The sequence below is a fragment of the Pecten maximus genome, chromosome 16, assembly GCF_902652985.1.
Source record: "Pecten maximus chromosome 16, xPecMax1.1, whole genome shotgun sequence".
NCBI lineage: Eukaryota > Metazoa > Mollusca > Bivalvia > Pectinida > Pectinidae > Pecten > Pecten maximus.
In genome coordinates, this window is record NC_047030.1 from 3,400,840 (window position 1) to 3,531,823 (window position 130,984).

Consider the following 130,984-nt stretch of genomic DNA (forward strand, 5'->3'; position numbering starts at 1 on the left):
TGCCTAGTTATGCATATTGCGTTTTGAGACCAATCGGAAAACAACATGGCCGACAGGCAGCCATCTTGGATTTTGACAATTGAAGTTTGTTATCGCTATTTCTGAGAAAGTACTGAAGGGATCTTTCTCAAATTTCATATGTAGGTTCCCCTTGGTGCCTAGTTATGCATATTGCGTTTTGAGACCAATCGGAAAACAACATGGCCGACAGGCAGCCATCTTGGATTTTGACAATTGAAGTTTGTTATCGCTATTTCTGAGAAAGTACTGAAGAGATCTTTCTCAAATTTCATATGGAGGTTCCCCTTGGTGCCTAGTTATGCATATTGCGTTTTGAGACCAATCGGATAACAACATGGCCGACAGGCAGCCATCTTGGATTTTAACAATTGAAGTTAGTTATCGCTATTTCTGAGAAAGTACTGAAGGGATCTTTCTCAAATTTCATATGTAGGTTCCCCTTGGTGCCTAGTTATGCATATTGCGATTTGAGACCAATCGGAAAACAACATGGCCGACAGGCAGCCATCTTGGATTTTAACAATTGAAGTTAGTTATCGCTATTTCTGAGAAAGTACTGAAGGGATCTTTCTCAAATTTCAGATGTAGGTTCCCCTTTGTGCCTAGTTATGCATATTGCGATTTGAGACCAATCGGAAAACAACATGGCCGACAGGCAGCCATCTTGGATTTTGACAATTGAAGTTTGTTATCACTATTTCTGAGAAAGAACTGAATGGATCTTTCTGAAATTTCATATGTAGGTTTCCCTCTGTGCCTAGTTATGCATATTGCGTTTTAAGACCAATTCAAAAACAACATGGCCGACAGGCAGCCATCTTGGATTTTGGCAATTTAAGTTTGTTATCACTATTTCTGACAAAGTACTGAATGGATCTTTCTGAAATTTCATATGTAGGTTTCCCTTGGTGCCTAGTTATGCATATTGCGTTTTGAGACCAATCAGAAAACAACATGGCCGACAGGCAGCCATCTTGGATTTTGACAATTGAAGTTTGTTATCACTATTTCTGAGAAAGTACTGAATGGATCTTTCTCAAATTTCATATGGAGGTTCCCCTTGGTGCATCTTTATGCTTATTGCATTTTGAAACCAATTGGATAACAACATGGCCGACAGGCAGCCATCTTGGATTTTGACAATTGAAGTTAGTTATCGCTATTTCTGAGAAAGTACTGAAGGGATCTTTCTCAAATTTCATATGTAGGTTCCCCTTGGTGCCTAGTTATGCATATTGCGATTTGAGACCAATCGGAAAACAACATGGCCGACAGGCAGCCATCTTGGATTTTGACAATTGAAGTTTGTTATCGCTATTTCTGAGAATGTACTGAAGGAATCTTTCTCAAATTTCATATGTAGGTTCCCCTTGGTGCCTAGTTATGCATATTGCGATTTGAGACCAATCTGAAAACAACATGCCCGACAGGCAGCCATCTTGGATTTTGACAATTGAAGTTTGTTATCACTATTTCTGAGAAAGTACTGAATGGATCTTTCTGAAATTTCATATGTAAGTTTCCCTTGGTGCCTAGTTATGCATTTTGTGTTTTGAGACCAATCTGAAAACAACATGACCGACAGGCAACCATCTTGGATTTTTAGCCCACCATCATCAGATGGTGGGCTATTCAAATCGCCCTGCGTCCGTGGTCCGTGGTCCGTCCGTCCGTCCCTCCGTCCGTCCGTCCGTCCCTCCGTCCGTCCGTAAACAATTCTTGTTATCGCTATTTCTCAGAAAGTGCTGAAGGGATCTTTCTCAAATTTCATATGTAGGTTAACCTTGGTACCTAGTTATGCATATCGCATTTTGAGACCTATCGGAAAACAACATGGCCGACAGGCAGCCATCTTGGATTTTGACAATTGAAGTTTGTTATCGCTATTTCTCAGAAAGTACTGAAGGGATCTTTCTCAAATTTCAGATGTAGGTTCCCCTTGGTGTCTAGTTATGCATATTGCATTTTGAGACCAATCTGAAAACAACATGGCCGACAGGCAGCCATCTTGGATTTTGACAATTGAAGTTTGTTATCGCTATTTCTGAGAAAGTACTGAAGGGATCTTTCTCAAATTTCATATGTAGGTTCCCCTTGGTGCCTAGTTATGCATATTGCGATTTGAGACCAATCGGAAAACAACATGGCCAACAGGCAGCCATCTTGGATTTTGACAATTTAAGGTTTGTTATCACTTTTTCTGAGAAAGTACTGAATGGATCTTTCTGAAATTTCATATGTAGGTTTCCCTTGGCGCCTAGTTATGCATATTGCGTTTTGAGACCAATCAGAAAACAACATGGCCGACATGCAGCCATCTTGGATTTTGACAATTGAAGTTTGTTATCGCTATTTCTCAGAATGTACTGAAGAGATCTTTCTCAAATTTCATATGTATGTTTCCCTTGGTGTCTAGTTATGCATATTGCATTTTGAGACCAATCAGAAAACAACATGGCCGACACGCAGCCATCTTGGATTTTGACAATTGAAGTTTGTTATCGCTATTTCTGAGAAAGTACTGAAGGGATCTTTCTCAAATTTCATATGTAGGTTCCCCTTGGTGCCTAGTTATGCATATTGCGATTTGAGACCAATCGGAAAACAACATGGCCGACAGGCAGCCATCTTGGATTTTGACAATTTAAGGTTTGTTATCACTTTTTCTGAGAAAGTACTGAATGGATCTTTCTGAAATTTCATATGTAGGTTTCCCTTGGCGCCTAGTTATGCATATTGCGTTTTGAGACCAATCAGAAAACAACATGGCCGACACGCAGCCATCTTGGATTTTGACAATTGAAGTTTGTTATCGCTATTTCTCAGAATGTACTGAAGAGATCTTTCTCAAATTTCATATGTATGTTTCCCTTGGTGCCTAGTTATGCATAAAGCATTTTGAGACCTATTGGAAAACAACATGGCCGACAGGCAGCCATCTTGGATTTTGACAGTTGAAGTTTGTTATCGCTATTTCTCAGAATGTACTGAAGAGATCTTTCTCAAATTTCATATATAGGTTCCTCTTGGTGCCTAGTTATGCATATTGCATTTTTGAGACCAAAGGGAAAATAACATGGCCGACAGGCAGCCATCTTGGATTTTGACAATTGAAGTTTGTTATCGCTATTTCTCAGAAAGTAATGAAGGGATCGTTCTCAAACTTCATATGTAGGTTTCCCTCGGTGCCTAGTTATGCATATTGCATTTTGAGACCAGTCAGAAAACAACCTGGCCGACAGGCAGCCATCTTGTATTTTGACAATTGAAGTTTGTTATCGCTATTTTACAGAAGGTACTGAAAGGATCTTTCTCAAATTCTCAAATGTAGGTTCCCCTTGGTCCCTGGTGTTGCATTTTGGGACCAATCCGAAAACAACATGGCCGACAGACAGCCATTATCGCTAAATCTTAAATTTTATATATAGGTTTCCCTTGTTTGAAAAGTACTAGAGGGCTGTTTCTGAATTTACACAGATTAGTAAGACTTAGAGGAAGGGAAAAGTAGAGAAAAGATCAATCTGACATGGAACCTATAAAGATCATTCAATGGTGGGCGCCAAGATCCCTCTGGGATCTCTTGTTACAATTGAAGTTTGTTATCACTATTTCTGAGAAAGTACTGAATGGATCTTTCTGAAATTTCATATGTAGGTTTCCCTTAGTGCCTAGTTATGCATATTGCGTTTTGAGACCAATCCGAAAACAACGTGGCCGACAGGCAGCCATCTTGGATTTTGACAATTGAAGTTTGTTATCGCTATTTCTGAGAATGTACTGAAAGAATCTTTCTCAAATTTCATATGTAGGTTCCCCTTGGTGCCTAGTTATGCATATTGCGATTTGAGACCAATCGGAAAACAATATGCCCGACAGGCAGCCATCTTGGATTTTGACAATTGAAGTTTGTTATCACTATTTCTGAGAAAGTACTGAATGGATCTTTCTGAAATTTCATATGTAAGTTTCCCTTGGTGCCTAGTTATGCATATTGCGTTTTGAGACCAATCTGAAAACAACATGGCCGACAGGCAACCATCTTGGATTTTGATAATTGAAGTTTGTTATCACTATTTCTGAGAAAGTATTTAAGGGATCTTTCTCAAATTTCATATGTAAGTTTCCCTTGGTGCCTAGTTATGCATATTGCATTTTGAGACCAATCTGAAAATAACATGGCCGACAGGCAGCCATCTTGGATTTTGACAATTGAAGTTTGTTATCGCTATTTCTGAGAAAGTACTGAAGGGATCTTTCTCAAATTTCATATGGAGGTTCCCCTTGGTGCCTCTTTATGCTTATTGCATTTTGAGACCAATCTGAAAATAACATGGCCGACAGGCAGCCATCTTGGATTTTGACAATTGAAGTTTGTTATCTCTATTTCTGAGAAAGTACTGAAGAGATCTTTCTCAAATTTCATATGGAGGTTCCCCTTGGTGCCTCTTTATGCTTATTGCATTTTGAGATCAATTGGAAAACAATATGGCCGACAGGCCGCCATCTTGGATTTTGACAATTGAAGTTTGTTATCTTTATTTCTCATAGTACTGAATGGATCTTTCTCCAATTTCATAAGTATGTTTCCCTTGGTCCCTTGTATTGCATTTTTGGACCAGTCTGTCCTGAAAACAACCTGGCAAACAAACAGGCATTATCGTTAAATCTCAAATTTCTTATATAGCTAGGATTCCCTTGTTTGAAAAGTACTGGAGGGATGTCTCAATTTGCACAGATTAGTAAAATGAAGGGAAAAATAGAGAAAAGATCAATCTGACATGGAATCTATGAAGATCATTCAATGGTGGGCGCCAAGATCCCTCTAGGATCTCTTGTTAAATTTATCTTGTATTAGAAATGTCACAGGTAATGATCAAGGTTTGTGAGATGTCACAGGTAATGATCAAGGTTTGTGTAAATGTCACAGGTAATGATCAAGGTTTGTGTAAATGTCACAGGTAATGATCAAGGTTTGTGTAAATGTCACAGGTAATGATCAAGGTATGTGTAAATGTTACAGGTGATGATCAAGGTTTGTGTAAATGTCACAGGTGATGATCAAGGTTTGTGTAAATGTCACAGGTGATGATCAAGGTTTGTGTAAATGTTACAGGTGATGGTCAAGGTTTGTGTAAATGTCACAGGTGATGATCAAGGTATGTGTTAATGTTACAGGTGATGGTCAAGGTTTGTGTAAATGTCACAGGTAATGATCAAGGTTTGTGTAAATGTCACAGGTGATGATCAAGGTTTTTGAGATGTCACAGGTGATGATCAAGGTTTGTGTAAATGTCACAGGTAATGATCAAGGTTTGTGTAAATGTCACAGGTAATGATCAAGGTTAGTGTAAATGTCACAGGTGATGATCAAGGTTTGTGTAAATGTTACAGGTGATGGTCAAGGTTTGTGTAAATGTCACAGGTAATGATCAAGGTTTGTGTAAATGTCACAAGTAATGGTCAAGGTTTGTGTAAATGTCACAGGTGATGATCAAGGTTTGTGTAAATGTCACAAGTAATGATCAAGGTTTGTGTAAATGTCACAGGTGATGATCAAGGTTTGTGTAAATGTCACAGGTGATGGTCAAGGTTTGTGTAAATGTCACAGGTAATGATCAAGGTTTGTGTAAATGTCACAGGTAATGATCAAGGTTTGTGTAAATGTCACAGGTAATGATCAAGGTTTGTGTAAATGTCCCAGGTAATGATCAAGGTTTGTGTAAATGTCACAGGTGATGATCAAGGTTTGTGTAAATGTCACAGGTAATGATCAAAGTTTGTGAGATGTCACAGGTGATGGTCAATGTTTGTGTAAATGTCACAGGTAATGATCAAAGTTTGTGAGATGTCACAGGTGATGGTCAATGTTTGTGTAAATGTCACAGGTAATGATCAAGGTTTGTGTAAATGTCCCAGGTAATGATCAAGGTTTGTGTAAATGTCACAGGTAATGATCAAGGTTTGTGTAAATGTCACAGGTGATGGTCAAGGTTTGTGAGATGTCACAGGTGATGATCAAGGTTTGTGTTAATGTCACAGGTGATGATCAAGGTATGTGTAAATGTCACAGGTAATGATCAAGGTTTGTGTAAATGTCACAGGTAATGATCAAGGTTTGTGTAAATGTCCCAGGTAATGATCAAGGTTTGTGTAAATGTCACAGGTAATGATCAAGGTTTGTGTAAATGTCACAGGTGATGGTCAAGGTTTGTGAGATGTCACAGGTGATGATCAAGGTTTGTGTAAATGTCACAGGTAATGATCAAGGTTTGTGTAAATGTCACAGGTGATGATCAAGGTTTGTGTAAATGTTACAGGTGATGGTCAAGGTTTTTGAGATGTCACAGGTAATGATCAAGGTTTGTGTAAATGTCACAGGTGATGATCAAGGTTTGTGAAATGTCACAGGTAATGATCAAGGTTTGTGTAAATGTCACAGGTGATGATCAAGGTTTGTGTAAATGTCACAGGTGATGGTCAAGGTTTGTGTAAATGTCACAGGTGATGATCAAGGTTTGTGTAAATGTCACAGGTGATGATCAAGGTTTGTGTAAATGTCACAGGTGATGATCAAGGTTTGTGTAAATGTCACAGGTGATGATCAAGGTTTGTGTAAATCAGTCACAGGTAATGATCAAGGTTTGTGTAAATGTTACAGATAATGGTCAAGGTTTGTGTAAATGTTACAGATAATGGTCAAGGTTTGTGTAAATGTTACAGATAATGGTCAAGGTTTGTGTAAATGTTACAGGTGATGATCAAGGTTTGTGTAAATGTCACAGGTAATGATCAAGGTTTGTGTAAATGTTACAGGTGATGGTCAAGGTTTGTGTAAATGTTACAGGTAATGATCAAGGTTTGTGTAAATGTTACAGGTAATGATCAAGGTTTGTGTAAATGTCACAGGTGATGATCAAGGTTTGTGTAAATGTCACAGGTGATGATCAAGGTTTGTGTAAATCAGTCACAGGTAATGATCAAGGTTTGTGTAAATGTTACAGATAATGGTCAAGGTTTGTGTAAATGTTACAGGTGATGATCAAGGTTTGTGTAAATGTCACAGGTAATGATCAAGGTTTGTGTAAATGTCACAGGTAATGATCAAGGTTTGTGTAAATGTTACAGATAATGGTCAAGGTTTGTGTAAATGTCACAGGTGATGATCAAGGTTTGTGTAAATGTCACAGGTAATGATCAAGGTTTGTGTAAATGTCACAGGTGATGATCAAGGTTTGTGTAAATGTCACAGGTGATGATCAAGGTTTGTGTAAATGTCACAGGTGATGATCAAGGTTTGTGTAAATGTCACAGGTAATGATCAAGGGTTGTGTAAATGTCACAGGTGATGATCAAGGTTTGTGTAAATGTCACAGGTGATGATCAAGGTTTGTGTAAATCAGTCACAGGTAATGATCAAGGTTTGTGTAAATCAGTCACAGGTAATGATCAAGGTATGTGTAAATGTTACAGCTAATGATCAAGGTTTGTGTAAATGTCACAGGTAATGATCAAGGTTTGTGTAAATGTTACAGGTGATGGTCAAGGTTTGTGTAAATGTCACAGGTGATGATCAAGGTTTGTGTAAATGTCACAGGTGATGATCAAGGTTTGTGTAAATGTCACAGGTAATGATCAAGGTTTGTGTAAATGTTACAGGTGATGGTCAAGGTTTGTGTAAATGTCACAGGTGATGGTCAAGGTTTGTGTAAATGTCACAGGTAATGATCAAGGGTTGTGTAAATGTCACAGGTGATGATCAAGGTTTGTGTAAATGTCACAGGTAATGATCAAGGTTTGTGAGATGTCACAGGTAATGATCAAGGTTTGTGAGATGTCACAGGTAATGATCAAGGTTTGTGTAAATGTCACAGGTAATGATCAAGGTTTTTGAGATGTCACAGGTATTGATCAAGGTTAGTGTAAATGTCACAGGTAACGATCAAGGTTTGTGTAAATGTCACAGGTAATGATCAAGGTATGCTAGAGGAAGTTGATTGAGAGTTAATTAAAATTCTACATTGCTTTGACTATGATCATTGAAAATTTAGATAAAGCTTAAATACCATGTGAGTTTGTAATTAATAATACTGTTGTATCTGGATTGAGAAGGACAAATTGATGATTTTAAAATTGGGGTCCTTCACCTGAGGAATCTCAAATGGTTACGATGCAGTAAGTTCCATGTATATGTCTGGCTTGATTGAAGAGAATGTTGATGTGAGGTAATTGTAACACAACAAAGTTACTTTTCTATGCTTATATAATCTGATTGTTTTGTCTTGTCTGGTATTTCGAATCACACATGTGGTGCCATTTGGCGTAGTTTCCTGTTTGCCATATTCCTGCATGACTGCCTCTAATTGCTACCTTGAACCTTGACTATGATATTTGCAGGCGTTGCTGTAAATCTAGAGATCAATGACTTTTCACAGCAGTTGTCTTTTGTCATTAGCTATCCTATGACCTTGCTGGCTGTTCTTTTCAGTCTGGTTTCCTTGGTTACAGTAGTGCTTCTTCGTTTTATTGTTTGCATGAATAAAACTCTGCTGGAATTTATTTTTGAAAAATCTTGTCTTGCTTGCACACAAACACACAGATAATTCCATAACTTTATTTATTAGTGTGAAGCTGTTCTGGTTACCATAACCTTTGTCCGTTGAGTGTGTCCTAAAACCTGTTGTATCTGAGTAGATTTTGGTTGTCATTGCAGAGGTTGAAAGTCGAAGGTCACCTTGACCACATTAAATGTCTTGATTGATTGTCTGAGTTTTAAAATACCTGTTGTATCTGAGTAGATTTTGGTTGTCATTGCAGAGGTTGAAAGTCAAAGGTGACCTTGCATAGGGGCCGCGGTGGCTGAGTGGTTAAGGTGTCCCGAAACTTTAACACTAGCCCTCCACCACTGGGTTGCGAGTTCGAAACCTACGTGGGGCAGTTGCCAGGTACTGACCGTAGGCCGGTGGTTTTTCTCCGGGTACTCAGGCTTTCCTCCACCTCCAAAACCTGGCATGTCCTTAAATGACCCTGGCTGTTAATAGGACGTTAAACAAAAACAAACCAAACAAACCAAAGGTCACCTTGCATGACCATGTTAAAATGTTAAATGTCTTGATTGATTGTCTGAGTTTTAAAACACCTGTTGTATCTGAGTAGATTTGGGTGATCATTCTAAATGTTAAAGGTCAAAGGGCAAATTGACTACGTTTTAAAATGTATTTCACACAACATCTCATGAATCATTAATTAAATTCTGGACAGATTTGGTTGAGCTATTGGTCATATTCAATTCAAATATGACATACACAATATAATACAGCTTCAAACAATCAAGTTCCACATCTGATTAGATTTTGTTTATAATTGGTCAAGCTAGGTTAATTAAGTCTTTTAGTTTACTCCTTACCACTTCTAAAATGAAAAAAAGCTTGTGTCCAAGCTAAGATATATGCACACTTGGATAGATATGATTCATATTATATAATGAATATAGCATCATGATCTACATCTGGTTAGATTTTGTTTGTCATTAGTCAAGGTTAGAGGTCAAGTATAGATACAAATCTTATACGGAATTAGATTATGTCATGAAATAGACCCTTGGGGAGGGGGTTGTGATAGCTCAGCCAGTTAAAAGAGTACTGGCCATGTAACCTCAGGTGAAGATCCGCGGTGCATGGTTGGACGCTTCCAACCGTGTCAGTTTTTGTTTCTTGGGAAGCGGTAAAATAGGCTGGTCTGTGCTGTACTCATCATGGTAGTGGTCTTAGACAGGACACTTTACCCTCATTGATCTGGATAGTATGTGATGGGTCTCCCATATGTTGCTATAGTGAGGTAGTCACCAACTACTGCAAGGAGACCAGGCCGCCTCCAAATTACTCCGGCTGTTCATGGAGGGATGAACCAAACAAACGATCATCAATGAAGAACTGAATGAACACTGCAACAGCAGATCTATAAATATACTACAGAATATGTATGATATATAGGTCACGAATGCCATAATATGTATGATATATAGGTCACGAATGCCATAATATGTATGATATATAGGTCACGAATGCCATAATATGTATGATATATAGGTCACGAATGCCATAATATGTATGATATATAGGTCACGAATGCCATAATATGTATGATATATAGGTCACGAATGCCATAATATGTATGATATATAGGTCACGAATGCCATAATATGTATGATATATAGGTCACGAATGCCATAATATGTATGATATATAGGTCACGAATGCCATAATATGTATGATATATAGGTCACGAATGCCATAATATGTATGATATATAGGTCACGAATGCCATAATATGTATGATATATAGGTCACGAATGCCATAATATGTATGATATATAGGTCACGAATGCCATAATATGTATGATATATAGGTCACGAATGCCATAATATGTATGATATATAGGTCACGAATGCCATAATATGTATGATATATAGGTCACGAATGCCATAATATGTATGATATATAGGTCACGAATGCCATAATATGTATGATATATAGGTCACGAATGCCATAATATGTATGATATATAGGTCACGAATGCCATAATATGTATGATATATAGGTCACGAATGCCATAATATGTATGATATATAGGTCACGAATGCCATAATATGTATGATATATAGGTCACGAATGCCATAATATGTATGATATATAGGTCACGAATGCCATAATATGTATGATATATAGGTCACGAATGCCATAATATGTATGATATATAGGTCACGAATGCCATAATATGTATGATATATAGGTCACGAATGCCATAATATGTATGATATATAGGTCACGAATGCCATAATATGTATGATATATAGGTCACGAATGCCATAATATGTATGATATATAGGTCACGAATGCCATAATATGTATGATATATCGGTCACTAATGCCATAATATGTATGATATATAGGTCACGAATGCCATAATATGTATGATATATAGGTCACGAATGCCATAATATGTATGATATATAGGTCACGAATGCCATAATATGTATGATATATCGGTCACGAATGCCATAATATGTATGATATATAGGTCACGAATGCCATAATATGTATGATATATAGGTCACGAATGCCATAATATGTATGATATATAGGTCACGAATGCCATATTCATTATGATTGTACATATTCTATTAATTTGACTCCATATTTTCAACAAAATTGAATACAATGTAGCTTTAATTGAAAAAAGTATACATTTACAAGGCAAATTATTGTTGTTGAAAGTTTGAGGTTCTGTATTTATTTTATAGTTTCTAAAATCCTAGGGAGGGGTAGCTTAATGGTGGGATTCAAATTAAAATCCTAGGGAGGGGTAGCTTAATGGTGGGATTCAACTTAAAATCCTAGGGAGGGGTAGCTTAATGGTGGGATTAAAATTAAAATCCTAGGGAGGGGTAGCCTAATGGTGGGATTCAAATTAAAATCCTAGGGAGGGGTAGCCTAATGGTGGGATTCAAATTACAATCCTAGGGAGGGGTAGCTTAATGGTGGGATTCAACTTAAAATCCTAGGGAGGGGTAGCTTAATGGTGGGATTAAAATTAAAATCCTAGGGAGGGGTAGCTTAATGGTGGGATTAAAATTAAAATCCTAGGGAGGGGTAGCCTAATGGTGGGATTCAAATTAAAATCCTAGGGAGGGGTAGCCTAATGGTGGGATTCAAATTACAATCCTAGGGAGGGGTAGCTTAATGGTGGGATTCAACTTAAAATCCTAGGGAGGGGTAGCTTAATGGTGGGATTAAAATTAAAATCCTAGGGAGGGGTAGCTTAATGGTGGGATTAAAATTAAAATCCTAGGGAGGGGTAGCCTAATGGTGGGATTCAAATTAAAATCCTAGGAGGGGTAGCTTAATGGTGGGATTCAAATTAAAATCCTAGAGAGGGGTACGTAGCTTAATGGTGGGATTAAAATTAAAATCCTAGAGAGGGGTAACTTAATGGTGGGATTCAAATTAAAATCCTATAGGGAGGGGTAGCTTAATGGTGGGATTAAAATTAAAACCCTAGGGAGGGGTAGCTTAATGGTGGGATTCAAATTAAAATCCTAGGGAGGGGTAGCTTAATGGTGGGATTCAAATTAAAATCCTATAGGGAAGGGTAGCTTAATGGTGGGATTAAAATTAAAACCCTAGGGAGGGGTAGCTTAATGGTGGGATTCAACTTAAAATCCTAGGGAGGGGTAGCTTAATGGTGGGATTAAAATTAAAATCCTAGGGAGGGGTAGCCTAATGGTGGGATTCAAATTAAAATCCTAGAGAGGGGTAGCTTAATGGTGGGATTCAAATTAAAATCCTAGGGAGGGGTAGCCTAATGGTGGGATTCAAATTAAAATCCTAGAGAGGGGTAGCTTAATGGTGGGATTCAAATTAAAATCCTAGAGAGGGGTAGCTTAATGGTGGGATTCAAATTAAAATCCTAGGGAGGGGTAGCTTAATGGTGGGATTCAAATTAAAATCCTAGGGAGGGGTAGCTTAATGGTGGGATTCAAATTAAAATCCTAGGGAGGGGTAGCTTAATGGTGGGATTAAAATGAAAATCCTAGGGAGGGGTAGCTTGATGGTGGGATTCAAATTAAAATCCTAGAGAGTGGTAGCTTAATGGTGGGATTCAAATTTTATCTTACGGGTAGCTAATATTAGGACTGGACGCTGTAAGCAAACATTCTCTAAATTACATTGTAGACACAAGTGGGCTTAAACTACATAATTCTTATTTCTGGATAAATAGGGGAATCATTCTAATGTCATGTGATGGGCTTATTATCAGACATAGATCTTATTTCTGGATAAATACGGTACGATAACTACCGTTGTTTTACATTAGGTGAAATATGGTACGATTAGTAGATTTTTAAATTCATGCATAGACCTGTATACATTTGTAGTTAAACCTTTGATGTGCACACACACTAAAACTTATTACATAATATAGTGATATAGAAGTCGGAGAGATTTGTCATCATATCATCCTAGGATATAATACAGATTTCCTATTTAACTGGTGTACCTGCAGTTTTCTGCACCAAGTACAGCCGTACAAGTGTAGGTGTGTATATGTATTATGAATGTGCTTTACCATATACAGCTACTGCCACTGATAGTCTGATGAAAATTTAAACATGCTATATATGATTATATAAAAGGTGATGATATAACAAACATGCTTTCTGCTGCACAGTGCAGTGTGCATGTGTGTGTGCATTTGAAGCTGTTAAACTTGCTGTAGAGATACATGCAGTCCGCCTACCTCAGCAGCAGTGCTTAGCAGCCCGAGATGTGCACACACAGAAATTTTGCAGCTGCATATCGAGAGAAGGAATTGATTTGCTGCATATTATTGGAGAATTTATTATCCTGGTGCATACAACTGCATGTTAAAGAAAACCCAACAAGCATGTGCAGCAGACGAGCCCGGGGATTTACATGGTGAATCTAGACTGTTACCGACTTGAGATGTTATGACTGTGCTGGACATGTGATAATGTTGACCATTGAACGACTGACCACTCTGTGATAGTTATTAAGTGTTTGGAAACTAAGGGAATCTGTGAAATGGTTTACTCCTCCAAGAATCTTGGTTTAATACATAGTGTAGATGATGGTATGTCGGTCTGTATTGGATTTTAAACCTATATCCTGGTGTTTGTAATATATTGGACAGCTTGTGTGTTGTGTATGCGTGTACAGGGTGGTGCATAGAGTCACTGAGGTGCATCACTTGTTATGTAATACATGGAAGTGCTCTGTGTGCATTGTGCGCTGGTGTAGTGTAGATATAATACTGCCGTGTATTGATACCTGTCTACTGCCTGTGTGCCTAAGAGGCCTCACCTGGAAAGTGTATCGGTTGATAGTACTAGACTTGGAGTGCGTCTGGTTCATCATATCTACAGACACCTATTATACTATTATATAAAGCTGAATGGATAACTAGTAACTAATGTGGAGTCAAGGATTGAGTACACTAGATTTACTCCACTGACTCAATACACATTCGAGACAATTACTTGAAATTTATTCAGGTGACCACTGCAGGTTTGAGAAGTTTTGAGCACCAACTGCACATGTGCACATTCATAAACAAGGTGCAGTTTTCAAACATGGGCGTTCTAGTCTCTTACACATATTATCATCTTGTACAAATATTTGGACTCTGCTGTTAGTGGATTTTAAACTGACATGTTTTGATGTTTTGTTTACATTGATGAAGATCTATATGGATTTAAATATTGGTGCCATCACCCTGCAACATTCAAACACAAACAATTTTTTGAAGACTAAATGTTTGATCTCCGCAATTTCTCCGCTGTCTGCTGATAAACTTTAATAACATGTGGACCTGGAGGATTTTTGAATTTCAAAATCATTTGAGAGTTGTCATTGTTCATCAAACTTTTGTTCAAATATAAAAACATGACCCCTTTGGATATCTGGATGTTTTGTGTAAGAAATATGAATTCTGATTATATGGGTTCTGTGCTCAATTTTAAGCTCAATTTTACTATATATTCAAGTCCATTATATTTTTAGAAAGAGTTGACAACATTTCAGAAGAATGTAGAATTTTTTTGTATTGTTTTTGTATCAGACAGGACTTAAAACAGTATCATGGTGCCGGTCATTCTCGAGGAAAATTCTTAGAACCAGATTAAGTTGAATTACACATTATGAAATTCTCACTGGTTAATTCTGTAATCGTACATATAATGCAACGTGCATGCACAAATGTGTTTTGCCTGCTAGGCAGATGACAAGTTAGATAAAACTGTGCAGTGACTTGATTGTGAAAGGTTGGGATGGCTCGGTGTGGTTCGGGGCATTGACCTGTCTCCACCCCTCTGTCGATCTGCGATATTTTAACCGGTACTGACAATGTAAAAGTCCCTTTTAGCCTACTGCCATGCGATGGACCCATGGTTTGAGAATTTCAAGATATTACTAACCTACTGGTTGATGTCTACAAACAGGGACAACGTGAATATCAACATGGCTGACACAACGGTGAGCACACCTCCCTCGCAGCACTACACGGACCACCTCCAGCCACACCTCCCGATGCCGCCGCCCCCACACCAGGGGCATGGCCACATGGGACCCATGGGACCCTCTCAGACCAGCCTGTCCCGAGGGGTCGGGCCGTATAGCATGCCCCCAGCACCACTCAACACGCCAATGCCTCAACCAACTCAGAGCACCAATTGCCCAGTAAACAGAGGTAAGACGGACATGATTTACTTGAGATTTTTATATCGCCACCATTAATATTGAAACTGGGTATACTCTTCTCTGCATACCGTGCAGAAATCACCAAAAACATCTACCATTAATGTTAATTATTTTAAAAACTGTATGGTGTACGTGTCCAGGTTGTTCTTGTTTAAATAATAAGGAGTAATGAATTATTTTGAAAACTGAACTCAGGTTGATCCTGTTTCAATAACTTGAAATAATGATTTATTTTAAAATCTGAATTGTGCTTCTATATTGTTCTTATGTAAATTTTCCTAAATCAGAGACTACTTGGGGCCAATTAAGATTAAAAGTGTTTCAAAAAGATACATATGAAAATAAATTTATCGCATTTCTGCATTGATCCATTATGGCGTGTACTACGCCCCTGGCGTAGATATAGTAAGACAAATATAGATGACGACACCACGTGATTATTGTGGTAGTAAAAAGACTAATGCACCCTTTGTTGCAGGAAGTAAATCGGGTATGTTTTTGCTTATTCTCTGATGAATATGAATTAATGAATTACGCGATAAAAACTATCTTCTCTCCTGTCAATGTAATATATTTGATTTGTCATGTTTTGTGACCAATGAAATTATTGAACTTGTTCATGATTTCCATTCACATTGATATGTATTTATGGACCCAACTATTTTTGTCACATCTTGGCAGACGATTCTTAAATCTGTGTTTTTTTTATACCGAGTGATCTAATTAGAGCAGCCTATTTATAGGGCTTGTTGTCGGTGATATATAATTCTGACAATATATTTTTGATTTATTTCATTGCTATTATTAAATATTAAACTGATTATCAATTTTATACTGTATATAGAAATAAAGTTAAATATAGGAAATATTCATTTTGTGGTGATTTAAATAGTTATTACATCCAGGAAGATGCTGCCTAAAATATGAGTCCTTTTGATGTGGTAAACTATAAAATTAGTTTATATCCAATGAATAATGTAATGCTTCATTTTGAAAGAAATTTATTTGCTGTTTATTAGTTGTGACGGGAATTGTTGGAAGATTTTAATCAAGATATACCTGTTTTAGTCTTATAAACAGGCGTATATTTAGTAATCAATTATTCTTTTCAATTCCGTGCTTTTATTGAATTTGAAAATTTAAAAAAATTTATTTCGAAGTTTTTATTATCAAGATGGTTGTAACTTGATAGAGGACATTGTAAACCAATGACAAATAGATACCATTAAAATGACACAATCTCCTGATAAGTTTCCATATGTTTGTGAAAATTACTTTATTCTTGTAAACTGTATTAAAAAAATTAGAAAATTTATGGTATTGAAATTGATTAAGCAACATTTTTAAAATGTGAAGGAAAAAAAAAGCACCAAATTTTCAGTATTTACATAAAAGTCATTTTGGGAGTGAATTACAAAAAAGAAGTGACGTGATTTGAACAGTTATATTATGTGAAATGTTATTTTAAATTTTATTAGTGAATACTGCTTTAAAGAAATTTAAATATTTGATTTAAAATATATTCTAGCATTTTAATGAAAAGCTGTTTTTGAATTAATGGTTTATCGTGAAATTTTTAGTTTGGGAAAAACTTTACATCAAGGTTTTCAATAATTGCTTAAAAGGGATGTTCTAAAATCCCACAAGATTTTTTATGTTCAGATGGAAATTATACACCTCGATTTACCAAATAGATAAACTTACAATATTTAATTTGAAGAAATTCTTTAGACTATTTAGCTGGATTGATTTTTAAATATTCATGCGGCCCTGAATGCCGGTTTGCATCTGATTAGAAGAACGGTATAAAAATTTGTGTAAATTTTCAAATTGTCTGACAAGCTTTATGAAGCAGTCAAATTGCAATCCCAGCAGAAATGATAAGTGAACGGTGAACACTTCTGTGTGTATTCCAATGCTTCACATAAAATCTACGATCCAGTAACCCTTCAGTTCCGGAATACCCACCACTTTGGCATGTCCAGACTGACAACATTAAAGATAGTCTGGTGCTGACAGTAGTTTAAGAAGTCATTGGAAAGAGTTCTTAAAATGAACAGAACAACCAGAAATTTTCCAACTTTTGTGGTATATCTCTAAGCAGAAGATTATTGTAAGCTAGTTTGGGGTACCAGCTAAATTGCAGAAGATTATTGCGAGCTAGGGGTACAGGCTAAATTGCAAAAGATTATTGCGAGCTAGGGGTACCAGCTAAATTGCAAAAGATTATTTTGAGCTAGGGGTACTAGCTAAATTGCAGAAGATTATAGCTAGCTAAAGGAACAAGAAGAAAATAGCAATCTGGGGTATCGGCTAAGTTACAGAAGATAATTGCGAGCAAGGGATACTGGCTAGATTGCAGAACATTATAGGAAGATAGGGTACCAGCTAAATTGCAAAAGACTATTGCGAGCTAGGGGTACTGGATAGATTGCAAAAGATTATAGCTAGATATAGGGGTACCAACTGAATTACAAATGATAGCTTGATAAGGGTACCAGCTGAATTGCAGAAGATTATAGCTAGATAGGGGTACCAGCTCAGTTGCAGAAAATTATAGCTAGCTAGCTAGTGGTACCAGTGACTGTGGATCACTCTTCAGGATTTGGCATTTGAAAACTTTTTTTCATTGCATCCTTAAGATCAAGCTATATAGGAAGCACACATCATTTGTTCAGCATTTCCTGCTTTAAATATAAGAAAGTAAAATTCCAGGTTAAATAGATTTTGGCAAAAAAGTTAAACATTTTAAAGTAACATTCAGAATGATACTCATTATGATACCGATATTTTTCACACTTTCTGATGGTTCAGCATTAACATTAATTAGATATAATATATTTATTGTTTTTTTTATATATATATTAAACCAGATTTGGACTTTATAAAAAAAAACAGAAAACAAAAATCAGATATTCTTCCCATAGCTAAAGCTTTGCTATTCCCTAACAGAACTTTGATTTGACAGGTTCCTACTGGCATTTAATTCTGGGCAAGCACTGAAATACTTCAAGTTTAAGACTAAAATTATATCATACCGCTTTTTAATGAAAATTTGACAAAGATTGTAAACTTGAGACTTTCACCAATCAGCTTTCGCTGTTGTATTTACTGATAGCTGAGTTTCATGTGATTTTTCACCCCGCAGCCCATTTCTACCCACCAAAATTTGTCATGGAACATCCCTGGAATCAGCTCTCATGATCTGCGATTCATAATTGTAAACAGAATATTTAACACACTTTATGAAATATCATATTTATCCCCGAATAAGCTCCCTCCCCTAGTGTAAAAGTTTAGTACTGTACATATTTATCCTCAAATAAGCCCCCTCCCCTAGTGTAAAAGTTTAGTACTGTATTTATCCTCAAGTAAGCTCCCTCCCCAATGTAAAAGTTTACTACTGTACATATTTATCCTCAAATAAGCCCCCTCCCCTAGTGTAAAAGTTTACTACTGTACATATTTATCCTCAAATAAGCCCCCTCCCCTAGTGTAAAAGTTTACTACTGTACATATTTATCCTCAAATAAGCCCCCTCCCCTAGTGTAAAAGTTTACTACTGTACATATTTATCCTCAAATAAGCACATTCCCCAGTGTAAAAGTTTACTACTGTACATATTTATCCTCAAATAAGCCCCCTCCCCTAGTGTAAAAGTTTACTACTGTACATATTTATCCTCAAATAAGCACATTCCCCAGTGTAAAAGTTTACTACTGTATTTATCCTCAAATAAGCACATTCCCCAGTGTAAAAGTTTAGTACTGTACATATTTATCCTCAAATAAGCACATTCCCCAGTGTAAAAGTTTAGTACTGTATTTATCCTCAAATAAGCTCCCTCCGCAATGTAAAATTTAGTACTGTATTCATCCTCAAGTAAGCTCCCTCTGCAATGTAAAAGTTTAGTACTGTATTTATCCTCAAATAAGCCCCCTCCCCTAGTGTAAAAGTTTACTACTGTACATATTTATCCTCAAATAAGCACATTCCCCAATGTAAAAGTTTAGTACTGTATTTATCCTCAAGTAAGCTCCCTCTGCAATGTAAAAGTTTAGTACTGTATTTATCCTCAAATAAGCCCCCTCCCCTAGTGTAAAAGTTTACTACTGTACATATTTATCCTCAAATAAGCACATTCCCCAATGTAAAAGTTTAGTACTGTATTTATCCTCAAATAAGCCCCCTCCCCAATGTAAAAGTTTACTACTGTACATATTTATTCTCAAATAAGCTCCCTCCCCAATGTAAAAGTTTAGTACTGTATTTATCCTCAAATAAGCTCCCTCCCCAATGTAAAAGTTTAGTACTGTATTTATCCTCAAATAAGCCCCCCTCCACTAGTGTAAAAGTTTAGTACTGTATTTATCCTCAAATAAGCCCCTTCCCCTAGTGTAAAAGTTTAGTACTGTATTTATCCTCAAATAAGCTCCCTCCCCTAGTGTTTATAAAGGTTTAGTACTGTATTTATCCTCAAATAAGCCCCCCTCCACTAGTGTAAAAGTTTAGTACTGTATTTATCCTCAAATAAGCCCCCTCCCCTAGTGTTTATAAAGGTTTAGTACTGTATTTATCCTCAAATAAGCTCCCTCCCCTAGTGTTTATAAAAGTTTAGTACTGTATTTATCCTCAAATAAGGCCATTCCCCTAGTGTAAAAGTTTAGTACTGTATAGATCTATATATCCGCAAGGTAGCCCATTCATCTAGTGTAAAAGTTTAGTACTGTATTTATCCTCAAATAAGCCCATTCCCCATGGTGTTAAGATTTAGCACTATATTTGCATACACTTACTCCACAGTTCCTTTAGCCTTTTTTGGTAGAAATTTTAAAGGTGGCATTCACTTAACATTTTATTTCTGTTTTACATTGAATATGGTTTTGATGGATACTCACATGATTTTACACAAAATGGACAATAGATCTAAACATAATTGGACAATATGTTTGACATCAGCAATGGGATGGAGACATAAATTCAGTTTTTAAATTGATAGAAATGAAGCATAACCCCTTAATGTCTATATGGATTCTGTGAAAATTTCAGTGATGTGCACCAATAATAAACTAGGTAGAGTTGGCCAAACCGTTAACGTTTGTAAAATCAAATAATCAACAATAATTAACCGGGGTCGTGAATACTTCATCTTGCTGTTGACCATTAAGGTCCATTCTTGATCTTTTTTATTACTTCAACATGGTTTATTGTGCAAAAAGCCGGAGATCTATTGGTATCCCAATGATGGCAGTGGTGGTGGTGAACAGAGGTTTTCATTACAATAACTTATGTACCCTTGAGCCAATCTAACTCAAACTTCATGCAGATCTTCCTTACCAAATATTCTTGCTTGGGATTGCTTTGCAGTCCAAAGGTCGAAAGTCATAGGTCAAAGGTCAAGGTCACTTACTAAAAAAAGAAAATTTGTTTCCTTGTGATAACTCAAGTTCCCTTTCGGCACATCAAACTCAGTTTCATGCAGTTTTTCCTTACCACAAGTGCTTGCATGGCATTGTTTTTTTACTGATCCAAATGTCAAAGATCAAGGTCCCTCTGTGACTCGCACTATAAATAGAAAATCTAGCTTTTCAGTGCAATAACTCCAGTTCTCTTGGGCAAATCAAACTCAAATTTCCTATGGTGGTCATTTGCAATTCTTACTTTTAACATAATTTATTGAGTTGAACAAGACAACAAGTGTATCTTCTTAATCACCCAGTTTGCTGTGAGCTACACATCCACTTCTGTGGAACTCTTGTGTAGGATTATTAACTGGTTATATATATTATTATATGCTCAAAACTTCGACAGGCATATTATAAAATGGTCACAGCCTGCATCCATCTGTCCATCCAATTAAAGTGCTACTGTAAGTTTTCTTATAATTCAGTTGTCTACATATGTTATTTTTTTCTAATTTTAGCTTGGATGTTCATATGGGGTCTAGGAAGGACAGTATGCATCCAGTTTCGAAAAATAATTTCTATTTCTAGAAATTTTATATGTGTCTAGGACTTATGTTTTCTTGTGCAATTTCTTCTGTGGTCTACAGTTCAGTGGTTTACAGTTCAGTGGTCTACAGTTCAGCCTACAGTTCAGTCTACAGTTCAGTCTATCTACAGTTCAGTCTACAGTTCAGTCTACAATTCAGTCTACAGTTCAGTGGTCTACAGATCAGTGGTCTACAGTTCAGTCTACAGATCAGTGGTCTACAGTTCAGTCTACAGTTCAGTCTACAGTTCAGTCTACAGTTACGTCTACAGTTACGTCTACAGTTCAGTGGTCTAAAGTTCAGTCTACAGTTCAGTCTTCAGTTCAGTCTACAGTTCAGTCTACAGTTCAGTCTACAGTTCAGTGGTCTAAAGTTCAGTCTACAGTTCAGTCTACAGTTCAGTCTACAATTCAGTGGTCTACAGTTCAGTCTACAGTTCAGTCTACAGTTCAGTTTACAGTTCAGTCCACAGTTCAGTGTACAGTTCAGTCTACAGTTCAGTCTACAGTTCAGTCTACAGTTCAGTCTACAGTTAAGTCTACAGTTCAGTGGTCTACAGTTCAGTCTACAGTTCAGTGGTCTACAGTTCAGTCTACAGTTCAGTCTACAGTTTAATTTACAGTTCAGTGGTCTACAGTTCAGTCTTCAGTTCAGTGGTCTACAGTTCAGTGGTCTACAGTTCAGTCTACAGTTCAGTCTACAGTTCAGTGGTCTACAGTTCAGTCTACAGTTCAGTCCACAGTTCAGTGTACAGTTCAGTCTACAGTTCAGTGGTCTACAGTTCAGTCTACAGTTAAGTCTACAGTTCAGTGGTCTACAGTTCAGTCTACAGTTCAGTGGTCTACAGTTCAGTCTACAGTTTAATTTACAGTTCAGTGGTCTACAGTTCAGTCTTCAGTTCAGTGGTCTACAGTTCAGTCTTCAGTTCAGTGGTCTACAGTTCAGTATACAGTTCAATGTACAGTTAAGTCTACAGTTCAGTCTACAGTTAAGTCTACAGTTCAGTCTACAGTTAAGTCTACAGTTCAGTGGTCTACAGTTCAGTCTACAGTTCAGTCTATAGTTAAGTCTACAGTTCAGTGGTCTACAGTTCAGTGGTCTACAGTTCAGTCTACAGTTCAGTCTACAGTTAAGTCTACAGTTCAGTGGTCTACAATTCAGTCTACAGTTCAGTCTACAGTTCAGTCTACAGTTCAGCCTACAGTTAAGTCTACAGTTCAGCCTACAGTTCAGTGGTCTACAGTTTAATCTACAGTTCAGTGGTCTACAGTTCAGTCTACAGTTCAGTGGTCTACAGTTCAGTCTACAGTTCAGTGGTCTACAGTTTAATCTACAGTTCAGTGATCTACAGTTCAGTGATCTACCGTTCAGTCTACAGTTCAGTGGTCTACAGTTCAGTCTACAGTTCAGTCTACAGTTAAGTCTACAGTTCAGCCTACAGTTCAGTGGTCTACAGTTTAATCTACAGTTCAGTGGTCTACAGTTCAGTCTACAGTTCAGTGGTCTACAGTTCAGTCTACAGTTCAGTGGTCTACAGTTTAATCTACAGTTCAGTGATCTACAGTTCAGTGATCTACCGTTCAGTCTACAGTTCAGTGGTCTACAGTTCAGTCTACAGTTCAGTCTACAGTTCAGTGGTCTACAGTTCAGTCGACAGTTTAATCTACAGTTCATTCTACACTTCAGTGATCTACAGTTCAGTCTACAGTTCAGTGGTCTACAGTTGAGTGGTCTACAGTTCAGTCTACAATTCAGTCTACAGTTCAGTCTACAGTTCAGTTGTCTACAGTTCAGTCTACAGTTCAGTGGTCTACAGTTCAGTGGTCTACAGTTCAGTCTACAGTTCAGTGGTCTACAGATCAGTGGTCTACAGTTTAGTGGTCTACAGTTCAGTGGTCTACAGTTCAGTCTACAGTTCAGTGGTCTACAGTTCAGTCTACAGTTCAGTGGTCTACATTTCAGTGGTCTACAGTTCAGTGGTCTACAGTTCAGTCTACAGTTCAGTGGTCTACAGATCAGTGGTCTACAGTTCAGTGGTCTACAGTTCAGTGGTCTACAGTTCAGCCTACAGTTCAGTCTTCAGTTCAGTCTACAGTTCAGTCTACAGTTCAGTGGTCTACAGTTCAGTCTACAGTTCAGTCTACAGTTCAGTCTACAGTTAAGTCTACAGTTCAGTCTACAGTTCAGTCTACAGTTCAGTGGTCTACAGTTCAGTCTACAGTTCAGTGGTCTACAGTTCAGTCTACAGTTAAGTCTACAGTTTAGTGGTCTACAGTTCAGTCTACAGTTCAGTCTTCAGTTCAGTCTACAATTAAGTCTACAATTCAGTCTACAGTTCAGTCTACAGTTCAGTCTACAGTTAAGTCTACAGTTCAGCCTACAGTTCAGTCTACAGTTTAATCTACAGTTCAGTGGTCTACAGTTCAGTCTACAGTTCAGTCTAAAGTTCAGTCTACAGTTCAGTGGTCTACAGTTCAGTCTACAGTTCAGTCTACAGTTCAGTGGTCTACAGTTCAGTCGACAGTTTAATCTACAGTTCATTCTACACTTCAGTGATCTACAGTTCAGTCTACAGTTCAGTGGTCTACAGTTCAGTCTACAATTCAGTCTACAGTTCAGTCTACAGTTCAGTGGTCTACAGTTCAGTCTACAGTTCAGTGGTCTACAGTTTAGTGGTCTACAGTTCAGTCTACAGTTCAGTGGTCTACAGTTTAGTGGTCTACAGTTTAGTAGTCTACAGTTCAGTCTACAGTTCAGTGGTCTACAGTTCAGTGGTCTACAGTTCAGTCTACAGTTCAGTCTTCAGTTCAGTGGTCTACAGTTCAGTGGTCTACAGTTCAGTCTACAGTTCAGTCTACAGTTCAGTCTACAGTTCAGTGGTCTACAGTTCAGTCTACAGTTCAGTGGTCTACAGTTCAGTCTACAGTTCAGTGGTCTACAGTTCAGTCTACAGTTCAGTCTACAATTCAGTCTACAGTTCAGTCTACAGTTCAGTCTTCAGTTCAGTCTACAATTCAGTCTACAGTTCAGTGGTCTACAGTTCAGTCTACAATTCAGTGGTCTATGATTTTGTAAGATCACATAGTTGACCCCAACTCAACACAGCGCCATCATTTACAGGTATTATCATCCAGAATTCATGGTCAAGTGACTCTTGAATTAGGGATTTTTGTTTAGCTTAGTATCTCATAAATTGTTAACTTACAGCTGATCTTCTGCTGCCTATTCTCCTGGCATCTTCTGTTAATGCCTGGTTTCTTTGCCCCTCGGTGCTCGATTGCCGGTATCCTTCGTCTTCAGGTGGTTGCCCACTATCTTCGGATGTTTGGACCCTGAACCACGACATCTCCAGTTGGTGGGTCAGTAGTGGTGGCCAAACCTCTACTCGACGGATCCCGGCTTCCAGCATTTGTCATTCCGACGGTGCCATATCCAGAATGATGATCTTTCTGCTGCTTCACCCAGTTTTCGCAAGGCTGTTGACTTTGCCTTCCCCAACATTCCTAGATGTTGCAAGAGCGTTGTCACTGAACGAGATGGAAATCCTGTGCAGCCAACTTCGACCGGAAACAGCCAAACACTCCATCCCTTGTCTCTGCAATCTGCCATTAGATCTGCATACTTGAGGCTCTTCCGCTCATTCTCCTCCTCACAGTTCTCCTCCCACGGTACTGTTAATTCCACTACAATGAGGGTCTTGGATGTTGTTGACTTGAGGAACATGTCCAGCCGGAGCGTTGTGTTGACGATGCACGGGAATACCAACCTCCTGGCAAGGTCTACCTGCAGCTCCCAGTCCTGTCGTCTGTCCAGCAGTGATGTTCTAGCTGTTTTCCTTCCCTCGACTGTCTCACCTTGCTTTACAAACACCTTTCCTTTTCCTGTTGTTGCCCTTGGGCGCTTTTTCCTTCTTTCTTCCTCCACCACTCCTGCCAATTCACGCAAGACCTTGTCATGACGCCATCTGTAACGCCCCTGTGTGAGTGCTACCTGACATCCTGACAGTATGTGAGACATTGTCCCTCGCTTTCCGCACAGCTGGCAACTAGGGTCCTCTGTCATTCTCCACTGGTGAATATTTGATGGGGACGGCAATGTGTCGTAAACTGACCGCAGCAGAAAAGCTATCCTGTATTGGTCCTTCCTCCACAACTCCGACCATGACAGTTTCCGCTCGGGTAGTTCCCACTTCAGCCACATCCCTTGTTTGCCCAGCTCCACTGCTTTCGCTCTCCGTTGGTCTTCCTCTACCCGTCTAACTTCAGTCTGTACCATTCCTCGTCTCTCCGTTGCTGTTGCTTTCTTCCACTGTTGAAAGTGCACCATTCCTAACCCTTGCCTTCCCGTGCAGATTTTCCCACCACGTCACGTAGTTGCAGCATACTCTCGGCTTGGTCCACTGATGTTAATGCTGACCAAGCTTCCTTCCTGTTCTTGTCTGGATGCCTGCTCCACTGACTCTGGAATCTGACGAATCCCTCAACGTCATAACCAACCGGCATTTTGCCACCTTGAACTCCTCCACTACTGATGAAATCGGGAGTGGGAGTTTTGATGATCTGCCGTACAGTCCAACAGAAGTGAAGCCTGGTGGGACTCCCATCCATCTCCTCAAGTAACTGCTCACTGATCTCTCCAATCCCTCGACACTCGTGACGGTAACCTCGTAAATCAGCAACAGCCACATCAGTCTTGGCAGGACCCCCTGTTGGTATATCCAGGCCTTGTACTTCCCTGGCAAGCCACTTCCATCTACCTTCTTCATCCATGATTTTGCTTGGGACAATGTGTTCTTAACTGATGCGTTGTCAGATAGGGATTCGTCGAACCACTTTCCAAGGCATTTGATAGGGTTGTTGACTAATGTTGGAATTTCCTCATCCTGCACCTTCAACTTCACCTGACAAATACGACCTTTCTTCAGAACCAGGCTTCTTGATTTGCGTGGTTTGAACTTCATGCGAGCCCATGACACGTTTTCTTCTAGTGCTGATAACACCCATCTAGCTTGTATATGAGATGTTTTGTTGTAATGATGAGATCATCCATGAACCCTCTCAGCGGTGGTTGGTAGATACCAGCATCCATCCTTGGTCCCCTTGTTTCTCGTTCTGCTGCCTTGGTTACCATACTCATGCCCATGATGAACAAAATCGGGGATATCGTGCAGCCTGCCATTATCCCTTTCTCCAGGTATTGCCAAGATGTCGTCACATCATCCACAGTAAACCGGAACTGTATGTCCCTAAAGTAACTGTTAACGATCTGCTTGGTTTTCTCAGGTACATGATATAGGTCCATAGCTGCCTGTATGAGTTTATGGGGCACTGATCTGTATGCATTGGCCAGGTCAAGCCATACCACTGATAGGTTCTTCTTGCCTGCTTTAGCCTCTTTAATCAGTTGACTGAGGACGCTGACATGCTCCACACAGCCAGAGAATCCTGGAATCCCTGCTTTCTGTACTGAGGTATCTATGTAGTTGTTTGCTACCATATACGCTGACAGACGCTTTGCAATGACTGAAAGGAACATCTTTCCTTCAACGTTCAGCAGAGATATTGTTCTGAACTGATTGATGGTCTTTGCATCCTTCTCCTTCGGTAGGAAACAACCTTCTGCTCGCCTCCAGCTTTTTGATATTGTCCCCTTCTTCCACACCACCTTTAGCAACTGCCAAAGCTTTCTCATCAACCTAGGACACTTCTTATACACCTTATAAGGAATGCCGTTTGGTCCTGGCGCAGATCCCGATCTTGCTTTCTTTACAACGTCTGACAGCTCTTTCCATGATAATTCCTTCTCATTCATGAGGATTCTTGGTGGTTCTACCTCAACTCCTCTTGGGCATTGGCCTAGCGGTTCTTCATGGCGAGGATCTGAATGTTATCATTGTTATTCCAACCATTTTAGAATGGACATCTTAACACACCCTACAGTGATTACTTGCATTTAAAATTTTTTGTTGCATTTTAGGGTTAAATTTTAGATTCTGAGAAATTAGCAACTAAAATATCTTAATCCTTTCCTTTATTAATTTATTTTTGTGCCCTCCCCCCATGAAATGAGGGAGTATATAGTGTTACCCATGTCCCATCCCATCCCCACAAAATGTAACTAGCTAATCTCGGGAAGTCAGCTGATGCGATCCTCACCAAAATGTGTTGATCGGGATGTCAAGTGGCAGCGGGGGGCATTTCTGTCTTACAGACATTTTCTAATTTGTTTTCTTCTTTTTTTTTTATTTAGAAAGCATGATTTTTGGATTAAAAATGTCATATATGTAGGTGAATTTTGAGAATTAATGATTTGCTAAATCTGATATTTGTTTTGTAATGCATCAATATTTACATGTCTTTAATAACGTATGTAGGGTATTTCCATAAATATCAAGTGGGGTTTTGTTTGGTTGTTTTTGGGAAAAATGTTGAAATTTTAGTGAATGTTGTGGTTTCCTGACAAAGCAGGACATGTAAGTGATCCATATAAAATTACGTACGATTCGCTTGTAATTTTCACAGCATGAAGGTATGTTATGTAATATTCAAATGGACCACTAGTGCCAGTTTGTGTTGTTGAAGAAGCATAACCACAGGAACACAGAAAATGTTTTATTGGAACAATATAATATGACACCATGCAGTCTCATTTTGATGGAAATTGAGCTCACACTAATTTCATGCTTCCCAAAAAAGTTTCAAATTTTTTTGATAAGAATCTTTTCTCCATAGAATTATGTCTCCTCCCATATAATGATGCTGTATGATGTCATTTATCTATCTAATTGTGATCAGTTATACCTACTGTAAAGGTGCATAACAAGGCGATTAAAAACATGAAAATGTCGCTGATATATGGCGTCATCATTCGGTGTTTGACTCAAATGTAAGCCTGCCATATGTCTGTTGGTTTGGCAGATGCCTAATGGTGTCATTTTGAGTTTAATAGCACAATGCATATACGGTAGATATATGACTCGGGCATATAACATAACCAAGAAATTATTTTTAGCTCATCTACCCGAAAGGCAAATGTCTTGGTTGATGCTGTGGTGCCAACAACATTTTAACTTACAAAAGTACATGTAACCCTTGTTAGCCTTTGGGATGTACTTTTAAAGGAAACCAGATTACCTGGAGAAAACCCAGGTAGACCCCATTTGCCTTAATTTTTCAGATCCAAATGGATAATTGAGTTGCCTAAGTGGAAGGTGAGTGCTATTATTTGCACTGCACCACCCGACCACCCTTTGAAAATCTAAGTAGAACAAATCAACTACAGACTGACCCCAAGAATATCTCTAGAATATTAGAATTATAAAGAAAATAAAGATTTATGATTTTGGTTTCTAGGATATGTCTGATTCTAGAGTCTAATTCTAGATTCTGACTTTCAAACTAGGGGGAGATAATTTAGTACAGTCGAATCTGTATTAAGCGACCACTCAAGGGAAGTTGAAAAACGGTCTCTTAATGGAGAGTGGTCTCTTAATAGAGATGGTATCTTAAATTTAATAAATGTTCATAAGCTTTTTATTCACTTTATAGATTGGCAATAATGATTTATAATATATATGAAAAATGAACCATCACTTTGAATAAAACAGAACAAAAAACTTTTTTTTTTGTAATTATTACTGTGCTATTTTTTCATAACTATATATATATTTTGAAATTCCTTTAGCATAGCAAAATACATTGATTTAACATGAGCAATATATTTCATTCGTTAATTAGATTACTCTCAAATTATTTACATATATTTTCAATTCCTGAAATATTGGTCCGGATATCCGCTCCGATTATTATTTACGTTACTGCATTTCCTACTTTTAAAACTGTGACTTTTTCACTGGCAAATATCTGTTTTAATGTCTCATAAAAGATAACAAATCACGATTTAACAGTAAATTAACTGTTTATGCATTCCTTCATTGTTATATTTCTCATGCAAATTGATATATCATATATATAAAACGCCTGAAAATCGTCAGAATTCTAGACCGTCTCTTCGCCTCCTCTCCTGCATCCTTTTGCACGAAAAATAAGACTACTTGGGTATTATCAAGGCGAAAATGGTAACGGAAGGCACTTTGGAGACTTCTGGTCGCTTATTGAAGAGATTTTATCACGGGAATGAAAAATTGTGGTCGCTGGTCGTGTAAACAGAGGGTCGCTTAATAGAGTTTAAATATATAGCGAAAACGCTCGGGAGGAATTGAAATGGTCGCTTAGTACAGAGGGTCGCGAAATAGAGATGGTCGTTTGGACAGATTTGACTGTATTAGAATTTAGATATAAACAATTCACAAAAAACTTTGGAGCTTAAGTGTCCAGTTGAATGTTAGATACTGCCGACATTTTGGCCACTAAATTGCAATCTGAGAGCTCGAGGCGTGTCTTTACTTTTAAATTAAAAATCAAACACACAATGTAATGTAATGGACATATACTGGATACATTAACTTTACTTTTAGACATGACAATTCAGTAAAAAAACAAACAAACAGCAGTTTGAAATTGAAATAATAAAGTTTTTAAATTCTGCCATATTGCTGAATAAGCTCCCAGGTGAGGCTATAAGACTGTTTATAGATCTTTTGATCAATGACACATACTATCCACCATGAAGAAATCTGATGGTTAGGTGTACTTTTGTGCAGATTAAATATGGTATTGCATTTAAAGGATGCAAGATCAGGATTTTCAGAATTAAAAGGTTTTGATGATATTAACAGAAAAAACTGGTTAAACCTGAAATTCCACCTATATACTCAGGTAACAAATGATCTATAGGTTACAGATATTGGATATTTTGGGACTGATCAGTGGAATATGATCGATGACACTATAGTAGCAATATTAACTTTTCCCCTATCGATGTTGTCATAAAAATGTGCTTCCTGATCTTCGCTGTTGTTAATTTTACAATAATTTCAAACCCCTCTTCCCCCTTGTCAACTATGTTAAGTAGCTATGCTGATGTATTAAAATTTATTGTTTTTTATTTATTTATTTTTTTATTTTAAGACTTGGTTACATGTTTAGACTTTCATCTAGTTTTCAAGACAATACTTTAACATAGAAAAAAGATAGATAAATGACCTGTCTATAATCAACATCATATTCAAGTGTTAATTTGTTGAAAACATTTCCTGATACATACAGATATTCTAAATAAGTGAAAGGTGTTCAAGACTTTTGAAACAAACCGTTTGGGTGCTAAATTCCTGTTTATTTTGATCAGATTATGTATTTCCCATCTGATAGATAGGTGATATTTTTAGGTGCTGTCAAATAGCCATCTAACATGATAATTGCCAAATCACTTAATTATACACGGACAGAAAATCAACGTAAATTGAGTACAATTTAAAATCTTCTGGACTAAAATATACTGGGAGAGTAATTTACAGGAATCTTAGGGAATCGCAATGTGGTTTATCAAGAAACATGACAAGAAGACATCACAGATTAATCGATCTAAGAATTAAACTTAATCAATGTTGTATGCCAATTCAAGTGAGGTTTAAAAAGGTAATACTCCACTGTTCATCACAACTTTAACACAACCACAGCCTTTTTAAAGTAAATAAAATTCCTTAAAATGACATAAGTATAATCATCAGTGAAACATTTAGAAATGCACTTGAAAAAACAACAACAAAAATTTCTTCTTATTTCCTGTTATTTTAAATTTATATACTACTTACTTTTCTCCTGTATTCCAATCCCTCATGCACAGCACCTATGAGTAGCCTTTGTACTTTGATCTCCTTAGAATATTAATGTTAATGATATGTCGGCTTGCTGCACTTTCATTTTGGATATCACTGTCTTAAAAAGACACTGCATTATAAGTGCGGTGTATATAGGTGAAATTTAGTAGAATATTTCTCTATAGCACTAGAGGATAGCACTAACCCGTGTTTCTGTATTGAAAAACACACACACCGAAAATTCTACCATTTTGTTTAAACTTCTTGAGTACATCACTCTCAGATCTAAAAAGTTATCAGGAACACTGTTTATGTATAGTCTCCACCGCTGTAAAGGGCCACCATCATCATTTGTCATAGATATATATATAGTCTCCACCGCTGTAAAGGGCCACCACCATCATTTGTCATAGATATATATATATAGTCTCCACCGCTGTAAAGGGCCACCATCATCATTTGTCATAGATATATATATATAGTCTCCATCGCTGTAAAGGGCCACCACCATCATTTGTCATAGATATATATATAGTCTCCACCGCTGTAAAGGGTCACCACCATCATTTGTCATAGATATATATATAGTCTCCACCACTGTAAAGGGCCACCACCATCATTTGTCATAGATATATATAGTCTCCACCGCTGTAAAGGGCCACCACCATCATGTGTCATAGATATATATAGTCTCCACCGCTGTAAAGGGCCACCACCATCATTTGTCATAGATATATATATAGTCTCCACCGCTGTAAAGGGCCACCACCATCATTTGTCATAGATATATATATAGTCTCCACCGCTGTAAATGGCCACCACCATCATTTGTCATAGATATATATAGTCTCCATCGCTGTAAAGGGCCACCACCATCATTTGTCATAGATATATATATAGTCTCCACCGCTGTAAAGGGCCACCACCATCATTTGTCATAGATATATATATATATAGTCTCCACCGCTGTAAAGGGCCACCACCATCATTTGTCATAGATATATATATAGTCTCCACCGCTGTAAAGGGCCACCACCATCATTTGTCATAGATATATATATAGTCTCCACCGCTGTAAAGGGCCACCACCATCATTTGTCATAGATATATATATAGTCTCCACCGCTGTAAAGGGCCACCAACATCATTTGTCATAGATATATATAGTCTCCACCGCTGTAAAGGGCCACCACCATCATTTGTCATAGATATATATATAGTCTCCACCGCTGTAAAGGGCCACCACCATCATTTGTCATAGATATATATATATAGTCTCCACCGCTGTAAAGGGCCACCACCATCATTTGTCATAGATATATATATAGTCTCCACCGCTGTAAAGGGCCACCACCATCATTTGTCATAGATATATATATAGTCTCCACCGCTGTAAATGGCCACCACCATCATTTGTCATAGATATATATAGTCTCCATCGCTGTAAAGGGCCACCACCATCATTTGTCAAAGATATATATATAGTCTCCACCGCTGTAAAGGGCCACCACCATCATTTGTCATAGATATATATATAGTCTCCATCGCTGTAAAGGGCCACCACCATCATTTGTCATAGATATATATATAGTCTCCACCGCTGTAAAGGGCCACCACCATCATTTGTCATAGATATATATATAGTCTCCATCACTGTAAAGGGCCACCACCATCATTTGTCATAGATATATATATAGTCTCCACCGCTGTAAAGGGCCACCACCATCATTTGTCATAGATATATATATAGTCTCCACCGCTGTAAAGGGCCACCACCATCATTTGTCATAGATATATATATAGTCTCCACCGCTGTAAAGGGCCACCAACATCATTTGTCATAGATATATATAGTCTCCACCGCTGTAAAGGGCCACCACCATCATTTGTCATAGATATATATATAGTCTCCACCGCTGTAAAGGGCCACCACCATCATTTGTCATAGATATATATATATATAGTCTCCACCGCTGTAAAGGGCCACCACCATCATTTGTCATAGATATATATATAGTCTCCACCGCTGTAAAGGGCCACCACCATCATTTGTCATAGATATATATATAGTCTCCACCGCTGTAAATGGCCACCACCATCATTTGTCATAGATATATATAGTCTCCATCGCTGTAAAGGGCCACCACCATCATTTGTCAAAGATATATATATAGTCTCCACCGCTGTAAAGGGCCACCACCATCATTTGTCATAGATATATATATAGTCTCCATCGCTGTAAAGGGCCACCACCATCATTTGTCATAGATATATATATAGTCTCCACCACTGTAAAGGGCCACCACCATCATTTGTCATAGATATATATATAGTCTCCACCGCTGTAAAGGGCCACCACCATCATTTGTCATAGATATATATATATAGTCTCCACTGCTGTAAAGGGCCACCACCATCATTTGTCATAGATATATATATAGTCTCCATCGCTGTAAAGGGCCACCACCATCATTTGTCATAGATATATATATAGTCTCCATCACTGTAAAGGGCCACCATCATCATTTGTCATAGATATATATATATAGTCTCCACCGCTGTAAAGGGCCACCACCATCATTTGTCATAGATATATATATAGTCTCCACCGCTGTAAAGGGCCACCACCATCATTTGTCATAGATATATATATATAGTCTCCACCGCTGTAAAGGGCCACCATCATCATTTGTCATAGATATATATATAGTCTCCACCGCTGTAAAGGGCCACCACCATCATTTGTCATAGATATATATATAGTCTCCACTGCTGTAAAGGGCCACCACCATCATTTGTCATAGATATATATATAGTCTCCACCGCTGTAAAGGGCCACCACCATCATTTGTCATAAATATATATATAGTCTCCATCACTGTAAAGGGCCACCACCATCATTTGTCATAGATATATATATAGTCTCCACCGCTGTAAAGGGCCACGACCATCATTTGTCATAGATATATATATATAGTCTCCACTGCTGTAAAGGGCCACCACCATCATTTGTCATAGATATATATATAGTCTCCACCGCTGTAAAGGGCCACCACCATCATTTGTCATAGATATATATATAGTCTCCATCACTGTAAAGGGCCACCACCATCATTTGTCATAGATATATATATATAGTCTCCACCGCTGTAAAGGGCCACCACCATTATTTGTCATAGATATATATATAGTCTCCATCACTGTAAAGGGCCACCACCATCATTTGTCATAGATATATATATAGTCTCCATCGCTGTAAAGGGCCACCACCATCATTTGTCATAGATATATATATATAGTCTCCACTGCTGTAAAGGGTCACCACCATCATTTGTCATAGATATATATATAGTCTCCACCGCTGTAAAGGGCCACCACCATCATTTGTTAGATAATAAGTGTTAAAATCCTTGTATTTAAGTGTGAATGTATTTCTATATCACAGGACTAACAATACTTCGTTTTGTATGACTAAAGCTTTCTTGTTGCATTTTTGTTCTACTGAGTTTTTTCTCAAAGATGTCCAACCCATATTTAAAGAGATTAACTCTGGCTTAATTATCAATTAATACTAGTTTAAGTACCTAAATATATGCACAGAAGTCATATTTAGCTCTGTAAAGACTTTCAGGTGTCGACATTTCAAACAAATACTGTATTATAGTATGCTCTTTTTAATGCAGATGGTGTATCATCATCAATCCAAGGGAGAGAACTGTGATGGTTTCAAAGTTTTGGTAGTATAAGTTTGGAAATCCAGAAGTCTGTTGCAGAATTATGATAGTTCATACAATTAATTATTGTCATTAATTAGTGTGATGGAAAATTTTCCTGAGATTGTGGCATAGCCCGCTCTTCAAATTAAAAAAAAAAAAAGGAAGGCAGTGGTCTAGTGGCTTAAATGATGTTGAGCTATACCTAATCAAAGCTGTGGCAGTTCAGCTCCTGGAATGTGTCAGGTGTGGTATGGTTTTGTATCCTTGAACAAGATACTGCACTTCATTGTGTTCCAGTACGTGATAGAACAGTCCTCGGAATGTCTTGTATAAGTTGTTAGAGCTGAAAGGTGGCAGCTCTGGCTGAACAATATGTGTTATAATAAGGAATTGAAGAAGATGTTTGCTTTATGAAAGCTAAGGGTCGAATTACCATGGATGATTTATTTTGAACCAATTTTAGACGCTGATATATTGTTCTGATAACATTCACTGGTATATAAGATCTTCAAATTATCATTACAGTGACTACATCAACTAAATTATTAATCTTTGTGTCAGAGAGGATTATTATTAAAGGCCATGTTTTCACTTAAAGCAGATGGAGATCTCTATAATTTAAAAAATTATACAGCATCACATACATTAATGTAAAAAAACTATAATGTTAGACGATCTATTAACAGGGGGCCGCGGTGGCCGAGTGGTTAAGGTGTTCTGACACATTATCACTAGCCCTCCACCTCTGGGTTGCGAGTTCAAAACCCATGTGGGGCAGTTGCCAGGTACTGACCGTAGGTAGGTTGTTTTTCTCCGGGTACTTCGGCTTTCCTCCACCTCCAAAACCTGGAGGCATTTCACTAAATGAGTCTGACTGTTAATAGGACGTTAAACAAAATAAACCAACAAAAACCTATTAACACCAAGATACCATCTCAGGAGAGTTCCTACAAAAAAACTGAATAAGAATGGCCTCTAGTATCTTCGCTAGTCAGGGGTGTTCAATATGATACTCTTATCATAATCCTTGGCATGTTTAATGATGGGTTTCAGGTATTTTTCAATTTTGTTAACAATCCATTGACATATTATTTATACCATTATTACACTGTATACACAAGCTTTCATTTGGTATTTTAATGTTCTCAATAGATGATGGGAAAATATTTTGTTTTATATAAATTTCAATCCCATATAGTCACAAGTCTCCCAATCCTTTCCAAATAAGTCCTGTAATAAATAGAGGGTTATGCCATAACTGGATTCCGATGCTGTTAATGCTGCACATAATGGGTATAGCTAATAGGCATGTCCATGCTGGAAAGTGGACACTCAGGTCGGATATGGATGATGAAATAGACTGATTTTCAGAATTCTGACATTTTAATGGAAATTTGAATATCTGATATTTCTGTTGTTTTTGAAAGAGGATTTTCATACAGATCTTTATCAGATCGAGGCAGAAATAAAGGTTTGCAGATATGATTAATGAAATGCTTTTGATATCAATATAATATGTGTGAATGATATTTATAAATAGGTAGACATGTGTTTTATTAGTCCCCTAAGGTTTTCTCTCCGTCTGTCCTGTATGATGTATGTTCGTACGTAGTAACGTACGTACGTAACACCTAAGTTTGTCAGCCCTCTAACGGCTTCATTATACATAGGATTTTGATATTGATAAAACTTCCCACAATGATACAGGAGCAAAATATCATTGACAAGTTTGAGCTTTAGGGATTTGGGTCAAGGACAAGGTCACTGTTACTATTTTTAGCAGCTAGGGTTAGAGGGGGATATTTATTGCTTCAGCAATTCCCAGTATGCTAACATCTCTAACAAGGTTTCTTGTGACCAAATTATTAATAATTGCTATCATCTTTTGTCCAGCATTGTCAGTCATCAACAATTTACCTTTTGATTACTTCTCAATAATCAAGAGGCCCGAGCTATAGGGTTAGGATGGCAGGGTCAGTAATACACTGGGATGAAGGGCTTCATCATTTCCTTTAAATGAGTAAACCTAAACTTACCCTATACTTGAATAAAGTGGCAATTAGCTTAATAACATAAATAGAAGTATTCAAGATCAACTTCAAAGTAGCATTTAAGAAGCAGGTGAGTGATACAGGCCCATGTGCATGGTCTCTTGTCAACATTTTTAGGGATCCAAATGGGATACGATACATATTGAAGAATACTATTGTATTCAGCCAATAGTAAGACAAAGCCTGGTAATAAGACCATTTTCTACCACAATACCCTGTGTTATTCCACTCTGAAGCCATTGTATAAATGTGCCGACTGTTATATTCTACTAGTGGATTATAACCTTTCGGTCTTTTGATTGGTCAAGAAATTGAACTTTGACCTAAACTGCAATTGTTATCGTAATAATTGAATGAAGTCACATCATCGGGTCCCAGCTGTTACTTGAACACCTTATTTGCATATGCGAAATTCGACTTGTACTTCCTCATTGATTCAAATCGATATTATTGTGGTAGAAATAGGTCACACAAATCGGGACATTTGGATATATGGAATTTATTTCACAGTCTTAAGTTATTTTTTAAAAGTTACAAAAGACACTTGCTAAAACTTGTGTCTTTTGTAACTTTAAAAAATAACTTACTTGAGTGAAATAAATTCCATATCAACCACCACTCGTTGTGTAACCTCTGTCTATCATAGTAATGTGTAAATGCTTCCAAAATGCTCTTTCATGGTCTGCAAATAAGCTCATCAAATCCCCTAGTCCAAGTCAAAGATTATGTGTTATTGATACCCACTATAACAAAACCTTTGTTTCACACTGTCCTGTCTAATGTAAGAGTGGATATTGCTGTAAAGGTATATATATTTTTATGCACTCAAATTTTAGCAAAAAAAATATTGTACCAAACTTTGATATATTATAGTGCAGCGATGAGTCCGCACACCTACTTTTTTTGTTGTAGATTAAAGTGGAAGAGTAATTTCTGAAATCTGAATTAAAAGCAATGTTTCCACCGCGAAAAAACACTAAAATAAAGTTACTGCTAAAATACGTATATTTACTGTACTTCAGGTCAAATTATACCGTATTTTACCTAATAAGGGCGCAGGGCGCGGGTAATTGACAGTGGGGGCGCCCTTATTAAGATTAGTTATTCTGAAGTTTTATGAAACAGACTATACCTTATAGCAGAATACCCAAGGTTGTGGAAACGGTAAAATATTCAGTCATAAAAATATTCCAGATGAAGATATCTATTCATTATCATATATTAAGCTTAAACATGACTTGAATACTCCTGTAAACTTGTAAACCATGCCAGCTGATCTTTAGACCAGAGAACGTGTGTTCCACCATTTATGTTCAAATGGAACTATTTTGTGTTCTATTTATAGAAACAGGTGATTTCCCAGATCACATCAGACATCGTTTTCTTTGACCTTATAATTGATTTACAATGTATTTTACTAGTTTTCTGTTCTGAACAAAAGTTATTTATCAACAAGAATGAAGTCTTTACTTTATCTTCAAATAAAGATGGTAAGTTATTATTTGTATGTGTTTAGTTTTGGGTGCTCTTTGCACTGACATGTCATCTGTAGCCTGTGGGAATACACAAAATGTGGCGAAAACATGTGTTCCAGTTACTTAATTTGCTGAAGAAAATTGAACACATAAAGTAGCAAAATATTTCACATGAATTATTACTTTTGAACACCATTTTGACACTCAGTCAAAGATTTATTTCCTTAAAAAAAGGTAGGGGCGCCCTTATTAGGGCAGGCGCCCTTATTAGGTCAAATACGGTATGTCTTGTTGATACATTTTGTATCTATAGACTGGCTTCAGTAACTATTACATTCTTACCATGGACACCAGCAAAACTGAAAAGAAATAGGTCACTGTAACTTACATTAAATACTCCTGACCATATTTATCTAGGCCTGTAACAAGCCATTCTAGAGAATCAGAGACAGGTAGTATCTTATAACTTTACATCAACTCATAGGAACATAGATTATGTATGCTTTATAAATATTTTGATTGCCTAACTCATGCAGTATTAGCATTCCATATTAGAGATAAGAAGATACAGTTATGAGTCTTGCCATAAGTCTAAACACATGCTGTGGCTGATACTACACAAACGAAAAGCAATATTTAGTATATTTTACAGTGCCCTATAGCTTCTGCTCATTGCTCATACACTAGCAGTGTTAATTGAGATGTGTACAACACTTATATTGCTGTGATAACAGACATGCACATATTCTAAACAACACTAACAGCTACAGGTAAATGACACACGCTTGCAGCCAATTCTGTATATATATCCCATACACGTCATTCACTTTATCAAAAGTCAGCCCATGGTGAGCCTTCGTTTCCCTGTCTGGATATTATGTCTGGGCAATGTAGCTGTTTTAAAAAGTATTCACAGCTTAACTGACTAAATTCAAAAATTTAAATTTAAAATTTTCACAATTTGAAAATTTTAAATTATTTACAATATTGTTTGTTGTGATTATAAAAACTCACCTTTATGATTATTTGGCTGTTGAGACAAGTTTAGGATGTTTAACTGTTTATGAAACTTCAATCTGAAGAAATTTTTTAAGCATTCAAAAAGCTGTTTGGAAAAGCCACTGATGCTAAATATATACCTGTTTGAGTTCACTGTACTGCACAGTTTTGCATGGCAGTGTAATGTTGTGTCTGACTGAATGCCAATTTACACCTGATGTTGAAATTATACATTACCTTCCTAGTTTTGTTTTTTTGATGTCTGGAAATATTCTCGTTAATCACCATTATTGATCTGTCTAACCAGTAGCGATGAGAAGCTAGTATATATGGTCTACTTTCAGTATGAACTACTGGACAGTTATAGATACTTCAAGCATGTCTGCTTTGTCACCTAAACTACTACAGGGCCATCACAAGTGAATATATAGTTTGGTGCAAACTCTTTTTTTTAGGTCATCTGTCCCCAAGGGTCAGAATGACCTATAGTCATCATGCTTCGTCCGTCGTCGTGCGCTGTTCACTGCCCGACGTGCGTAAACCTTTCATATTTCAAACTTCTTAAGTTCCACAGGTGGGAATGAGCTGAAACTTTCCTGGAATAATCATGAGATGGTTTTGACCAAGTGTTGTTATTTTTTGGGCCGGTCCAAAATCCATGATTAATTGCCGCCAATTGGCAGCCATCTTGAAACACACATTTTAAACTTCTCCAGCTCCACTGGTGCCATTGAGCTGGAAATTGTTTTTTGGGTTGGTCCAAAATCCAAGATGGCCACCAAAACATCACTCTTTACACAAAATATGTCTATATTGTAAATAGTGTGCTTTATTAGGTTATCTGACCCGAAGGGTCAGGATGACCTATAGTCATCATGTTTCGTCCGTCGTCGTACGCCGTCCGCCGTCTGCCGTGCGTAAACTTTTCACATTTCAAACTTCTTCTCAAGTTCCACCAGTGGGATTGAGCTGAAACTTGCCTAAAATGATGCTGGGATGGTCCTGACCAAGTGTTGTTATTTTTTGGTCAGTCTGAAATCCAAGATGGCCGCCACAGCCGCCATTTTGAAAACACATTTAAAACTTCTTCTCCAGTTCCACATGGTGCCATTGAGCTGGAAATTGGTCAAGATGTTAAGGAAAGACAGCCAATAAAGTGTTGTTATTTTTCGGCTTCTTAAAAACTTTGACATGGCAGCCACGGCGGCCATTTTGTAACATGATTGCGCAATCATGGTTCTTCCTTAACAACACCTATTTCAAACTTCTTCTCATATTCCATCAGTGGGATTCAGCTCTAACTTACCAGAAATGATCCTGAGATGGTCCTTACCAAGTGTTATTATTTTTCAGGTCGGTCAGAAAACCAAGATGGCCGCCATGGCAGCCATCTTGAAAAACACATTTTAAACTTCTTCTCCAGTTCCACTGGTACCATTGAGCTGGAAATTGGTGAGGATGTTAAGGAAGGAGAGCCAACAAAGTGTTGTTATTTTTCGGCTCGGTAAAAACTTTGACATGGCAGCCATGGCGGCCATTATGTAACATGATTGTGCAATCATGGTTCTTCCTTAACAACACCTATTTAAAACTTCTTCTCAAATTCCATCAGTGGGATTCAGCTGTTATTTACCTGAAATGATCCTGAGATGGTCCTGGCCAAGTGTTGTTATCTATCGGGTCGGTCAGAAATCCAAGATGGCCACCATGGCAGCCATCTTGAAAAACACATTTTAAACTTCTTCTCCAGTTCCAGTGGTGCCATTGAGCTGGAAATTATTGAGGATGTTAAGGAAGGAGAGCCAACAAAGTGTTTTTATTTTTCGGCCTCCTAAAAACTTTGACATGGCAGCCACAGCGGCCATTTTGTAACATGATTGCGCAATCATGGTTCTTCGTTAACAACACCTATTTAAAACTTCTTCTCAAATTTCACCTGTGGGATTCAGCTCTAACTTGCCAGGAATGATCCTGTAAGTGTTGTTATTTTTCGGGTTGATCCAAATTCCAACATGGCCACCATGGCCCACAGTGCCACTATACATGCTACAGAGAATGCATACTACAATAGTATAAGGGTCTTTAATTTAGAGTCAGATGACCGTTAAGGCCCTTGGGCCTCTTGTATATTAATTCATACTGTAATGTAGAGGTTTTTTTGGTTGATTTTGGAAAAAATACTGAAACTTTCATCAATTTTGGAGTTTTCTTAATCCCTGAACTGCTGAGGATCGGCTATAAAATTTATTTTCAATTAATTTGAAAATGACTATTAATCTGGTGTCCTATATATATTCAATTAAGGTCTTCTCAGTTAACACAGCAGCAGCGGGTATCCGGTAGTACTCTGTTCAGGTATATGTACAATATATATTTTCATTACAGCATGCAGCCATCATCTCAGCTGTCCACCAAACTTTGATATCTCGATATTTATAATGATGAAGATTTCAGTATATACCTTTGTTATTTTATCAGATCTGCCCCACCCTGGCTCAATACCTGAGACAACGACATCACAATCCCAGGCCGTGTCTAGTACCTGCGACTCACAGACACATGGTCTCAACTCGCCCCCCAATGGGATCCATTCCCCTCAGCAACATAATCTGCCTGAATCCACAACCAACCCTCCAGTGGACCGAAATCACCTGTGTCCAACGTGTTCTAAGGGATTTAAAAGTAAACAGCAGCTGGCTCAGCATAGCTTGGTCCACTCAGGTATCCGGAAGTATATCTGTTCCTACTGTGACAAGGCCTTCAAACAGCTGTGCCACTTACAGCAGCACACACGGATACATACAGGTAATTAACGATGTCAAGGATACAGTTAATAATTAAATAAACATCCAGGATACAGGTAATTATGTTGGGGATACAGGTAATTATAGACATAGGAATACAGGTAATTATAGACATAGGAATACAGGTAATTATAGACATAGGAATACAGGTAATTATAGACATAGGAATACAGGTAATTATAGACATAGGAATACAGGTAATTATAGACATAGGAATACAGGTAATTATAGACATAGGAATACAGGTAAAAATAAACATAGGAATACAGGTAAGTATATACAGGAATACAGGTAATTATAGACATAGGAATACAGGTATTATAGACATAGGAATACAGGTAATTATAGACATAGGAATACAGGTAATTATAGACATAGGAATACAGGTAATTATAGACATAGGAATACAGGTAATTATAGACATAGGAATACAGGTAATTATAGACATAGGAATACAGGTAATTATAGACATAGGAATACAGGTAATTATAGACATAGGAATACAGGTAATTATAGACATAGGAATACAGGTAATTATGTTGGGGATACAGGTAATTATAGACATAGGAATACAGGTAATTATAGACATAGGAATACAGGTAATTATAGACATAGGAATACAGGTAATTATAGACATAGGAATACAGGTAATTATAGACATAGGAATACAGGTAATTATAGACATAGGAATACAGGTAATTATAGACATAGGAATACAGGTAATTATAGACATAGGAATACAGGTAATTATAGACATAGGAATACAGGTAATTATAGACATAGGAATACAGGTAATTATAGACATAGGAATACAGGTAATCATAGACATAGGAATACAGGTAATCATAGACATAGGAATACAGGTAATCATAGACATAGGAATACAGGTAATTATAGACATAGGAAAACAGGTAATTATAGACATAGGAATACAGGTAATTATAGACATATGAATACAGGTAATTATAGACGTAGGAATACAGGTAATTACAGACATAGGAATACAGGTAATTATAGACATAGGAATACAGGTAATTATAGACATAGGAATACAGGTAATTATAGACATAGGAATAGAATACAGGTAAATGACATAGGAATACAGGTAATTACAGATGCAGGAATACAGGTAATTATAGACATATAGGAATACAGGTAATTATAGACATAGGAATACAGGTAATTATAGACATAGGAATACAGGTAATTATAGACATAGGAATACAGGTAATTATAGACATATAGGAATACAGGTAATTATAGACATAGGAATACAGGTAATTATAGACATAGGAATAGAATACAGGTAAATGACATAGGAATACAGGTAATTATAGACATAGGAATACAGGTAATTATAGACATATAGGAATACAGGTAATTATAGACATAGGAATACAGGTAATTATAGACATAGGAATACAGGTAATTATAGACATAGGAATACAGGTAATTATAGACATAGGAATACAGGTAATTATAAACATAGAAATACAGGTAATTATAGACAATGGAATACAGGTAATTATAGACATAGGAATACAGGTAATTATAGACATAGGAATACAGGTAATTATAGACATAGGAATACAGGCAATTATAGACATATAGGAATACAGGTAATAATAAACATAGGAATACAGGCAATTATAGACATAGGGATACAGGTAATTACAGATGTAGAAATACAGGTAATTATTTACATCATTGATAGAGGTATATAAAAACTTACATGCGGGTCCATCATACAGGTACATGTATATAAAAACTTACATACGGGTCAGTGATACAGGTACATGACAGGTAATATGGCTATCCTACATATAGATGTACAAATATGCACCCAAGTACATGTATCAGATGGATAAATGATATAATTACCTTTTATTATTTAAATTAATCTTGTATGCATACTAGTGTTTCCTGCTATTGTCACAGCTGTTGTAGGGCTGTTATTCAGCTTTCTGTCTGCTCTACTTCTTTTTAAGTATTTCTATTTTGAAATGATATTTGCCCAACATATGTTTGCTAAATCGATAATGGATGATGTTTTTACCCATTTCACTTAATCCTTGTTTCTGATTCATGATATCAGGGGCCAATTATTACATTGATGGAAGCTGTATATTGTTTCATAGTATATTGGTGTACATTTCACCACAAGTTAAGCCCTCCCGAAATGATTGGAAGCAGGCTTATTTGTAAGCGTCTGTTGACTTTGATAATTTCTATATCATATACTTGATGACAGTGTATAATTTTACTTCATTTTCATTCCTTTTTATCTTGTTATGAATCAATAACATACATTTAGATAGAAACAATACAGAACAGACTACCAGATATACACTCATCTAACTCCCGCTCACATAATTATAATTTCAGTCAATCCTCATATTGGCAGGTCATGAAAATTTGCCAAAAAATATTGCCAAATTTCATGCTCTCATGGGATTTTCATGGGATGATCCTGTGATTTTTTAGCTCACCTGCCCCAACTGAAGTGCTACCAAGTTTGTTAAAATGAATAACCTTGACCCTCATTAAAGATCACAGGGGTCAAATATGTTGAAATCTTAAACAATTTCTCCTTAATAACTGAGAGGTCCAAGGACTTGATATTGGGCCTGTAGCATGCTGGGTTAAAGGGCTACCAAGTTTGTCCAAATGAATGACCTTGACCTTCATTTCAGGTCACATTGGTAAAATACCCTAAAATCTTCAGACAACTTCTTCTCAATAACCAAGAGGCCCAGAGACTTGATATTGGGCCTGTAGTATACTGGGGTGAAGGGCTACCACGTTTGTTGAAATGAATTACCTTGACCATCATTCAAGGTCACATAGGTCTTATAGGCAAAAATATTCAAATGACTTCTCAATAACCGAAGAGGCCAATGGACTTGATATTAATTAAAGGCCTGTTTCATACTGGGGTTAATGGCTACCAAGTTTGTTCATGTGAATGACCCTTGAGCTTTATTCAACGTCACATAGGTCCAACAGGTTAAAAACTTCTTCTCGATTATTAAGAGGCCCAGGGACTTGATATTAGGCTTGTAGCATACTGGAGTAAAGGGCTACCAAGCTTTGTTCAAATGAATGACCTTGACCTTCATTCAAGATCACACAGGCTAAATTCTTCAAGCAGTGTTTAGCAAAGAGACCTGATATTAGGCCAGTTGTGTACTGGAAGGAAGGACTAGCAAATTTCATTGACATGAATAAACCTAGCCTACTCTGATATTTGAACAAAGTGATTATCAGCATAGTATCTGCAGAAATGACCTAAATCAACTTCAAAGTTGTTGTAGAGCCAGGTGAGCAATACAGGCCCATTGGGCCTCTTTTTTAGCTGCCCTTGGCTGAAGGGCCAAGATAAGCTATGGCAATATACTGGGTCATCTGTCATCTGGCATTCATGAACGTTTTGCATTTTAATCTATTTTTCAAAACTACTTGACCAATTTTGCCCACAGTGTGCTTCCTCAGTAGCCTGAGGGGGCAGGCCAAATAGGTAAAAAATGGGGTCATCTATGAAAATCTTCTCTTATATTAGACGCAGAGATTATGGCACAATTAATTATGATCATCAACTACTTTAAAATTTATGAAATTAATGGCCCTTGGGTCAAGAAGTCAGGTGGTAGGATTCTGATCTTCTTAATTCACTACTGGACCAACTTTGACCAACTTTGACATGGAACATAACTGGACCAACTTTGACCAACTTTGACATGGAACATATATAACTAAGAAATGGAGATCTGAATTTTTGAAATTAATGGGGCTGTGCCTCCCGGCCTCTTAACAACCTGAGGGGCAGGGCCAAATAGATAGAAAATAGGGTCATTGTTAAAAATTTCTTCTCTGCTCCTATACAAGTAGCAAAGATTAATGGGCTGATTATAATCATCAGCTAGCCCTCTTCTGAAGTTATGAAATTGATGGCCCTGGAGTCAATTACTAAATAAGTGGCAGGATAGGGTCAGTATTATGTAATTATGTGTTTATACATTTTGATATCCTTTTTCAAAATTGCTAGGCAAATTTTTACCAAATTCATCATAGAACATCACTTAAAGGGCTGTATTCATAAGGTCTGTGGGGCTGACTGCCCCAAGGGGGCTGAGAAGTCTAAGGCCGAAATGTGGCAATTTGCATTGGCTATATTGCTATAAACGATCTCTATGCACTTATTCACTAAGGATATCATTCATATTCAATTTGAAGCATCCCTAGGTGGTATGGGGTTCAAAATTCTGCAAATGATGAGGACTGACTCCCCCCAGGGCCCAATCAGGGAAATATTGTAAATTCTCTAAATCTTTCCTCTTTTTCGATTCAATGGTAGGATTTAGGTCTGAACCATCTTTGGGATAAGGGGAATTAATTTCATATAAACAGTGAGTCTCTGACCATCAGGCCTGAAGGAAGGGGCCCCATAAGGGAAATTTAGCTATTTCCTGTAAGATCTTTCTTTGGTAAGAATGACAAGGTGTTTTAATTAGGTCTCGATATCAGAGATACGAGTGCCCTAACGTAATCAATCTGTCCGTGTGTTTGTCTGCCCATATATAAAATGTATAGTTGTATACATCCACAAATTTACTGTAGTTCCCTTCAGTTTAAATACTTTATTATTAGTTAACTGATTTACATGAAATAAGGTCAAGATGCTCAGTTCACAAAAATACATACAGATGTCAATTATCAAAGTCAAAGGTCATGTAAAGGTCAAGGTGAAATTTTGTATCTTTTCACTAATGATTGCTTTCTTATGACATTAGGAAGCATAGTTGGTCAGAATTTAATAAGGAGTCAACTAACCGAAGATAAAGGTCACTGCATGGGTCAAAGGTCAAGGTCATTTGGGACAAGAACAATGTGGATTTCTGACAATGATCCTGGCTTTTGTTAATGGGGTGGAGGTATTAAAGTTGAAATAAATCAAATCAAAGCTAACAAATTGTATTATACTGGTATTTCTATTTCCATTAGCACAGCAAATACAGAGGTGGGTGGAAACAATTAATAGGCACATCATAGTAAAGGAATATTATTAAATTTTTGCTTCCAAGCTATTGTTTTTAAAATCCAAATATCAAACATTTGGAACCAGAAAGCTAAATGTTAGTTAAAGGGAAGTGTTTAATTGGCTTTGATGCATGATACCGCGTGGCATATCCCAAACTGGGAAAGTATTTGTAATGTAACCTACTAATGGGAGTGTTTTGCCATAATCACTGAAATATCCAGGTGAGCGATACAGGCCCTCATGGCCTCTTGTTTATGGATTCAAATTCTATTTCAGGTAGTTTTATGATCAAATTGAAAATTTATGACATCACCTAATATTTCTAATAATGAAACAAATTTTTTAAGATTAATCATCGAAAATTCCTTTAAATACATGCGTACAGATGTTATACATGTATTAAGATTTATTGTAAGGTCTGTTTGACTTGATATCATTTAAACAATTCCTAATGATACTGATTCAGGTCTTTCAACTTTATATGGGCAGATCTTTGATATTTTATGAACGCTTCGGTTCTGAAATGTTCTCTCTATGCATCTTTACATATGCCATTATATTATATGTCCTGGAACTAGATCGACTCATCTCAAACGTAGCCTATGATTCTGTTTTCTTTAATCACTGTGGAAATTGTAGATGTTTCAGAAGCACAATACGAATTCCGAGAAGTAAATCAATAAACGAAAAAAAATTGAAATGTCTTCTCAGGAAGTAAAAAAAAAAATTTAGTCATGTGAGGTGAAATTTGGAATACTTAATTCATTGACATTTTAAGTCAGAGAAATAAAACAGATTTCAAACATCACAGATATGATGATTTGTACTAGTAGTTTTCTTCAGAACATAAGCAGGTTTAGGTGTAATGAATGTATACGCTCTGCGGTCCCTAGGGTTATGAATTGCACTGCAACCTTTTCATGATGATACTGTGGTAATGGAGCGGTTTTCTTGATCAATAACAAGCACAGCAAGGATTCAAATCCTCTGCTTTTAATTAGGATCTTTGGGAGATTCTGCAACTAAATGCATATACCTTGTATGGAGCTAATTTGTAGAAATTTGAATAGCGCAAGGCTATATTTAAACCTTAACATTGCAGCATTTCATGTACACTTTTTAGTATGGCTGTGTCATTATGTAACTGAATATCAAATTTAAATGCTTAGTCATGAGATACTGACAGTTTTTTTGTACATTCATTTGGTTGTCAAAGTGTGGTGAATGTCCTTGTTGTATCTAATCAGTATTAAAATATTTCCTTGGTTTTCCAGGAAAAACAAAATATAGCTTGCATCAGCTGGAAAATAAATCTTCAATCTTCTTGTGTCAAGTACAATATCACAGGACAGGTTGTGCCACATTAATGATATCTTTAGGTCATCTAACCCAAAAGGTCAGGAGTCAGGAGGGCCTATATATGTTTTCTTTTGTCACTGTGTGCCATCCGCCATTTATAATTTATCCTCGTTTTAAACGTCTTCTCATGTTCCACCAGTGTATTCAGCTCTTAACTCGACTAAAATCAAGATCCTGATTTGGTCCTTACAAAGTGTTGTTAGTTTTTTAGCCCACCATCATCAGATGGTGGGCTATTCAAATCGCCCTGCGTCCGTGGTCCGTCGTCCGTCCGTCCGTCCCTCCGTCCGTAAACAATTCTTGTTATCGCTATTTCTCAGAAAGTACTGAAGGGATCTTTCTCAAATTTCATATGTAGGTTCCCCTTGGTGCCTAGTTATGCATATTGCGTTTTGAGACCAATCGGAAAACAACATGGCCGACAGGCAGCCATCTTGGATTTTGACAATTGAAGTTTGTTATCGCTATTTCTGAGAAAGTGCTGAAGGGATCTTTCTCAAATTTCATATGAAGGTTCCCCTTGGTGCCTAGTTATGCATATTGCGTTTTGAGACCAATCTGAAAACAGCATGGCCGACAGGCAGCCATCTTGGATTTTGACAATTGAAGTTTGTTATCGCTATTTCTGAGATGTACTGAATGGATCTTTCTCAAATTTCATATGTAAGTTCCCCTTGGTGCCTAGTTATGCATATTGCGTTTTGAGCCCAATCCGAAAAAAACATGGCCGACAGGCAGCCATCTTGGATTTTGACAATTGAAGTTTGTTATCGATATTTCTGAGAATGTACTGAATGGATCTTTCTGAAATTTCATTTGTAAGTTTCCCTTGGTGCCTAGTTATGCATATTGCGTTTTGAGACCAATCGGAAAACAACATGGCCGACAGGCAGCCATCTTGGATTTTGATAATTGAAGTTTGTTATCACTATTTCTGAGAAAGTGTTTAAGGGATCTTTCTCAAATTTCATATGTAAGTTTCCCTTGGTGCCTAGTTATGCATATTGCGTTTTGAGACCAATCAGAAAACAACATGGCTGACAGGCAGCCATCTTGGATTTCGACAATTGAAGTTTGTTATCACTATTTCTGAGAAAGTACTGGATGGATCTTTCTGAAATTTCATATGTAGGTTTCCCTTGGTGCCTAGTTATGCATATTGCGTTTTGAGACCAATCAGAAAACAGCATGGCTGACAGGCAGCCATCTTTGATTTTGACAATAGAAGTTTGTTATCACTATTTCTGAGAAAGTACTGAATGGATCTTTCTCAAATTTCATCTGAAGGTTCCCCTTGGTGCCTAGTTATGCATATTGCGTTTTGAGACCAATCTGAAAAAAACATGGCCGACAGGCAGCCATCTTGGATTTTGACAATTGAAGTTTGTTATCGCTATTTCTGAGAATGTACTGAATGGATCTTTCTGAAATTTCATTTGTAAGTTTCCCTTGGTGCCTAGTTATGCATATTGCATTTTGAGACCAATCGGAAAACAACATGGCCGACAGGCAGCCATCTTGGATTTTGACAATTGAAGTTTGTTATCACTACTATTTCTGAGAAAGTACTGAATGGATCTTTCTGAAATTTCATATGTAAGTTTCCCTTGGTGCCTAGTTATGTATATTGCGTTTTGAGACCAATCGGAAAACAACATGGCCGACAGGCAGCCATCTTGGATTTTGACAATTGAAGTTTGTTATCGCTATTTCTGAGAAAGTACTGAAGGGATCTTTCTCAAATTTCATATGGAGGTTCCCCTTGGTGCCTCGTTATGCTTATTGCATTTTGAGATCAATTGGAACACAATATGGCCGACAGACCGCCATCTTGGATTTTGACAATTGAAGTTTGTTATTTCTATTTCTCAAAGTACTGAATGGATCTTTCTCAAATTTCATAAGTAGGTTCCCCTTGGTCCCTTGTATTGCATTTTTGGACCAGTCTGTTCTGAAAACAACCTAGTAAACAAACAGCCATTATCGTTAAATCTCAAATTTCTTATATAGCTAGGATTCCCTTGTTTGAAAAGTACTGGAGGGATGTCTCAATTTGCACAGATTAGTAAAATTAAGGGAAAAGTAGAGAAAAGATCAATCTGACATGGAACCTATGAAGATCATTCAATGGTGGGCGCCAAGATCCCTCTGGGATCTCTTGTTTTTGTCTGTCTGAAATCTAAGATGGCCGCCATGGCAGTCATCTTGAAAAACACATTTTAAACTTCTCCAGTTCCACTGGTGCCATTTTAGCTGAAAATTGGGAGAAATTACTGTAATAACGATGTACATCTATATAAAGCATAATATTTATGGTGTAATGCTTCAAACTTGTAATTAATTTACCTTACTAGATGCCAACATTATCGTCTACATGTTAGGACCTTAAACAATACCAAACCAAACTAAACATAAATCTAAATGCTGTACCAGTCTGACATCTAATATAAAGTCAAATTACACAAAAGTGTGTCTTTATAAGATTGTTTGAATGCCTGGCCACTTCTATATAAAACACCATACTGAGGGCTGGTTTATCAATCTTTTAATTAACCTGTAACAATATTATTAATACACTAATTTGTTTCATGATAAAAAATATATCATGAATTAAAACAAATTTGTTGGTGTCTGCATGGTGTCACGATGGGCAATAAGCCTTTAATTCACCCCAGTAGGAGGAAATACATCATGTATAAGGTTTAAGGGGCTTTAATTACTACGGATCCACCTGTTCCAAAACAAATTCAACCAAACACATGTTCAGCCAATGGAAAAGAGGCGGGGCCTATCGCCTAAAGTAAATATATAAATGTTAATTTATGCTGACCACTTTAAATCTGTGTGTGCATTGTAATGAATGCCCGTCTTATAAATACATAGTAGTATTTCAACTATTTTACATTAATTGAATGAGTGTATATAAGTTAATAGATTCCACCTGTGAAATTACGTTGCAGTTTGCATGTAAGTGTGCTGTGAAGTTTTTTCGCGCCCTGTGTATTCGGTAAAATACTTTTTCAAATATTTTTCATATTACGTAAATTGTGCCATACCCAAACAAAAATACTTGCTTGCGGTAAGCTTGCGGCAAGCTTGCGGCAAGCTTATTTTACTCTTCGCAAGCTATATGCAAGCTAGTAAGAAACTTGCGCAAGCTTGCAGGCAGGCAGGTCCTAAAACTTAAGCAATCCGCAAGCTCGCAAGATCATGGTTGCAAGCTTGCGAGTCCTTCTGCAAGCTTGCGAGTACTTCTGCAAGCTTGTGAGTCCTTCTGCAAGCTTGCAAGTCCTTCTGCAAGCTCGCAAGATCATGGTTGCAAGCTTGCGAGTCCTTCTGCAAGCTTGCGAGTTCATCTGCAAGCTTGCAAGCCCTTCTGCAAGCTTGCGAGTCATTCTGCAAGCTTGCAGGAGGGTTCTCTTTTTGCAAGCTTGCAAGCCTTCAGTCCTTTACAATATTCTGCATGTTGTGGACTTAGAAACTTTTCTACTCTGATATGTTACTTGTGAGATGTGAAAATCTTCTAAGTCACAGCAGCATGGATTTTCTATTTCAAAATCTGTAACTTTGAGTATTTCATATCAGATTATCTAAAGGTGAATATGAGTTTCTTCAGAGTTAAAACACCTCTTTTTGAATCAAAATTGAATGATGATTTTAGTAATCAATCATAACTGTTTAAATTGCAATTCATGTTTGTAAAACTTTAATAATAATCATGGCATTCATATCTTTTCAAATTTAGATATGCAATCAATTTATAATAATGCTTAAAGTATTGCTTCATTTATATATTTTACACATGTATTTATAAAATCCTCTTTATTAAAGTTATCAGTGAATATATTATGATATATTTTTGTTAGTATAATCAGTTGTTACTAGGAGTGATATTCATTCTAAGGGTAACCTGCAAATTATGTGAATTGAATTTCCATCAGTGCAAATTTCAGCAAAATATATGTTGAAGCCTTATTATCAAAAACCTTTCCAACACCAATGTGTAAACAAACAAAAGGAGAGCATATGTTATCAGTAGACTGGCCCAGCTTGACCAAGGTAATATGATACCAATTCAAGCTGATGAGTACAGGAAGTCCATGCCAGTCAGACTCCAGACACCATGGGGCCAACCCTGGGGTATAAGGTTCATTTCTAACTGACTGTATTGTGACTTATTTGATGATTTAGTTCAGTAGTAAATACATAAAATGAAACAATATTGTAAAAGTAACTTCAATGCAATTTTATAGTATTTTAAAAAGCATCTGTTGAACTCACAAATCTTCATTTTTATTAAGTCTGTATGAATGAAAAACCTTTCCTGTGCCCCAACTTAAGATTGACCAATGTAAAACAAGGTCCCCACTTTGAATTGAGTTTCCTGTGGCTGCATGTGGACATTTTGCATCTCTGTGAATCAGTATAAATTGTCCTATCAATCACTTCTGGAAATAGAATCAACTCTGGACATGGTAAGGATATGTGCAACCTATCTACATCTGCATGTTTAAAGTTCTGTAAATAAGTTACATAAACAAACAGAAGATGGACTCAGTGAAGTGATCCAGATGAAGATTTCCAAGGGTCAACAATAAATGGTGAGTGGTGAGATTTATGATAACATACAGATAATGTTTCAATTGATATAAGAATAATTTACTGATCTAAAATAAACATTATTCTATAATCTTTGGAAATTTGGGGTGAAAAAAATACAGAGCTATAACACTAGCACATCTAACAAAAACAAAAACTTCTTTTGAACATTATATATGAAAAATATGTATTTTTACATTCATTTCTTGTGTTTTAGATATGTTGCAATTATTGCACAAAAATAGTTTTAAGACAAACTGACAATAAAACCTGTATATAAAGCTAACCATGCTTCTGTTTATAAGACAGCACTTCTAGATCTAGGCATCATACAAAATTTTACTCTATGGATAGTCAACTTGTGATATATATGCCTAAACTTGGAAGGTCACATATTTGATTCTCTATCATGAAATATCTAGAGTGGTCACATTAGAAAAATTGTAATTAAGCCAGATTTAGTTGTTGACATTTAAAGATGTCTTCAAATATCTAATATAGTTGTTTTGGCTTACAAAGAATAACATCAATTGATCAATATTCTATGTAATATTGCTTTGTTTTATTTTTTTGTAGCACAAATGCAAAAAGATACAGTGAGCTCTGAAGTGGACGGAAATGACAGGAAGAGTTAAAAGATATTGTAACTGTACTGAAAAAAGAACTGGTATTATCAACATATGATGAATATTCTACCGAATGCCAACAAAAACTATAAGCCATTATTGCAGTGACAACAGAGATTAACAATGATAAGAAAAACATTCATGAACTAGAAATTAAATAACCTTTGAGGTATTGTTACATATGTATGTAAGTGCACATGTGCATTAATGATTTAGTTTAAAAGAATATGGAATAAAATATAAATGTTTGTATATAAAGTTTGTATCTATAAGGTGTTTATTGTAACAGCATGCCGTACTGCTCTGAATGATAGAAATACAGACTTTTACATTAATTTGATGTTTTTGCTTTATTTTTGCTGCATTAAATTTATTTTTACCTCAGAGCTAGACTATTTAGCTTGCGGCAAGCTTGCATAAAGTGGCTCACCGCAAGCTTGCATAAACTAGCTCGCCGCAAGCTTGCATAAACAAGCTCGCCGCAAGCTTGCAGAAACAAGCTCGCCCCAAGCTTGCAGAAACTAGCTCGCCGCAAGCTTGCAGAAACAAGCTCGCCGCAAGCTTGCAGAAACTAGCTCGCCGCAAGCTTGCCGCGAGGTTTCAAATACTAGCTTGCTGCAAGGTTCCAATTCCTAGCTCGCAGATTAAGCTTGCGGCAAGCTTGCAATAATAGTGAATCGCAAGCTTGCCATTTCTGTTTGGGTATGAACACTTGTAAACACTTGTGCCATTTCTTTTATGTAAGGGCCGCGGTGGCTAAGTGGTTAAGGTGTCCCGACACTTTATCACTAGCCCTCCACCTCTGGGTTGCGAGTTCGCAACCTACGTGGGGCAGTTGCCAGGTACTGATCGTAGACTAGTGGTTTTTCTCCGGGTACTCCAGCTTTCCTCCACCTCCAAAACCTGGCACGTCCTTAAATGACCCTGGCTGTTAAAGGGACGTTAAACAAAAACAAACCAATCTTTTATCAGCTATCAGAGCAGTGGATGCTTATAGCTAAAGGTTTCTATTGTTTTGAGTTTGATGTTACAAATCAGTATCTTGATAATAAGTGGTTTAGAAAGACATTACAAATGAGTATTGTTATAAGTGGTTTAGAAAGACATTACAAATGAGCATTTTGCATTTATGTTCCTACATTTTGTGTTGCAGGAGAAAAACCCTATAAGTGCTCATTTGAAGGTTGTGATCGGGCTTTTGCACAAATGGCAAATCTTCATCATCACATGCGTAATCATGATGACCATCTAAAGAAGGCAGCGACCAAACAGTACCATTGTATGATATGTCATAGAGCTTATACTAACGAGAGCAGTCTAAAATCTCACACCCTTAAGGTAAGCTTCCAGCTCTATATGGAATAGAGCTTGTTCATTTACTGCTGAAAGAGCATGCAAAATTTAAAAACATGATATTGATCAATTGAATGTGGACTGATAAATTATATTTTAATGTCTTTTCTGTTCAGCAAGTTTAATTTGGTGTTAAAAACTACCCAGTACTTCTCAAGTTTGGTGAATTTAGACAACCTTGATAGACTTTCTTTAAATTGTTAAAATTTTAATATGGTGCCTCTTGAATACCAAAAGCGACTATTAAGAGGTCTAGATGTTAGTCCAGTAGCATGCTCAAATGAAAGGGCTAAATTTGTCAAATGATTGACCCTAGATGCACTTTCAAGGTCACAGAGGTAAAATTTGACAGTACCGTATTAACATTGTATGGGTATATAATATATTACTAAATAACTTTGCTATCAAAATGTCTTACTGATAAACTGTTTCCCCTAATCAGGAGTATCTTCCAAAATTTAGAAGATATATCTATAATTAGAATGCTTGTCTTTTTCAAACAGACACAGTTTACTGAAAGTTTAATTTTGGAAAATATTGTTAAGTATCTCTGCTGATTTTCATTAACAGAATTAGTGGTTTGTTCAAAAGTACCTAATTAATGTACATTATATTTGTCCCTTTTTGTGTCGCCTACGGCGGATGTGGAAAAGACAGCACAGGCGTTAATTTTCCAACTGTGGCAGTGTCAGCATTGTTAAGTTTTTGTGTTTAGCTCTGTTTCTGACAAAGCTAGACCAACAAAACCTCAATCATAGATGTAGCATGGGTAGAATATTCTACTGCACTGAAAATATTTCTTGGATTTCTGCATTTTTGGTTAAAAATCTCAAATTTCTGGAAAACTTTTATTCAACATTAAGGTTTAATTTGCTTTAAGCTCTTGCATAGTAGGCTGTTTCTGACAAACTATAAAAGCTAGAGCAACCAAACATGGGTTATAGGTGTATTGTGGGGTGTGTAGCTTAATGCATTACACTTTTTACTAGTATTTCTACGATTTTTGTATTTTCGGGGTAAAAACCTAAAATTTCTGGACTTTGAAGAAAATCAATGAATTTCCTAAGTCTCTTCAAATATATCCTTGAGTACCCATGTACAATGTAAAGATATTGACAATACAGCACATGTGAAACATGTAATTACTTGTAATTCTTGTTTAAAAATGTCTGTGTTTCTTGTTAAAAATGACCCTATCTTTAATTTATTCCTATGGTTTTCTTTTTCTCGATAGTCATGGCATACACAATATTTATGGTCAGGCTTATGACCTACCTGTTCTCATGAGGTTTGCAGACAGGTTGTGAATTTTATAAAATAGCCTGTTGAATGTATTGTAGTGTAATATTAGACTATATATTTCATGAAAAAATAGCTGTTTCAAAGTCAAGGAATATCTGGCCGTTTTTGCTGGCAACCAGGTTTAACTCAGAATACTGTCCTTGTTATTTTTTACCCTCTGTGTTTTCGTTCATCAGATAAACTTTTATTTTAATAATTTCAGATGCATGTACACATCAAACCATTAGAGCAAAGAATCACGGGACTGCCTACGAAACCAAGAAAACCGCGACAGCCCAAGATGAAGGACAGTACGTCACCTGTGATGGCTATTGATCTCACCTGTGATGATGGCAGCGATAGCAAAGTAGACATTTTTAGTCGAGTTCAGAATGACAGTAAAGTAGATATTTTCAGTCGTGTCCAAGCTCTACAGAGAAATGACGACTATTCTCGTATCAATTCTTTCCAAAGGGCCGATTTTCAGAGATCTGACAGCTTACACAGAGATGATTTCCGTAGAGCTGATAACCTACAGAGAGCGGACAGTTTTCCGCGTAACGAAGCTTTACAAAGGGCAGATAATTTTCAAAGGGCAGATAGCTTATCACGAGATTTACAGCGTGGAGACAGTCTCCAGCGTGAATCGCTCCATCGATCAGACAGCTTACAAAGACTTGCTGGATTAGACTCATCCTTGCAGCTTCGGACCGATAGTCGCCAACAGCAGCACACTTTAGGAATGTCTGTGAATTCCCCGATATCGCGGGTAATACCAAATGTACCAAGATGTATGACTTTATCAGACCGGCTCACAGATACACCAACAAATAAGAATCTGACAGCATCAGAACTCCTTCATCCGGAGACTTCGTCAACACGTTCAGACTTACAACAAAGTCTCCCTGCTCATTCTAATGTTGATCCAGTCTCATATTATCGGCCATCACCCTATAACCTCCCCCCTCACATCTCTCATGCTCACCTGCCCATGCGTATTCCGACATCACTTCCGCCCTTTACCCAGATGGGAAGTGGCCTGGAATCTGTCGTGGCATCAAGCAACGCTTCTGTGTTCTCCAACATACAGGAAATGATGTCATCACAACACTCTCTTTCAACAGCCAATCATATGACAGTAAATTCACCGACAGCTTCATCACCACAGCGACTCACCAATTGATGTAGTTGATCTATTTTTGTTCTTTTGTTTCTTATAATACTTTATAAAACAACCATGTATCAAATTAAATTTCTAACAGCTTTTCCCTTAGATTTAAAATGGAAAATCAGAAATGTCATGAAAAATAAATATTTCTTATGATTTCTCTATATTTATGTTAAAATTTCATTTATTTTCAGACCAGAAATATTTCATTCCTATCAATACATTAGTTATTGCAATCTAGTTATTACAATCAAAATAACCTTTTGTAATAATAATTTCAGGTAATTAATGGAAAAATTCATCGAATCATTTCTGATTGTCTGGTAATTTACAAGGGATTTTATGCTTCTTGAATTTTAGATACATTATCACTAATTACCCAACAAGATGTCTTTGAAATGCATAGGACCTACGATATTTCTTCACAATAACATCGTCCATTTTGATCGTTATTCCTTATATGTTTAATTCAAACCACAAGAAAATTAATTTTACCTGGAATATGTGACAAATGTGAATTTCGTTTGTTACAAATCAGCAGATAATTATTATAAAAAGTGGAATGAAACTCCGCCCACATTCATGTGAGCCCGAACTGAGCAATAGCTACACATGCTCACCTGGTACAGCATGACCCAAGATGTCAACATAAATCACAAGGTTAATTGTGGTCGTGTCAGTGATAGAGGACTTAACTACATTTCGTTGGTGACAAAACTTATTTTCTGCAATATGCCTGTCTGATTTTCCATCAGATGTATTTGACATGCAGAAAATAACAGCTGTATCACAGATATGTCTCGAGGTCAGTGTTTGGCTGCTGGGCTATGGTAGTTTCCATTATCAATTGTCTTTGATTTTCAGTTAGCTGAAAACTATTGTCAATGATGAAAATGAAAATAAATTACTGTAAGGGTTTTTTTTTATTCCCAGAAAACATAATTTTAAAACATGAATATCGTAGACCCTATGACTTTTAAGTGTATATTCAGTTATTTTAAATCATTTTATGCAGAACTAAAATATAGAGTAAGGGAAACAACTCTAACATTTTTCTTGGTGCACTGTAGGTCTGCTGGAGACTTATTACTCCCGAACGCATTGGTATACCCTATCATTGTAATGTTATGTGATATGAAGTTTTTATATGAAATTATATACTTGTTTAAGGATTTCTAAGGGGTTTCTCTATATAAAAATTCGAACTTTCTTATGGGTTTCTCTATATAGAAATTCGAACTTTCTTATGGGTTTCTCTATATAGAAATTCGAACTTTCTTATGGGTTTCTCTATATAGAAATTCTAACTTTCTATAAAGAAATTCTCAATATTTATTATGTGAAAATGTGCTTATAATTTTGTTTTTGTTTTTCACAGATTTCTTTAAGAATATCTGCATATTTTATAAAAGTTGTGCTTATTATATTTGTTCAAATATTTTTCCCTCCATCCTTTCTTTTTCAAAAATGATGTAAATCATGGAGTAAGAATATATGCCTGTGAGTATTATATTTCCATGAAAACTTTTCTGTCTCTTGCTATAAATACATTTTGTAGGTCATGTGTTTTAGTTGTTAAAGGTCATGTGCAATATGTAAATACTGACAATTAAATGTCATATCGTAAATATAGGTCAAAGGTCATTTGATAACTTTTATTCTAGGATTTCAGATTTTGTATAAAAGCATACTTTGTATTTTAGTTTGATTAGTCATAACTTCATAACGAAATTATGCCATATAATTCTTTGTTATTTTAATTTTAAAGTGTATATTACATTAGATAAAAATCTTAGATTTACTACAATACAGATATATAGATATAAATCTCAGATTTACTACAATACAGATATAAAGGGGAGATAATTTGAAAAGAAAAAGATGAATAATGGGTGTTGGAGATATCATTAATGGTTTACTTGCCTGGTAACTAATACATGTATCATTAATGGTTTACTTGCCTGGTAACTAATATCATTACAATCAGAGAAGATCACACAATTCTTATCAAGGATTTTTGTTTCTAAAATGGATTTGATATTCATTTACATGTACCATGAACGTTTATTTTTCATTCAAAATGTGCATCTTTTTTTTCAAATCACTTCTGCTTAAATAATATGTAGATGACTATATGATCATATAATATGCATTTTTGCTTTATTTTCCAAGTTAATTATTCGTAGTGGTGTTTCATCGCGTTTTAAGGATGTCTCCTTTCCAACCTGTGATATAAAGTGACAGGTAACTATCGCTTGAATTTGTTCCATTTTCTGTGTTGCTTTTGTTTTGTGTTACCTTCTGTCATTCAGCATTACTATTCATTCCGTGGCGCACTGGAGTTCTGTGGCTGTGTTTATTTTAACCATCTTTTAGAATTAATGGCACTAATTTTAGTGGTATGTGTTGCATAATATTTTCATCTGTTGAAATTTTTAATTCTAGGTAAAGACTTCCTTTCTGAGTATTGTTATCATCAAAACATGTCACTTTTTATAGCGTTTTAAAGCAATATTACTCAAATGGATAGAGAAGCCTCTTTCTTCTCCTTTGGAGGACTATACAAGTTTTTCTCTATTATTATCAGTCAGATTGTGTTAAGGGCATATCTCATATACATGTTCATCTACAACAGCCAAATGTTTTAGAGATATTACTCCCTGGTCGATAGTAAAATGACTTCCTGTACCCATCAGAGTTATGGCCCATCAGAGTTATGGCCCTTTGTTACGTTTATGCCACAACATCTGGACTATTTCTCATCACTGTATTTATTAAAACTGCCAATTATCTTTCATTGCTCAGTACTCTTAGAAGTGTTTTATGTAATGTATCCTTTAAATTGGCATCCTACAATATATAGAGTTATGGCCCTTTGTTAAGTATCCTTTAAATTGGCATCCTACAATATATAGAGTTATGGCCCTTTGTTCAGTATCCTTTAAATTGGCATCCTACAATATATAGAGTTATGGCCCTTTGTTAAATATCCTTCAAATTGGCATCCTACAATATACAGAGTTATGGCCCTTTATTTAATATCCTTTAAATTGGCATCCTATAATATATAGAGTTATGGCCCTTTATTTAGTATCCTTTAAATTGACATCCTACAATATACAGTGTTACTGCCCTTTGTTAAGTATCCTTTAATTGGCATCCTATACTATATAGAGTTATGGCCCTTTATTTAGTATCCTTTAAATTGGCATCCTACAATATACAGAGTTACTGCCCTTTGTACATGTACTTTGAAGCCCTAGCTCTGACTGACTTACACAATGCTGAGTCCATCTTAGAGGGCTAACAACAATGTACAAGTTTGTAGCAAACATCCATGGATATTAATAAAACAAAAAAATGAAATAACAATGTATCCTGAATGGGTCGACTTCAGTGAATATTAATGAAATGATGTAAATGGTGATGTGATAATAATGTGTCACTTATCAGTTGATATTAATGAATAATTATGAGACAATATTAATGATAGAACTGGACATGAATATAAACAAGTAAATGTTAATGAAGTTAACATTATGTTAATGAGGTAATATAAATGATGAAGATTGGCATGAATTTTAATGAGGTAATAATAATTATGAGTTTACATGAATATTAATGAGTTGATATATTAATGTTATAAGTTTACATTAATGAAGAAATTTCTATGAAGTATGCAGTCTAAATAAAAGGCGATATTTGTGAGATTAATAACAGATGGACAATAATGATGTAAGGTAGTTTACATTCAGAGAAATAATTTAATCTCACTTTTTCGCATTTTCATTGGCTTAAAAAATTGTTATCATCCCATAATGTATAAGATGACATCATATCATTTGCAATGTTGCTTTTGATTTGCTAATACAGCTGCATAATACTTTCTAAGGGGAAAGGGTCCATCAATAAACGAGGCTGTCCATCGGGATTATGTATAGTAAGTTATAAGGATTAATGTGGATGTATATTCTTTATGTTACGGAGCTAACACCAAAACTTTATCACAGTGTATTCTCTGCTGGATTATAGCTCCATAACATAAAATATATATACATGTTAATTCATAATTTTAATTGTGTTCATTTAATAACATAATTTATATTTATTCAGTGAAGCAATATTTACCAACAGAAGATCTTAATACTTTTTATTGATAGTGCTGTTAGATTAATCTAGTTTGTTAGTTGTTTCCTGGATTTTCCTAGGTTGTTTTAAAATGTTCATGTTTTTAGGAAAAATATATTAAAATTAATCTGTTGAAATTCCATAATGCTTCTTTGTCCAAACTACAGAATGATCTCATTGACAATATTAAATAAATGCATTTGGTTTAAATTTCAACATAATATCATACTATATATGTACATGTATATGTAGTCAGTTCTATATTTAGTTATGTACATGTATTGTCTTTTTACCAACTCTTTTTCCCCACACAGTAATGATTTGTGTGGAAAAATTTCATATATCAAAAAAAATTATTTGTTTCTTTTATAAGGTATATCTTACTAAAATTCTTACATTAGTTTAGATTTTATTTAAGTTACAGAAATCGTAAAAATATAGAATATGCATGTGTAATAAAAAAAACAAAAAAAAAAACACCCAGAGCAGCTTACATAAAATTTTCTAGTGTTTAGAATTGTTTTAGAGGCAAAAACTAATATTTCCAAAGGAATTGGTTCCAAACGACAGTAGAAAAAATTGTATCTAAATAAATTGTCCTGTATTCATCAATGTTTTTTGATACAGAAATGATAAGATTGCCCAGACAATATTTATAAGAAAACCCAGAGCAGCTGTCCTGATCACATATAGTTTTGTACTAAGTGTAGAATAACATGTACATTTGTATCCTAATTGAATCAAAACTTTCTATTTATATATCTGACCTGGAAAAAAACTTGCTGTCCATAATTTGAATTGTAGCTAGTTATAAGTGACAAAATATAAATTCATATCATAACTGTTTCACATTAATGATGAAATATTGAGATTTAACAGATACTATTTATTGGTATTTTTCATTCTTTTAATTTTATTTAAATTTGGATTTCTACTTGTAGATAAACATTGGCAGCTTTAATTTTGAACCACAAATGGATTCAGATTTCAATGTTCCTGAAGATCAGTTTTCATATTTGTAATTTGCATTTTTATTTCAAAGTGTTCTTGACAAGATCCAATGTTATTTCAAAACTAAGTGATTTTCACTGATCACTATAGTAACATTGGCCTCAGATCATCGATTGGTTATAGGTATTTATTTATCAGTGGTAGATGCCTAACCAGACCAGTAAAAACTTAAGTTTTTGATGATTCAATATTAATATACATGTATACGTACATGTCCACTTTCCCCAAAACCCTCTTCACATTTCACTGACATCCTTATCTTATTGAGTCAGTTTGAAACTGACCATTCACATTTGCCACCAACAGCTGTCTGATTCTCGCGGTGGTTATATCATACGATCCAACAGCTGTCTGATTCTCACAGTGGTTATACCATACGATCCAACAGCTGTCTGATTCTCGCGGTGGTTATATCATACGATCCAACAGCTGTCTGATTCTCGCGGTGGTTATATCATACGATCCAACAGCTGTCAGATTCTCGCTGTGGTTATATCATACGATCCAACAGCTGTCAGATTCTCACAGTGGTTATACCATACGATCCAACAGCTGTCTGATTCACGCGATGGTTATATCATACGATCCAACAGCTGTCTGATTCTCGCGGTGGTTATACCATACGATCCAACAGCTGTCTGATTCTCGCGGTGGTTATACCATACGATCCAACAGCTGTCAGATTCTCGCGGTGGTTATATCATACGATCCAACCGCTGTCAGATTCTCGCGGTGGTTATACCATACGATCCAACAGCTGTCAGATTCTCGCGGTGGTTATATCATACGATCCTACATTGTTGCTGCCGTTGCTGATACCTTGTGTCATAATGTTACTCATCAAACATGCTTTTTCAAAACTGCCAAACATTGCTCAAAGCATTATTTCTACACATTGACCAGCTGCTGTTTGAACCCTCTTTCTATACTAAATGTATACACTAACAAGCTGTAGTATATCATCACATATCATCACACATTATTTCTATAGTAAACATGCTGCATTAGGTATTCTTAATGATTGGTGTAAATATATATATATTTCAAAATTTTCCTTACCAATTTTTCTCCAATAGTAATCTCTTAATAAAGTTGATGCTTCAAATACAATTCTTTGCTTCAAATATGCATTTTCTATACATAATTATGTTGTTCAGAAATGCTTTAAGTGTGCATCAACATGCTGCTAACAAATTTGTATTAACACCTTATCACTCATTCAGTTGAACATTTATATTGAGATCCGATACATTGTGTGTTCAATCAAGTCGATTAACAACTAGGTTTTAGTAAAACATGAAAGCCTGACATGGATTCATTCCTAACCCCCTAATTATGAGATTTACTTACTCAGAATTAAATTGTAGAGATGACTAGGCTCAGAGATATATTATATACAGTAAGTATGCTTTTCTATTTATTTGTGTCTGTGACTAAAATTTAAAGACATTTATTTTAAAGGGGTGGATGAATTTCTGACCATATAATTTCCTTTTAAACTGTAAGCTTATGTCCAACTCTGGGGTGTACAAATTAAGTGGAACCCTGACATTTTACTGGTATAATATTAGACCGCTTGATTTTTATACAAAATTGTATCTGGAATAAGCTTGGAATTCTGTATATAAATTTGATTTAAGAGATAAAAAGATTCAGGAACATTTTATTTCAATCTGCACCTTAATACTGTCCTAATTTTGAATTACAATTCTAATTGAGTGAAGTCATTTTGAACAATTATGATGTTTTATTTAGGATTGTGTGATCGGGAATTAATGGGTCATTAATTCAAAATAATATCTTAATATTTCTTTATGATAATGTTCAACTAGCTTCATAAAGGTATTTCTTATTTGTATACCTTTGCCGTGGTTAAATAGATACATTTAAAGAGTAAATATACATGTATGTATGTCCTCTTTTCGGCCACTGTTAAGTGATGGATCGAAACAATAATTAAATATCTCTATAATTGCCACACAATTAAAAACCATATTGACAGTATACTAGGTGAATGGAAAATCTATTTTGTTGTATCTTTGCTTTATTTATGTTGGAGACATTTTTAAAAGCATTTTAATTTGTTAAATAGAATTCTATTTTCGTTATAAATTTTGTATTAAACAAACAGTAAGGTGTTTGTAAACAAAATAAAAATTACAAGAAATATGTTTATGTAATTATGTCCTTGTAAAACATTTTAGGTAACGTGAGCTTGAAATTGAAGGGCAAATAATATAAGTACTTTGTTAAGAATTGTGTTTATTGTTTTATTAAGAAATGTTTGTGTATTTTATATCAGCGTTTCAGACATAATTGACTGCCTATTGATAATTATATTACTGAGATGTAGAGTTATCTATCTTGCTCTGTAGCTGTGGGGCTAATTATACATAGTGTACAGGATAGTTACAGTCCTCTGTTCTAAACCCAGAAGGTCAGAGTTGAATTAAAAGCTTTTTAGGGAGATTCATTTGAATATTTCTTAAGAGTTAGGTTTAAAACTTGCTCAAGAGATTAGTTTAAAGGTTTACCATGAGCTTCATTTCAAACTTTTTCCGAGATTTTGTGGATGATTTATTCTATAAAGGTGTTTTTCTAAGAGATTGATATGAGCTTATCATATCACAATCCTGTCCATATTTCTGGACAATATTTTATAAACATTAAATTTCATCTGTATGTATCACATTCTATGTGCCATATGTAAACTGATATAAAATATCATATGTTCTTTTATGTTATGTTGTCTTTCAGACCTATGAATATTAAAAATGTATAAGATTGTTTTCTGATGAAAGCTATTAATATTTCAAAACTTTATGGTGCATTTGTGTAGATTTTAACATTGAATATGATATTGTAAATATACTTGGACCAGAGATCATAAGGTGATGAAAGAGAGGTTTTTTCTTTATCAAGATTTTTTGTCTTTTTGTAAACATTGGTATAACTTTGATAAGTGTTTTGTTAAATGTGTAACTGTCTGTATTCAAAATACAATCACTGAGAGTTTTGTGGATTACGTACCAGGGACAACGTCACCAAGTGACTGCCGTAGCCTGGGGGCTGTGTTTGTTGTTTATCATATAGATTTGCTTCATGTTATTATATGTGACTGAAGTCAGAAATGCCAAAGGCACTACATTACTGTTTAAATGAGGAAAATTACATGTCATCTATATATAAAATTTGACATTATGTTGTAAATTATTTTGTAAATACTGTTTTCCAAATAGTCCATGTTCCCTCTAAAATTTCATGGTTGTAAGGGATAAGTCTCACTTGCTTCATGCACAGTTTATTGTGTGCCCGAGATGAAGACTTTTTTTTCATTTAAATGATTTGTCAAAAGTTTTATCCATCATATTATTAATAATTTGCATAATATTAATATCACAGAATTATAAAATTTGTATATTTTTACATTTTCTTACACAGCTTCTGTCTCAAAATGCTTTTAATTATCATTCAATAGCAATTGATCGCTCTTCGATATAAAGCATATCAAGTGTTGCATTTTTATTTTCATCTAGCTGTTAAACTTTCTCAAAACAAGGTTACTCCTTTTTTCCTTATGTGACAGCAATTCTGTCAATGTTTATTATAAGCATGATGAAGTAGTTTTACACTACATGATAAATATAAAGTATTACTTTAAGATTTATACAAATAAAAAAAATCAATTAAATCTGAAAACCAAGTAATGCAGAAAAAAGAAAATAAAATAAATAAGTCCTACACTGCCTTTTGAAATACAAGCTTTTTTTGTTCTTACTATATCTATAGGTCTTGGAAAAAAATCAGAAAAAAGTAGTGTTTTTAAGGTTTTTTCAACTTAGAAGATAAAAAAATGTTCAATATTGAATGATGATGAATTGTATTACTATAAATAGCATTATTACGTACTTTCTAATCAGTTTTGGTATTGACTTGTATTTTCTAAATGTAGACCAGGATTTTTTCCATGTTTGGTAACAACATTGGATAAATTGTCATCCAAAATTTTAAAGAGTGAAATTTCCTATGCGATAGTTGATAATTTATATACAGTATAGCAAATTAATAGTGATTGCTGTCTTTTTAATTTTTGCATATTGCTCAATTTCTTTTGATTTAAAAAAAATTGCAATTGGAACCCACAAAAAGAGTAAAAAGTACCCTGTTGTTATTGCCAGTAATGGGTATATATCCTCTGTACAAATATCTAACATTGGAGCGATATGATCATGTGAATTTCCTCGTAAAACATGGAAACTGCTTTGGTTTGTATGTGATGCATTTCCGTTTCCCTTCAATTTTTCTGCTTCTCCTGTTTCCATGGTTTTAATAAGGTCATCTTCAACAGTTGAAATGATTGATGGAGCGAAATCATTGATGGAGCGAAATCATTGATGGAGTATGTGTTGGAGATGCTGCCAGCATGCACTGCTCATATGCTGCCAAGATGGTGGAAATCTGTAAGGGGTAAATTGGTTTCCTGTTTCTATGCCAACATGGTGCTCAGATTTGGCTTTAGATGAGTAGGCCAAAGGTCATGGTAGTGGATATGTAAGGGTTGCTTTTTATGGTAATCGTTGATTAAACAATTGTGACACCATAAGTAACCCTTGTGAATGAGAACTGTATACTTATTTTAAGATTATTTTTGTTGGTTTGGGCGATATATAAACATTTGATGGGATATTGTTGTTTTTGGAATGCTACATCACAACCTTACTTATCACAAACGTTGCTTATCACATTGTATCTTAAGTACATATGCTACCTTGATGTAATAATGCTTTAGCTTTTCCAAAAAAATCTGTACTTGGCGGAGAGGGGAAATGAAAATATATATATTACATATATAAATATAAAAAAAAAGGTAGCATATATCCTTAACTCAAATTAAATTTTTTGACCACAATTTCTTGGCAATAACATGTTCAATTTTTTGCTTTTGTTGTTTGGGAAATGATCTATATAATCACATGCTAATTAATATTATTGTGTATGCTGGCGATAGCAAAAAGATCGTTTGTTTTTGTATTGTTTATTTCGTGTAGTAGTTTTGTGAGCCAATGTAAAACATTGCAATGTAATTTCCTGTACTACTTTCTATGTGTATGTTTGTGTGACTAGGTGAAGGCGTTCAATGGAAGCTGTTGTTGATGACAATATCTACATTTAAGTGTCTCCTAACACCTTATATGTTTAGTGTTTCTCATACATTTTTCTGAGGAAAAAAGAAATAATACATATCGTATGTAAAAACAGAATTCTTAGAAACTTTTAATTCGAAATTAGATAGTCGAATCCCGTAATGATTTGTTACATATTATTCAGTTATATTTTATGGTAAGTAAAGATACTTAATTGTTCAGTTTCCAATGGGGATTTTGGATGTTTGGTCAAATCAAAAATGATATTAATAAAAGTCATATGGAAGTAGCATTATTTACACCAAAAAGAAAATTATTTAATCAGCTTTGTTTCATTTTGTAACTCGACTTATTTGAACAACATTTGGTGTAATTTCAACTCCAGATTCTATAAAAATCAAAAATGGTATAAATAATTCTAGCCAACCTTGAATTCAAAATGAACAATTTTTCTCGTATAGTTTATTTGAGTAAATAGAATATGAGTCCGTTTTTAATTACTTTTAGTTAATGAATATAAAAAGGTCGGGTACTCAATAAGAGGATTAAGTACACTGTATGACGTGCAATAACTACATATAAGGGTTACGTACACTTCCTGAGGGTCTTACATAATGTCAACAGGCAAAGTGCAGTCTCTGAAAAGTAGGTCTTATTTGTCCACAAATAAGTTTCCTTCATTTTTTCAGAATCATCAATTTCAAAATAAGCCAATTTTTGATACTTAATTTTTAAACCAACTAGCAGGGGTGGAGCTGCAGTAGTTTAGTCACCTGAGAGCTACACTGACTGAGGGTTATGTAAATCTCTAGAGGTCGTGTAAATCTCTAGAGGTCGTGTAAATTTCTAGGGGTCATGTAAATTTCTAGGGGTCATGTAAATCTAGGGGTCATGTAAATCTCTAGGGGTCATGTAAATCTTTAAGGGTCATGTAACTCTAGGGGTCATGTAACTCTAGGGGTCATGTAAATCTAGGGGTCATGTAAATCTCTAGGGGTCATGTAAATCTCTAGGGGTCATGTAACTCTAGGGGTCATGTAACTCTAGGGGTCGTGTAAATCTCTAGGGGTCGTGTAATTCTCTAGAGGTCATATGTATCTCTAGGGGTCATGTCAATCTCTAGGGGTCATGTGTATCTCTAGGGGTCATGTACATCTTTAGAGGTCATGTCAATCTCTAGGGGTCATTTAACCATCAACATTCTTGGAGGCTCACTTTGTTTCTCTGAAGTCTAATTTTCGTTTAGAAAATCCTCACACTACCTATTATGTGAAGGTATATCCATAATAGAGGACCTCGTAATTAATCCTCAGAGGACCAATACATCTTTGAATTACTTTGTATTTAAACTTAACACACTGTCTGAGGGTTAGATAAATTCTCTGGGGGTTTGGTAAAATCTCTGGGTATTGTAAATTCTCTGAAGGTTAGGTTAATTCTTTACGGATTTGGTGGTAAATTCTCATGAGGGTTTGGCAAATTCTCTGAGGGTAAGGTAAATTCTCTGAAGTTTAGGTAAATTCTCTTGAGGGTAAGGTAAATTCTGAGGGTTTAGTAAATTCACTGAATGTTAGGTAAATTTTCTAAGATTTGGTTAATTTTCTGAAGGTAAAGTAAATTCTCTGAGGGTTGGGTAAATTCTCTTGGTTTGATAAATTCTCTTGGTTTGGTGAATTCTCTTGGTTTGGTAAATTCTCTTGAAGATAAGGTAAATTATCTGGGTTTGGTAAATTCTCTGAAGGTTAGGTAAGTTCTCCTGAGGGTCAGGTAAGTTCTCCTAAGGGTTTGGTAAATTCTCTTGGGGATCTGGTAAATAGGTCAGTAAATTTTTCTGAAGGTTAGGTAAATTCTCTGTTGGTTTGGATATTTCTCTCAAGGTTAGGTAAGTTCTCTTGAGGGTTTGGTTAATCCTTTGTGGTAAATTGTCTTGAAGATAAGGTAAATTGTCATTGGGTTTGGTAAAATTTCTTGAGGGTCTGGTAAATCCTCTGAGGGTCAGTTAAATTTTCTGAAGGTTATGTTAATTCTCTGTGGGTTTGGTAAATTCTCTTGTGGATTCTTTGAGAGTAAGGTAAATTCCCTGAGGCTTTGGTAAGTTCTCTGAGGGTTAGGTAAATTCTCTGTAGGTTTGATAAATTCTCTGAAAGGTTATAGGTAAGTTCTCCTGAGGGTTTGGTAAATTGTCTTGAAGATAAGGTAAATTGTCTTTGTGTTTGGTTAACTTTTCTTGAGGATCTGATAAATCCTCTGAGGGTCAGTAACATTTTCTGAAGGTTAGGCAAATCCTTTGTGGGTTTGGTCAATTCTCTGTGGGTTTGGTAAGTTTAGTAAATTCTCTTGACAATTCTCTGAGGGTAATGTTAATTCTCTGTGGGTTTGGTAAATTCTCTTGGAGGTTAGGTCACTTCTCTGAGAGTTCAATAAATCCTTTGCAGGTTAAGTAATTTCTCTGATGGTTATGCAAATTATCTGTGAGTTAGGTAAATTCTTTGAGGGGTAAGTAATTTCTTTAAGGGTTATGTACATTCTCTGTGGGTTAGGTAAATTCTTTGAGGGTTCGGTTGTTTCTCTGAGGGTCATTTGCTCCATCTAAAGACTTTGAGTACCTTCGGAGTATCTAGCTTGTATCTGTATTTTGGGAGTCCGACCAGGTTTATGAGGTTTATGAACTTTAGAGCAGCTTTTACGTAACCGAGGTTATCTGCGCATGCGCCTTCACCCTTGATGATTCCACTTAGTCAAAACAGGGACTGCAAGATTATCAGCTAAATGGAATGTTTTGTTGGAAGAGTTAGTAACAGGGAAATTGATGGTTAACTACTTTGTGTATACAGTAATACAATACATCTTGAAAAGAGTATCTGTTATTGTTATGCATATTGTGATGTTTTGTGAAACAACGAGGAAATTGTACGAATGAGAAATGGTAACTTTGTTCATAGGGTAGCTATTTTGATAGTGTAGCATATATGGTTGATTGATCTTAAAGACTGTAAAGGGCCCTTGTTGCACGTTCTTTTATATAAACTGTTGTATCCATTCTACCAGCACTAATACTGGACTGGATATCGATGCCTTAAGTCCACACATACAGCGTGGGAGGAGGGACTTAATCTGTTGCTTCACAAGACGTTCAGATGACCAGGTTGTTGTAGGGATTCCTGTTTTTAAAAATGTCTCGTGGGATGGGAATCAAATAATATTTTCCACATAAAACCTTTCTTATATTATTGAAAAACGTGATAAATTTAAATGGACGAAACAAGTTCTGTGATGATTTTGACGTCATTATAGCAAACAAATGATAATTATTATTATTGTATTGAAATATTACCTAGATCACTTGATTAAATGGGCAAATATTTGTATCATTTTCTTATAATGAAGAGATCGAATTACTCCTTCCCACTAAGGTGTAGTGGTTCTGGTGATTTCACAAATAGTTGGATGTCGTTACACATCAAAAGATAGTTTAACAACAAACTTCAATTTAATGTTTACTATGAGAGGTTTAGTAGCAAAAAAAGACAATTTACTCTAATTTAAAAGCTGTCTCTTTGCATAATTTCCCATGTCATCACTATCTTAAATTAAGTTAACCTTCCACAGAATTAGTCAGTTGGTTTACTACATTTTCAGATGTTGTCATGTTAAAATATAATACAGAAATATGAAAAAAACTTCTTCATATGTTAATTTGACAAATGTTCGAGGGGAAAGCTTACTTCTTACACTGTTTAAGCTTTTTTGTTTCCACATTTTTTATATATAGTAAGAAATGTGAAGATGGCCAGCTACATTGTAAATGTACTGACATATTTGTTAAATTGCACAACTTTTTGTCTGTTTAACGCTTTGAATCTTAAGTAGCTAGTTACCTTAGTTATGTACACAATAAGGATGTTTGTTTTCAATACAACATTTTCCTGTGAAATTTGACAAAACAGTATTGACATGCTTGTGCTGACGATCGAATGTTGATCAAACCCAAACCTGGTTTGTTTATACGATTGATTTAATTTGGATATGGATTACCAAATTGATAAACTGTGTTATTGAACTAGTAAGAACGACTGTCCGTTCTATTGGGATTATTTGCGAATTCTGTGGTACGTAGAAAGAAAATTCTTTTTCAAAATTAGAAACCAAATCGTCAATGGTCACTTTGGGATAGTAGTGATAGTTCAGACGATAGTGTTTCTCAAGAACAGCTAATTTTACGACACCAGAAGGTGGGCTACTAACCAGTGTTTTAGATCGCAGATGTGCATGTCAATATTTTATTCTAAGTAATCATGAAAATGTTCCAAAATTTACTAGAATGTAATCTGGTGTTTATGGACTGGTTTACTGGACTATTGTGTGTTACATAGATTTCTAGTTGTATACGTCAACTTTAACTTCGTTAGGAGTATAACTTTTGCCGAAGCTACAGAATATGTCTCCTCCGTGAAAATGGGCCCAGTCATTCAAAATGTCGTGTCGGGGATTGTTTCCGAAAGAAAATTTAAAGAATAAAAGGAATCTGAAACTGCTTATTCAATAAGCAATTTCTGCTAACGAATTTATAATGTCATGAAAAGACACATGTCTGAAATGGTTTCTGGAACAAACTGCTTTACTGTAAGTGGTAAGATATCAGAAAACATTATGATTGAACGAAGAGATTAGTGCGTGAATTGTTTATGAATGGAGTCGTTTTTTTACGAGACTGACAATGAAAGCGTGAGTTTGGTTGTGTAACACACCGACTTTTGAATAAGTGGCCCCATCCACATTGTATATTGTGTATATTAATTATTGGTACCCGCCTGATAAGGTTGTAACCTTGTGTTCGTCCTTCCCCCTCTACGGGGCTAATTTTGTTGTAAGTAAATCGTACATCAAATGTATGGAGATTTGTATCACTTTTACTGCCGACGGAGCATAATTAGAAAAGAAAACTCTCAAAGAGAAACAGTTGTTTTAGTTGTGTTTAATCATACTCAATTTTCACAAGCATTACAAACACACCCACCCCTGATGAAAAGCCTACCTACATAATGTATACATGTTTCAGTTCAATAAAACTCCTTACATATGTTATAACCTCGTCCCCAACAGTAAGTGATTATACCAACTATTTGAATAAAAACAACTTTTCTGTTGGATCCTAGGGCTAATTATAGGGAATATACCCAGCAATTACACTAGAATACTGCAGATTTATAGTCTCGCCAACCCAAAATAATGACAAGAAAACTGTTTGTCTGTGTTTATCTTCAAGAACATTTTAAAGATGTGTCAATTTGGAAAGTGCTGAAGCAGTCATGCCAATTTAAAAAAAATCCAGGCAATTTCATGTTTTCCATCCTACATAAAAATGGCCCAAAGTACATTCCTGTATTTAAATACAATATTTATGCCCTGACGTGACCTTAACGTGAGTTGAGGATTTACACTTATAAACACTGGTCTTATTACCAGGTCTTACTGCTGGATGTATACAGTGGTCTTATTCAATATGTATCATATCCCATTTGGATCCATAAAAAGTCAAAAGTATGGCTTGGTATTCAGCTTGCACTCCATATATATACAAAGGAGCAAATGAATCTCACTATTTACCTTTACAGGGAATATCAGAAGCCTAGTAGACATATATATGTAACTGTATTACAGGGAATATCAGAAGCCTAGTAGACATATATATGTAACTGTATTACAGGGAATATCAGAAGCCAAGTAGACATATATATGTAACTGTATTACAGGGAATATCAGAAGCCTAGTAGACATATATATGTAACTGTATTACAGGGAATATCAGAAGCCTAGTAGACATATATATGTAACTGTATTACAGGGAATATCAGAATCCTAGTAGACATATATATTTAACTGTATTACATGGAATATCAGAAGCCTAGTAGACATATATATGTAACTGTATTACAGGGAGTATCAGAAGCCTAGTAGACATATATATGTAACTGTATTACAGGTAATATCAGAAGCCTAGTAGACATATATATGTAACTGTATTACAGGGAATATCAGAAGCCTAGTAGACATATATATGTAACTGTATTACAGGGAATATCAGAAGCCTAGTAGACATATATATGTAACTGTATTACAGGAAATATCAGAAGCCTAGTAGACATATATATGTAACTGTATTACAGGGAATATCAGAAGCCTAGTAGACATATATATGTAACTGTATTACCAAAACACTTGTAGCAAAAACTTCAACACAGAAAAATTATATTCCCAAATGATGTCAAAAACATGTTAAAAAGTCTTCATTCCTGTCTGTTGTATGCATCCCACAACAAAACCTCTTATACCACATATCGGCATCCTGTTACAAATTTAATTATATACTGTACTTTAGCATTTCAAATCTTGCAGAAAACCTAATACAGCAGATCAGATGTATGGGTCACAAAATATGTCATATTTGCAATTAATGGGAAAAACCCTGGAAGAGTAAGTTGTATAAATCTGTCGAAAGAACGTTTCTCACAACGTCGAAGTATCGCAATGTGGACATCATTGACCCGGCAGTGATGATTGGTTCCCACGGGTATGAATTAGGCTGCTGAAAATGTTTACTTCGGAACATGAGAAATGTAACAATTTAATCACTCGCTAGTTCATTCCCAGAATAATTAATACACTCTCTTGGCCAGATGAGCGAAGTCGGATGGACTTCCGGCGTGGTGTCCGTCTTGCGTCCACGTTTTTCTTTTTGCAATTTCTTCTCAATATTCTAGGGGTGAATAGCTATCGAATTAGGCCAGTAGCTGCTTTGGTGAATATTCTAGGGGTAAATAGCTATCGAATTAGGCCAGTAGCTGCTTTGGTGAATATTCTAGGGGTAAATAGCTATCGAATTAGGCCAGTAGCTGCTTTGGTGAATATTCTAGGGGTAAATAGCTATCGAATTAGGCCAGTAGCTGCTTTGGTGAATATTCTAGGGGTAAATCGCTATCGAATTAGGCCAGTAGCTGCTTTGGTGAATATTCTAGGGGTAAATAGCTATCGAATTAGGCCAGTAGCTGCTTTGGTGAATATTCTAGGGGTAAATAGCTATCGAATTAGGCCAGTAGCTGCTTTGGTGAAGTAAAAATTTGTGAAGAAATTTTAGATCCATAGTCAGGTTTTCATGTGACCAATATCTCATTCGACGTAAAGTAACATTTCTTAGGATCTGATGTCCCAGTTTTATTTACAATATTACTGATCCACATTGGTCGATACAGACGTACCCTTGTTAAATCCATTGACTTGATGATCAACAAATATCTCGTGAAAATGTTCCCGTTCTACTTCTCCATGTAGCTACATATCCCAAATGTATCCTGACGAAACGGGTACCCTACTAGAACTTCTTCGTAAGGTTTTGTACAGCATACTTAGAGAGGCAATAAAACCATAGGAGATCGTCCCTGGACGTTCGATTTGGCAGATTTGAAAGCCCACAAGAAGGCTAAGGTCAGTCAAGCTTCAGCGCCTTCGAGACAACAAACTGTTTTTGATCAGTATATTATTTATTATGGAATATACATTTGTACAATTTTTCTATCGCCAAAACGTCACGCGCAAAGCATAAATAAGTACACAAGGATCCATGAACCTTATGAGAGCGGTCACACAAGCTTTGAGCTTTTCAACGACCTAGACAGAGTGGTAACAGATACATAGAATCTTAGATATTTCATTTTTGACAATCGTATTATAAGTAGTTTAGTTTCAGTCTAACCATCATGATCTTGACATTGTACATGATGCTGGAAAAACAAGACTTGAATCAATATGGACAGTAATATTGTTTGCGGGGTAAGAACGTTCCAATTAAACATGATGTGTGATATCCGGACGCCCATTCTCAACTTTATAATTAACAAAAATAACTGTTAGTCTATATTCAATAAGGTAGAAAAAAGAGGGATGTAACTTTGAATAGGTATAGATAAACACCTCTATATACAATTAACGTGTTGAGGCTGTCACTCAGATAGAAGTTTATAAGATATTCTATGTTTTCAGTGATATGACAGGTGCCCTTCTAATGACGGCACGCTTCGAATTCCCGTCACCAAGTCGGGTACATGTTTAAAGATGCTACAGCGCTGACAAAAAGTAATCATGACCGATTTAAAACAAGAATAGGCTGTAGTAGCTCACCCTCCACCAACCTGTTTATTTGACTTAAAATACACACATAAACAACACCGACAAAAATAGGTGTTTTAATTGTAAAGGGAAAATAAAGCTCTTCGGGATTCGAACTCTTTACACCTACACCTGTACTCACTGACGTAACAACTTGGTAATCAAAGACTTATTTATCAATGTACAAATCTCGGGCATCAATTTAAACTGTTATACATGTGCAATATATCTATTTCCCCTTTATTAAGATAGGCTCGTGTGCCAATCAAAGGTCAATACGTCAGGTCACTCTGGTGAGGTCTTAGACACTATTTTCACTTTATGCGGGAGTTGCTTCCCGTTGAACTGTATAAGGAACATACATGAATTTCTAGGATATTTATTCTTTAAGGAACTTCCTAGTCTCGCATTCCCCAGACTCTCGTCTTCGCTCGAGACTGCCTCAAACGAGAGGCAGTCTCGAGCGAGGACGAGAGTCTGGGGAATGCGAGACTAGGAACTTCCTTGTTGCAAGTATTTTTGCGCATCAGGCTGTATTGGAATCATCTGAGTGACTAGTCCTTGGTTATTTTGAACACACTTCATTGCATTTGTATGGTTTTCTGGTTAAGACATATGGATCATTTGTCAATATTATTGTTCAGTATTTTACATTAGAACTAAAACCACCATAAAAAGCTCCTAATGCTTTTTGTTTTATCTACAATTTCAAAAGTGACTTGGATAAAATGCTGAACAAAATTTTATGTGATATTACAAGTGCGAATTGTTTTTTCATTCTGTTAATTGTAATGTTTGACCAAAAACATGAACCCGTACTTTCGATGGATGAGATCAAGAGGTAGTATAACTGAATTATTTCAGTCTTACACATTATAATTTGTATAACTTTGATGTAATAAAGGATACTTAAATGTATTTAATGCATTTCTTGTCTTCCGCAAGAATAAGCTCTGCCATTGTTTCCATATTCGTCCGTCACACAGTGACTTCCAGACAATATATTTTCATAATATTTTTATCAATCATATGTTAACATATCGACAATCTCAATTAAGGTCAGACCGAATGTTGTGAGAGAAATAGTTAGCATAAGGGGAGGATTGAAGAAGACATAGCCTTTTGTCCGGTTCCTATTAAATCACTTGATTTAATACATGTATAATATTTTTTCGAATGAAAACAAAATAGAGTAATATATGTATGATAAATAGTATTCAGGTACTTTTACTACTAACTCAACTCTCGTTGGCTGGGAATTAGAGAAGGGTATTCTTGTTGAGGGTAACTTATGTGGGAAATTGCTTTCTTGCTCTCTCCTCCGGGAACAAAGAGCATTAAGGTAAATCTGTTACACCCCTTACAACATTGATATAAATCTGTTACACCCCTTACAACATTGATATAAATCTGTTACACCCCTTACAACATTGATATAAATCTGTTACACCCCTTACAACATTGATATAAATCTGTTACACCCCTTACAACATTGATATAAATCTGTTACACCCCTTACAACATTGATATAAATCTGTTACACCCCTTACAACATTGATATAAATCTGTTACACCCCTTACAACATTGATATAAATCTGTTACACCCCTTACAACATTGATATAAATCTGTTACACCCCTTACAACATTGATACAAATCTGTTACACCCCTTACAACATTGATATAAATCTGTTACACCCCTTACAACATTGATATAAATCTGTTACACCCCTTACAACATTGATATAAATCTGTTACACCCCTTACAACATTGACATAAATCTGTTACACCCCTTACAACATTGATATAAATCTGTTACACCCCTTACAACATTGATATAAATCTGTTACACCCCTTACAACAATGATATAAATCTGTTACACCCCTTACAACATTGATATAAATCTGTTACACCCCTTACAACATTGATATACATCTGTTACACCCCTTACAACATTGATATAAATCTGTTACACCCCTTACAACATTGATATAAACCTGTTACACCCCTTACAACATTGATATAAATCTGTTACACCCCTTACAACATTGATATAAATCTGTTACACCCCTTACAACATTGATATAATCTGTTACACCCCTTACAACATTGATATAAATCTGTTACACCCCTTACAACATTGATATAAATATGTTACACCCCTTACAACATTGTATAAATCTGTACATCCCCTAACAACATTGCATATAAATCTGTACTACCCCCTTACAACATTGATATAAATCTGTTACACCCCTAACAACATTGATATAAATATGTTATACCCCTTACAACATTGATATAAATATGTTACACCCTTACACCATTGATATAAATATGTTACACCCCTTAGAACATTGATATAAATCTGTTACACCCCTTACAACATTGATATAAATATGTTACACCCTTACACCATTGATATAAATCTGTTACACCCCTTACAACATTGATATAAATCTGTTACACCCTTACAACATTGATATAAATCTGTTACACCCCTAACAACATTGATATAAATATGTTATACCCCTTACAACATTGATATAAATATGTTACACCCTTACACCATTGATATAAATAACGTACACCTTCAACATGATATAACTTTTAAAACCCCTTACAACTATATAATCTGTTTACAAAACCCCCACAACTATTAAATCTGTTACACCCTTAAACATTGATATAAATCTGTAAAAACCCCTCAAAATTTATATAAATCTGTTACAAACCCTAAAAATTGATATAATTTTACCCTTACAACATTTATTAAATCTGTTTTCCCCCCCTTAAAAAATTTTATAAATCTTTTACAAAACCCCAACACATTTATATAAAACGGTGCAAAACCCCTACAACATTGATATAAATTGTTACACCCCTTCACAAATTGATTTTAAAACTGTTTTCACCCCTTAAAAATTTATATAAAAATTTTACACCCTAAAACTTGATATAAAATTTTTAACCCCTTTAAACAAAGAAAATCTAATACACCCCTTAAACATTTAATAAATCTGTTTCCCCTTAACAAAAAAACCCTAACAACATTGATATTTTAATCTGTTACCCCCTTACAACATTGATATAAATCTGTTACACCCCTTACAACATTGATATAAATCTGTTACACCCCTTACAACATTGATATAAATCTGTTACACCCCTTACAACATTAATATCAATCTGTTACACCCCTTACAACATTGATATAAATCTGTTACACCCCTAACAACATTGATATAAATCTGTTACACCCCTTACAACATTGATATAAATCTGTTACACCCCTTACAACATTGATATAAATCTGTTACACCCCTTACAACATTGATATCAATCTGTTACACCCCTAACAACATTGATATAAATCTGTTACACCCTTACAACATTGATATAAATCTGTTACACCCCTTACAACATTGATATAAATCTGTTACACCCCTTACAACATTGATATCAATCTGTTACACCCCATACAACATTGATATAAATATGTTACACCCCTTACAACATTGATATAAATCTGTTACACCCCTTACAACATTGATATAAATCTGTTACATCCCTCACAACATTGATATAAATCTGTTACACCCCTTACAACATTGATATCAATCTGTTACACCCCTTACAACATTGATATAAATCTGTTACGCCCCTTACACCCTGATTAAAAAAATGAACCCCCACAACTGATATAAATTGTTACCCCCCCTTTAAAAAGATATAATCTGTTACAAAACCCTACAAAAATTGATATAATCTTTACCCCCCTTTCAACTTGATAAAATTTACCCCTAACAAATTAATAAATGTTTTCACCCCCTTTCAACATTTATTTGTTAATTCACACCCCTTTTTAAAAATTTAATAAATTTTGTTAAAAAAAACCCCCTTACAAATTGAATTAAAATTTGTTACACCCCTTACAACATGATTAAATTGTTTCAAACCCCCTTTCAACATGATATAACTGTTACACCCCCTTTCAACAATGATTAAAAGTTAACCCCTTTTCAACATGATTAAATTGTAAACCCCCCTTCAAATTTATTAAAAGTTAAAACCCCTTACAAAATGATTAAAAAATGTTTCCCCCTTACAAAATTAATTAAATCTGTTAACCCTAACAACATTGATATAAATCTGTTACACCCTTACAACATTGATGTAAATCTGTTACACCCCTAACAACATTGATATAAATCTGTTACACCCCTTACAACATTGATATAAATCTGTTACACCCCTTACAACATTGATATAAATCTGTTACACCCCTTACAACATTGATATAAATCTGTTACACCCCTTACAACATTGATATAAATCTGTTACACCCCTTACAACATTGATGTAAATCTGTTACACCCATTACAACATTGATATAAATCTGTTACACCCTTACAACATTGATATCAATCTGTTACACCCCTTACAACATTGATATAAATCTGTTACATCCCTAACAACATTGATATAAATCTGTTACACCCTTACAACATTGATGTAAATCTGTTACACCCCTTACAACATTGATATAAATCTGTTACACCCCTTACAACATTGATATAAATCTGTTACACCCCTTACAACATAGATATAAATATGTTACACCCCTTACAACATAGATATAAATATGTTACACCCCTTACAACAATTGATATAAATCTGTTACACCCCTTACAACATTGATATAATCTGTTACACCCCTTACCACATTGATATAATCTGTTACCCCCTTACAACATTGATATAAATCTGTTACACCCTTACAACATTGATATAAATCTGTTACACCCCTTACAACATTGATATAAATCTGTTACACCCCTAACAACATTGATATAAATCTGTTACACCCCTAACAACATTGATATAAATCTGTTACACCCCTTACAACATTGATATAAATCTGTTACACCCCTACAACATTGATATAAATCTGTTACACCCCTTACAAACATGATATAAATCTGTTACACCCCTACAACATTGATATAAATCTGTTACACCCCTAACAACATTGATATAATCTGTTACACCCCTTACAACATTGATATAAATCTGTTACACCCCTTACAACATTGATATAAATCTGTTACACCCCTTACAACATTGATATAAATCTGTTACACCCCTTACAACATTGATATAAATCTGTTACACCCCTTACAACATTGATATAAATCTGTTACACCCCTAACAACATTGATATAAATCTGTTACACCCCTTAACAACATTGATATAAATCTGTTACACCCCTTACAACATTGATTATAATCTGTTACAACCCCTTACAACATTTGATATAAATCTGTTACACCCCTTACAACATTGATATAAATCGTTACACCCTTACAACATGATATAAATCTGTTACACCCCCTACAACATGATATAATGTTACACCCCTTACAACATTGATATAATCTGTTACACCCCTTACAACATTGATATAAATCTGTTACACCCCTTACAACATTGATATAAATCTGTTACACCACTAACAACATGATATAAATCTGTTACATCCCCTTACAACATTGATCTAAATCTGTACACCCCTTACAACATTGATATAAATCTGTTACACCCCTTACAACATTGATATAAATCTGTTACACCCCTTAACAACATTGATACTAAATCTGTTACACCCTTACAACATTGATAATAACAACATTGATATTAAATCTGTTACACCCCTTACAACATTGATATAAATCTGTTACACCCCTTACAACATTGATATAAATCTGTTACACCCCTACAACATTGATATAAATCTGTTACACCCCTTACAACATTGATATAAATCTGTTACACCCTTACAACATTGATATAAATCTGTTACACCCCTTACAACATTGATATAAATCTGTTACACCCCTTACAACATTGATATAAATCTGTTACACCCCTTACAACATTGATATAAATCTGTTACACCCCTTACAACATTGATATAAATCTGTTACACCCCTTACAACATTGATATAAATCTGTTACACCCCTTACAACATTGATATAAATCTGTTACACCCCTTACAACATTGATATAAATCTGTTACACCCCTTACAACATTGATATAAATCTGTTACACCCCTTACAACATTGATATAAATCTGTTACACCCCTTACAACATTGATATAAATCTGTTACACCCCTTACAACATTGATATAAATCTGTTACACCCCTTACAACATTGATATAAATCTGTTACACCCCTTACAACATTGATATAAATCTGTTACACCCCTTACAACATTGATATAAATATGTTACACCCCTTACAACATTGATATAAATCTGTTACACCCCTTACAACATTGATATAAATCTGTTACACCCCTTACAACATTGATATAAATCTGTTACACCCCTTACAACATTGATATAAATCTGTTACACCCCTTACAACATTGATATAAATCTGTTACACCCCTACAACATTGATATAAATCTGTTACACCCCTTACAACATTGATATAAATCTGTTACACCCCTTACAACATTGATATAAATCTGTTACACCCCTTACAACATTGATATAAATCTGTTACACCCCTTACAACATTGATATAAATCTGTTACACCCCTACAACATTGATATAAATCTGTTACACCCCTTACAACATTGATATAAATCTGTTACACCCCTTACAACATTGATATAAATCTGTTACACCCCTTACAACATTGATATAAATCTGTTACACCCCTTACAACATTGATATAAATCTGTTACACCCCTTACAACATTGATATAAATCTGTTACACCCCTTACAACATTGATATAAATCTGTTACACCCCTTACAACATTGATATAAATCTGTTACACCCTTACAACATTGATATAAATCTGTTACACCCCTTACAACATTGATATAAATCTGTTACACCCCTTACAACATTGATATAAATCTGTTACACCCCTACAACCATGATTATAAATCTGTTACACCCTTACAACATTGATATAAATCTGTTACACCCCTTACAACATTGATATAAATCTGTTACACCCCTTACAACATTGATATAAATCTGTTACACCCCTTACAACATTGATATAAATCTGTTACACCCCTTACAACATTGATATAAATCTGTTACACTCCTTACAACATTGATATAAATCTGTAACACCCCTTACAACATTGATATAAATCTGTACACCCCTTACAACATTGATATAAATCTGTTACACCCCTTACAACATTGATATAAATCTGTTACACCCCTTACAACATTGATATAAATCTGTTACACCCCTTACAACATTGATATAAATATGTTACACCCTTACACCATTGATATAAATATGTTACACCCCTTAGAACATTGATATAAATCTGTTACACCCTTACAACATTGATATAAATATGTTACACCCTTACAACATTGATATAAATATGTTACACCCTTACAACATTGATATAAATCTGTTACACCCCTTACAACATTGATATCAATCTGTTACACCCCTTACAACATTGATATAAATATGTTACACTCTTACAACATTGATATAAATCTGTAACACCCTTACAACATTGATATAAATCTGTAACACCCTTACAACATTGATATAAATCTGTTACACCCCTTACAACATTGATATAAATCTGTTACACCCCTTACAACATTGATATAAATCTGTAACACCCCTTACAACATTGATATAAATCTGTTACACCTCTTACAACATTGATATAAATCTGTTACACCCCTAACAACATTGATATAAATCTGTTACACCCTTAAATATGTTACATCCCTACAATATTGAGGTAAATCTGTCACCCCCCTTACAACATTGATATAAATCTGTTACATCCCTTACAACATTGATATAAATCTGTTACACCCCTAACAACATTGATATAAATCTGTTACACCCCTAACAACATTGATATAAATCTGTTACACCCCTTACAACATTGATATAAATCTGTTACACCCCTTACAACATTGATATACATCTGTTACACCCCTTACAACATTGATATAAATCTGTTACACCCCTTACAACATTGATATAAATCTGTTACACCCCTTACAACATTGATATAAATCTGTTACACCCCTAACAACATTGATATAAATCTGTTACACCCCTTACAACATTCATATAAATCTGTTACACCCCTTACAACATTGATATAAATCTGTTACAACCCTTACAACATTGATATAAATCTGTTACACCCCTTACAACATTGATATAAATCTGTTACATCCCTTACAACATTGATATAAATCTGTTACACCCCTTACAACATTGATATAAATCTGTTACACTCCTTACAACATTGATATAAATCTGTTACACCCCTTACAACATTGATATAAATCTGTTACACCCCTTACAACATTGATATAAATCTGTTACACCCCTTACAACATTGATATAAATCTGTTACACCCCTTACAACATTGATATAAATCTGTTACACCCCTTACAACATTGATATAAATCTGTTACACCCCTTACAACATTGATATAAATCTGTTACATCCCTTACAACATTGAGGTTAATCTGTTACACCCCTTACAACATTGATATAAATCTGTTACACCCCTTACAACATTGATATAAATCTGTTACACCCCTTACAACATTGATATACATCTGTTACACCCCTTACAACATTGATATAAATCTGTTACAACCCTAACAACATTGATATAAATCTGTTACACCCCTTACAACATTGATATAAATCTGTTACACCCCTTACAACATTGATATAAATCTGTTACACCCCTTACAACATTAATATAAATCTGTTACACCCCTTACAACATTGATATAAATCTGTTACAACCCTTACAACATTGATATAAATCTGTTACACCCCTTACAACATTGATATAAATCTGTTACACCCCTAACAACATTGATATAAATCTGTTACACCCCTAACAACATTGATATACATCTGTTACACCCCTTACAACATTGATATACATCTGTTACACCCCTTACAACATTGATATAAATCTGTTATACCCCTTACAACATTGATATAAATCTGTTACACCCCTTACAACATTGATATAAATCTGTTACACCCCTTACAACATTGATATAAATCTGTTACACCCCTTACAACATTGATATAAATCTGTTACACCCTTACAACATTGATATAAATCTGTTACACCCCTTACAACATTGATATAAATCTGTTACACCCCTTACAACATTGATATAAATCTGTTACACCCCTTACAACATTGATATAAATCTGTTACACCCCTTACAACTTTGAGGTTAATCTGTTACACCCCTTACAACTTTGAGATAAATCTGTATATATAAATGTTTCCTGTCTACTTTCAAACCTCTTTTTGCTTTCCTAATTGTTTTTGTTCCTGTTGCTAAGCGCCCGCCTACATGAGAAAGGCTTTGGGTTCTGACTACAGGTCTAGACTAACTGATCACTATATAATTTGCACTTAACACGTTCTGTTTTGCTTTAAGCTTTAAAGTTAACGGCAAGAATTGGTAAGCCAGGAGTGGGTATAATGTGACCTGATGAGACGACATGCAGCCGTGTCAGGATGACTTTTCAGTGTGATGACACTATAAAGTGTTCGTCATTGACCCCATCTCCAATGGACACCGTCTTCATGTTTAACACAGATGGTGCGATGACCTTAACTCTTTTTATTTTCGATTTATTTAAACATTCCGGACAACAACATGCTTAATTACTCAATTAAATGAAATCTGTAATATTTACAGATAGATAACCTAAACCACAATATCTTCATTGTCACGACGTTTTTTCGATAATAACCAGAATTATTCTTCTAAAGTGATTGATTTTGGCACCCTTAAATTTTCCCGCATGACATATTTTAATAAATTTAGCCCTTTGATGAAGTGGCGCACCGACAATACACGGCGTAGATAGCAATGAACAGAAACTTATATTAGCGCAACCTTATAGAGCAAAAAATCAGATCACTACGAAAATATACAATGGCGATATTTCGGATAATGACCAGAAGGGGAAACCGACCTATCAACGAAACCATAATTCTAACTAGGAAACAATAAAGCGGCGGTAAAATATGGTGATATGATGATACATTAAAATCAAGAGTCTCCTTTTAATCGCTTTGTAAATCAATGTTAACTACCGATATATCTATTGATTTCTTGTTTTGATTTGCGACATGTGTCAGTGTACAATAAAGGGATGTCGAATATGTTTTATTTAGAAATCTGAATTAGAAGTCAAATTAGAATTAAATATTTAAAACAACAGGTACCTGCTATACGTACTGTGATGTTTACGTTATCATACATTCCGTAAGTCGTGTTTATGTTGGCCCATGTTTACGTTATCATACATTCCGTAAGCCGTGTTTATGTTGGCCCATGTTGTTTACGTTATCATACATTCCGTAAGTCGTGTTTATGTTGGCCCATGTTGTTTACGTTATCATACATTCCGTAAGCCGTGTTTATGTTGGCCCATGTTGTTTACGGTTATTATACATTCCGTAAGTCGTGTTTATGTTGGCCCATGTTGTTTACGTTATCATACATTCCGTAAGTCGTGTTTATGTTGGCCCATGTTGTTTACGTTATCATACATTCCGTAAGCCGTGTTTATGTTGGCCCATGTTGTTTACGTTATCATACATTCCGTAAGTCGTGTTTATGTTGGCCCATGTTGTTTACGTTATCATACATTCCGTAAGTCGTGTTTATGTTGGCCCATGTTTACGTTATCATACATTCCGTAAGTCGTGTTTATGTTGGCCCATGTTGTTTACGTTATCATACATTCCGTAAGTCGTGTTTATGTTGGCCCATGTTGTTTACGTTATCATACATTCCGTAAGTCGTGTTTATGTTGGCCCATGTTTTACGTTATCATACATTCCGTAAGTCGTGTTTATGTTGGCCCATGTTGTTTACGTTATCATACATTCCGTAAGTCGTGTTTATGTTGGCCCATGTTGTTTACGTTATCATACATTCCGTAAGCTGTGTTTATGTTGGCCCATGTTGTTTACGTTATCATACATTCCGTAAGTCGTGTTTATGTTGGCCCATGTTGTTTACGTTATCATACATTCCGTAAGTCGTGTTTATGTTGGCCCATGTTGTTTACGTTATCATACATTCCGTAAGTCGTGTTTATGTTGGCCCATGTTGTTTACTGTTATCATACATTCCGTAAGTCGTGTTTATGTTGGCCCATGTTGTTTACGTTATCATACATTCCGTAAGTCGTGTTTATGTTGGCCCATGTTGTTTACGTTATCATACATTCCGTAAGTCGTGTTTATGTTGGCCCATGTTGTTTACGTTATCATACATTCCGTAAGTCGTGTTTATGTTGGCCCACGTTGTTTACGTTATCATACATTCCGTAAGTCGTGTTTATGTTGGCCCTTGTTGTTTACGTTATCATACATTCCGTAAGTCGTGTTTATGTTGGCCCATGTTGTTTACGTTATCATACATTCCGTAAGCCGTGTTTATGTTGGCCCATGTTGTTTACGTTATCATACATTCCGTAAGTCGTGTTTATGTTGGCCCATGTTGTTTACGTTATCATACATTCCGTAAGCCGTGTTTATGTTGGCCCATGTTGTTTACGTTATCATACATTCCGTAAGTCGTGTTTATGTTGGCCCATGTTTACGTTATCATACATTCCGTAAGTCGTGTTTATGTTGGCCCATGTTTACGTTATCATACATTCCGTAAGTCGTGTTTATGTTGGCCCATGTTGTTTACGTTATCATACATTCCGTAAGTCGTGTTTATGTTGGCCCATGTTTACGTTATCATACATTCCGTAAGTCGTGTTTATGTTGGCCCATGTTTACGTTATCATACATTCCGTAAGTCGTGTTTATGTTGGCCCATTGTTTACGTTATCATACACTTAGTGTTATTGTGGTTGTGTTTCAGTCCCAGACGTGTCCAATCCTTATGTCTACAAGAAATAATACTGATATATGTCTTTGTCTCACTAAACATTACAGTTCTGAGTGGGGATAAGCGGCGATATAAATCAGGCACAGAGTACGCATGTGTCAGAGAAGTATATAAAGGCGAAGGGCAGAGACATGCCATATCAATCGATCGGCTTGTAGTACTGCGAGTATTTAATGGAGTAACATCGCAGGTTGGCTAGGCATTCTCAACGGATCGCAATACACGTAATTGCTACGAAGGACTTTGAATAATTCATTCTCTAGCACTCGCCGAAAACCTGAAGGCTTTTATTATAGGCTGGGAAAGCAAATGAAGTGGTGAGAACGTATATAATACTATTATAGAGCATCTCGTTAGGTTTTCTACATTGATACTGGATACCGGCTCTTGTCTCACCTTAGAAATATACTTCTCGTCTCTATACTACAACATTACGGTACTGATTCCGTCCCGAGGAGGTCTATATATATATATACTACGACATATAAACGTCTCGTAGTTATTGTACGTATTAACAGTAATCTGGTATCATTAAAACAAAAACAACAAAAAACAGAGAATACTGACATAATAACGAAACCGTAATTCTAACTAAAAAACAACAAAGAATACCGACATAATAACGAAACCGTAATTCTAACTCAAAAACAACAGGGAATACCGACATAATATAACGAAACCATAATTCTAACTCAAAAACAACAGAGAATACCGACATAATAACGAAACCGTAATTCAAACTAAAAAACAACAGAGAATACCGACATGATAACGAAACCGTAATTCTAACTCAAAAACAACAGAGAATACCGACATCATCATCATCATATTTTATTTCCTCCAGAAGGAGATGTTTGGATACAAGAAATCGACAAAAGAAAGAGATAAAAATAATTAATGCATTAAAGTGTCAGTGCGGTAAGGAAAATTACAGGGCTAGAACGAAACCGTAAGTCTAACTCAAAAACAACAGAGAATACCGACATAATAACGAAACTGTAATTCTAACTCAAAAACAACAGAGAATACCGACATAATAACAAAACCGCAATTCTAACTCAAAAACAACAGGGAATACCGGCATAATAACGAAACCGTAATTCTAACTACAAAACAACAGAGAATACCGACATGATAACGAAACCGTAATTCTAACTCAAAAACAATAGAGAATACCGACATAATAACGAAACCGTAATTCTAACTCAAAAACCAACAGAGAATACCGACATAATAACTAAACCGTTATTCTAACTCAAAATCAATAGAGAATACCGACATAATAATGAAACCGTAATTCTAACTCAAAAACAACAGAGAATACCGACATAATAACGAAACCGTAATTCTAACTCAAAAACAACAGGGAATACCGGCATAATAACGAAACCGTAATTCTAACTACAAAACAACAGAGAATACCGACATGATAACGAAACCGTAATTCTAACTCAAAATCAATAGAGAATACCGACATAATAATGAAACCGTAATTCTAACTCAAAAACAACAGAGAATACCGACATAACGAAACTGTAACTCTAACTCAAAAACAACAGAGAATAACGACATAATAACGAAACTGTAATTCTAACTCAAAAACAACAGAGAATACCGACATAATAACAAAACCGCAATTCTAACTCAAAAACAACAGGGAATACCGGCATAGTAACGAAACCGTAATTCTAACTCAAAAACAACAGAGAATACCGACATAACGAAACTGTAATTCTAACTCAAAAACAACAGAGAATAACGACATAATAACGAAACTGTAATTCTAACTCAAAAACAACAGAGAATACCGACATGATAACGAAACCGTAATTCTAACTCATAAACAACAGAGAATACCGAGATAATAACGAAACCGTAATTCTAACTCAAAAACAACAGAGAATACCGACATGATAACGAAACCGTAATTCTATCTCAAAAACAACAGAGAATACCGACATAATAACGAAACCATAATATCACCTCAAAAACAACAGAGAATACCGAGATAATATTTAAACCCTATTTCTAACTCAAAAACAACAGAGAATACCGAGATAATATTTAAACCCTATTTCTAACTCAAAAACAACAGAGAATACCGAGATAATATTTAAACCCTATTTCTAACTCAAAAACAACAGAGAATACCGAGATAATATTTAAACCCTATTTCTAACTCAAAAACATGTCACTACATGATTGCCATATAATGACACTGTGTCATATTGTACCACTTTATCATATTTTGTCACTATGACAACTGTATGGTCCGTTGAGGTTAATGTCACACATTGGTTTGGGTTTCACTGATATAATGATAACGTTTAAGTGTTTTATATTGTATTGATATCAACATACAGTCAAACTTCGATGTTTCGAAGTTCAAGGGACTAACAGAAAAACTTCGAAACAGCGGGACTTCGAATTATTCATGGTTGACAATAGATCGATGTTTTCTTGATAATGACCATATCTGTTAACGTTACATGTCCTCGGTGTCTTCGTGTTGATCGTCGCCTGTCAGGCTCACATCGAAATGTTTAGTTAATTTACCCCAAACCCAACAAAATAAAAATACTTTTCATCAATTATACCGTAGCATTTTAATTAAACAAACTATGTATATGTTACAAAGCACTAATATCCCGGCTTATAGATAAAACAAGAGTACATTGCACACTTACGTTAACGTTTTTCTGCTAAAGGCACAAATGTTTACGTTATGTGCATATAAAATACGGAATGCCGATCAGTTGGAGAATGCATGATTGAATGACATCGAAAACTTCGATTTATAAAAATTCGAATCATACATAGGTTCGTTAGTAGCGTTATATAGTGAGGAAATTCGGGACCAAGCAAAAAGTTCGATACAGCGAGAAATTCGAATCAACGAAGTTCGAATCATCGAGGTTTGACTGTACTTATATAGAGGAAATTGTGATCATATAGCTTAGTTTGAAACCGTCTCGGCTGCTTACATTATAAGTTAAAATCGACCTCGAGAAAAACAGCTTACATTGAGGGGTGTGTTATAAGTGTTTAAGTCTTCAGACAATATCCTTTCGACATGGCTATCCTAGTTTCGTAGATAGTTACAAAACGTCATCAACATAACAATATTTTGTCTACATTGGTATTCCGATATTCTGTTGGACACATCAACAAGCATACAGTTAACCATACAATTCAATTCTCACGATTTCTACATAGGAATACAGAGAGCCGTGTGTTGATGATACTCCAGTATAGTTCACACCGCTACACTTGTCTCTGTTCATTCCTCTTAGAAAAACAGGCTCGCCTTGATTAAAAGATCCCTGAAGAGTTCTTCAAAATCCATATTCCGTTTATTCCACTTCTGGAGTAAATTAAAGATAGAAGTGGTCAGAAATCGTATGGCGGGTTGAGAGACGGGCCGCGACAGCAGCGAGTCGCTGTCTGTGAGGATAATGTGAAGTTTAGGAATCCGATAAAACAACCTATCGTCTAAAATATTGTGATTCCGAGGAATGATAGATAGTAACTGTACGTTGTCTTTGGAAAATTAAATAAGTAACCAGGGGTTTATTAGTTAATGTATGGAACCAACAGAGAATACGATAACTAAGCCTAACTCACAATATATCAAAAGAGGAAAAAAGATGAACAAAATATATAGATTTACACAGAGACTCATAAAAACACAAGGAGACCAGGCGTTCCGGAGAGTAAAGTTTTACTACCTCATGGACAGCACTCATTATACGAATCTAGATCGAATATGGGCTATGTCTCATCTTCAAAATTAGACCAAGGGTAGTTAGCGTTTTTATCGACGACAAACTCGTGCTTGTGACATGTACGGCACGAAAACTGTGTTTACAGGCACAATCACGTATCTCTTAATCAGGAAATACAGAGCTGTGATTTGTAAAATAACATTATCTTTGCGCACGAATCTGTGTTGATAATATATATTCATTAACGTCCATTTTGACCTCAAAACATTAACATTAGCATCCCGAAACATTTATGTTAGGACCCCGACACATTAACGTTAGCACCCTGAAAGATTAACGTTAGCACTCCGACACATTAACGTTAGCAACCCGAAACATTAACGTTAGGACCCCGAAACATTAACGTTAGCACCCTGAAAGATTAACGTTAGCACTCCGACACATTAACGTTAGCAACCCGAAACATTAACGTTAGGACCAAGAAACATTAACGTTAGGACCAAGAAACATTAACGTTAGCAACCCGAAACATTTATGTTAGGACTCCGACACATTAACGTTAGCACCCTGAAAGATTAACGTTAGCACTCCGACACATTAACGTTAGCAACCCGAAACATTAACGTTAGGACCAAGAAACATTAACGTTAGGACCAAGAAACATTAACGTTAGCAACCCGAAACATTAATGTTAGGACCCCGAAACATTAACGTTAGGACCAAGAAACATTAACGTTAGCACCCCGAAACATTAACGTTAGCACCACGAAACATCAACGTTATGACTCTGAAACATTAACGGTAGCACCACGAAATATTAACGTTAGGACCCCGAAACATTAACGTTAGGACCCCAAAACATTAACGTTATGACCACGAAACATCAACGTTATGACTCTGAAACATTAACGTTAGCACCACGAAACATCAACGTTATGACTCTGAAACATTAACGGTAGCACCACGAAATATTAACGTTAGGACCCCGAAACATTAACGTTAGGACCCCAAAACATTAACGTTATGACCACGAAACATCAACGTTATGACTCTGAAACATTAACGGTAGCACCACGAAACATTAACGTTAGGACCCCAAAACATTAACGTTAGCACCACGAAACATTAACGTTATGACCACGAAATATTAACGTTAGGAACCCAAAATATTAACTTTAGGACCACAAAACATTAACGTTAGCACCCCGAAACATTAACGTAATGACCACGAAACATTAACGTTATGACCACGAAATATTAACGTTAGCACCCAGAAACATTAATATTAGGACCTCGAAACATTAATGTTAGGACCCCAAAACATTAAAGTTAGGACCCCGAAATATTAACGTTAGGAACCCGAAACATTAACGTTAGCACCCCGAAACATTAACGTTAGGACTCTGAAACATTAACGTTATCACACGGAAACATTAATGTTAGGACCCCGAAACATTAACGTTAGGAACCCGAAACATTAACGTTATCACCCCGAAACATTAACATTAGGACCAAGAAACATTAACGATATCACCCAGAAACATTAATATTAGGACCTCGAAACATTAACGTTAGGAACCCGAAACATTAACGTTAGCACCCCGAAACATTAACGTTAGGACCCCAGAAACAGTAACGTTAGCACCAAGAAACATTAACGTTAGCAGCAAGAAACATTAATGTTAGGAACTTGAAACATTAACGTTAGGTCTCTGAAACATTAACGTTATCACACGGAAACATTAATGTTAGGACCCCGAAACATTAACGTTAGCACCCCGAAACATTAACATTAGGACCCCGAAACATTAACGTTAGGACCACGAAACATTAACGTTAGCACCCCGAAACATTAACGTTAGCACCCCGAAACATTAACGTTAGGACTCTGAAACATTAACGTTCGGACCCCGAAACATTAACGTTAGCACCCCGAAACATTAACGTTAGCACCCCGAAACATTAACGTTAGGACCCCGAAACATTAACGTTCGGACCCCGAAACATTAACGTTAGGAACTTGAAACATTAACGTTAGGAACTTGAAACATTAACGTTAGCACCCCGAACATTAACGTTACCACCCGGAAACACTAACGTTAGCACCCCGAAATATTAGCGTTAGCACCCCGAAACACTAACGTTAGGAACCCGAAACATTAACGTTAGGAACCCGAAACATTAACGTTCGGACCCCGAAACATTAACGTTAGGAACCCGAAACATTAACGTTATCACCCCGAAACATTAACGTTAGCACCCCGAAACATTAACGTTAGCACCCCGAAACATTAACGTTAGCACCCCGAAACATTAACGTTAGCACCCCGAAACATTAACGTTAGCACCCCGAAACATTAACGTTTGGACCCCGAAACATTAACGTTAGCACCCCGAAACATTAACGTTAGCACCCCGAAACATTAACGTTATCACCCCGAAACATTAACGTTAGCACCCCGAAACATTAACGTTAGCACCACGAAACATCAACGTTATGACTCTGAAACATTAACGGTAGCACCACGAAATATTAACGTTAGGACCCCGAAACATTAACGTTAGGACCCCAAAACATTAACGTTAGGACCCCAGAAACAGTAACGTTAGCACCAAGAAACATTAACGTTAGCAGCAAGAAACATTAATGTTAGGAACTTGAAACATTAACGTTAGGTCTCTGAAACATTAACGTTATCACACGGAAACATTAATGTTAGGACCCCGAAACATTAACGTTAGCACCCCGAAACATTAACATTAGGACCCCGAAACATTAACGTTAGGACCACGAAACATTAACGTTAGCACCCCGAAACATTAACGTTAGCACCCCGAAACATTAACGTTAGGACTCTGAAACATTAACGTTCGGACCCCGAAACATTAACGTTAGCACCCCGAAACATTAACGTTAGCACCCCGAAACATTAACGTTAGGACCCCGAAACATTAACGTTCGGACCCCGAAACATTAACGTTAGGAACTTGAAACATTAACGTTAGGAACTTGAAACATTAACGTTAGCACCCCGAACATTAACGTTACCACCCGGAAACACTAACGTTAGCACCCCGAAATATTAACGTTAGCACCCCGAAACACTAACGTTAGGAACCCGAAACATTAACGTTAGGAACCCGAAACATTAACGTTCGGACCCCGAAACATTAACGTTAGGAACCCGAAACATTAACGTTAGCACCCCGAAACATTAACGTTAGCACCCCGAAACATTAACGTTAGCACCCCGAAACATTAACGTTAGCACCCCGAAACATTAACGTTAGCACCCCGAAACATTAACGTTAGCACCCCGAAACATTAACGTTTGGACCCCGAAACATTAACGTTAGCACCCCGAAACATTAACGTTATCACCCCGAAACATTAACGTTATCACCCCGAAACATTAACGTTAGCACCCCGAAACATTAACGTTAGCACCACGAAACATCAACGTTATGACTCTGAAACATTAACGGTAGCACCACGAAATATTAACGTTAGGACCCCGAAACATTAACGTTAGGACCCCAAAACATTAACGTTATGACCACGAAACATCAACGTTATGACTCTGAAACATTAACGGTAGCACCACGAAACATTAACGTTAGGACCCCAAAGCATTAACGTTAGCACCACGAAACATTAACGTTATGACCACGAAATATTAACGTTAGGAACCCAAAATATTAACTTTAGGACCACAAAACATTAACGTTAGCACCCCGAAACATTAACGTTATGACCACGAAACATTAACGTTATGACCACGAAATATTAACGTTAGCACCCTGAAACATTAATATTAGGACCTCGAAACATTAATGTTAGGACCCCAAAACATTAAAGTTAGGACCCCGAAATATTAACGTTAGGAACCCGAAACATTAACGTTAGCACCCCGAAACATTAACATTAGGACCCCGAAACATTAACGTTAGGACCACGAAAACAGTAACGTTTGGACCCCGAAACCTTAACGTTAGCACCCCGAAACATTCACGTGGTAGTTAACCCTCCAAAATTTAAAAAAAAAAATGAACTCGAATGAAAGACATACCATATACAACAACCACTCGTTCACTTATTTGTGGTGTGTACAATTCTATCTTTATCATAAACTATATCACATTGATCGTCTTTAAAATGTGCTAATCACGTATTTGTAGTGTGTACAAATCTTTGAGATCATTGGGTGTTAAGCAAGCACGCTAGCTGTGCTTTAATGCTGACAAATGCATGTTAACCACTCAATGTGGTATGTTCTGCTTGCAGCTCGGCCTCTGAGTCGTTTGGTCTCCGCTAGGTGGCGCTCGTGTCACGATTGAAGACAGGAGCTTACGTACTCTGACTACACACCCATTGTGCCGTACACATGAGAAAAATCGATTTTGTTGTTGTTAGTTTTACGGGTGTCATCTACAGCTACAATCATGTGTCGTCTGCTCCTACAATGTTCATGCATCACGGTGATATTAAAGGGTTCTTTCCTAGAAAAGCACGTAAATAACGAACGTCTGGTTTAATTTAGGTGGGGATCCGAGCTGTATATTACTGTAGAAAACAACAAGCTACCATTCTGATGACTTTTCCAACACACATTACTTCATGGTCGCTTCCAATTCAAACTTGTTTGCACGCTGAGATGCTTTTAAAAGCAAGCTGCCGATAACGGCGAACTAAAAAGGATTAGGCTATCCGTTTGATAACACTAAGAGTCTTTGACACTTTCAAACACGTCGAGTCTTTTCTGTGCAACCAGCCATGATTGGTTCATTCAAATCCAAATGAGTCGGAGTGACATAATTGAATATTGTTTAAATATGTATAGCTACAACGATTAATATTTTTTCCCATAAGCAGCCGTGTCAAAAGAGCAGTGTGACACCTGTTTGCCGGAAGGTAGACTTGTTAGCAAAGTATGGCTGAAACAATATGATAAGTGCTTTTAATTTCACTTCATTTAATAGTTGGCTGACCAACTTGGTGGTCCATAGTTCTGCACTTTACGACACATTACCGCATAACGCACCAGGAGGCGCATTCGTTGAGGAGGGAGAATGATGGGCGTCACGACAAAGCATTTCACTAGTGTCAATTGATCCCATGGCAGAATTGTATAAATACATTGTCATCGTCTTGTCTCTGTGTGTTAGTACTAATCACTACCAGGACAATGTCAGTTGCCTGGCTCTGTATTAACACCATCGTATGTCGCCAATATATTCTCTCTACATTAAACAGTGATGTATACTTTAAGATACGGTGAGAGTGTAGTAGTGGATGTTATAATACTACTGTAGTAGCATACAGCATGCTCGCCAATGCTATAGGTAGAACGTACACAATTAGGTGTTCAATGTGGAGCTAGAGCCAGCTATTGAACGCTCATCATGGGTAATAAGGACGGGGATAAGAACTGTAGCACGGAGTCAACCAGCAAGAACAACAAAGCAAATGGCGTCGGTGGCGAAAAAAAGTTTTTATCTCCGGAGAGTGGTGGCCGACTGGAAAAATCGCCTAGCTTACAAAGAATACACCAACAAAGTTCTACAGAAACAAGTGGACTAGGCGAGACCATCACATCTGGATTTTCTTCACAGGAAAGTATAAAAAGTACACATAGTTTTAATGAAAAACCTAGAAGGTGTACACCGGGCGAGGATCAATTTGGCAAGCCTCCAACTGAAGTGGAGAGCGTGATGAAGGACCGGACAGACACGAAGCCTTTACTGCTGAGGTCAGGGGGTGGAGGAGGCCGACGAGAGCGCGAGAGAGGCGACAGAGGAGGGAGAGAAAAGGATCGCGATAGAGAGGGCTCTACATCAGTGACATGTGAACCGAGACGGACGTCTAGCGCAATGTACCCAGACGGTACAAACTTTGACGATTTATTTGCCATTCCTGGCAAGTCTCAAAGCCATCTTTCTTCTGGTGTGAATATAAACGATTCAGAAAACAATGGATGGAATAGGCGATCTTCACCTAGGAGTTCAATCAAAAGCCGAACCTCCATTGGATCATACCGTTCGAGAAGTGGGTCCAGATTTTTGGGTACGCTTTCAGAGTCTGCCTGGACAAAATGGTCCCGGGACAGACGGGCGTCTTTTCGTCGTCGGCTAGAACTGCCTGCCAATGCTATTACAGAGCCGACGGAAAGGGCATCGACCCCTATCAAAAAGGCCCGGGAGGAGGGCCTTATGTTTGTGCATGAGGATCTAAAAGGGAACTATATTTCCGAGGATGATATAAATTACATACGGCGACATCGGATTCAGCGTTATAAAACCTACCACGTTATTGAAAAATCAAAAAAGAAATTAAGGAATTTTCCCAGTCGTATTGAGGTGCATCTTTCTGTGAGGGACTGGCGTGTACTCTCAGACTATTGGGAACACAAGTACTTCAGTCAAATACGTTATGCAGCCTTCTTATTTGGATTTCTTGGAATAATGTTGATAGTTGTCAGCGTAACTAGTTCGTTCTGGATAAATTATTCTACGGAGACAGGTAAGAGCCTAGGAAAAACATACAAAAAATATGCATAATTACATTGTTTCAAAACAGAATAGAGTTGCATATGTTTATGCTATCATGACAAAAATGGCTGATTGATGCTGTGTCAGAATCGTTTGTTTATTTTATCATTATTCAAGACTTGTTTTCCTTTTAAGTGGCTATTACACATTTATGTATAGCTTGTAGCAGTATATATATTGTCATATAGTTGTTTATATCTATATTGTAGCAGTATATACAATTTATATATTTTTTTTTGGTGTTTTTTTTTTTATCTTGTAGCAGTATATACATTTTATATATCGTTGTTTGTTTTAATCTTGTAACAGTAGATGCATTTTATATATCGTTGTTTTTTTTTTTATCTTGTAGCAGTATAAACATTTTATAAATCGTTTATTTTTTATCTTTAACATAGTTGCCGAAGGTGAGTTATTTTCTTTAGTTTATACAATTTTCCACTCTTTCTCACTCGCTTATTCTATCATTCACACCACTTTCTTAATATGGAAAGGATGCTTAATTAATTGAATCCATTATTGACACCAGATATATGTGTACCACATTGCATCTGTATTGATTCACTATTCAATGGTTTTGACAGAGGAAACTCCATCACCACAGCAAAACCTGGCCCATAATCATTATTTCTATTCTTACACCATTATTATATTGGATGATATAATTAGTAATAATTGTTATTTTATGTGCTGTTGACGGTAAAACACGATCTGGAAACATTTCTATGGCTGTATTACCTTAGATACACAGTAATTTACAATATCTGTTTTTTATAACAGCACCCGGCTCAGTATAACATTACTACACTCTGTATAACATTACCAGACTCTGTATAACATTACCAGACTCTGTATAACACTACCCGGACTCTGTATAACATTACTACACTCTGTATAACATTACCAGACTCTATATAACATTACTACACTCTGTATAACACTACCCGGCTCTGTATAACATTACCAGACTCTGTATAACATTACTAGACTCTGTATAACATTACCTGACTCTGTATAACATTACCAGACTCTGTATAGCATTACCCGGCTCAGTAAAACATTACTACACTATGTATAACATTACGACACTCTGTTTAACATTACCTGACCCTGTATAACATTACCAGACTCTGTATAACATAACCAGACTCTGTATAACATTACCAGACTCTGTATAACATTACCTGACTCTGTATAACATTACCAGACTCTGTATAACATTACTACACTCTGTATAACATTACCAGACTCTGTATAACATTACCTGACTCTGTATAACATTACTACACTCTGTATAACATTACCAGACTCTGTATAACATTACCAGACTCTGTATAACATTACCAGACTCTGTATAACATTACCAGACTCTGTATAACATTACTAGGCTCTGTATAACGTTACCACACTCTGTATAACATTACCAGACTCTGTATAACATTACCCGGCTCTGTATAACATTACCCGGCTCTGTATAACATTACCTGACTCTGTATAACATTACCAGACTCTGTATAATATTACCTGACTCTGTATAACATTACTAGACTCTGTTTAACATTACCTGACCCTGTATAACATTACCAGACTCTGTATAACATTACCAGACTCTGTATAACATTACCAGACTCTGTATAACATTACCTGACTCTGTATAACATTACTACACTCTGTATAACATTACCAGACTCTGTATAACATTACCAGACTCTGTATAACATTACCAGACTCTGTATAACATTACCAGACTCTGTATAACATTACCCGGCTCTGTATAACATTACCAGACTCTGTATAACATTACCCGGCTCTGTATAACATTACAAGACTCTGTATAACATTACCAGACTCTGTATAACATTACCAGACTCTGTAAAACATTACCAGAGTCTGTCTGACATAACCTGACTCTGTATAACATTACTACACTCTGTATAACATTACCTGACTCTGTATAACATTACCAGACTCTGTATAACATAACCAGGCTCTGTATAACATTACCTGACTCTGTATAACATTACTAGACTCTATAAAACATTACTAGACGCTGTATAACATTACCAGACTCTGTATAACTTTACTAGACTCTGTATAACATTACCTGACTCTGTATAACATTACCAGACTCTATATAACATTATCAGACTCTGTATAACATTACCACACTCTGTATAACATTACCTGACTCAGTATAACATTACTAGGCTCTGTATAACGTTACCACACTCTGTATAACATTACCAGACTCTGTATAACATTACCAGACTCTGTATAACATTACCTGACTCTGTATAACATTACCTGACTCTGTATAACATTACCAGACTCTGTATAACATTACCAGACTCTGTATAACATTACCAGACTCTGTATAACATTACTAGACTCTGTATAACATTACCTGACTCTGTATAACATTACCAGACTCTGTATAACATTACCTAGACTCTGTATAACATTACCTAGACTCTGTATAACATTACCAGACTCTGTATAACATTACTAGACTCTGTATAACATTACCAGACTCTGTATAACATTACCAGACTCTGTATAACATTACCAGACTCTGTATAACATTACCAGACTCTGTATAACATTACCAGACTCTGTATAACATTACCTAGACTCTGTATAACATTACCAGACTCTGTATAACATTACCAGACTCTGTATAACATTACCAGACTCTGTATAACATTACCAGACTCTGTATAACATTACCAGACTCTGTATAACATTACCAGACTCTGTATAACATTACCAGACTCTGTATAACATTACCAGACTCTGTATAACATTACCTGACTCTGTATAACATTACCAGACTCTGTATAACATTACCTGACTCTGTATAACATTACCAGACTCTGTATAACATTACCTAGACTCTGTATAACATTACCAGACTCTGTATAACATTACCAGACTCTGTATAACATTACCTAGACTCTGTATAACATTACTAGACTCTGTATAACATTACCAGACTCTGTATAACATTACCAGACTCTGTATAACATTACCAGGCTCTGTATAACATTACCTAGACTCTGTATAACATTACCTGACTCTGTATAACATTACCAGACTCTGTATAACATTACCAGACTCTGTATAACATTACCTAGACTCTGTATAACATTACCAGACTCTGTATAACATTACCAGACTCTGTATAACATTACCAGACTCTGTATAACATTACCAGACTCTGTATAACATTACCAGACTCTGTATAACATTACCAGACTCTGTATAACATTACCAGACTCTGTATAACATTACCATGCTCTGTATAACATTACCCGACTCTGTATAACATTACCAGACTCTGTATAACATTACCAGACTCTGTATACATTACCATGACTTCTGTATAACATTACCTAGACTCTGTATAACATTACCAGACTCTGTATAACATTACCTGACTCTGTAAACTTCCACACCTTGTATAACTTAAATGCTCTGTATAACTTCCAAATCTGTAAAAATTTCCTGACTCTTATAACAACCAGACCTGATAACATTTCCAGAAATCTATATAACATTACCCGACCGTTAACATTTCCTGACTCTGTAAAACATTCCTGACTCTGTTAAAAATTTCCGACTTGTATAAATTACCCGATCTAATAACTTACCCGACTCTGTTTTTCATTAAATGACTCTGTATAACATTACCGTCTGTATAAAAATTACCTGACTCTGTAAAAATTTCCAGATCTGTTAAAATTACCCCGGCCGTATAAATTCCCGATTTTAAATTTCCAGGGTCGAAAATTCCCACCTGAAACATTACCCGGCTCTATACCTTACCTGCTCTGTAAACTTTCCAAATCTGTATACATTTCCTGGCTTGATAACATTACCGGCTTTAAACTTACCCAATCTTTAAACCTACCCCGGTCTGTATAAATTTCACACTCTGTATAACATTACCAGACTCGTATAACATTACCTGACTCTGTATAACATTACCGACTCTGTATAACATTACCATGACTCTGTATAACATTACCAGACTCTGTATAACATTACCTAGACTCTGTATAACATTACCTGACTCTGTATAACATTACCATGACTCTGTATAACATTACCTGACTCTGTATAACATTACCTCACTCTGTATAACATTACCTGACTCTGTATAACATTACCTGACTCTGTATAACATTACCTGACTCTGTATAACATTACCAGACTCTGTATAACATTACCAGACTCTGTATAACATTACCATGACTCTGTATAACATTACCTGACTCTGTATAACATTACCTGACTCTGTATAACATTACCAGACTCTGTATAACATTACCAGGCTCTGTATAACATTACCTGACTCTGTATAACATTACCTGACTCTGTATAACATTACTGACTATGTATTACATTACCTGACTCTGTATAACATTACCTGACTCTGTATAACATTACCTGACTCTGTATAACATTACCTGACTCTGTATAACATTACCTGACTCTGTATAACATTACAGACCTGTATAACATTACCACACTCTGTATAACATTACCTGACTCTGTATAACATTACCAGACTTGTATCACATTACCAGACTCTGTATAACCTTACCAGGACTCTATATAACATTACTACACTCTGTATAACATTACCGACTCTGTTATAACATTACTTGACTCTGTATAACATTACCTGACTCTCGTATAACATTACAGACTCTGTTAACATTACCAGGCTCTGTATAACATACTGGACTCTGTATAACATTACCAGACTCTGTATAACATTACCGATCTATGTATAACTACCTAGACTCTGTATAACATTACATGACTCTGTATAACATTACCTGACTCTGTATAACATTACCTAGACTCTGTATAACATTACCAGACTCTGTATAACATTACCAGACTCTGTATAACATTACCTGACTCTGTATAACATTACCAGACTCTGTATAACATTACCTGACTCTGTATAACATTACTGACTCTGTATAACATTACCAGACTCTGTATAACATTACCTGACTCTGTATAACATTACCAGACTCTGTATAACATTACCTGACTCTGTATAACATTACCAGACTCTGTATAACATTACCTGACTCTGTATAACATTACCTGACTCTGTATAACATTACCAGACTCTGTATAACATTACCTGACTCTGTATAACATTACCAGACTCTGTATAACATTACCAGACTCTGTATAACATTACCTAGACTCTGTATAACATTACCAGACTCTGTATAACATTACCAGACTCTGTATAACATACCAGACTCTGTATAACATTACCAGACTCTGTATAACATTACCATGACTCTGTATAACATTACCAGACGCTGTATAACATTACCTGACTCTGTATAACATTACCTAGACTCTGTATAACATTACCAGACTCTGTATAACTTTACTAGACTCTGTATAACATTACCAGACTCTGTATAACATTACCTAGACTCTGTATAACATTACCAGACTCTGTATAACATTACCTGACTCTGTATAACATTACCAGACTCTGTATAACGTTACGCTGTAACATTACCCGAGATCTGTATAACATTACCCGACTCTGTATAACATTACCAGACTCTGTATAACATTACCAGACTCTGTATAACATTACTGACTCTGTATAACATTACCTGACTCTGTATAACATTACCAGACTCTGTATAACATTACCTGACTCTGTATAACATTACCAGGCTCTGTATAACATTACCTAGGCTCTGTATAACATTACCAGACTCTGTATAACATTACTAGACTCTGTATAACATTACCAGACTCTGTATAACATTACCTGACTCTGTATAACATTACTGACTCTGTATAACATTACCTGACTCTGTATAACATTACCAGACTCTGTATAACATTACCAGACTCTGTATAACATTACCAGGCTCTGATATACATTACCAGACTCTGTATAACCTTACCTGACTCTGTTAACATTACCAGACTCGTATAACATAACCTGCTCTGTATAACATACCAGCACTCTGTAGAACATTACCATGACTATGTATAACATTACACGACTCTGTATAACATTACCAGGACTCTGTATAACATTACCCTGACTCTGTATAACATTACCTAGACTCTGTATAACATTACCAGACTCTGTATAACATTACCTACTCTGTTTAAACATTACCAGACTCTGTATAACATTACCAGGACTCTGTATAACATTACCGAGCTCTGTATAAATTACCAGACTCTGTATAACATTACCTAGACTCTGTTATAACATTACCTAGACACCTGTATAACATTACCAGACTCTGTATCACATTACCAGACTCTGTATAACATTACCAGACTCTGTATACCTTACCCTGACTCTGTATAACATTACCAGACTCTGTATAACATTACCTAGACTCTGTATAACATTACCAGACTCTGTATAACATTACCTGACTCTGTATAACATTACCAGACTCTGTATAACATTACCAGACTCTATATAACATTACCTCAATCTGTATAACATTACCAGACTCTGTATAACATTACCCAGACTCTGTATAACATTACCTGACTCTGTATAACATTACCAGGACTCTGTATAACATTACCATGACTCTGTATAACATTACCTAGACTCTGTATAAACATTACCACTCTGTATAACATTACCCGCTCTGTATAACATTTACCAGACTCTGTATAACATTACCTGACTCTGTATAACATTACCAGACTCTGTATAACATACCTGACTCTGTATAACATTACCGACTCTGTATAACATTACCTGACTCTGTATAACATTACCAGCTCTGTATAACATTACCAGACTCTGTTAAACATTACCATGACTCTGTATAACAGTTTACCCAGACTCTGTAATAAACATTACCATGACTCGTATAACATTTACCAGACTCTGTATAACTATTACAAGCTCTGTATAAACATTACTCAGACTCTGTATAACATTACCAGACTCTCGTAAACATTACCAGGAGCTCTGTATGAACATTAACCTGCTCTGTATAACAATTACCCAGAGCCTCTGTATAACATTACCTGACTCTGTATAACATTACCTAGACTCTGTAAAAAACTTACCGACTCTATTAAAAATTACCTCTCGTATAAATTTCCAACCCCGTATAACATTACTGACTCTGTATAACATTTCTAGACTCTGATAACTTACCCAAATCGATAACATTACCAGACTCATTAAAAATTTCCCGACTCTGTTAAAAAATTTCCTTTCTCTGGGTTTAAAATTACCCGACTCGTAAAAATTACCTTACTCTGTATAACATTACCAACTTGTATAAAATTACTTCTCTGTTAACTTTCCAGATCTGTAAACATTACCCGGGCCCGATAAAATTTCTACATCTGTATAACATTCGAGACCTGTTTAACTTCCTGACCCTGTATAAAATTATTGACTCTGTAAAACATTTCCAAATCTGATAACCTTTCCCCGGGGTCGACACATTACCCAAATCTGTATAACATTACCTTACTTGTATAAAATTACAAAACACTATAAACTACCTGACCTGTGTAACATTACCTGACCTATAAGCTTCCACTTTGTATAACATTCCAGACCTGTGTAACATACCGACTCTGTAAACAAAATCTAGTAACATTACCGCTCTTGTAACATACCATCCCTTTAAACATTTCTGACTCTAATTTAACATTACAGACACTATATAACATTTCCAAACCTTTTAAGGGATTTTTCCCCTCTCTGTATAACATTCCAACTCGTGTAAAACACCTGACTTGTATACCCATTACCAGTCCGGTTTTAAATTACCGACTCTTTTAAAAATTACCTACCTATTAAATTACCTGACTCTGTGTAAAATTACCAGTTTTAAACATTCCTGACCTATATAACATTCCCAAAACCCATATAACATTTCCCGACTTTTAACTTCCTGGGAGTATAAACTTACCAACTCTGTATACATTAACCCCCCGGCGTTAACATTACCAAATCTGATAACATTCCCCGACTTGATAACATTACCCTGACTTATAACAACCAAAACTCTTATACATTACCTGACTCTGTATAACATTACCTGACTCTGTATAACATTACCAGTCTCTGTATAACATTACCAGACTCTGTATAACATTACCAGACTCTGTATAACATTACCTGGCTTTGTATAACATTACCAGGCTCTGTATAACATTAACTGACTCTGTATAACATTACCTGACTCTGTATAACATAACCAGACTCTGTATAACATTACCAGACTCTGTATAACATTACCAGACTCTATATAACATTACCAGACTCTGTATAACATAACCTGACTCTAAATAAAATTACCTGACTCTGTATAACATTACCAGACTCTGTGTAACATCACCAGACTCTGTATAACATTACCAGACTCTGTATAACATTACCAGACTCTGTATAACATTACCAGACTCTGTATAACATTACCAGACACTGTATAACATTACCTGACTCTGTATAACATTACCTGACTGTCTAACTTTACCAGACTCTGTATAACATTACCAGACTCTGTATAACATTACTAGACTCTGTATAACATTACCAGACTCTGTATAACATTACCTCACTCTGTATAACATTACCTGACTCTGTATAAGATTACCTGACTCTGTATAACATTACCTGACTCTGTATAACATTACCAGACTCTGTATAACATTACCTGACTCTGTATAACATTACCAGACTCTGTATAACATTACCCGGCTCAGTATAACATTACTACACTCTGTATAACATTACGAGACTCTGTTTAACATTACCTGACCCTGTATAACATTATCTGACTCTGTATAACATTACCAGACTCTGTATAACATTACCTGACTCTGTATAACATTACCAGACTCTGTATAACATTACCAGACTCTGTATAACATAACCAGGCTCTGTATAACATTACCTGACTATGTATAACATTACCTGACTCTGTATAACATTACCAGACTCTGTATAACATTAACTGACTCTGTATAACATTACCAGACTCTGTATAACATTACCAGACTCTGTATAACATTACCAGACCCTGTATAACATTACCTGACTCTGTATAACATTACTACACTCTGTATAACATTACTACACTATGTATAACATTACCAGACTCTGTATAACATACCCAAACTCTGTATAACATTACCTGACTCTGTATAACATTACCAGACTCTGTATAACATTACTACACTCTGTATAACATTACCTGACTCTGTATAACATAACCAGACTCTGTATAACATTACCTGACTCTGTATAACATTACCAGACTCTGTATAACATTACCTGACTATGTATAACATAACCTGACTCTGTATAACATTACCAGACTCTGTATAACATTACCTGACTATGTATAACATAACCTGACTCTGTATAACATTACCAGACTCTGTGTAACATTACCTGACTCTGTATAACATTACCAGACACTGTATAACATTACCAGACTCTGTATAACATTACCAGACTCTGTATAACATTACCAGACTCTATATAACATAACCACACTCTGTATAACATTACCTGACTCTGTATAACATAACCTGACTCTGTATAACATACCTGACTCTGTATAACATTACCTGACTCTGTATAACATAACCAGGCTCTGTATAACATTACCAGACTCTGTATAACATTACCAGACTCTGTATAACATTACCAGACTCTGTATAACATTACCTGACTCTGTATAACATTACCTGACTCTGTATAACATTAACAGACTCTGTATAACATTACCAGACTCTGTATAACATTACCAGACTCTGTATAACATTACCTGACTCTGTATAACATTACCAGACTCTGTATAACATTACCTGGCTCTGTATAACATTATCAGACTCTGTATAACATTACCAGACTCTGTTTAACATTACCAGACTCTGTATAACATTACCAGACTCTGTATAACATTACCGGACTCTGTATAACATTACCTGGCTCTGTATAACATTACCAGACTCTGTATAACATTACCTGACTCTGTATAACATTACCAGACTCTGTATAACGTTACCAGGCTCTGTATAACATTACCTGACCCTGTATAACATTACCAGACTCTTTATAACATAACCAGACTCTGTATAACATTACCTGGCTCTGTATAACATTACCAGACTCTGTATAACATTATCAGACTCTGTATAACATTACCAGACTCTGTATAACATAACCACACTCTGTATAACATTACCTGACTCAGTATAACATTACTAGGCTCTGTATAACGTTACCACACTCTGTATAACATTACCAGACTCTGTATAACATTACCAGACCCTGTATAACATTACCAGACTCTGTATAACATTACCTGACTCTGTATAACATTACCAGACTCTGTATAACATTACCTGACTCTGTATAACATTACCTGACTCTGTATAACATTACTACACTCTGTATAACATTACCAGACTCTGTATAACATTACCTGACTCTGTATAACATTACCAGACTCTGTATAACATTACCAGACTCTGTATAACATTACCAGACTCTGTATAACATTACCTGACTCTGTATAACATTACCTGACTCTGTATAACATTACCAGACTCTGTATAACATTACCAGACTCTGTATAACATTACCTGACTCTGTATAACATAACTACACTCTGTATAACATTACCTGACTCTGTATAACATTACCAGACCCTGTATAACATTACCTGACTCTGTATAACATTACCAGACCCTGTATAACATTACCTGACTCTGTATAACATTACCTGACTCTGTATAATATTACCTGACTCTGTATAACATTACCTGACTCTGTATAACATTACTAGACTCTGTATAACATTACCAGGCTCGGTATAACATTAACTGACTCTGTATAACATTACCTGACTCTGTATAACATTACCAGACTCTGTATAACATTACCAGACTCTGTATAACATTACCTGACTCTGTATAACATAACTACACTCTGTATAACATTACCTGACTCTGTATAACATAACTACACTCTGTATAACATTACCTGACTCTGTATAACATTACCAGACTCTGTATAACATTACCTGACTCTGTATAACATAACTACACTCTGTATAACATTACCTGACTCTGTATAACATTACCTGACTCTGTATAACATTACCTGACTCTGTATAAAATTACCTGACTCTGTATAACATTACCAGACTCTGTATAACATTACCAGACTCTGTTTAACATTACCAGACTCTGTATAACATTACCAGACTGTGTATAACATTACCAGACTCTGTATAACATTACCAGACTCTGTATAACATTACCTGACTCTGTATAACATTACCTGACTCTGTATAACATTACCAGACTCTGTATAACATTACCAGACTCTGTATAACATTACCTGACTCTGTATAACATAACTACACTCTGTATAACATTACCTGACTCTGTATAACATTACCAGACCCTGTATAACATTACCTGACTCTGTATAACATTACCAGACTCTGTATAACATTACCAGACTCTGTATAACATTACCAGGCTCTGTATAACATTACCAGACTCTGTATAACATTACCTGACTCTGTATAACATTACCTGGCTCTGTATAACATTACCTGGCTCTGTATAACATTACCAGACTCTTTATAACATTACCAGACTCTGTATAACATTACCAGACTCTGTATAACATTACCTGACTCTGTATAACATTACCAGACTCTGTATAACATTACCAGACTCTATATAACATTACCAGACTCTGTATAACATTACCAGACTCTGTATAACATAACCAGACTCTGTATAACATTACCTGACTCTGTATAACATTACCTGACTCTGTATAACATTACCAGACTCTTTATAACATTACCAGACTCTGTATAACATTACCAGACTCTGTATAACATTACCAGGCTTTGTATGACGGCTCTTTACACATTGTGCAAGCCTTCTGTAAACTATATAGTCCTAAATGCATTCCTGTTTACACTTATAGTCTACACATTATAGACCTCGTACAACATCCTAACCCTTTATTGACCAATCCTGTACAAACATACACCTTATAGACCTCGTACAACATCCTAACCCTTTATTGACCCATCCTATACAAACATACACCTTATAGACCTCGTACAACATCCTAACCCTTTATTGACCTATCCTGTACAAACAAACACATTATAGACCTCGTACAACATCCTAACACTTTATTAACCCATCCTGTACAAACATACACCTTATAGACCTCGTACAACATCCTAACCCTTTATTGACCAATACTGTACAAACATACACCTTATAGACCTCGTACAACATCCTAACCCTTTATTAACCCCTCCTGTACAAACATACACCTTATAGACCTCGTACAACATCCTAACCCTTTATTAACCCATCCTGTACAAACATACACCTTATAGACCTCGTACAACATCCTAACCCTTTATTGACCCATCCTATACAAACATACACCTTATGTACCTCGTACAACATCCTAACCCTTTATTAACCCATCCTATACAAACATACACCTTATAGACCTCGTACAACATCCTAACCCTTTATTGACCTATCCTGTACAAACATACACCTTATAGACCTCGTACAACATCCTAACCCTTTATTAACCCATCCTGTACAAACATACACCTTATAGACCTCGTACAACATCCTAACCCTTTATTGACCTACCTGGACAAACATACACCTTATAGACCTCGTACATCATCCTAACCCTTTATTGACCTACCTGTACAAACATTCACATTATAGACCTCGTACAACATCCTAACCCTTTATTAACCCATCCTATACAAACATACACCTTATAGACCTCGTACAACATCCTAACCCTTTATTGACCTATCCTGTACAAACATACACCTTATAGACCTCGTACAACATCCTAACCCTTTATTAACCCATCCTGTACAAACATACACCTTATAGACCTCGTACAACATCCTAACCCTTTATTAACCCATCCTGTACAAACATACACCTTATAGACCTCGTACAACATCCTAACCCTTTATTAAACCATCCTGTACAAACATACACCTTATAGACCTCGTACAACATCCTAGCACTTTATTAACCTATCCTGTACAAACATACACCTTATAGACCTCATACAACATCCTAACCCTTTATTAACCCATCCTGTACAAACATACACCTTATAGACCTCGTACAACATCCTAACCCTTTATTGACCTACCTGGACAAACATACACCTTATAGACCTCGTACATCATCCTAACCCTTTATTGACCTACCTGTACAAACATTCACATTATAGACCTCGTACAACATCCTAACCCTTTATTAACCCATCCTATACAAACATACACCTTATAGACCTCGTACAACATCCTAACCCTTTATTAACCCATCCTGTACAAACAAACACATTATAGACCTCGTACAACATCCTAACTCTTTATTACCCATCCTATACAAACATACACCTTATAAACCTCGTACAGCATCCTACACATAACCATGTACATTTCTGTTGATGTGTGTATGTAGTATATCTTTACATTTTGTCTTTGGCTGTTTCGTACATGGATACGTATCCATGTTTGTCAATAAAACCTTCGTCTTGGTACAAATAGTTGCTAGCTTTTGAGAGTTGTATATGTACTGTCTGAATGTAGAACATAGTTTTTCTTACCACACACATGCGTTCACAGCACATCTATTGTCATACGATCGGCGAGCTTTGTCTGGAGAGTCTTCATTAACACATGTTCACAGGTGTTGCGGATACATACATACATGTACGGTTTATTAAACAATCGATAGTATATACCAGTGATACAAAGCATTCGATGTATATCGTAATTGTTATAAGTCCTTTCATCATTAGCTAGCCTGCATCTCACATAATTAACCTCGCGTGAAGTTAAAACATTATAAGTATTTCCCGACCTATTGCGACCACATGTCCTCTTTATAATATCAAAAGTTCGCCTGAAACTGGCGGAATTATAAAGAAATTTTACTTGATGGTGTTAAAATGATAAATTGTTACTTAAGACTGTCTTAGTATCAGTGTTTGTGACAATACATTGGAAAAGCTCAAATTATTATTACTTCTAAACCCATAAACACATTAATCCTAATAGCAGTACACCACGACAGTACTATACAAAGTTGTGTATTACAGAGCATCCGTTAAGGTATAGCCTACAGCACATTCATACAAAATCAACAATGCTTCAACCGATTTAATTACTACACTGTTGTCGAATATCATCAATATTTATCGCAATTCCCTAAAGGAACCAGGTTTCAACCAATTACCAACGCGATGACTTCGCGTGCCAAGCAACTCCTCTAGCCTATGATGCAATCCAGTATCATAGATGAATTGCGAAAGTGAAATGGTAAGTTACTAGGATTTGGAATCTGATATCCTTGTCACAGTATTTGAGGAATTTTGTAAGTTTAAATCTACCATGCTTTTAGTCCAAATACTAAAGTTCGTAATCATTCACCATTCTGTAGAGTATGTTATCAAATATTACATAGCTGTTTCTGCTGAGGACATTGTTCTGCATGAATGAATTGGAAATCAACCTGTGTAATATTTATTGTGTATTACTGAATCTCATCTTTTTTATGCCTTACGGGCAAATATCGAATTCAAAAGAACCTGAAACAAAATGATATCAGTATAAGATCGGCATACATAATAGTCATACTAATATTATGATAATGAATTATATACACAACACGTGGAATGATGATTTTGTTTTATATGATGTAACTGCGGTACAGACAACACCATGAATACTAAATATTACTTAATTGTAAATATACCATCGTAGTTCGACGGAAAATCAACAAAACTATAGAGCAAAGTTAGACAAAGGAAATTTATTGAATGCTACACCTCTAAAGTGAGAAATGAGGTACTAACAAAGAAAACAGCTTCCGATACGAATAGTGCAATGTTATGATAAAAAACCAATTAGGCATGCGTGGAAATCCGATTATAAAACCAAACATATTGCTGTTTTTTTAAATCTACTCGGTACTTTAAAAGTGTATTTCGCTGGTACAGAGTTTCACTATTTTACCAAAATAACATGCAAAGAAGAATTTCTTTTGCAATAAATTGTGAAATGACCTTCATTTTGTTTTAACGTTTTGCTAATTTGATGTTTCTAGTTTTCCAATTTTATTCCCTTCCCGAACATAATAAAAAGGAGACACCTTGAAAGTAAGCTGTATTAGATATAGGTTTTAATCAATTAACGTTTGGTGTCTTTGTTCAGTTAATTACCTAAAATACCCGTATCAATGTCATAAGATGAAAGCCAATGGACACATTAAATCGATTGATACCGTATCTAATTGTGGTTCAACAAAAAAACATCGACCTCCATGATGTTATCTATAGATAAAAGCGAAGAATAGCATACATGTGTGATCGTAATTATAACTCAGAATCGATAACACGAGGGCAGGACATGAACAAAGTATAGACTTACATGGGGACCATTGTAAAATTACAAGGGGACCAAGGCCAGGTGGTCCGGAAGGGTTAGCGTCCGCTGCGACACTCGCCTTCCTAATCAAGTCTTAGTTATATCAATTCCTCAACATGAGAACTACAGGGTATACCAAATGGTATTGAACACGTCTCGCTTCATCACACAAAGAAATATAATATTTTAATGGGATGATGATATCGACGATAACACTCCCCCGTGGTCTTCATCAATATATCCCTCGAAACCATGTGTTGTGAGTTTTTTTCTGTCAGAAGTCGAAACTTGTTACGGAAATCGTGAGAGTTTGAACACGTCCATAAACAACAATAAGTTTAGACATCTCAAACTCCGTATATAGAAGGTTCAGGGATATTGATATCAATTTATGATTGGGAAATTGAATTCTTCATGATCAGTTTTAGCTGTCACCGTAGGCTGTTTCAACCGTTACTTGTAATCATTTGATATGGACACCGGAGGATTTCAAGGCCGAACATATTTGTTGATGAAGACAATGGAGAATATTTAAGTATTGTGTTTCCTTGTGCGTTATGACGGCCGACGTGTTTGTTAGTATGCCTAGTGGTTCGCGGCCTTGAGTCTCACTTGAAATATGTCCAATAATAAGTCGGATTTGGCCTTGACTGGTATGTCGAGAGTTGTCGATGTAAGAGAAAACGCCGACATTTTACGAAACACCTGGTCGTGTTGTCCTTGTAGGTTTTCAAGAGTCTCAATGCAAATCTATTTTTTGTTTATATTTTGTTTAATTGATTTTTGATTATGGATTCGTTATCATGTCGGTAACTGAATAATTGTTTCGTTATCGTGTCGGTAACTGAATAATTGTTTCGTTATTGTGTCGGTAACTGAATAATTGTTTCGTTGTTGTGTCGGTAATGGAATAATTGTTTCGTTATTATGTGTAAACACTGTTATACTGATAAACCGTGTAAACACTGTTATACTGATAAACCGTGTAAACATTGTTGTACTGATAAACCGTGTAAACACTGTTGTACTGATAAACCGTGTAAACACTGTTATACTGATAAACCGTGTAAACACTGTTGTACTGATAAACCGTGTAAACACTGTTATACTGATAAACCGTGTAAACACTGTTATACTGATAAACCGTGTAAACACTGTTATACTGATAAACCGTGTAAACACTGTTATACTGATAAACCGTGTAAACACTGTTATACTGATAAACCGTGTAAACACTGTTATACTGATAAACCGTGTAAACACTGTTATACTGATAAACCGTGTAAACACTGTAATACTGATAAACCGTGTAAACACTGTTATACTGATAAACCGTGGTAACACTGTTATACTGATAAACCGTGTAAACATTGTTATATTGATAAACCGTGTAAACACTGTCATACTGATAAACCGTGTAAACACTGTTATACTGATAAATCGTGTAAACGCTGTTATACTGATAAACCGTGTAAACACTGTTATACTGATAAACCGTGTAAACACTGTTATACTGATAAACCGTGTAAACATTGTTATACTGATAAACCGTGTAAACACTGTTATACTGATAAACCGTGTAAACACTTATACTGATAAACCGTGTTTACATTGTTATACTGATAAACCGTGTAAACACTGTTATACTGATAAACTGTGTTTACATTGTTATACTGATAAACCGTGTAAACACTGTTATACTGATAAACCGTGTAAACACTGTTGTACTGATAAACCGTGTAAACATTGTTATACTGATAAATCGTGTAAACATTGTTATACTGATAAACCGTGTAAACACTGTTATACTGATAAACCGTGTAAACACTGTTATACTGATAAACCGTGTAAACACTGTTATACTGATAAACCGTGTAAACATTGTTATACTGATAAATCGTGTAAACATTGTTATACTGATAAACCGTGTAAACACTGTTATACTGATAAACCGTGTAAACACTGTTATACTGATAAACCGTGTAAACACTGTTATACTGATAAACCGTGTAAACATTGTTATACTGATAAACCGTGTAAACACTGTTATACTGATAAACCGTGTAAACACTGTTATACTGATAAACCGTGGTAACACTGTTATACTGATAAACCGTGTAAACATTGTTATACTGATAAACCGTGTAAACACTGTTATACTGATAAACCGTGTAAACACTGTTATACTGATAAACCGTGTAAACACTGTTATACTGATAAACCGTGTAAACATTGTTATACTGATAAACCGTGTAAACACTGTTATACTGATAAACCGTGTAAACATTGTTATACTGATAAACCGTGTAAACACTGTTATACTGATAAACCGTGGTAACACTGTTATATTGATAAACCGTGTAAACACTGTTATACTGATAAACCGTGTAAACACTGTTATACTGATAAACCGTGTAAACATTGTTATACTGATAAACCGTGTAAACACTGTAATACTGATAAACCGTGTAAACACTGTTATACTGATAAACCGTGTAAACACTGTTATACTGATAAACCGTATAAACACTGTTATACTGATAAACCGTGTAAACACTGTTATACTGATAAACCGTGTAAACACTGTTATACTGATAAACCGTGTAAACACTGTTATACTGATAAACCGTATAAACACTTATACGGACAGCGACATAACTTTAACTGAAAGACAGTATACTTATGTGTATGAGCAATCAATACACCACAAACTGATAAGACACTTGAGATTTTCTATCAAATATATCTTATCTCAATATTCCAAAGCTAATTGTTGCGACATAGTAGTCGATTTGAGGTAAGTCGAAGTCGCCTATGCTATGTGATTTTATCGAGATAAAGCAGGATTCTGCGTATAAAAACAAGTGAACGGTAAACCCCACTTCGAATTGGCCTGTAGGTGCCAGGAGCTATAAGACTGTTCTGTTCTTCTTCTCTATTCTGTGATATTAGAAATACATTGCATTGATCCCGAAGGATGCATGGAGGTATATCGAGATTGCCGTAGTATCCATACACTCAATCAAAATTGTAGTGCAACATAACCAAACCGAAGTTGTCTGTTATAAAACACACATGTAGGAGCAAATCGCCCCCAAAGACAGGACATTGCTAGGATTGGGTTAATAGGTTATCTCCCCTCCTGTTTCTGAGTTCAAGGAACTAGCCCGTTAGTATTATTAGTATTAATAGCTCCAAATGAAGAGTAAGTAGAATTTTAATGTCTGTTGTATTAACTACGTTATATACAAATACTACCTGATGATTAATAGAGATGTTTAAACAGTGGCAGAGCTTCTGAAAGAGAAAAAAAACTGAAATAATAGAGGATCCAGCAACATTTTCATCATTAAACCTGAAAATAACCATTTCTCTCTGTTTTTTTACTCTTGGAACAATGTGATCTCTTGCAGTAGATCTACATTAACATAGTTATTCAGACAAAATTCCTTTCGAATTAATCTTACATAGTTGTTTGTTTGCAATTGAATGTGTCTACTTATTGATGATTGAAATTGAAAATCCCATAACCTGTTGATGTCCCAGCCTACATTTCCGATCTGAAATGTCTCAAATATTAGGCATGTCTGTATGATGAAATGCTCGTTTTGATATTTTAGCAAATTAATTGGAATTAATCAATATCGTGAGGCCGATCCTATCACTACTGAGCCAGCGTGTCATTGATGAAATGCCTGTGGCTGTACCGACTTGATATTCCTATCACGTGATCCACATTTCCAGATTAATCTCCTGTGTTGTTTTAACATGTATGATTCCTTTTCCATTTATGTTAAACTGACGCCTGTCCTGTCGGATCTGATAGTCGTGTATTGTATATAAGTAATAACTGAGAATTGATAATAATCAATACTATGTTAGAATAAGCTGATGAAAACTGTTAACCCGTTCCCTTTTCATATTTTCTACATATTGTTATGCTTCACCATATAATCTTTGGCAATCAGGAATCATACAATTATCTCATTAATAAACCGATCGCGAATATGTTGCTTTGGTAGATTTCATGGACTGCGAAGCTCAATGTTGAATTCGTCTCAAGAGCAACTCATCACTCTATGAAATCGACCAAAGCAACATTCAATCCTTATTTTTCAACAAACACGCATTATTCCTTATAAATTGAAAAGTACAAGTCTTCGGTTACTAGAACGTGTTCAAGTCTTATGGTTTGTCTTAAAAGAAATAGCCCTTCATTAGATATTAAGCAACACCTTTTCCATTAAACAATATAACGATAGCGTGATTTGATTGAAATATTAATTTGATAGTTGAGTAGAAAAAATACTATCAAAATGTTCCGCCAGCTGCGCGGACGAATGTCTCCTGCTTCGATTTGAGCTGAACAGCTATCTATACGAAATATGTGGGAGGCTAAAGTTGGTTCCGAGTTCCGAGTTCCGAGTTCCATTAAGTAAAACGGAACTAGGAATTAGTTCCCGAATTTTATCTCTGATGGTGAAACTGGCAAATTATGTATTTCAGGGAAATTGTTAGACTCGTTTGGTAATTATATTAGTGATAGACAGCAACAAGTCTTTGTTGCAAATAATAAGTCTTTAGTTAAATCTACAAATTCCAGTGTTCCCCAAGGCTCGGTATTAGGCCCTCTTTTATTTATTCTTATATATAAATGACAAAGCCGATAACATTGAAAATTTATGCAAATTATTTGAAGATGATACTTCCTTACTCTACTCGGATACCTCACCTCAAACCATTGAAACAAAGATAAATAGCGATCTAGGTAAAATTAAACACTGGGCAGATAAGTGGTTAGTAAATTTTGATCCTGCTAAGACGGAGGCATTACTTGTTTCCAACTTTGAGCTTGACCATGTTATTGAAATAAAGTTTAATAATGTAAATGTTGACTTTGTAGAGAATAATAAGCACCTAGGAGTAGTATTAAATGAAAATTGTAAATGGAGTTGACATATTGAAAACATTTGTGAAAATGTGGCAAAACCGGTAAGTGTTTTACTCAAACTGAAGTATGTGTTGAACAGACGAACTGTAGACAAAATGTACAGGTCATACATTCTTCCTTTATTAGAATATTGCTGTGAAGTATGGGACGGATGTACGCTCGGTGATGCGGACAATTTAGAAAAACTCCAGCTAGAGTCTATTCGTATAATTACTGGATTACCTTCTAATACAAGTAGGGAATCATTATATTCTGAGAGTGCACTAGAACCATTAACAAATAGAAGGAAAAGGAGAAAATTATAACTTTTCTACAAAATTAACGCTTATCTAACGCCGAACTACCTTACAGCTTTACTTCCTCCTTTAGTTTCGCAAAATATACAATATAACCTCCTAACAACTATTGTTTACCTAATTTTAGACTGCATCTTACAATCACTTCTTTTCCCCTCTCTACTATTCGACTTTGGAACAACTTAGAACCTAACATAAGACAGAGCATGTCAGTCTCAGTATTTAAAGACACTCTTCGTAAGCTTAATGACATAAATATTCCTATTTATTATTTGATTGGTGACAGGAAATCTAACATTTTGCATGCCAGATTAAGATGTAGATCGAGTACTCTAAATGACGACTTATTTCATGCTAATTTGATTGATTTCCAACTTTGTCATTGTGGACACTATATAGAAAATGCTTACCATTTCTTCTTTAATTGTAACAAGTATGTAGATCAGAGAGTAAAATGGTATCGCGAGTTAAATGAATTCATCCCACTAGACCTGCAACTAATATTACATGGAAGTCCTGATTTAACAAAGGAAGAAAGCGAAAAAATATGTCTGCACACTCAGCAATATATTCGTGATACAAACGGATTTTGATTTCTGCATCTCCCTCTGCACTATTCTTCTCCCTCTATCACTCCCTCCCTATCAGCTCTCTTTCTCTTCCTTTAGTCAAAAATGTCCCTTCAATGATATATACATTTTTTATGTACACTTTGTATGTATAACAAACGACAGCGTCTTTGATCTTTCTCGATTCATATGACATTTGCGAAACGGATATATCAGAAGGAAAGGAAAGACAGCGGTGAAAGCAAAACATGGCATGAGATATGATGAACATTGAACATCTGAAAGTATGGAATAGTTTAATGTCAACAAATGTCAGCTGAATCGAGAAAGATCACTCACTCTGTCTAAAAACAATACTTTAAAACTTTCTTGTTAAATATGTTCTAATTATTCTTCAAAAATTGTAAATTAAATTGTAAATGAAGGAGACTTCTGAATTCTCTCCCTCCGTTTCCCTCTAATTATCACCCTATCTCTACTCTTCTTAAACTCACATTTTTGAAAATAAAATCTCTTTATCGAAATTCTTATGATAATATATGTAAATATTTGTGATGTATACTGTTTTTTGGAAAGGGCTTTATATAAGATGGAAAACTTGCGCACGATCCCTTTGTATATTTTTTATACAAGAAAATATTTTTAAACTAAACTTTATCTCAATATGAGACCCGAATCTGGAAAAAAATAATGTATGTGTCAATGGGTGCAAAGGCAGTTATTACTCGCGTATAAGCTTTACGGGAGATGGTCCCAGTTCCCAGTTTCGTTTAAGATCAATCTTAGAACGGAACATGGAACTGGTTTCTAGTTCAATTTATTTTAAACGGAACTGGGAACTAGGACCAAGTCTCGTAAAGACTATACGTGACTAATAACTGCCTTTGCACCCATTGGCATATACATTATTTCAGTTTCAGATTCGGGTCTCATTTGAGCAACGAACAGTGGTTTTAATGGTGTTATAGTCGATATGGCAGCAAGATGTATGATGGGCAAATGGCATGGCAACCTGGTAGGGTGTTATAGCCTGAGGCACTGGGTGTTATAGCCTGAGGCACTGGGTGTTATAGGCGTATGGTGGCAACTGTGCCTCTTAGCATTGTGTCAATGGGGAAATGCGGAGCAAATCTAAATACATTTATCTTTATAATTAAGATAAATTACGTAGAATATTTTTCTTTAAGGAATTTGGGAACTAATTCCTGGTTCCGTTTTTCTTAAACGGTTCCTACTTCCGTTGTTCTTAAACGGATCTGGGAACTGGGACCAAGTCCCGTGAAGCTTATACATAGTATTTCCGTTTTACTTAAACGGAACTCGGAACTCGGGACCAACTTCAGGCTACCGATTAGGTCAAGTATATTTGGGTGACCTAGATTCTTTTCTTGATTGTTGGACACCTTGATGTTCCCTGGATAATAAGTAATTGTCTTGTCTCGCCTGCAGCTGTTACAGTTTTTTTAGTGTCTTCTTGCAGTGATATATTTGGGTTTAAACTAGAGCGGTTTTGATGATTTCCCACGGGTGACCGGGTGGCACAATAGTGACACATTTACTTTTCACCTAGACAGCCGGGGTTCGAATCGCCGATCGGACGTGAAAAAGTTTGAAGTCACCTGCCCGACCACGTGAGTTATCTCCGGGTACCCTGGTTTCCTCCCACAGTAAGATCCCTCGCGCGCTTCTATCCGGGCCAGCAGGGGTGATTTATATATTATTAAGTAGTTATAATTTTCTTCGCAATTGTTGTTAAACAAATAAAGCTTTATATTTACACGTTTATTAATTTTATATAAACTAACATCAGACAGTTAGCCCTAACACAGGATAATGGTATTCTCATTGAGCGTCTGATTGTAGAAACCATTGATCAGCATGTACCAGCATGACAAGTAATCTATATAATATCATAATTTGACATTGCTGTTTCTCACGATGAATATTGATATCGATATATTTTTTACAAATTGAAATGATACTCACCTCGTATATACTTTTACATATTGTAGTGATAACGTCATTGGGCATTGCTGTAAAATGATACGATATCAGATGAAAAGGATGTTTTATATTACAAACCATGTCTAATGTCTCAAAGAAATAAACGAACACATCTTGTTTGCATATAAGGGAATCGTACAGAATGTGATACAATTTCTAACATTACACTGTGTGTTGACTCATTTACCTTCATCTTACTGTATCTCACTTCAGTTTGATGGTAGGGGTCGACTAAAGGCTGGCCCCCTGTGGAATCGGTGAATTCTATCAATGCTCGCTGACAACATACAGTAGTAGAGACCAGAATTTATTGTATGCCCTATGGCACACTTGGAATATTTGTCTTATTCTTTTTTTCTCTGGAATTTTCCATGCTGTCCTGTCTGTTCCTTCTACGTTTTCATGTCTTCCTTGTCCATTTGACACCTGTCCCCATATAAATCTACATTGTATTTCGAGGGCGTTTAACTCCTTAACATACGCTACTTTTTCAAAGTCTATTGTTTCATAAAAATGCATTAACTCGTTTGAGATCAACTTTACATATACAATCATGTTTGTTTTAGATTGTTTAAGTATGCGTTATTGACAAACACATTTGTGGTATAGGTCCTTAAATGTCATACGGAAGATGCTTACATCGCCTGCCTGGTGATACTCCGAACATTCATCACCTTATATTATCAACCAATATTCTATCAGTAGTGTGTATAGTATCACAAATGATTTAATATGTTTGTAGCATATGTATACAGGCATTTATTTCACTTCCGCTTCTGAATTGCTAACTATGTTGAGGAAAAACCTTGCAGATGCTAATTTTCTTAAATGTAAGACTGGTATAAACGCATATATCTAAGGTTTATTTTTAAAATAGCAATATGTGTATGAATATATTTCGGAGTTAGGTCATATGATCCGGATATAAAACTCCAGGCTGTAGTATTACATTGATACATTATGTCAACCTGCTATGAATATGGCCTACGACAGCGTAAGAGCCTCTCCCAGACTGGCATTAGGGATATATCTAGATTTACACTTTCCGGTCGTCACTGTTTCCTACCTATCTCCAGTTCACACATCATTTATGGTACACAAGTATATCTAAACGAACTTCATTTACAGACTCTTCTCTTTGATGTTAATGTTATTCGTACGACAGTTGCAAGGTCTAGAAGTATCAAACTTTTACAGATCAAGTTATCAAACGTATTCGTTTCATTTTTTTTCGGAAACCTTGTTTTAGACCTGAATACCTAATATTAACTGTTCGGAAACCTAGTTTTGACCTGAATACCCAATATTCACCGTCAGAGACCTGGTGTGAACCTCCATACCCAATTCACTGTTCGGCGATCTGGATTAGACCTTATACCCAAATTATTGTTCAGAGACCTGGTGTAGATCTTAATACCTAATATTCACCGTTCGGAGATTTTATTTAAACCTATGAACCGTTCGCCGTTCAAGAGCCCTTATTTGTCCCATGATAAGCTAATGTTGTACACTCACCAAAATGTAGTTTTCATCTTCACGACTTAAAACATCTCAATCTTAATCGACAATGAACATGCATTGTATATTATGTTGACTAGACATTTTATGTGCCTTTGCATAAATATATACTGTGCATACATCTATCTCGAATATATTTTACATAGATTCCATATATTCTTAAAATAGACGTTATATGAATATTGGTATGGATAAATAATGTATGTATCCTGTATATTCCAGACTTATGGAACCTACACGCACGTGAGCTCAACCACAGACCGTGGATAGGGCGTTAGACCGTAAAGTAATAGAGATTCCATGTCATTACAGATAAACGATGGACATTATCATATAGAACATAAAGTAGATCTGTTACGGTTTATACCGGTATTCTAACAATGCCAACAATTTAGGGGAATCGTCATATTGTGGTTCTCATTAAGCGCGATTACTGGAATTTATCAGCCGTGAAATACACCATTAGATCTTATACGATACTACAAACACACGTAACGGCCGGTCAATGGTGTTTAGAGGTCCATGGTTACAGACTGTCAAGAACTGTAGAATGATTCAAATCAGGATATGTTTGGTAACTGATTAACAGAGAAAGCAATACAGGATCTACTAATGTCACAGCTAGTACACATAGAAAAGTACTTCAAATATACATTAAAAACTATCTTTATATAATATACATCGTATTGAAATACAGTGTAACTAGAAGTTGTACAGAGTTGGGATGTTGTCGTACCATTTGGGGAGATATGTATGATATGAAACACACCAGCCGTTACCGCCAGATAAGGTTGTCACGTGCAGTCATTGATCCGTAACGTCTATACTACAATAATATACTTTATACAGTTAAGTTGATAAGGCTGTAATAGTAAGCAATACACACGGGAGTTCGGTACAAAGTAGAAGGAAATAGCACACAATATGAACGACAAATAAAGGGCTGTGATCGATCGTCATCATATACTTCTGTAATGCCTCAATTAAACATGCATATATATAGTGTGTTAATATCCAACAAAAAGGTCGAGGCAGCAAACAGACTGGAGTATAGAACAATAGACCATAGTTACTGATGATAAGCATGTGTTTAGAAACAAAACCATTGTACGGTATAATGTTTTCATTACCAACCGTTACTGGAGTCGTCTCGGGGGAATTTGTAAAACTGAATAGCTACTGAATAGCAGGGGCACATTATATACATCATCTGATAAAGCATTCCCAAAAGCAATAAAGTATCGAGCGTTCTGTTACCTTACAAACCACCATTCCACTTTCAGACCACGTTACACAAAGGCTGGTGTGACCTATTGTCATCCATTTTCATATATATTGTTCCTGGTGCCGAATATGTTGTACCGAAATTTGACGCATTTGTTTACCGCTTCTTAAGAACGGAATACATTTCAAATGTTCGTTTGATAAACATATCGTTTTCACGATGAATATTGTTTATAAATGAAAGGCGTAAAAAAATGCAAATGACCTTTACACGAACAACTAAATTTTGCTCATGACCCGATGGAACTGTTTATAGCCCACATTTCCTCCATCCGGGTTCCTAGAGACTAATGAAAGTTAAACAAAATAAACCTTAAACACTTAAAATTCCACTGTTTCAAAATGAATTCCATTTAAGCTCATTTTTCTTGAAATTTGCCTGAAACGCAAACGGTATGATGAAACACATCTTGTTAATTGGACGCTAAATGAGTTAATATTTGTTCTGAACATAAATCCGATCTCAAACCCTCTCAAACGTGGGTGAACTTGACCAAAGTAACGATTTACATGTGGAGACAGTTGCAAAAATTTAAGACATTACATACCTACATGTACGTGTTTCGGGAGAACACGCGTTTTCTCCTTCACCGTCTGTGGAAAATCGAAGTATAACAAAGAATACAATATGCCTTTATACATATGTGTCTATTTTTCAGGCTATTTTACTGTCACGCCAGATTCTGCATTGCTTTTACTCTTGATGTGAATTTGTGTATGTCATCAATTCCACTAATAGATGAACGCAGTTACATTGTATATATAATGTACATAAATTCAACGTAAAATAATTTGTTTATGAACAGAATTCTCTATGGTGTTAAGAATTGAAAATGTACCGATCTATATTGTGTTGTAATAAGATTATTATCTATAACATATATAAACAGTTGAGTCAATACGCGTAACAACGACACATTTAAAACATGAGAAACAACAGAAGAAACTGATAGGAAATTTTGAATACCATCTATAAGCATCCTGCATTTTCCTCAATAATATATTAATATAACAGAGTCACGTTAGCCCCAGTTCATTTAGATTAATTATTAATAATAAATAAGTAATTGTTGGCGGTGTGGATTGTATCAGTGTTGTTGTTCAGTAAGTCCTATTGTAACTAAAGATCAATAATATCAAACACCGCCAACGTATATTGTGTAACATGAAATATATTCCTGTGTACTGTCTTCCGTGGTTTGGACATTGAAAATTATTTCATGTGTACAAATTTGTGGGGTTAGCCCATCCAAGAACAACATAACAATAATACATACAACAATGATATAACAATAATACATACAACAATGATATAACAATAATACATACAACAATGATATAACAATAATACATACAACAATAATACAACAATAATAATTTAACAATAATATAACAATAATACATACAACAATAATATAACAATAATACATACAACAATGATACAACAATAATATAACAATAATACATACAATAATAATTTAACAATAATATAACAATAATACATACAACAGTTATATATCAATAATACATACAACAATGATATAGCAATAATACATACAACAATAATATAACAATAATATAACAATAATACATACAACAATAATATAACAATAATACATACAACAATAATATAACAATAATACATACAACAATGATATAGCAATAATACATACAACAATAATATAACAATAATATAACAATAATACATACAACAATAATATAACAATAATACATACAACAATAATATAACAATAATACATACAACAATGATATAACAATAATACATACAACAATGATATAACAATATTTCATACAACAATGATATAACAATACTACATACAACAATGATATAACAATAATACATACAACAATGATATAACAATAATACATACAACAATAATATAACAATAATATAACAATAATAATATAGCAATAATACATACAACAATAATATAACAATAATACATACAACAATAATACATACAACAATGATATATAACAATATTACATACAACAATGATATAACAATATTACATACAACAATAATACAACAATAATACATACAACAATGATATAACAATATTTCATACAACAATGATATAACAATAGTATAACAATAATATAACAATAATATAACAATAATAACATTTGTATTCATATTCGAACATTTCACGATATACGGTAAATATAGCCAATCCTATTTCCAGTACTAATAAGAATATTTACCATTTCTTTTTCTAGTACTAATATGAATATTTACAATATTGACAAAGTCTCAAGTGAGCTATTTTACCATTCCTATCTCTACTACTAATATGAATATTTACAATATTGACAAAGTCTCAAGTGCAAAATCGCCTTTTGTCCGTCGTCGTCCGTCGTGCGTCGTGCGTCGTCCGTCGTGCGTCGTGCGTCCGTAAACAATTTACATTTTCGACTTCTTCTCCAAAACCCCTTAACCAAATTCAATGACATTTTGCAGGAAGCTTCTCTGGCTAAAGGTCAACCAAAATTGTGAATTATATGGTCCCCACCCCCAGGGTCCTGAGGGGCGGGGCTAAAAAAGCGTCAAATTGACTAAAACTTCAAAAATCTTCTTCTCTACTCTCAGATATGGTAGAATCAAACACTCTTCATAGATGGAAGGGTCTTAATGTGCTTTACCAAAATTGTGAATTTCATGACCCAGGGTTCTCAGGTTTGCCCCTGGGGAGGGGATTAACTTTACTACAGTTTATATAGGGAAATCACATTTTTGACTTTTATTTGGTTTATTTCTATTGGAATTCATTCTAATTTGGCTAACATTATCAGCTTGTGATGGCAGTTTGATGGTATACACATGTTGGCCCTGACTGACCCCCAGGGGCTGATGGGTGGGGCTAAAAAGGGTCAAATTGACTGAAATTTCAAAAAACTTGTCAAGACCCAAATAAGGTAGAATCAAATACTCTTTATAGATGGAAGGGTCTTGAGGTACTTAACTTAGATTATGAATTTCATGACCCTGGGGTCACACATTTGCCCCTGGGGAGTGGATAAATTTTACTATAGTTTACATAGGGAAATCACATTTTTGATTATGATTTTTTTCTCTGTTGGAATTCATTTAAACTTTGTTAACATTATCAGCATTGGATGACAGCTTAATGGTATACACTTGTTGGCCCTGACTGACCCCTAGGGCTGATTTTAAATCTTAACCTAATTTATAATTTATACATTTTTTTATTTCACATTTTCAACAATTTTATTGATGAATCAAAATGTTACAGAGTCAGTCGAATTCTACAACAACATAATAAATAACAAATGCCAAATTATGTCAGAGAGAGAATAGCACGTGGACAGTGTTGAAGATAGTAAACGTAATATTATCCCAACATTTGTAGAATTAGTGTGACATTACTGTCACAGTGTATTAAGAAAATAGTCAAACAATATGACTAACAAAATATTTATGTAAGAATAGGTTGACATGACGCTATTTTATTGTTGTTGTGACGTCATACAATTGTTGAGTACGCCAAGAGCACGTGTAGCTTGAAAATCCCAAACCGGTAAACTGCGGGTATCCCTGTCCATGTCAGGAAAACACTTACAGTGGTGTAGTCTCACTCCTGGTGTTCAGGAAATATAAACGAATTAAACGTATCATTAAATAACATTTTATCAGGGAAATTTTATCAATTACAGAGGCGCCCAGTAACAGAATATCGGACTAATTTTTTTTCAACGGATCACCTTAAAACGTGGATTAAGAATACTCAGTCACCTCCTACAAACCGTTTCACATTTTGCTGTGTCTAACTCACCCTTCACATTTTGCTGTGTCTAACTCACCCTTCACATTTTGCTGTGTCTAACTCACCCTTCACATTTTGCTGTGTCTAACTCACCCTTCACATTTTGCTGTGTCTAACTCACCCTTCACATTTTGCTGTGTCTAACACACCCTTCACATTTTGCTGTGTCTAACTCACCCTTCACATTTTGCTGTGTCTAACTCACTCTTCACATTTTGCTGTGTCTAACTCACTCTTCACATTTTGCTTTGTCTAACTCACCCTTTACATTTTGCTGTGTCTAACTCACCCTTCACATTTTGCTGTGTTTAACTCATCCTTCACGTTTTGCTGTGTCTAACTCACCCTTCACATTTTTATACATACAGGTTTGTCGCATTGGAGTGTGAGGTGGTGATCAATAGAATATTCGAACTCTTTCAGATTCGTCTATAATTTCTCTCTTAATAGAGCTTCTTAAAGGTCAGTCCGAGACAAACTAGGTAGCACGAATTCATGATATGATGAACGTCACAAATCCTCTATGGAAATCAGTCACTTCGCATATCAGAAAAATGGCACATCTAAGGAAGAAGAAAATAAACAAAAACTGGGCTTAGGTCGATATTTGAAGAAACATAATATACGTCTACAAAGACTCGGCTTCCTAGCTAATTTGGTACCTTTTGGTTGGACTAGCTACCGTCTTTTCTTACTATGGACGTCTTGGGTATATACTGGTGGTATCGACATTGTCCAGAGGGCTTACAGGACGTATACTATCCTGTAAAATGTCATACAGAATTATCTAAAGTACTAGTACCAACACTTAGGAATGGTAACGTGTCCATCCCGTCAAGCATTAACATGTTTCTGTTGGCTTGGATACTATATTCAATTGTCTAAGGACAGCTTAATTATGTAGGTCAGCATATGGTTGTACAGCATACAAAAACAGTGAACATCCTCATTGAAGACTTTTTTTCGACATACAATGTACATACATGTATGTATATTGTACCGATATTGAATTCGTACAAAAACAGTGAACATGCAAAGAAATGAACATTCATTTTTGTTCGGCATTTTTCAGGCATTTTTCACTGTTATCTCTCTAATTTCTGCTAAGGAAACAGATTGGTAATACTTTAACGACTAGTATCTGGGTATTTTTTCATGGTTTACAATACTTAATGCATCGTGTGATGTAACTCAAGTTCATGCTCACTAATAAAACTCTATATACTGGTATGCGGGGCGTACGTTTTCGGCTTGTAGACACAACACTAGAGTCATCATTGTGGAATATATTTCGTAATGTTTGTGTCATTTACATGTTTAAGGTATTTATGCGTGAAAACATGTATATTTTATGTATTTATTTCCTGTTAATAGCTTATACCGCGGACGTAAATCTTCATTCAGAGAAAAACTCGTTAGCTTACAGATAATTGCGCAGTATGCGTTGGTCACCGAGCTGTAAAGGTCGCCATTTTGTCGACAGTTATAGTTATTGATTGTGGACTGAATAATTAAAGAAATACGAAATTCAAACAAACAACATGCTCTCACTCCTATTGTTATTGAAAATGTCACAATATACAGGAATTAACGAGGAGATTGATAGAGAAACAACGAATAAACTATAGACCGTAAAACCACGTGACTTCTCAAGGCAGGAGTCGGCCATTACTCTCAATTTATGCTTTTGTTTTCTAACAAATACAATGATTTCTTTATGGACTACTTAAGCAAGGTAAAACTAAGTTATCTTTATGATTGTCCTTCCTGTTATCCCTTTGAAGGACCTCGACCTTTTTCAAGAATGTTAGGTTTGAAGATCTAACGTGAGTCTGAGTACATAAGACCACGTGACCTGGTATGTCCCAGTATACATGATCGTGAGGCACTAATATATAGCACCTTCGGGAAATTTACGGGGTTTTATTATGTCATATAATACCGCGACATTGAAGGTTGTTTGCCTCTGCATAATTGATACGCTGAATCTCTATTCTTGTGCTGGCTTTATTCTGTGTTATTCGATATATGATATCTTGTATCTGTCACATAGAAACTTGTTTGTTTTGCCGAGAAATAGAAATATTCATACTTACTTCATTATAATACCCGGATGTATACATCCCATAAATCTCTGATATACACACTTTAAATAAAGTACATTGTATGTAGCTGTAGTACACTGATGATGTATACATGTAGCTTTACAGTACCAGGATGTATATATCCCATAATGCTCTGATATACACAAATTAAACACATAAACATTGTATATAGTTCTATAGTACCTAGATGTATTGTCTTTTTTTAGAACCAGGATGTATACAAATGTAGTTGCAAAGTACCCGGATGTACATTGTATGGTTATACAGTTATCGGTGTATACATGTATAGACAATGACAAAATCATGTATGTACAGTATCCGAATGTATAGATATACAGTACCCGGATGTATAGGTGTACAGTACCCGGATGTATAGGTGTACAGTACCCGGATGTATAGGTGTACAGTACCCGGATGTATAGGTGTACAGTATCCGGATGTATAGGTCTACAGTATGCGGATGTATAGGTGTACAGTACCCGGATGTATAGGTGTACAGTACCCGGATGTATAGGTTTACAGTATATTGCTGTATAGGTGTACACTACCCAGATGTATAGGTGTACAGTACCCGGATATATAGGTCTACAGTATCCGGATGTATAGGTGTACAGTACCCGGATGTATAGGTGTACAGTACCCGGATGTATAGGTGTACAGTACCCGGATGTATAGGTGTACAGTACCCGGATGTATAGGTGTACAGTATCCGGATGTATAGGTGTACAGTACCCGGATG

At 35.7% G+C, this 130,984-nt stretch overlaps 2 protein-coding genes and 1 long non-coding RNA gene across 3 annotated transcripts in view; all 3 read left to right on the plus strand.

Annotated features, from left to right (window-relative positions):
• Positions 1-14,497: 14,497 nt before the first annotated feature.
• Positions 14,498-58,680, plus strand: LOC117345327 (zinc finger protein 134-like). The gene is made up of 4 exons (XM_033908394.1): positions 14,498-15,286; positions 41,727-42,053; positions 54,828-55,012; positions 56,532-58,680. Exons 1-4 carry the CDS (start codon positions 14,977-14,979, stop codon positions 57,489-57,491), a joined length of 1,782 nt encoding a protein of 593 aa, XP_033764285.1. The 5' UTR covers positions 14,498-14,976; the 3' UTR covers positions 57,492-58,680.
• LOC117345328 lies at positions 52,926-53,779 on the plus strand. Its single transcript, XR_004536412.1, has 2 exons — positions 52,926-53,050; positions 53,625-53,779. It is a non-coding gene; the product is annotated as an uncharacterized LOC117345328 (long non-coding RNA).
• A 37,854-nt stretch (positions 58,681-96,534) lies between the features above and the next one.
• The window catches only part of LOC117314638, a 122,298-nt gene continuing 87,848 nt past the window's right edge, over positions 96,535-130,984 (plus strand). The window contains exons 1-2 of the mRNA XM_033868717.1: positions 96,535-98,159; positions 98,587-98,595. Of these exons, the coding sequence (XP_033724608.1) occupies positions 97,043-98,159; positions 98,587-98,595 (1,126 nt within the window). The 5' untranslated portion in view covers positions 96,535-97,042. The remainder of the gene's footprint in view (positions 98,160-98,586; positions 98,596-130,984) is intronic.

Excerpts from the sequence above, each read along its gene's own strand:
- LOC117345327 (XM_033908394.1), top strand. The coding sequence starts at position 14,977 with ATGGACCCATGGTTTGAGAATTTCAAGATATTACTAACCTACTGGTTG. Across the intron at positions 42,054-54,827 it reads GCACACACGGATACATACAG|GAGAAAAACCCTATAAGTGC; the intron begins GTAATTAACGAT and ends TTTGTGTTGCAG. Across the intron at positions 55,013-56,531 it reads TAAAATCTCACACCCTTAAG|ATGCATGTACACATCAAACC; the intron begins GTAAGCTTCCAG and ends TAATAATTTCAG.